Here is a 144,179-nt window from a genome sequence, read left to right as displayed (position 1 = left end):
TGACAGCAGAGGAGAGCAGAACAGATTTTAAAGTTTGATAGTGACAACGTGATTGGCTGTTTGAGATCGTGGTGAAATCTGATTGGAAAACACCTGAAGTCAGCTGATTACAAGAAGTGGGGTGAGAAGAGGGAGAGAGCGAGAGAGAATTGAGAATGAGTGAGACGTAAAGATTGAATTTACGCTGAGCTTCATTTGTGTTCCCCACATGATGATTCCTGATGAGTTTGGTCCAAAACCTTTTTAGGATCCATTCTCTGGGGGACCATGAAAATTCTTCTCTGGCCATTAGTTTTCTGAGATGAATTTATCATTGAACAAATCTCAAATTAACAGAGTTGCTGGGATTATTAAACGTAGTTACTAAATTACTTTTGGAAGGCAAGCAACTGTTATTTATGGTTTAGGTTGGAGGACTTGTTGAGAAATAGCTTTATACAAAAAGATTACAGGCAAGATGGACAGGAACTTGCTCATATTAATTCCCTTTAAACTAGTTCTTCAATTGTCAATTTGTTCAAGCTACACTAGTCAATATTTTTATATTAACAATGGATCAAATGATGAAATGTAGTATGAAAGGTGACCCCAGCAGAAAGTCATCATTCTGACTCTGCAGTTCCTGCAGCGCCATGGAGCATTTTAGCATCTTTCAGCTCACTGTTTTGGTTTCAAAGTCACAATTTTAATTTCCTCTAATGTCTACTGTAATAATTTTGTTGTTTGGTATAGATTTATTTTCATTCTTGTTGAGTGGTTTTTATACCTCTACACCTGCGACAGCCAGAGCCAGAGGCATTATGTTGTGAACACAATACAGTAACACTCAGTAACACCTTCAAATTTGTCAGAACCATTAACTTGGACTCAAAGATGAACTGATTAGATTTGGTGGGAAAAGGTTAAAGGTCAAGGTCACTGTGACATCACAAAACATGTTTTTGGCCACAACTCATGAATTCATACACTAATTATGAAACAATGGATAAAATGAGGTGATGACATTTTATATCCAAATTGTCAAAGGTCAACTTCACTGTGACATCATAGTGTTTTGCAAAAACACTTCTGTCCATTATTCAGTGCTGTAACTCAGGAAGGAGAGACTGTGACCATATTTCCTGCAGCTTCGCTGGTTGGTGGAGGTGAAAATTCACAAATTCTTACTCATAAAAAAAGAATTGAAAAGGCTGATTCATTCAAAACATAATAACAACATAATAAGATGTCTCTTTAACACCACTACAGAGCAGATTGTCTCCCTACCTGTTTCTCTCTCTGCATTTGGCTCTTGAGACCAAAAACATGCTACAAAGAGGAGAGTCACAGTCAGGAGAGGAGGTAGTTTTCCTTTCATCCCAACACCCAATGTGTCTCCACACGAAAAATAAATCAGTGGTTCCATTTCGTAATTAGATGGATGTGTTTATCTGTCCCTCAGTCAGTGTGTCTGGAATTCATTTCCTTTCTTTTTAAGAGTAAACGCAACGGAAAAGACGGGAGATGGAGTGAAGCAGGACATAAAATTCTCCTTTTGTTCCCCGTGAATGCAGGCAGGCCTGGCGCCACTTTATCTTCCTCATGGAGGCGGATATGTGCTCACACGAGTGCTTACACACACACCTGGACGCTCATATATACACACACACACACACACACACACACACACCCACACAAACTGCGGGACATGGGGGTATGCCTGCCTGAATGCACAAACACTGACAAACTGACATGCATCGACACTTAAAAACATATAAAGGCACACAGAAATGCACACAGCGAACATTAACTATGTATGAACAAACACACACAAACATACTCACACACACACACACACTCTTGTATTACCATACACACAAGGAACCCTCTGTGACCACATTCATTTCCCTAACCTTGATCATTGTTGAACCATTTTTCCACATCAATTTTCCACTAAACCAAATCAAACTGTGACTAAATCTAATAAAATGCTTAACTTCGGAGCCTCTTGCATCTTGTTTGTCAGTTTTAACGGTCAGTCCTCTGAAAACCTCCTAAGAGCTTATTCAAAACTCAAAATGAAGTTTGTTAAGACCTAGTCGCTCGCTTGCTCTGTCTTGAAATAATTAAATGAAAATAAAATAAACTACATTTCATCACTGACTAACGTCTCCCTACCAGCTTGTGCGCTGCATCAGCTCAGACAGGAAATATGATAGATGTTCCAACAAATAGAGTAAAGACCTTCAGGGGACAGGGCTTTAGTTGCCAGGACTCGCCGGCTCTGGAACGACCAGGTCAAATCGTTTTTTTCTTTCACTTTTTGAGCGTTGAGGGGACAGAGAAAAAAGCTATTGTAGCTTATTAGCTGTGAAGCATCATTCACTTTTATTCACCCTCCTCTGTTGGAAAATAAACGGCTCCACAAAGGAGCAATTGTGGAGCCAAAAGAGCTTTATTTTCTCTTTTGCCATGTCTTTTTATTAAATGAAATGGTGTGTGATGGTGAACAAAATGCCAGGGGGCGAAGTAAACAGAACAGCAGAGAGAATGACCAACGAGCACTAGCCACAGCTCTACCAGCTCACCAACTAGCCCTATGACTAGTCAATGCATCACCAAGCTTCCAGCAAAACCTATTTCATTTTCATTCCAGGTTTTTCAGGAATAGCTTGTTGAATATGCAAAACCCATGCACGGACTCCATCCGCCGTCCTTGGCTAGTACAAAATGCTACTGCTCGTCTTATTTCTGGAATTAATGGGTACAATCACATTACTCCGGTGCTTGACTCCTTACAAAGGCTCCCTTTTAGATTTCAGATTGATTTTTAAAATTGACTTTTAAGGCTTTAAATGGCCATGCCCCGAATTACATCTCTCATTTATTGACATGATATGTACCCAACGGAGAATTGAGATTTGCGGAAGGAGGCCTATGGTCACCGCAAGGTCAAGGTTTGTGACTAAGGGTGAGTGGGCATTCGCTATTAGAGCCCCCACACTCTGGAACTTTCTCCCGCCTGAAATCAGACGCTGAAACTTTTAACCTCCTTTAAATATCTTCTTAAAACTTCTTAAGCTTTGGTTATGTTTGATTATTGTTTTTACATATCGTCTCTGTTCAGTTATTGTCAGATCCTATTGCATAATGTTGATATATGATATGTTTTTTATTCATGCTGTTCTACTCTTCCACTATGTTCAGGTTCTTTGACCTTTTCTATTATTTGGTTTTATTCTCTGTGATTTTCTTTTAGAAGAATCGTCTCAAATGAAGGAACAAAAAGAAAAAAAAAAGACAAACTAATGCGTTTACTTACAGAGGCTTTAAGAGATTAACCTCTTTGCTACAAGTTCAACTTAATCCATTCTTACATTGCATCTGGGAGAAGTTGTGTGCCTCATTTCTGACAGATTCCATTATTACCCTGCCCTTGTGAGGACATGTAATCCTCACCGGTAATATAACAGCACACAGCAGTGGTTCGGGTTAAAAGTGTGGCTCCGGCTGCACACTTCAGAAAAGCACTTTGTATTCCAAACCAAATCCTATAAAGTCAAGGACATACAGATTCATACGACTGACTGTGGGTATGTCCAGAATGCATATGCTCCACTGTGTATTGTGCATTCTGCTATGTGGCTGTCTGCGGCGCCGTGTTAGCATGCACATTGTATACTCCCAGTGTGTATGAGTGTGCTAGGCCATTTTAATTAAATTCTACATGGAAACGGTCAATCAGGTCATAACTCAGCACTGCCATAAGGCTGCCAGAACCGAGGGATTAGTCTGATGCACAGGGAGCTCAGAGGGATTAACATGATTTGACTGATTGACAGGTAGATAGCGATGAGACCAGAGGAGACACGATGAGTTTAGTATAAAAAAAAGAAGAAGTAGAAGAAGAAAGAAGAGGAGAAGCCCTGCTTGCAATGTTCATGACTCCTCGAAATACAAAAGTGCACTGATGATGATTAGAGGCTCAACCAATAAATGCTTGTGAGAATGTGCTCATGTTGCATTCCCCCCATAGGTGAAGCAAAGTGTTTCTGTGCTGCTTCACATTGTGGTTTTGTTTCTGGTGAGGGTTATTATGTCTGTTATTTTGGCTGTGGCTCTCCCTGAAGAAACATTGTGTTTTCGCGGTATGACAATAAAAGCCAGAGATACTGAACAAAATGGCTCCTCAAGTCCCTCATCTAGGGTTTGTTACCCCCCTTTCCCCTTGACCAACTTGGGTTTGTAACACTCAGTTAATCCCATGGGAATTTTCTTGTATATAAGAAATATCAAAATTGAACAAGCAGAATTTTTTGGCCTGATGGTGGCATCAGAGAAAAAGTCAGGCAGTCACCAGATGCATTAGGATTCATCCCCATGAGACCATATAATTCACAGCAATTTTCAGGTAAATCCAGACATTTTTTTCTGAAATTGAACGGCCAATCTGCACTTCAATTGCTGCCAACTTTCCAGTTCACTTATTGACCTTACAAGGCCCTTGTAAGTGAGGAGCTTCACATTGAGGGTGGAAGAAGGGCAGGTACAATGCAAAACTATCACCTGTTGACCCTACAAATCCATCCACTGACCAACAAGTAGAAAATGATACATGCTAAAACGAAGACATGATCCCTCACTGGCTTCCCACCCATGACAAGAACCTGCACCACAAAACTAAAACTTTAAAGTGACGGGTGGAATCTTAAACCTGAAATTAGATTATCAGATAATTATGAGTTATATGTTGTGTTTGTCTGATGTGAGAAGGCAGCTTGTTGTTTGCGGAGAAAATTGGAAATTGGACTTTAAGAACATAATAACTGGGTTAACTGAATGCCATGAAATCTTTTAATCTTTTAAATGTCTTCTTAAATACACAGTCGTTTCATCAGACAGAAGAGAGACAGAACAGGTGAGAACAGAAGAAGCAAAAGACAAGGAAGTGAAGGGGTCATAAAGTAAAAAAAGTGAAAGGTAACAAGCCACATGAGAAATAGCTGGAAAGATGAGCCTGTGCACAATCAAATGGAAGGGTAAAATAAAGGACGAAACATTATGCAGCAAGACTGAACCGACTGCGGTTAACATGCATGGAGAAATCTGAAAGCCTTCTCTCCTGATTTTCTTTGCTATGTTTTTTTTTTTTTCTTCTTGTCCTGCTTTCTCGGTTCTTTGATGAATGCAGTCAATCTGTACCTATCAGCTGTGCTTCGAAACAGCGTGAGTCCACTAAGGAGACAAAATGCACAGTTGATTGCTCTGCCTGGTGACAAAGACGCACAAACACACATGAATCAATCAGACCAAAAGAGTTGGACATAATGAGAGATGAATGAACATTCATACATACACCTCAAAACTTAAAATACCCAATAACAATACATCAGCTATATGAATAAGTTATCTCTAGTACCTAGCAACCAGTGAGTACGTCAAATCAAATTTTGGTTAATCAGTGGAAAGCCCAATTTATGCCTAAGTGAATACATATCATCCATATGTATTTTTGGTGTTTGTGCAGGCATTTGAGGGCGTTGTGATGCAGGGAATAATGGCACTAGATAATGTAGAAGGGTTTCTGTACCCGAGTCCATTATTCTAAAGTATTGCATGTTGCCGAGGTAAATTTTTCAATATCACAAGAAAAATATGTTGCACCCTGACAAAAAAATAACTAGAGCTTTTCAGATGCAAAAACAAATCAGTTTATGATATGCACCCAATGTGAGAGACAAGAATATTTTGGTCACCATCAACAGCACATGTAATCTTAGTCTTAAATTTTATATTTTAACAATATATTAATGGTTGGAATTAACATAGGGAGTTTTAAGAAGACTGATTGATCTCATCAGCAAATTATTGTTGGCTGAAGAAACAGGTTGACAGACTATAAGTGCATTTTTATATTGGTCCATAAACAAAAAAAAAAAAAAAAACAGAAATTAAAAAACCTTTGTTGTCCTGGTTACAAAATGTAAAGCTTATTCAGTGCTCGCAGTGTGATTAGGTTTAGGCACAAAAAGATATGCTTAGATTTAGGAAAAGATCAAGGGTGGGGTAAAATAAGTACTTCTGTAAAGTTAAAGAACCTTCATCGTCATGGTTACGATAATTATCATGTGACAACAACAACAATGACATCTTCCTTCTGCCCGGTAAGGAGGACCATCCCACATTGATATAAAAACAGCATTCACTATTCCCCAGGTTTTACACCAAGTCTGGGCATCGTGTTGATATTGTGTGTGATGAATGGGCAGAGGCACCGAGCAGTGTCCCCTGCAGCTTCCTACTTTATATTTACAGCTGTGATATCTGGAAAGATTGGCCTCATTTTGTTCTTTTACTTTCTTGGTTGGAGATGTATTTTTTGCCCCTGCATGTATTATGGTAATGATGTCTTCTGCAATTATGGTGATTCATAAATGTTAAATTATTCAGAAATAAATTCCAGGACAAATTGCTGCACATTAGAAGATACGATAGTTTTGGTCTCTTATCTCAAGTCACTGTGAATTCCAATAACAGCATCTCAGCAGCTGCAGTGTGAAGAACTCTTACTTAATTTTTGCATAATGTGATTCTTCGTTTTTACATTTTAAAACAGTCAGAAGGTAAAAAGTTTGCTGTGAAACTTTTTTCTAAATTTCTTATTAGCATAGATTCTAATTCCAGTCTATTCTCAGTGAATCTGACTCAAGAGCAGTTACAGATTCATGCTTCATTCAGTATGTACGATGCCTTGCTTGAATGGTTATTTAGTGCAGAGGCTTGGAGAGATGGTATTTTATGTTATGATCTAAACATTCACTGACAGGCTGAAAAATATTCCTGGTAGTTTTTTTCATACTAAGATTTCATAAAAATAAAAAAGTAAAAAAGTTCTTGAAATGTAGTGTGCTTTACAGAAACATCACTACAAGGTTCCAGAAAACCATTCATGTCACATTGTCCATTTTGGCAGCATGAAACTACTTTGCTTTATTCACCTGAATTCAAGAAATTAATTGCTAGCTTCTTGGTCTGGCTGCAGAAACTTTAAGCAAAAGCTAGTGGCAAATGTAAGAATATCTTCTCTAGTTTGACTATAGTCTGCTTCTGCTTGACCCACATTGATGTCATTGTGTCAAAAAAAAAAAGCTAAATTTTTAAGTTTGATTTAACAAACCGTTGAAACTCAAAGAAGAAATATATCTACCAATATAAGTCTTGTCAATATGAACGTCATCGGCGAGATACACCTCAAACATTCAAAACCTTGTTGGTTTTGAATGTTTGAGGTGTCATGGTTCCGCCATGAGCCAGTTGCTTCCTGGGTTTTCTGCCAATGGTTCCCCGTCTGCGGCAAAGGAAAGATGTGACCAGGAGATAAGATAGGAAGCATTGAAGCTCCTTTCCTGATCATTTAGAGAATGGGTCTAGCTCTTATCATGGCTGCTGTTTGGATGCGTCTGGGTCATTTCATTCAGGTAGGAACAGCACAAATGATCCATAAGAATGTTGTCTCGGTTGTGGTTGGGATTCGGTCATGTTTAGGCACAAAAACTTTCCTGGTTATGGTTAGACCATGATAAACACCACTGTCCAAACAAGAGAATATCTAAGTGGTTAAAAAGACATGCTCATAAATCGCATTTGTAGCTGCGCTCAAAGCAGTGAGGTTAACAATCAGCAGAGAGTCCTTCACAGCCTTTTCTTTTGCCCTGATTTTCGCCCCTCAGGCTAAATGCTGCCCTACTTTACCGGTGAAGGTTGTTGAAGCCATAAGCAGCGTCAAAGGAACACATGAAAACACTAGTCCAGGCTGAAAATGGGATCATAAATCATTTAATCTATATATTTTTTACAGTTAAACCGGATGATCATGGTCAAAAGACACCAACATTGACCAACAGGTGGTCCCACGTACATGCTTTGTAAGGAGGAGGATGTTGGTGCATGGTTGGGTCAGCAAAGTTTTGTGACACTTATTACACCGTCACACTACCACCACCTTTGGTCCCGACAGATGAATCACTAGAGGTCCCTGTCAGGTGAACATAAACCTTTTAAATGGATTTCAAATGTTGTCGCTTTTCTCTTAAATCTAACACTTTTCCTGTGGTTTTATTTGAAGTGTTGATCCATAAGAAGATATATTTGTGGTTTTAAGAACCAAAAACCATTTCAATGTAGTTTTACATCTCCTCTCTCAGGCTTCTCTCTGAAGCTGTAGTAACAACAGGTTGGTGAGCCAATCAGAAGAGAGGCTCAGAGCCTACATATATATATATATATATATATATATATATATTCAGTTTCTTTGATATGTGTGAAATGTCACAGGGCCATCCTCTCACAAATGAGCAGCTACATCACATATCAGAGGAAGCTGAGTTGAGACTAAGAGATTAAAACATGAGAGAAGTCAAGCCATCACTTTTGATTTTCACTCCTCTTTCGGGTTCTTTGTAGGTTTTAAATATGAACATCTCAGTAGGAGTTTCCCGCAGCACAACGTGACTTCATAAAAAGTGACATGGGTAAAAACTTCAGCCTTGAAATCAAAGCAGAAAGAAAGTACTTTCTACTCTGCAGTAAAAATCTTTCCTAACTATTATTGGATCCATCAGTGTTAATGTTTTGACCTTTAGGGCTTCATATAAAATATAATAGATATAATATCTGGCATGTGTTATATTCACTGGAGGACACAGTGATTTCAAAAATGACTCTAAATCTTTCAAATAATATACTAGAGTAGATTAAGATGTCAAGTTCTTTCTATTATAGAGAGGCTTTGTGCCAATAAAACATAAGATGAAATGACATTTTAGGACCATTAAAGCCATTATTAAAACCACCGCTGAGTTGTTTTGCATAATTTGATAGCAGGTGATTCATTATAGCTCCTGGGTAAACCTGAATATCATCAAAAGGCCAAAATATTCCTCACTACAAGTTATAAAACTTTGCACACAAGGCTGTCAAAACACGATTAATAGCTGAATCACTCTATGTCTGGTTTATTTGTTGTTTTCCAAGTTTCCTGCTGAGTTGATTTACCTTAATTGCTGAGATGTCAAAGCTCATCCAATCAGATTCCAGCTGAGTTTCCAGAGGCAAAACATTTGTCTAACTCTCAGATGAAAAACAAACTTACTGATAGAGTCAGTTCGGGCTGAGCACTGGAGTCACGTTTGATTTAGCTTCATTCATGCATCGCCATCAGTGACCAGCTGTCTTGTAACAACCAATCATATTCATACAGGTGCAGAGGGTGGCCTTTATAACCTGTCACTTCCAATACTTTGACAATACCTTCAAAAGCTGGTTGCTGCTACACTTTTTCCACACCCAAAGCCTCCTCTTCATGACTTAAAGATCCCATATTTTACACTTTTCCTGTGTTATATTTGAAGTGTTGATCCATAGGAAGATATATTTGTGGTTTTAAGAACCAAAAACCATCTCAATGTAGTTTTACATCTCCACTCTCAGGCTTCTCTCTGGAGCTCTAGTAACAACAGGTCAGTGAGTGATCTAATAAAAAATATGGCAGATTTCAGGTAAACACTCAGAGAAACCAAATCCTGCAAGGCTGGATGGTGGGTCCAGGTCCGGGTCTGGCTTGTGGCATGGCTCAGAGCAGTGACTGCTTTGTTGTGACATCACATAGTTACAGAGGTCCTGCTGGCTCATTTTAAGGCTCAGTTTCTGAATACAGGCTGTGTGCATTTCTCTGTGGACTGATCGCTTTAATACTTTCACAGTATTAATACAGAACCTAGACCTGCTTTATAATCAAAAAAGACATGGACATCTACCTTCATACGATATGGCTATGAGCTTTAAAGCTTTTGATATTGTTGACTTTAATAACGTTTTATGTTCATGTTATGTTCTTTTCAGGGGGATTGCACCAGATTTTCCACAAACTGTTTGCTATAAATGACTGTTTTCTTTACACAAGCATCTCTGACTGAACCAGTTCTTGTTATAAATTCTTTAAATCACATGACGGTGTGTCAGCGTTGATCTTAGACTGCTAATCGTGGGTAGAAAGACTAAAGCTGACTCCTCATGATGAGCAGTAGTTGCGCTCAGCGCCTGACTGGACAGCATCACTCTCTCTGTGGGAAAACAAATGGCTCAGTCAGAACAAAGCAGTGTGACAGCTTGTCATGTGTTGTCACCACAGCTTTCGTCACACTTCTGCTCTATGGACAGTGAAATAAGAGGCGTAACTGTCAGACTATTGTGCTCTCACCATGCATGAGGTGCTTTGCTATATAGCAAGCTGAAAACACTTCTGTTACAGGTGTGAGACAACATAAAACTAGACAAGAGTTAGACTGAAGGTATTGTAAGAATATAGTAGCACAGTAAAAGAAACACAAAAACATAGCTTGATTATTGGGTAATATGTAATTGACTATGCTTTATAGATCTAGAACCCATCAATAAGAACAATTTTGCGTTGCCAGATTGTGGAAAATCCTCCTCCAACACAACGCTTCATATTTTAGTGAGATCTTAAATTCAGTATGGAGACTGTTTGACATCCGAACCAAAATCCATCTATTACATGCTTACCATTATTTACAGTTAATGGAATGGATGGAACATCTCTAATTGCCGGTGACTGTATAACCTGTGCTAATGGCTCTCTAGAAAAGTGAGAAAGCCATTAATACCATTGATGCAACAGAATGGGAGCTCCAGCGGCTTTTCCTGTCAACATTACACATTGTAATGCGTTGTTCTCTCTAGATTTGTACTATTTCAACATTTGCACACAGATCAACACCTGGTCACACTCTTAATTTATGTTGATAAATGGTAATACTATAACACAGCTACTGTTGTACATTTCAATAAACAGTTTATAAATGGGTTGTGGTCCAAATGTCCTACAGCCATTTTCCAGAGGGTGGAAAGACAACCAAAGAGATATACTGGAGGATTTTCCACAACCTGGCAACTCAAAAGTTGTTCTTGTGACTGTTTTATAAAGCAATAATAACTGATTTATTAACCATTGATAAACACATTAATTACAGCTTATTAACCCTTGATAAATGGTAAACTACGCCAGTGGTGGTAGTAAGACAAGGTTAAAGTGACTTGCGGTGATAGGACATAAAGTATTTGACTGTTGACACTGAGCAATGAGGGGCAGTAAGGGGGCAGCCACAGTGAAAGACATTAGCAGCTATGTGCCTCTGATGAGACTTGACGTAAATATCCTATTATCACTATGTTTATTACAATCCAACATTAGTTCTATATTTCGTCTCTCTCTTTTTCCAGTAATGCTTTGCTTCACATTTTTATAACAGCAGTTTACATTGGTTTAGATGACGTGTCCTTACTAATAAGCTGAAAATATAAAAGACAGAAATAGGAATACAAGGTCCATAAATACACAAGGGACAATATAAGCAACAGGGAGAACAAGTTCATGAAACATTCAAAACATGAGGCTGGAGCTTGCATATGTATGTGTGGCTGTGTATACTATCTGCATACACTAGTGGGAGATGCTCAAGGGAATAAATGAAAATGAAACTTATATTTGTGGTGCAGCATATTTGTGGTTCTTACAGCAACATCTTGACAACAACATCTCCACTGGCTCTCAGAATTCCTGTCAGTACTGCGGCAGCACAAAACGTTATTCCTCTGGGATTATCTCGGCTACTTCCGGCGAGTCGATCAAAGACTCGCTGTGACTCTGGCACCACACCCATTTCATAGCTCAGAGTCCTTTTTGCCTTTTAATAAAATTAGAGCCTAAAATGATCTCATTTGTTCTGGTCCACATGAGAACTGATGCAACTGTTAATAGAGTGTGTGTGTGTGTGTGTGTGTGTGTGTGTGAGAGAGAGAGAGTTACTGAAAAACTAGTTCGTCAACACCAGGCAAAAATGTAGCAGTGGCATAGTCTTGCTTCAACACCAATACCACCACCGTTGCCATTTTGGCAATGCCTGACTCCACCCAACTCCTATCTAATTCAAAAATGGGCAAAGAGGTGTGGATGTGTGTGGAGCCAAAACTTCGGTGCATGCTGGTTTGTGGCAAGCATACACTCACCCGCCTGTCACTCAAAGCAGCACGCCCTCAATTGTACGTAACTTCAAGCCTTAATAAAATTTAAACGAGTGATTCATTATACAGTTGTTATGAGGAAGGAAATTAGCTAAAGAGACCAAAACTGTTTTTGTACCAGGTTGTAAGCTTGTTTATTTCTCCTGTAAAGTTGGGCATTGTAACATGGGAGTCTATGGGGATTGACTCTTGGAGCCAGCCTCACGCGGCCATTCAAAGTATTTTTGGCACTTCTGTGTTGGCTTAATTTTGACAAGAAGAATAAAGTGAATCACCCGTTCTGCTGCATCGACTCAGCCACAGTCACTCGTGAATCTGAAAATGTTGTAGGAGTACAATGCTAAAACTGTGGAGTACTTTTACAGGAAACATTAGGTGTAGATTTGTCATGTAATTTGGACATGCAGAAGTTAATCAACAGCTTCAACAGCCTTATGTCGTGCCTTGCTTCATACAGGGAAGACTATTTTCTATGTTCGCTCTGAATGCTGTCACTGGACTTAAATTGTGAGGTGAGGAATCCTCTGGGTGTGTGGACGGTGAGATCAGACACATTTCTTTTTGGAAAACGTTAAGCATTCACACAGTTCAATCTGCAAACATCAACATTTAAAGGATTGATCAGACCTGAAAATTACTTGACTCGTCTGGGTCGGGATGTCCAGATGTTGCACTGACAGACAAAACCAGACTGTTCCAAAGCCCCCAATAAATTGCACTTGAGACCCCATGAGAAGGAAACCTGGTTTGTGAGGCGGTGCAAGCCTTTTAATTCTAGATGCAAATTGATTCACTAATGTGCTGTCTCTCAATATAACTCGTCCACACACACAGGTCTCGCTGCTAATTGACCCACAATTGATTTTCAGCTGATGGATGAGCAGCTGCTCTGGGCCCCAGGGGCCAAAGGTCTCAGCATTAACCATCATTCCAGGTCTGACTCACTGGTATCAAGGTAATTGGTGGACTTAAAATGAGGTTTTCTGCATAAACGTGCACCTGCTGAAAGTTGCTGATGCTTTAGTGAACAGGCCATGCTGAAAATATCTTCCTTTTAATTCTATTCACACCAGTGTAACCACAGTATTGCCTTTTTCTGCCAGCATAACATGGCCTCTGGCGGCCATATTGGATATCCTCAGCTGGTAGACAGCAGTGGCTGACGGCGGCTGATTAAATATCTCAACATGTGGTAAATCATCTTACATGCTTCATTTCTGTGCTGCTTTTGACTTTCTTTTTTTACCACTGAGTTGAAAATTGGAACAACCTTAATCACACACCGTGGAGTTCAGAGTATCTGAAGCAAAGTTTCAGTTTACTAATGACTACTGTAATGAATACTAATAACAGCTGACATTACATATGCGGCCATAGAGGTAGTGTGATGTTGCTTAACCACCACAAAACCTCAGAGGAAGGAGCTTGAGATCAATCTTTGGGTTTACAAACCTTAACTAAGTAGTTCTAGTTCTCTAAACGTAAAGGTGTTTCCAGTTATTCTGGCTGATTAGACCTCTGCTTGGTCAAAGCTGTGCTGGGAACTACATGATGTCCCTGGACACCATGCACTTATTAAAATTATAAAGATGTAATATAGCTCTTATCTCTGGATTTTTAGCATGGGTGTAGTGACTCTTAATGCATGACTTTCACACTTAACATGGGCACCAAATGAAAACCAAGATGTTCTGCAGCCACTATGCACACACATAAGGCCGGTGTGTTCCCGGCCTTATGCATCAGTCTCCGAGTTAGTTATCTATCCGACAGGTTGATCAAACTCCTTTCCTTCTTATCTTTTGTAAAGACCTGATCTTTTACTAGGTTTGACCTCTTGTTTTCAGTCATGTCAATCAGGTTATAAGTGGACTTTAAAGTTATATCTTACTAAACTTTGAGAATAACTCAAATGATCTCTATTGACTATTTATAGGGAGATGCCAGTCTCATTTAATGTAAGACAACCCACACACACAGGTGGTGTTGCATTGTTGGTTGGTTGTAGCCTTAATGTTGTAAGCTACCAAAATACTTCAAGTCCATTTATAGTGTGTCTTTTGGAGTCAGCCCTAAAAGCATCAGCCGACTTTAACCTATGAGAGTCTTTGCTGCCACTGTGGAAATAAATTCCTGACGAGTGAAAATGAGTTCAAAGCATTTCCTAAAATCTTTACTGCAGAAATGGGACCATGGGCCGAGTCATCTGTCAAGTGTCCAGGAATTACACAGAAGATCATTGGGAACTCAAAAAGTAGTTACAGCTAAAAGAACTCATTACAAGCCCGTCCATGGATCTGAGAGGAGAGAGTCTGACTCAGGGCAGCCATCAGGACTTATGGACAGGGGGACAAAGTTATCCAAACTGGCTGTTCCACAGCAGCGTGTTGACTGCTGTCCTCCTCGTCCTCATCCTCCTCTCTTCATTAGCTACAGCTATCCCTTCCTGACCCTCTCCTGCAGCCAGCCTGGAAATATTCACAACAAATTAATTGGATAGCTAATCACATTTTTTCCATACGTGTTCTCATTAGTTTCTTGGTACCTCTGTTCCTCTGGTCAGGACTGTGTTTGCACCTCCTCGGGACGAGCCCCTTGAGGCTAAAAATATTTTTCAGTATTAGTGAGGATTAAGGGGAAAATACATTCAGTGTCAGATATAAAGAATTAGCATTAATGTCATCAACTTGCACCAGCAGTTTGATTCAGAGAGAGAGAGAGACTTTTGACTGGCCAAGCCATTGTATCGACTGCACTACTGACAAATTGAGATGTGTTTTCTACACATATTTACATGTTATTATTGACATATTTACATATTTATATGTAATGATGTAATGTGTATGTAAATACATATACATTTGATTGGCAGGAATATAAGTCAGTGAGTGAACTGTCGTATTTGATCCCAATCAAGGGTCAACCGTAGACCTTTGCGTGACCTCAGCATGGGTCGCCCCTGGGCCTTGGGCTGGACGTCCTTGAGGAAGTTTCTCCATCTCTATACAGGATGTCTGGAGCTCATCCAGAGCGACCATCAGGTTCTTGGTCATCTCTCATACCAGGCTCTCTCTTCGGATTGCTCAGTTTGACCAGGCAACCGAGAGAAGTCCTGGTTGTTCCAAACGCCTTCCTTTTAAGAATCATGGAGGCCACTGTTCTCTTGGGAACCTTCATTGGAGCAGATCCCAGATCTGTGCCTTGACACAATCCTGTGTCTGAGCTCTGCAGGCAGTTCCTTCCACCTTAATTGGTGGATGGCTTGGTTTTTACTCTGGCATGCGTTATGAACGAACTTTACATTATGATTGCACTTCATGCATTACAATGCATGTCATAATCTGCACTTCATCCAAATCTGCCTTTTATCTTTATATCTCTTGAAAATGACAAAGACACTTGACAGCTGTGAGACCTTATAAGGACATGTCTGTGTCTTGCCAATCATGTCCAATCAGCTGAATTTACCACAGGTGGACTCCAACCGAGGTGTAGAAAACATCTCAAAGATGATGTAGAGAAATGGGAGGAACCTGAGCTAAATTTGAAGAGCCATAGCAAAGTGTCTGAATAATTATGTCAATGTCATATTTCAGCTCTTCCTTTGTACATTTGAAAAAAAAACAGTTTTCACTCTGTCATGGGGTATTGATTTTAGATTGATAAGGGGAAAAAGTTAATTTAAGCAACTTTATCACAAGGCTGCAACATAACAAAATGTGAAAAAAGTGAAGGGGTCTGAAAGCTTTCTGAATGTTCTGCATATTGTATTCTTAACTTAAAACTTTGTATATAGTGTATATGAACTAACTATCAGCTAAGCAACAGGCCTGACTCTGTCATGTGACAAAAGACTTTCATCAGTTAAAAAAAAGCTTGTTCTAAAGCTCACCAGAGAACAACACAGCAGCAGAAGAGTCTGGGGTGATTAATGAAAACAGCAGTAATCAATTAAAAACACATTACACACAAGTAAAGCTTAAAACATTTCAAAGAACAAAAGTTTCTCCTCTTACAGGACTCAACATAATGAATGTTTAATCCTCAGTTCTTTAAAGTCATGGAAGAATATTGGAAAATGGAAATGGGACCTCAGGGATGAGAGCTCTCTCTCTCTCTCTCTCTCTCTCTGTCTCTTTCTCTCTTTCTCTCTCTCTTTCTCTCTCTCTCTCGTTCTCTGTCCTTTCCCCCTCTTTTCGTAATTCTTTTTGCATTAGGAGCCAGGATCGTGTCATCCACCTGGACCCCTCCGTGTCGACACTGATGGTGTAATGGTACATGTCACGGAGCTTTGTAACATGATCAATATCCTGCTGATAAATGAGCTCTGGCAGTGAACATCAGCCATCCTCCCCTTATAATAAGCTGTCGCAGCTCGATATGCTACAACTCGATAACAGTAGGAATACGTGTATGTTGCTCTAATAAATTTGTGGATAGGGGGGCAGCATGTCCCCTGTGAGAACTGTGGGGAGTCTTGTAAGAAAAACGAGTTATGGAAAATGGCAGACAAAAAGGGCAGAAGATTATTTGCAATCTGTGTTTCCAGGCAATTATCTCCCTTTTGAGGCTTTTCATTTGAATAGTTGTAGGCTGGTTAATAATGATCATAAGGAATCCCTAGCTGTGAGCAAGAGTGGAGCATTAGAAAGGTTTTTTTTTTTTTTTTCCATTAATCTCTCCAAAATATGGAAGATACAAAGGTTTCGTCTATATAAGTCTGAACTGCAAACTTGATGCTTCCATCTTCACAAACTACCTTTTATTTTCATTTCTCATCATCATTTATCTTGAAAAAAGTCTGTGTCACTGTTTTTTCTGAGGTTCCTTGAGAAAATCCACAGCTCATAAGGAAGCTTCCTCTTCTCCCATGTCTCGTTGATTTTCTTTAGACACAATCTAGAGGTTGGTGATGAACAACCTGTCACCATGGATTGTTTTTGCCTTTATAGTCAGCTGTTATCACTTCCTGTCCACAGTCTAGGCAACTGGCCTCAGGCAGTGGTTGGAACTTCAAACTCCAGACTCGAATCCCATGTTATTGTTTCAGATCAAATATCTACAATTTAATTAAAAAAGACAGACTTTATTAGATGGTGTGAGATCTGTGCACACAGAGAAACAGTTTATACACAAGTTCTCGAGGCAAATGTGCAAAGCATTCTGAGGCAGGCAAGACCTACTCTCTTATAGCATTCAGTCAACACCCTTTGTCAAAGATGCAAAACACCAAAACAGACCCAGCCCTGTAGGACTCTTTCACTGGAACACTCTTTATCCAAACATTTCCCAAAAACTGTGTTGCACAACATCTATTACGCAGCCATGTCCTATTTCCTTCACAGATTGCCTTTAGCAATTTTTCAAGTTAGGAAGAGCTAAGGTTTGTAACAAGTATTAGCATATGTATTTCTGATGAACATATGGGTTTGTGGAAATGTGTCTGTCACATTCATCAAACCAACACCTCAACAACACCATCAGTGTTCAAGGACTCCACAGGTGTGTTCAGACAGAAAACAAACGCAAACACACATACCTGAGTGCAAAGACATTAGCATTGCACAAACAGATGCTAATTTGTTATATGGCAGCATGTGAAGACATGAGTTGAAAATATTTCAACTTGAGCAAACCATTCACCCTGATCCTGAAGGCTTTATGAATCTATCACTTTAGTAGTAGCAGCTCCCCCTAGTGGGCAATCTGCAGCTTTGCTAAATGTGAACATGTGAGTTAGTTGCTGTGTTTCGCGCACTTCCATACTCATGAGTGCTATTTTGAGGTGCAGTGCACTGTAATTACCAGGATGGTTTTTGACTCAAAATGGTAAAAAAATTGCACATGTAATGCAAGACACTTCTCACACTCAACTATCGGCATCTTGGTTACGTAGCAAAAGAGGAGCGACCGCCATAAAATGTAAATAAAGATGGACGTGGCCTCCTTGACGTCACTCATAGGTTTCTGAAGAGTAGTTTTGAAGCTCAGTCAGCTGCTCCACGATCGCCATCATGGCAGTGCAGGACTCCGCCTAATTCCCAGCTAATATAAAAATTGGCAAAGAGGTGGGGCATTTGTCGAGCTGAGACTTTGGGGAATGTCCATTTGTGGAAAGACTATGTGGTGTGGTATACGGTGTTGGCTTCATTTTTCAGCCGTGGAGGTTGCTGCTTGGCAACCATTAAGATATTTTCAAACAGAAACAGCGATCGAGGAAGCATGAGTCATCGTCACTGATGAAACGTTAATTTTCAAGTCAAGTGAGCAAAGCAGCCAGCAGATATTTTGGTGGGTGGCAATCGTAAACACACATCGCGAACATAATTTTCATTCAGTGTACAAGGTCAGTGTTGAGACACAGCTTCCAAGTTTGTGAGTGGGTTCTTGTTCCAAATGAACTAAAAACTAAACTAAAACTAACAAGGAAAGACAGAAAAGTAGAAAGAAAAATAAATAGAAAAGGAAATTGGACAAGAACGTCGAATTGGAAACCCACCATGTGCAGCAGGTTGATTAGAGCCAGACAAGGTTAAATAAACAGTTTCCTGTCATTGATTTCTTCCCCTCATGATGTTCTCCCTGATAAACTCTGACAGACCATGAAAGCACAAACACGCTGACCTGCCTCAACTTTGAAAACCTGTAGGTCTATAAATACAGCGGCTAAATACAAGTCCTTCACAGCATATGCTCACATAAACTTCACACAGCCATCTTCTGTTTTGTTAAATTCCCATGGTTCACCTCTCTCTTCTCTGTGTATAAGAGGAGAGGATCATTGCTTCTGATTTATTTCTACAACTGTCTAAAATCATTTTTGTCGCCCTCTCACAGGGAGATCTGGAGCTTATCAAACTTTCTCTGCAGCCTGACCTCAGGCTCCAACAGTAAATATTTGGTTTGGAAAATAATGCTGCTCCATCAGTTATATTCAATAAATGTCCTTTACTTCATTGGTTTCTACTACACATAAAAGAAAAACATTAAATATAAGGGAAATAATTTGAGAGGTTTGAAATAATTTATGTTTTGAGGTTTGTTCATCTTGTGACTGAAGGTGAATTTTTTCACCTTGCCTACAGTTTACAGCCCATCTGTATCCTTTTGTGTATTGTGTGACGGCCCTTCTGCTTGGTTCCCTGCTGTTGCTGTGCTTGTCTTCATGGCTGCAGACCAAATGAAGACCTTCATCAGCAGCATGTAAGCAACAGCAGTCAGAAGTTGGCAAATCTCCTCACTACACAAACCTCTGCAGTGTGGGGTTTCTTTGGGTTTTTTCCTTTGATTCACAGCACAACACCCATGCAGCACATTTTCACTCATCCACTCCCTACACGACTGACTTTACAGAAATCAATTACTTTATAATTTAGTATTTTTGTTGCAGGCTAAGAGCCAGGCTGTTACAATTGCTATCTCAGAGAGGACCACATTTCAGTTTCAAACCACTGTAGAGAGCTCTGAAAGGACATTTTCGAAGGTCCTCACTTCATCAAGGGACTGTTTGAAGGTAAATACTTGATTTTAAGGATCAGATTAGAATTGTATTAGTGTTAGTCATTGAGTTATGATGGTTAAGGTTAGGGTCTACAGAATGCATTAGATCAGCTCATTTAACCTCTCAGACATTGCTAACCAGATTTGTGTCTTATTGACTGAATATGTCGAAGGTCTTGCGGCAGATGACTGATCAACAAAAGGTTCAATGAAATACCAATAAATCACCTTTAAACAGTTGTGGGCTGACAAGTTTCAGCAAAGACAAAATCCTGCTGGCAACTGCTAGGATTTATCAGATGACCCAACTAAACCCAGGTTAACTTAGAAAGGCTTTGTGTGAATTATCTGAAATTGCTTTCTCTGCAGTCAAATATCAGGGGTCACAGTCAGTTCACGGGAGGTTGACGGAAATATTTAATACCTCACACTCCAACACTTACATTAGTCAGAGGTGTTCTGGGCTTTCCGGGAATCTGTTTTATGAGGAAGTGTTATTTCGTTCTTAGGACTCCTGCACCTCCCAGAAATGTTTCAACAAGTCCCAAAGAATAGCTGACCCGTCTCTGTGAACCTTTTCAGTTCACAAGTGAAATGTTTAGAGCATTAACTTGGGGTTTCCTAGAGATGAAAAATGTATTTAAAGTAGGTGTTGTGCAACTTTCATAAAAAAAGAACACAGTATGGCTTATTATGAGGGTATCATAAGACAGACTGATGATCATGATGCATCATTATACAGATCAGCCAAACTGATGTCGTTGTTTCTATTAATCATTAAGTAATCAGTGGATGTCAAGGAACAGGAAGAGAACCTTTGACTAACTGTGGCCTTGTAACATTTAAAAACATCATAGTACTCAGACTTTCCACTTTTGGATTCATATTGTGAGTACGGTTAAGATAAGGGCACCAATAGGTAAGAAGCTGTTGGCGGATCTGACATCAGATTACAGTTTATAAATTACAACTAAGTTCTTGGGAAATCCTAATAGCCGGAACGATGAGCATCCATCACTTGCAGAGTCAAACACTCATGAAGGACCATTAAGGACATCCTTCAGTCCAAATGACAATATGCAGAGCCAGGCCCAGAAAGTCAAGTTAGAGGTATATTAGGAAGAGGACTGGTCTGCTCGCTTTTAAATTTCCTGCAGTACCCTAATGTCTCAGGCAACAAAAAAAACTTGGTAAAGGTTTGAGAAAGGTTACCCTCATGGTTAAAAGAAACCAACGTTTTAGTCACATGCTTTGCTCACATCAGCCGCTTCCATGAAACCTTTAGAGCTACAACAAAGTTAATCTACTGTAAGTGCTTGAGCTAATGACCCTGGTTTTGGTTTTCTGGGGATTACAGACACACAGGGAAGAGTCAAGGGTGTTACCTGTAACAACAGCCACTTGACTGCATTTCTAGATTGAAATATATCAAAAATAACATTGCTTTCCTTCTATTCAGCGACTTTAGGCTGTGAAATTTTGTGACTTTTAACTCTGTTAAACGGCAATTCCAGTGCATCGCCTTATCGGTCCTGACTTACGAGTTTCCACACACATTTGATATAAGACCTGAATTTAAACCAGACACTTAAACATGTTACTTTTAATTAATATGTTAAACAAACACTGGGAATTGTGCTGACACGATGTTCGATCAAGGTGAGACAAACTCAATTCATTTGGCCTCCAGCTCAACTCAAACTAATGAGTAAACACATTAGTTCCTGAAAGTTCATTTTTCCTGCCTGTTCCTTTATTTACCTTTGCCTGTGGGCCGTGTGTGTGTGTGTGTGTGTGTGTGTGTGTGTGCGCTGCATGTTCAATACTTCTCTTCCTGCGGCTGTCTTTACCTACAATACCAGAGGTATGTTTGCGTACGAATTCCCCTGTTTACCCACAATTCTTCAGTGCATACATCATTGTGTGTTTTGTCATGTGTTGTGTGTACAAGGACGCTACAAATGAAGCTCCCCTCTCCCCTGCAGACTTATTCACTACATCTCCTGTGTTGTAAACAAAGATAAAGGCGTTCAATCACTCACCTCCCTGCACAGATCAATGCTTGTGATTACCATGTAGCGGCCCGTGGGATAAATTAGAACAACATGCAGGGTTGTTTGGGAAGTATGACACTTTAAAAAAAAAAATAACGGTTTTGGTTTTATTAATAACTGAGTGTAGCAGTGCTTTCAGGTGGAACAACAAATAAATCACTGAACTCTGGGCACTGGGGACTGGGACTGGGCAGTTGCACCCATGATTTATATTTTGATATTAATTTATGTTGATAATGCACAACAAGAGAAATCAGTCAGTACAGTGGAGAAAATGTGTGGAAAATGAATAAGTTCTGCCTGCAGAGGTCTGTGTAGAAGATAACATCTCTACTTGAGCTTGTATCTTTTGCAGGGGAGGAGGTGAGGCGGATATAAGTGAACCAGCAGATCAATGAGAACTATTTATGGATGAAGATGAAAACATAACTATGGGTCATAATAAGCTGCTGCATAGAAGACCTACGTGTCAGATGGCAGAAATGTTTGTTTTCAATTCTGATTTTTGATTTCCTTATGGGTTGATTATTTTGAGTTATTTGTTTATGTTGCATGATTTAGTTGTTGCATGAGTTGTTTTCTTGATAATTTATTAATATTGTGTTGTGTGTCTTCTTTATTGATGTGTGTTTTTTTTTACATTTCTGCCATTGAGCCCCTGGACTGAGACAGCGGAAGTGGGTCAAATTAGCTCAAAGACTTTGCACCTGGTTAATTGGACAACTCGGTTCTCAGCCAATCGAAGGAGAGTACCTCCATGGACAATGGGTTTGGCATGAGAGGGGGTGAACAGCTTTTTTACACGTAGAGTTTGGATGAGGAAGGTCGGGACACAACGAGACAGCGGAGAAGTCCAGAGAGAGAGAGAACAGCTGTGCAGACCAGATCGCTAGACCCAGGGAGGAAGCCGTCAGTGCCGTGCGCGCAGCGACTGCAGTGGAGGAGAGTAAAATCTCCTCCTTCGCGGTGAGTAAAGGAACGAACAGGCGCTGTGATGGGCACGAACAAGCACCGTGTGTGGAGAACCCCCCCCCCCCCGTGTGTCGGACGATCGGCCCAGGCGTGGTTACTCCTGCTCCCCCTACATCTCTCTCTCGGTTGTGTACATTGTTTTAACTTGGTTCATTTTAACCCTGGTTATTTGTGGCACCACAGTAATTGGTTTATTCTTCGACTGGCTATTTGTTTGTTCCGGTTTTTAATTATTTATTAAAAACTGTGCCAGAACTGACGTTGCTCCTTGAACTTTGTATTGAATCTTTTTAGCTGTTTTTAGTTATTTGAGAGCACCCTTACCTCTTTTAAAACAAAAGGGTGGCGTTGTCGGTTTTATTGTAATTTATTGCACTTTATTTTAAGTTAAATTATAAAGGGCCACATACGGGTTTGTTTTTTTACAGGACAGTGTCAGAAAAGAGTCTTTTTAAAAACAATATTTCATGTGGCTCATCTTCCAAAGTTACAGTCTCTTTGGTGTGAACTTCCCTCTTTGTGTTACTATCACCTCCACCACAGCTCAGCAAGGAAACTGTCCAGGGAACTAAAAACTCTTAACTTTTTGATTTGTCCAACTCAGACTGCTGAAGCCTCACATTAACTTCAAATAAACTTTGGAATATATTTCTGTACTACTCCTGGTTGAAGTGTATGAAATGTGTCACCCAAGTAAAGTTGACAACGCACCAAAAAAACATATTTCTTGCTATAAGCCAGCACTTGTTTAAACCGTGTTGGTGAGAAACACTTACAGCTGCACTTTCTGCATTTATCAGATACTTGCTGATGAATTTTAATGCAACCTCAGTTGACTTTCAGAAACTGTAGGTATGTTACAAGATACCACAGGTTGGTCTCAAAAAAATCCATCCATCCATCCGCTGTACTCTCTGACCTCAGAGTGAGTATTAATCAATTACATATTTTCATTGTGAACATCAAACATTTATACATCTGCAAGTCGATCAAATCTAAGTACAGGCCAGATGAAAGTCATCAGTTTTCCTTCTAAAGGCAAATCTTGATATTTAATCAATATTACAAGTTGGTCTTTTATCGTCCGATAAACCTGATGAACTCTGAGCATGATCAGACGAGGTCGCCTCACTCCTGGTTCTGACCTTCCAGGTTTAATCATGTGGAAGATTGGAATTTTGAATCAATAGTTTTCAATTATTACTCTCTGAAGACCAGGTAATTTTTTTTCTGACAACAAAACACAAATACATCCTGTGGAGTATTTGTATGGTTATCTAATGTTGTTATTGATGCTACCACTCACAGACAGGTCAGGGCTGTTCCTCCTCCTGAGGATAATAGACAATGTGTCATCAGTGTGAGACAGTTTGTCCGAATGCTGCTTTTTCAGCTCTGCAGCTCGGCAACTCTTTCAACTACTGAACTCGACAATATGCAGGATTTAAACCGACACGCGACAACGATACGTGTTAGGATGCTGCTACTGGCTCCAGCATCCAGTCAGTTCGAATTTGTATCTAAAGTCAGACTCAGTGAGGATTGGGCAGATGGTCGCTTGTTCAGCATTTGTACGCTGCTGACAAGTCACATCTGGTGTAAATTTAATATTACAATGTCGCACATGCCGTACACATTCAAACACACTCCAGTGTGACAGTTTGCTCTTTTGCAATTCACACCCCTGCTCTGTGGGTATTTGTTGAAAAATGTATGTGTCATGTTATCAACTCTACTGCCAGACAGAGGCCATTTCCGGAGGAAAATGGATGTGCTGCAAAAAATTTGCACTTGAAACATTTGAAATTGTTGAACGAAGCTGAAGTGGCAGTTCAACTGAAAGGAGATGAATCATCAGTGTAGAGTAAGTGATAAAGGTGGGAGGGTCGATATACTACAAGCGTAGAAGTGATTATCTAAAGTAATTATTTTAATTAAGTCATTTTATTTCAATTAAGAGACATTACAACTGAAGAGGGTGTAGGACTCAAGCATGATCACTTTTAGAGCAGTAGCCACATTAACTAATTAATGAAGAAAAACAGCGTGTGCTAACTTCAGTGTAACAAGTGCTTTTAATTATTCATCATGACTATTATATATTGATTATATAGGGATTCTAATCTCAAGTCTTCAGATCCGGTCGCTGCCATACCTTCTCATAAGGGTTGTTTTTTTTAATAAACACTTGATGTTCGTGACTGATGTCAGTGACTGATGACTCAACAGTAAATAAGCAGTTTTACCTGAAATTAGCTTCACCCCTAATTGCCTCTGTAGGATCTACAGTCCAGGATTTCAACCAAACTCTGTGCATTTTTTCTCCTTTTTTGGCCTTTGGAGCAAAAATGTCACAGCTTATAAACAGTACTGTTGCTGGTTGTCGTCCATGTTTGGTTTCCTACAAGTACATTGTTGCCAAGGTCTGCAAGTTGGTGGATACGGTCTTGATTTGTGGTTTGTCCAGGGTTTGTAGGTTCGTGGTAGACAAGTTTGTTCCAAGCTTAAAACAGAGCATCAAACATTTTATGAACTTTCCAGTAGGGGTTGCAACTGGCAACAGATCAGCCAATTAAAGCTAACTAATGTTGACAGAATAAGACATTTTATAAAATGGAAGACCGTTGGTTGTTCAGTGTCTCTGTCTCCATGAAATACAAAATGAGATCTTAAAAAATTACATCATATGAAGTCCTATAGGTCCTTTAAGTTTGAGGATTTGTAGGAAATGCAGCAGCTAGGATGAGAACTCAAAAGCATATCTGTCTTTCCTAACCGATTCAGCCTCTCCTACAATTTTCTGTCCATCAGAACAGACCCATATCTGTCAGAGTAGCATCAGCCCACTACACACGGACACTCATCAGTGAAAAAACAATTAAAGCTAAATGTAGATGATCGTAATCATCACATCAGTGTGGCTGCATCCTCACTGTGCTGTCGTCCCTGGGGTGCTCTGCTGCACTATAATCTAACCATGAAAATTAAAATGGAGATGAATTACAACAGTGAGGCTCAATAGCACAGGTGGCTCTATTTCAATCCAGCAATTGTGCCTTTCAGAGCTACAATCATGGATTGAGGTGAACTCCAACCACAGCATGAAAACCTTTACCCTTCAATCTAACGCTGGGTGAAGGGATAATTATAACTGTCATGTGTGATCGTGTCTCAGTGAAAGACCAGGATGCCCTCAGTGACCTGAAATGATGAACAGACTGAAGAATAGTCAGCAAGCTAACTAAATAATTTTTTGTTTACTTTCAGATGCATTGAGCTAAATAAGGCAACTGTCATTTACTGTCATTTCAACAAACTAAAAATACATAAAAACAGAATATACAGAGTAAAATATTCACACAATGCTGATTGAGGCTTTAAGCACCAAGTAAATATCTCTGCATTTTGCAGCGATGGAGAAGGAGTATAGGCTACGGCTACTAGGAGTATGGCGGAAAAACCGATTAGCATCCAAGAAAGATTTTCTGATGCTCCAGATAGAATTTTTTTTTAAAAGTCTGCGTTCAGAGGAAGAATTAAAGTCTATAAAAGAAAATGATTGACAGCAAGGACAAACATGAATTATCATTCATGTGGCTTTTTCTCATTTGAGAGCACTATTGTGTAATTACTCTCCCTGCCTGTAGGGGGAGACAAAAGTTCCACACTGCAGGTTTAAGTGAATTAATCTTTCATCATTAATTGTTCTGATTTAAAGCACAACACAAACACCTCAAATAGTTCGGAAACACTTGACAGAAAACACAATGTCACACTTGGAGTCCTCAATAGAGATTTATTTATTGTTTAAAGGAGCTATAAGTTTTCTCTGCCGCTGAACATCGTCAGCAGAAAGAATTTTAAGGAGATTATTTTAAAATAACCAGTTGCTTAAAACAATAATGTATAATGTCGGAGTAATAATATCAGAAATTCCATTCAGCCAAGTATTGGGGGAAACAAAAACTTGGCCAATCAAAAGATGAGACTAGATGAAAAGTTAGATCACTAAAGTCATTATGTCTCATGTGCTGTGTGTGTGTTACTGTCTTTGCTGTGTTGGAGATAAAACTGTCTGATGTTCTGAACCTGGACTACTTACCGGTTGTCTTTGTGAATGGGTTTAAAAGTTCAGAAAAGAAGGAGCCAAAATAAGATATATGTAAAAACAATGGCGTTTAACAAATCTATTTAATTAGTTGGTAATCTAAATGATTTTGTTATGCTTGCATAATGAAGATAATAAAGATTAACTCCTAAGGCTCATTACTGGATTTTATATATTACCATTGAAGACTTTTTATACTGCATAGGATCAGATATAGACAAAGCTGGAAAAACATTTGCTCCAAATGTATTTAATCATAATTCACAGATGCTCCTGTGCAAATTAAGTGTTTTTTCCAGTAAACAATGCTTAAAAGTTAAAAGTAACTTTTTTGAGATCCTCTCTGCCAAGAAAATGAAGCGATCGTGTAAAAAAAAAAGACTTTTCTTATTTTACTTACTTTTCTTTCCTTCATCTTAATGACCATGTCCCTTCTTTCTTTCCTTTTCTTCTTCACTGACCGAAAAACAAGTGGTTTTCTCTGCACACCTGCAAATCACTTTGTGTTGAAAAGCAGTCGGCAGAGTCTCCTGAGTCTCTGCTTTCAGCTGAACTCATCGATAGTAAATGGTTGTAAATTGCCTTCTATGTGCGATCAATTTCTCCCAAGTACATATAATGTAAAAAATAAATAAATAATCCAAAAATCAATGGACTTGTGATGTCCTTGGTTTTGGCCTCTTCTTTTTTTTCTGACCATTCAATACTCGTCCTCTGCTCCTCAGATATCCTCAGATCTCACAGGACTTTGTTTTGACTGTTTTTAAAAGAAATTGATTGAACCAACACTTTACAGACTTACTGGACTCCAGTTCTCACACAGCTCAAGCCTGACGTCATGAGAGGAGAGATTTTCAATAATTTCTGGTTATTTCATGGAGCAAGTTGGAGAAAAAAAATCATCCACACAGGCTTGACCTCTTTAGAAAAGAAGCTGCTGCAGATTCATCCCGATGCCAAAAAGTTTCCCACACCTGTGACCAGTCAGAACAAACTCTGTATTCTACAAATATCGTCCTGTGTGACGGTTCACTCATGCATTTATTCATTATCTGCCTGCCTTTTCCTTTTCCATATCTCTCATGGCCTTTCAGCCCTCCTGCCCTGCAGTAACCCCAGATTTCCCGCCTTTCAGCCACCTGACTCTTCCCCTCCCACCCACTCACCTGTTCCTCATTTCCTAATCAGCTCTTAGTATTTATACCAGCCTGCCTCCGCTCACTCCCTGTCAGATTGTCTGTTGTGTGTTCCATGCTGGAGCTTTGCAGCCTTTCTTGCCTGGTTTTCCAGCCTGTTTTGTACTGCTTGCCTGTTTTTGGATTTTGTGAACAGTCAAACTCCTTGGAGTGGGAGGACTGCAGTGCAGAAAAGCCACCAAGAACATTCTGGAGGCTGCTGAGAAGGTCTCATGGCACTTGGACACAAGTTAAGGGGCTGATCACCCCTGGCTGGGTCGCCTGGGTGAGGCTGTCTGATTATTAAAGATCCAAAACCCACCCAGGTTTATCACTAAAGGCTTGTCTGAGTAGCACCAGAAGGTGTATTACATATTATATCTTATATATTCACCGTGTGTCCCAGAAAAAAATCAATCTATACTTTTATCAATCTTCCCTGCATGTAAGAGATACTGCCATGCATTTTGTGCACGGCCCAAAATAACCTCTACTCTGAAATAACCAGTACTATCTTGGCTACACAACACTATGTCATCTCTATAATCTAAATGCAAATTACACCAAATCATCTCTCAATCTCTTGTCGTCTGACAAGAGATTTGGGTTTGCGGGGGTGAGGATTCCTTGATGTTGCTGCATCTTTTATGATCATTATTTTTCTGTTTCAGGTAAAGAATAAAAAGAAGTAGCTGAACTCAGAAGTTAGTTTTTTTCTGAACAGATGCCATCCTTTTTTTTTTTAACCCTTCTTTAAATAAAAAGATGAGAAAGTCATGCACCGGACCCAAACTCATCACAGTGGGAAGCAGAATCAAAGCACCCCGGGGCTCTAATTGAAACACATCACACAGCAGACTTCAAACAGCAGATTGAGGGAGGAGATGTTTGAGGCCTGAGGTTGATGAAGATCACAAGTTTTTGATTATTTTCTCCTCAGGTCTCCTTCTCACTCGTGATAGAAGGTACAGACACAGAAATAAATTCCATGAATGTAAAAGCACGTGACAATCCAATTTCAAGGTCTACACATACATGGAGTATAATATTACATACATTTTAATGACATGTGTCCAGGTTCATCATCTTCATGGGCAAATGTTTAGTAGTGTGTGTGTGTGTGTATATATATATATATATGTGTGTGTAAATTGGCAAAAAAAAAAAGCATATAAAATATATTTTTCCTGTGGGGTTCAGTTTAATAATCACTGCGATAAAAGACAAACTCATCAAAGATGTGTTCAAATTCACCATATTTTACAGTTTTTCTCGGATGAAAAACTCTAAACTATTAGTCAGTAACTTCAATATAAACACAAAAACCATCAATCCCTTTTAATCCAGAGACACTTGCTAATGACCAATGATTTTCCTTTTGGCCGACAGTGTTAGTCGTATCAGAAAAGCTATGAGATTGTCATATCTTTTCTTAATGCCTGAAGAATTCATGTGACGCCGTATCCTATCCCCTCAAAGAGCCACATATCTATTAAGAAGTTGAGTGTGATCAATGCAATCAGAAGTTGTAATGATTTTAAGAGCATCCTGCTGAGCAAAGACGATGAACTGTGTATCAGACTTGCGTCACCAAATCAGCTGCAGAAAGAGTGAAGCTCTGCTCTGAAGGAATGATGGGTTTTGATTCAATTTTGTGGTCGATTTTTAAAAAGTTGTTTTTCATGTATGTGCATGTGAGTACTGAAACTATTTTTATTTGATAAATTAGGTGTCTAGAGTCAAAGGATTGTTTCCATTTGTCTTTACATTGGTTTAGCCTTCATACCACCACTATAAAATACCATCAAAGACAGGTCAGTAGGGGACAGAGGTCTTTGCATTGAAGATGCAATAAATAGGGTTAGTACAATACAACCCCAACTTCTAAAACCAAACCTTTGTCCATGTGTAGGCTATATGTGTGACAAGAGAAAAAAAAATGAAGGCTTATCCCTTGGTCCCAGCAGGAGGTCCCATTTTAAGACCCTTTGGCTATGTTTTGGTACTACAGGATTGGCCCAAGCTTTTTTGGGCATCCATAAGATTTCACTCCCACACCTTCAACTGAAAACTGTTATTTTTAAAGTATTACCCCAAATTTTGTAATGCCAGTTGGTTGCGTGCAAGATCAGCTTCACAAGAAAGATCAGCTGGATAACACAATAAATTGAAATAAGTCCACACTACAACTTGAAATATTCATTGTAATCCAGGCATGTCCAAAGTCCGGCCCGGGGGCCAATTACGGCCCGTGTTCAAATATTCACCGGCCCGCAGCCTCTGTCATAAAATCAATAATATGCGGCCCCCCAGCTCTGTTGACCACAGAATAAAATACACGCGTACAAAAAAAGCTATTTTACATTTCACCAGAAGATGGCAGTAGACCTGTGGCCGCACTCTCGACCCTTGTGTGACCCTTTCAGCCCATTTCTGACATGGCGACTGTAACTAAAAACAGAGAAGTTGACAGCGAGGGCCGCCGCTTCCAGGACAAGTGGAAATTGGAGTATTTTTTCCGCTGAATTACGAAGCAGTCGGCACCAACAGCTCCCTCTTGTCAACTTCTACCTCCAGCTGGATGAAGGCAGGTTCCAAGAGATTCGAACATTTGCTAAGAAAATGCTGAGCTTGTTTGGCTCGACATACTTGTGCGAGAAGACAATCTCGGTTATGAACATTAACAAGAGCCGCGTGAGGACGAGACTAAGTGACTCTCACCTGCGTGACGTCATGCGCATCAAAACCACTGTTTTTGAGCCAGACCTGGACTAGGCCTACATACTGCAGTGAAGATCTCAGTCTCACCCTTCACGTTAGTGCAGGTAAGATATGTGTTTAGTCCTCTGAGGTGAATAAATTCTAAAATCTCAGTGAATTGATTTTTTTGTGATGATCAAAACCACAGTTTTGAATATGCACGAGCCACTGTTTTAAATTTAGAAGTTTACAGTGAGCATTTAATAGTGAATAATATGTAATGTTTCAAATGAACCTAGATATGTTTCCTCTTCCCAAAAGTTTTTTTTCCAGACAGACTTTTTCTTCATTTTATGTTCTTCAAATATGAAAGGCAGAGAGATTTTGGCAAAAACTTGAAAATGACAAAAAAAATGAAGTATGCCATTTGCAATAAAAAATTTCATAAAATAGTTAATTTGTATTTAATTTTAATGGTTCAAAGAATGTCAGGCTGAATGGTCGGACCCCACACATTTTCACCTGACCAAATCTGGCCCTCTTTGCAAAAAGTTTGGACACCCCTGTTGTAATCTTTCCTGCACATGCACTTCTGCATCTGTGCAGCACATTAGGTCAAAGTTGAACAAAACAAATAATCAGAGTAAAAAGATTTTGATGTGGCCCGATGGGAACCAAGCACAGAGCTCATAACAAGCATTTATTGGGTGGACACGCACATACATAAAGAGAAACAATGGTTAATGACTGGCATTTTCAAGTACACATGAATGAGTATACTGACACACTTGTGCTCACAGTCATCAAAGGTTGTTGCTTTCATGAGCTGCAGCCCTTGACAGTCAAATGCTGGAGGGTTAGAAGCCTTACAGTTCACCCACAAACAAACAAAGGATCCTTGAAAGAGAGAGTCTTTGAAAGCCTAACTCTTGAATTTTGATGGACTGATGTGGAAATGGAGTGATAGGAGCTGTGAAATGAAGAAGGGCAGATGTTGCTTCCTTGCATTCTTCCATCAAATAGTTTGCTGGTATCCTTGCTTCATTTTCAGTGGTTTTCAAATGCACTGACATGATATTGCCTTAAAGTTCCCTCAGTTACCTTTCCTTTCCGTCAGTGATCACCCCCCACCCCCCACCCCCCTTCCCTCTATCCCCAACTTTAAAGGGATTTTTAGCATCATGGCTTTTGGATGATTTTATCACCCCCAGACTGAAATATCTCAGCAACTGTCAGATAGATTGCCAAGAAACTCTGTAAAGACCATCATTGTCCTCAAAAGATATCTTCTACTGACTTTTGTGATCCTCTGACATTTCATCTAGCTCTTAGGGGACACACAACTCAGTTTTGTCAAAGTCAGGACCAAGACCAATAATGATTTACACAACTCTTCTGAAGTAATTCAAGGTGACAAAAAATAAGAAAAATGAGGATGAAGACAATGTGGAAGAAAAAACATTAATGCATGATAAATAAGGCCAATAAAATTGAGCAAGTAGTGTGTCCATGTCCGTGTGTTTTTTGATTATAAAGCAGGTCTAGGTTCTATATTAATACTGTAAAAGTATCAAAGCGCTCAGTCCACAGAGAAATGCACACAACCCGTATTCAGAAACTGAGCGTTAAAACGACCCCTCAGGACTTCTGTAACTTTGTGAGGTCACAAAAAAGCAGTTGCCATGCCCCAAGCCCCACCCACCCGGACCTACCATCCAAGCCAATAAGAGGAGAGGACCTACACGTTCCCATCTGCTGCTGTAACAGCAGGCAGAGGGGAGGAAAAAAAGGAAAGTGAAAAAAATATCAAGTGAAATACAGGAAAGTAAAGAAAAAGCAGACACATGTGGGAGGTGCTGGAAATTGTGCCTGTTGTCACCATCATATTACTAGAGCATATTTTGCAAAATGACAGTTTGAGTAATGGTTAAAACGCTTGAGCCATTTTTTTCTATTTTTCAGTGCATCTGATTTTTATCCAGAGAGACAAGAAAAAGGCCAGCACTTAAGATGGGAGAGAGGTTCCTAATGGAGGGGCTGCTGTACAGAAGATAACAGGAGGTGATGACAGTTATATAGTGTGAGGAGGAGGAATGAAGAAAGAGGCAGAGATAGAGGAGCAGCAGCACATGACATATATATTTACTTTTTCCAGGAGATTCATTATGCTTTCTAAATTATACTAATAACCTACAACTCATGACTATTGTTACAGTGACACAGTGGGGTGTAACGCATGGACCAACATGGCAATTCACCCGTTACACATGATGGAGTAATGCTCTATTTCCTCTCTACCTCTGTGTAAGTGAAAGAATTACAGAATCATTGTGGACTTCATCAGTCACAGTCCATAGTGCGGTACAAATTCCCAAAAGTGTTCTTCAACGATGCTTTGGGAGCTTGAGTAAACTTGGGGAAAACAAGTATCCCAGCATGCATTTCAAACCAACCAGCACATATATGAGCCAAACTCATAAATATTTTAATTCTAATTTTTACAGCTGTTTTCAGCTGTGACACCAAGTTAAGTTCTGAGTTCAGCGTGTAGATTTCCATTGTGAAGTCAGTTTATCAAAGTAATGCCCGTCTGAAAGCAAGGCAAGACCAGCTGGTCAACTTGGTCACTAGCATGCTAGCTCTCAGGATGACTAGCCTGTCAGCATCCATGCGGTCAGTGTCGTCTGCAAATGGTCACGAAAAAGTCGAACCAGGTTCCACTTCTGCATCAACCCTACATCATCTGGTCAATCAAACACATGTAAGCACACATCCAGGTAGATTACTTTGTTACATGAACACTGTATTTTCATTCCATTGAAACAAAAGATAAAATCCACAGATGTAGGTCTTGTCAGCGAGTATTTCAAACCATGGTCTAATGTTCTGGCATCAGATAAACAGTACTTCCCCATTAATGCAGCCTTCTGCCCCATTTTAACACAGTGCTGCTTATCTCTGCAAGACCTTTGGTAATTTTCCAGTGCCACTGTTGTCTCCATCATGTTTTAAACAAGGCCTGAACATGACTTTTCACACAGTAGCTTTAAAGGTCCAATATTTTACTCTTGTGTTTTATTTGAACTGTGGATCCATAAGAAGATATATTTGTGAGTTTTAAGAACCAAAAAACATTTCAATTTAGTTTTACAGATTCTAGGTAAAACACCAAAAACCAAATCCTGCAAGTTTGGATGTTGAGTCCAGGTGGGCGGGGCTTGAGTCATGGCGGTGACTTCTTTGTTGTGACATCACAAAGTTACAGAAGTCCTGACAGCTCGTTTTAATGCTCAGTTTCTGAATACAGGCTGTGTGCATTTCTCTGTGGACTGTGCACTTTGATACTTTCACAGCATTAATATAGAACCTAAACCTGCTTTATAATGAAAAAAAAGACATGGACATCTACCTTTATACTATATGGAACCTTTAAACACACAATGATGTATTTACACCAACCTGGAAAGCAAAAAAATATTACGCCTGAGATGAGCAAAAGATTAAATGTTCAACGTTTCAAGAGTGAAGGTAATGAGGCTCCTCAGTGTCCCAGATCATTTATTTTACATAGTTCATGCCTTAGTCTGATGAATTTCATGATCTTTATTGAGTTTATGTTACATAACGAATGTGTTCATGATCAGAATCTGAAAAAAGGTGACCCTACAGGAGACAACACAGTGAGCATAGAAATACTGAGTTAATGAGAGTTCTCCTCAATCAGACAACCGATGCTATTATGACGGCTGTTCTTGAAAAGCACATCAAAGATGCTGTAATAAAAGAGACAACAGCCTCGCTATTAAAAGAAATTATGCAAATAAGTCATTACACCACAATTCTTGTGACATATTCCCTTTGCAGCTTCTCTTTCTTAATTACCCTTTGCCAGATTGACGGCGCAAGAGAGGGAGGGGAAGACAAAGGGAGATAAACAACAGGAAAACAGGAAGGGGATAAATTAAATGAGAAGAAGAGAACAAAAGAGGAAGACAAACAAGAGAAACAAGTGGAGAGTCCCTGAGCTAATGTTCATTTATTATTAAACTCATTACATCGACAAAGTAATTACATGACATGATGTGTAATCATGAATATATTGTACCTCAGACTCTGTTTTCAAGCACAGGGGTAATGGTGACATACGCAGATCAGCTACATTAAACCCAGTATCTGATGTGACTGATCAGGAGTCAGTGAAGACAATTGTGCCCCAAAAAGATCAGTTATTCTGTGTGCTAAAGATTTGATTTACTACTTCGATTTAAAACTTGTGTTGTCTTTTTCATTTCCTTCATTCAAATAGATTTAATTGTACATATTTTGTTTTTTTTATCTGGTCCACTCATTCTTTTAATTTTATTTTAGTGGATTTATTTTTTGTTATTTTTTTTTAAATATGTATAATCATATTGCATCACATACAGTATCCACATAGATGAATGATATAACACTTTTAAACACTCACAAAACTGTCACTGTATAAATCAGTATTTGAAAGTGGCTTCTAGACATGTTTTAAACTCTGTAAAGATCTTCTGCAATGATTAATATTTTGTTTTAACATGGTTTTTCTCATATAAAAAGTGAAGAAAAAAAAAACTGAGGCTGTAAGCACAGTTACTCTTACTTCCTAATTGAGAAATCTGGATCAGGCGTTGTGCCCCGCCCAACACCGCTGCTTGCTCCAGGTTGTAAAGAGCAGAGAGTGTCAAGATGGTTAGAGGAGGAAAGAAAAGAGAGACTTCAACATAATATAATAGCCATATATGTTAATAATGTAGACTCAGTTGATTTTCTGCTCAGTTATGATGCAAGTTTAATGTTTGCCACTATAAAACACTGTTCACTACAATTTACAATGATGGGGGGGGGGGCAGCTCAGAATACACTTCTTTAGAAATTAAAACGCCATTAAAACAACAACTTACAATATCAACTCTAAAGTTACTGACTGATATTTGTGTAGAAGTAACAGGCCATAGTAGTTGGAAATTTGAAGAAACAAAGTCCAGCAGCCATAAAAAATTGTCACCGTGGCTGCTGAGCTGCTTCAGGCAGAAATCTGCTTCAGGCAGAAATCTCAGCTGTTACTTACAAGAAACAGCAGAAAATACGTCCTGGGTCTCCATGAAGGTCACCGGGTGCAGAGAGATGATAGTTACCTGTCTGAAAGCGTCATGTCTCCTGGCTTCATGCTGCACACACACACACACACACACACACACACACTCAGGCGGTCAGCTCTCACCAGTAGTTCCAATATATAAATGTCAAACCTCAAGTGAAATTAATTTTAATGTGCTCTGTTGTCACTGCAGGACACGAGCACACACATACACACACACACTGAACTGTTTGTGCTATTGTTTGTCTAAAAATAAGGAGATGTGGAAGAGGAAAACACTGGTCCATCCTGCTGATGAAAACTGTGACTTCAGTTTTCCTCACAGGTAATTTTGGTATCTAACTTCCCCATAACACACACATGGCGAATCTGTAGGACAACCATGTAACCGTTGTCATCTCTGTAGATTCAGCTGACGTGTGTGTGTGTGTGTGTTAGTTAATATGAGACAAGGGCGAGGTCACTATTATTTTAGGTCAAAACAGGGCTTTAAGTTCAGGAAATAAGCTTTGGTTGTGGGGCCTCAGCTGAGCGACTAATCTGACCATGATGGTCAAGGCCACAAAATGAACAAATGAAACAAATAATGCACTAGTTTTTTGAAGGTTTACGTTCATGCAAGCTGATTTTCACAGATGGAAAAAAGCCACTTATGTACTGTATGTTAAAAAGCCACTGCATCATTTTATCTCTATGAGGTGTTAAAGAGACTATGTGAATTTTAAGGGGCCTCTTTGGGAACCACTGAACTACGCAGCTGTTACTTTGGGTTGCCTTTGAAAGATGGTCTGTTTTTACCCTGTTTTTATTTAACTTCCCAATAACAACAAGGGAAATCAAGTAAAAACCGCCAGGTTCTCCCATGATGTTTGACTCCTTCACTTCAGCTCAGATCTAACCTGCAGTAGCACAAGTCAGACGATGTAATACAAAGAATGACATGATGTTTTTGATGACCCATGACCCATAAAATAACAAGGATCTCCAGCAGCAGGTCAGAGCTGAGTTGGCTCATGTTGGGCAACAGGGTGGTGCCTGTGAAAAGCAGCATTCAGGATGAGAAGACCCAGGAAAATTGTGAAGATCAATACATGGGGCACAAACTTCATGAAGGGGCTACACATCATTTTCCTCACCTGAATGAGAGAAACGAAACAATGGGTCGATGAGAGAAAACTTCTTGCAGGTTTTAAAATCTAGTTTGTGCATTGGGGAATTAATACGAGTGACATACTCTGCTGCATGGAGTGATCCGGTAATCCAGCCAGTCCAAGCAGGCCTAGTGCCACTGCCAGCACCACCAGCAGTTTGATAGAGGCCGGGCTAGATTGTCACACCAGATACTCAGCAGCTGCTGCTGGCAGTTAGGATGAGTCACAAACTGAATGGCACCGAACGAAGGGAGCAGGAATCAGGGATATAAAGGCTGGTGAGAGGAACACGACAGCAGTTTCAAGCCAAAGTGTTTTGGCAGCAGATTATTGACTCTAGGTTCAGACTACACAGAAACAATAATTAGATCTTGTCATTGGAGTCAGTCAGTGTGGGATATAATCATTATGATGCATACAGGAAGAGTCCAGGGTGGTGTCTTCAACATGCCTGTTGTGTGATCAACAGTTTAAAACTCGAATGGATTCAATTTGAAATGTTATAAAACAGTGAAAAGCAGCACGTATGATAGCTGGAAGCAGGATTAATATCCTGTTATTTGACTAATCCATTTACTGTTTCAGCGCTACAAACTGGTCTCTGATTAAAAAATATATATTACATGAGACATTTGAAAATAGAGAGTAGAGAAAATGAGTTGAGACTTAATTCACATTTCCAATGTGCATAGAATATCTAAAGAAATAGAGGTCAATCAGTTTTTAATGACATTGATATGATATGATATTAGCATTTGTATATTTTAGACCATTAATTGTAAGTCATTTTCTATGACAGGTTCTTGGATCATGGTGAAATCACTGCTTTTCAACAGCATGCAGACTCATTCATGGCCATGTTACTACATGAAATGTTGACTTAAATAAAAAGTATTAGGTTTCTCTCTGTGATTTTACAGACAACTGTGCTTCTTTGAGGTTTTTGAAGACATTTCACCTTTCACTCAAAAGGTTTCTTCAGTTTGGTTCACTTCTTTTCCAGCTCAAGGTTTAAGGTCTCAACACGTTTGTTGATAATATATAAAGCTCCCATATTGTATAAAGGTAGATTTCATGTCTTCTTTGATTACAAAGCAGGTCTAACTGACACACAGTGCAGACAGCTTGTTTTTACTTCAAGCTAAGCCACGCCGCAAGCCCTGCCCACCTGGATCAACCTTGCAGGAATTAGTTTCTCTGAGTATTTACGAAGTCTGATATATTATTATTATTATTATTATTATTATTAGCTCACTCAGAAAACAGTTCTTACTAGAGCACCAACCAGAGAGAAGCCTGAGAAAGGAGATGTAAAACTACATTGAGAAGGTTTTTGGTTCTTAAAACCACAAATATATCTTCTTATGGATCAACACTTCAAATAAAACACAGGAAAAGTGTAAAATATGGGACCTTGAGTGACATTATGTCATCCTGTTTCACTGTTAAATGTTTGCCTCAGTGTCCTGACTATGAGCGTACTCACCTTTTTGCATTCATATTTGATGGCTCATTTGAGCCGTGTGAGAGACGGGGCAAACTGGCAGCTGCTAACTGTCTTCAGAGCCTCAGTACGGCCTCCACCTCCTGTGTGCTGCGACACAGATCCAGATGGCACCACCACCGTACGCTAGCACAACAGACGGCATCAGTCGTTTTACAAACACCATGAGGGGAAAATGTGCATCAATGAGTGAAACATTTGAAATGTACTATGGTAGATGAAGTCTGATGCTGGGGTTACTAATGAAGTAATAGAGTTGTGGAGTTGTGGAGTAATATCATGCGATTCTGTGAAGAAAGCTGAATTTGTCATTGTCATTACTGCATAATAAAATAAAATAATCATCATCATCATGTTACTTTAGAATAGCTGCATCCACAGAGTATAGCGTCAACGGATGCATCATATTGCATCAGCTGTTTTTATTCATGCTTCATTATGGGTGCATTATCCTGCTGTTTGGCCATTAATGTCCAATCACATCCATGTAGGTGTACCTAGCCTTATGCCAGCGACGTTTGCTACCACAGCTCCCTACATCACATATGAAGCATTGTTGACTTTACTAAGTGTTAAATCAACTAACAGTGGGTTCTAATACTCTCAGAACACATGTAGCCTCCACTTTCTCCTTTAACAACACGCAATTGCTGCAATGGTTAAAAAATATATCAAAATTTTTTCATATTTGATGGTCAGTCCCAAATGTTTGTATTTTGTAATCTGGATAATATTCCTTCCAAATGAATATAGTGGCCAAATTTATAGTTAGTCTGGACCTCTACAAAGAATAGAGTTAGCCTGCAACATTAGCGGTCTGGTGATTTGCGTGAGCAGTGGGGCCTGAGATGGAGCGGGGGCAGATGTTTTAGTCACCCCGATTGTTGAAGTTAAAATGACCTTCTAGGGGCCTGATGACTAAAGTTTAGTCTCTTTGATGTTTCATAGCAGCGTCACATGTAGGGAGGATGGTAGAAGAGGGTAAACTCTGACATCTTCACCAGCAAGGATGTAAACACTGTCAACTCAAACATACACACACTTGCCAGGAGGCAGTTAGTGGACACACACCTGGATAGTGTGTGTATGGACCACACAAAGAGCCAAAGCTACTACAGTGTTATCACCAAAATCAGGGGTACTAAAACAAACACACACACACACAGACACACACACACACACACACACACACACACACACACACATAAAGAGAGAGCGACTCCCCCCTGTGTCTCCAATTACTGAGTAGGTGCATCTGAGGAGGTCTTTTAGAAAAGGTCATCCATCACACGTGTGTGTGTGTGTGTCTGTGTGTGTGTGTGTGTCTGTGTGTGTTTGTGTGTGTGTGTGTGTATGTGTGATTTAATGCTTGTGTGTTTGCATTTTGTGTTCCCACCATGCCCTCAATTTCAGCACCAATCTTCAGTCATGTTTCCTTTTAATTTACCTGAAAGTCCAGCAAATACTCATCGATACTTACTCAGCTGCTTCGTTTGTCTGTTTCTATAATATGCACACACACACACACACACACACACACACACACACACACACACACACACACACACACACACATATACACACACAGTCTGAGGAAGGTACTGCTTTAACGCTTAGTCACATCCAATATGTCAGTTTCTGCCCTAGGGGTCAAACATGATAAACAAAATCACAAATCTATTGGTAATTATTTAAATTAATGGTTTAGTCTATAAAAAGTCAGAAAATAGTCAAAAATGCTCCATGCCTCAAAAGAAGGCAGTGTCAAGTTGCTCATTTTGCCGTATTGTAATTTATAAACAGAGCAGCAGTAGATATGCACATTTGAGACATTGAACAAGAAAACATTTTAAATTTAAAAAAATTACTTAATTCTTAAGATTGTTGTTTCAGCTCTACTCAGAACTGGACTTGTTAAAAGGCTGCTGTCAGTGGTCAGTTTAAATGAATGTTTGTTACATGTTACAGATACATGGCCCAAAAGAGTCAACAGAAACCTCTCTCACAGCTTTAAACCACTTCTTCAAATCTTTTTTTTAATATATCTAAGAAGACCGCTTTTGTGTCGCACTGTCACACTTCTGCAAGCTCAGATACTCATCTGAAAGTGGTGTGTTTACTGGTATTTTGGCAAGTATGTTAGACACATTTTTGTGTGCTTGATAGTGCGGTTACCTGTGTGTCTCTTCCAGGCCACCGTCACAACATCATAACACACAGCACTGCTTTTATCTTCAGGCTCACACATGGCACACAGGCAAAGAGAGCTCACTGTCAGTGTGTTGGGGGCCTCATGGTGGCTGAGGGGCCTTAAGCTGTTATGGTTCGCTTATAGCACAGCCAAGCTGGCTAGTTAGCTGGATAGCTAGTTAACACATAAAGCATTTAGATTTCCACCAGGTCCACTTTGGTGCAAATGGTCTTGGACACAACTGCCAGCCGTGCTGTTGTTGTACTTAGCTGTGTCCCTCAGTGATACACACAGCACTATGGCTGCCACCACAGCACATTTAAAGAGGTACCACTTTAAGTGTTCATCATTTCATTGTTGGTGTCGAGTAAAAAAGATTTACATGCTTTATTGTTCTGAAAAGACATTAGTTTTCTTCTGCTGTACATTTTATACTGTACTCTCTTCACCCTCTGTCTGAAACACTGTTAGAGCTCAGGGCTCTTTAAAGCCCCCCCCCCCCCCTCCTTCTGGAGCTGGAGCCAAGTGTGCTCTGATTGGTCAGCTTGCTGGCAACTAACATGAAAAACAACAACAAATGTCTTGTGTAAACAAACTTCGGATGACAATATTCATAACTTTTTTTATGTAAGGACACTTCAGGACTAAAGGAATATAAATAAAGGAGGAACAGACGGTTGAAAGGTAGGGAGTCTCCACCGCCTCACCTCCTGCCGGTTTGCAATGCTGGGAAATCTGAATGAAATAAACTTTAGTGCGCATAGTTACTAAAAAATGAACTCAATGGTTAAACTGGAAAATTCATCTGAGTTAACGAGGTACAGCATGTCAACACTGACAAACGTTTAAGCATTTATATCTTTGCTATGCTGCTTCTTACTAACATGATCAGGTTGCAATCGGGTCGCAGTAATGCGGTTAACATCCCCAGTAACGATGCAGACCAGAAGGCTCTGAGGCTGAGTCTGCTGTTCGGCCACATCAAGTGGGAATTACTGAAATAACCGTTTTTGAAAATGAAACATCTAACTGTGGGCGGTTTCTGAAGCAGTCCACCTTGAGCACAAAGTAATTTTTCCACGGTTCTCCACTACTCCAAACATTAAGTAAATTTCTGCAGGAAATTAAGAACACTGTCTTTTCGGCATGTCTACAAAACTAATGAAAACTCTTCACCATAAGTAGTTATGTGTTGTGACTTGTATGGGGATGTGCCAAGCTTGTAGGTGGGCAGCACCTACAGAAGTACTGACGTCAATATGACCAGGAAGTAACGTCTGAACCCCCAACAAGGCGTTTTATACAAAGGAGAAAATTAGATTTTTACCCTAAGTTAAATTGGTGTATGAATTCAGTCAAAAGGAGCAGCAGGCTATCAGGTGTGCTTAGTGTAGAGGTGCCATTACATTACTGAGTTAATTCCCCTCCTCATCCTCTCTGTACACAGACAGGATATGTGCCATCTCCTTACAAATACCATGTTCTGCACTCAGCTCTGGATCGCAAATGACATCCTCTCTGGGTTTTCTCTTCGGATGAACACATTTAAAATGGTGCACTCACAACAAAAAAGACCAGGAGTGTTTCTCAAAAAGGTCACTGCTACTTTGGCAGAGGGAAACAAGGACAGCAGTCAAACAAACAACAATGGCTGTGCTGCGGAGGAAAAGGTTAAGAGCTTACCAACAGAGATGTGCTGTATTTAATTTTTTTTTTTTTTTCTAAGATTCAAGCAGAACAGGTCACATTTTTTATATATTTTATATTTTATATTAGACTGTTTTAGACATTCAGTGGCAAAGCAGGAAGTAGTGTGGAGCATTAATATGGTACAAAGGAGGAGAATGAAGCAGACAGAATGGCCATTTTGTCATTTAGATGTCATGGCGTTTTTGTGATTGAGATGCTAATATACAGATTTGACAAAACCTTATCTAACTAATTTGCAACAAATATTCACATAATGAGGATAGGATGTTAATTTACATATTTGTCAGGTCTCAAATATCGTGATGCTGAACATATCTGCTAAAAGTGTGTTAATCTTATGCCAAAATATCCAGTCTTGCAGTCCAGTATCCACTTAGAAAGCACAAATAACAATACAGTTAAATTAAGTTGTGTTCCATTTCATCCATTTTTTACATTATGATGATAAGCTCTTGTTCATAACTGACACTTTTCACACTGTTTTCTACATTTGTACACAGGAGACAGGAAACAGGAGAAATCAAGAGCGATGACCTCATACTTAATTCACCTGCAGTCATTCATGCTAACAGGTTTGCAATTACAACATTAAAGATATTCATCATTTTAATGTTCGCCCCGAGACCTTCACATGAAAGACTGCTTAATGATGTGAGCAGCGCCTTCTCTTGTTCTGTGTAATTTTGTGTCCTTTAGTTGTTGTTATCTTATCATCCCACATCTGTGTGCGTGCTGTGTTAAGTACATGCAAACTGTAAGATGAATGTGTAGCTTTGCACATCACTTGTTGCACATTTGACTTTGGTCAACAAAGGAGAGAAAAAGATTTAAAAAAAAAAAAAATTGTGCAAAATGCTTCCTGCCCCAGGCGGGAATAAATTACCATTTAACCAGTTGAACCTGATGAAAGCCATTTGCAGTTTTTTTTTCTTACTCTCTCCTCTTAGTTTCATATCATGGGAACCATTTAGGGTCCATAAATGGAGTTATATAATTAAAATCACCAGGACTTAGTCTTTTAAAAACATGCTGACGGCTTTGTGTTTTAATACTTTCCAATGTCATGTTCAAACTATAGTCCTCACATTTGATATTAGACTTTAATATCCATATTTATTTGCATGACAGAGAAAATTAGATTTTTGTTTTTACTAGTCTGTACCTGTGTCACAAAGTGCACGCTATAACTGCGCACTGTGATGCAGCTGCCAAGGCTTCACAGTCCTCTAAATTTACATTCCAGTATTAATCAACTGTACCATGATACAGACAATGAAATCCAGAGGCATTACTATGAGCTTCTTCTCCATGGCAACAGTGATTGATTAATTTTCAGTAGAGAAAGCAAGGACACGTTCCTCATGCACAAGGAGTGTGATGTAGCAGAGATAATATATCATAGTATATTAAGGCATAATAAGTCATAGTTTAGGAAGGCAAAAAGAAAAAATCATATTAATGTAAGGCATAAAGAAGTCAAAGTATTCATGGTGACATTGTCATGGGATTTTTTGACAGAAATTCAACTCATACTTTGATACAGGCCTATCCACCATTTTATGTTTACTCCTGCTAGCAACCTGACTGCTAACCTACAGAAGTCAGGGTTAGCTTGCTAGTTAACGCTAGCTAACATGGTTAAATTACATCAGTTAACATTTTTGTGGTGAGACTCTTGTGGGCAGTGCTATCACAAAAATAAATTAAGTAAAAAAAAAAAAAAAAAAAGACTTACCTCAAAATATCTTTCTTACTATGTATGCCACAGGTTGCTACTTCCTCACGTGTGGAATAAAGGACTAAATTAGTGTAGTATAATTAGTATTATATGTATAGAATGAATGAAGTGATTTGCGATTTGGGGAAATTGGAAGCGTTACAACTGAGCCTTGTCGCAACCGTTCCCAGTCTCCTTTAGTATACATTCAGGAGGAAATGATGAAAAAAATCCTGCTTCCCTCCTGATAACTTCAACTGTGTGGATGAGTGAAGAATCAGAAGTGTGAGTTAATGATACAGTGAGGGAGAATCTGTGGGAGTGAGAGTCCAAATCAGCTCAGTGACAGTGAATGACAGAGTGATATAAAGAATGAGTGAGAAGTGATTGAGTGTGAATTACTGGGAGAAGAGATCGCAGATAGTGGTAAGAGGCAGAGGGATCAAGAGAGATGGACAGCGACAGAGTGTGAAAAACTTGAGGCAGGTGTGTCACCGCCAGTGTGCGTCTGTGTGAGTGTGTCTGTGTTTGTGTGCTCAGATAAAATAAGGGGGAAAGTGTGGTGAGTTCCAGAAATATGTGGAGAGTAAAAATCAGATACAGATTCTCAGGACGGGCTCAGAAACAAATAACAGCAGGTGACACGAGGACTCATTTACTTAAACCGAACAAAAACAAATAGATATGTCAAAAAATGTTATGAGCTATGGCAGCCAGTAAATCAGTATGAGTCTAACCATGAATGATAAAATGTTAAGTGAAGTGTTGGATGGTAAAAGGGAAAAACAAAAAGAAAAGCATGGAGCACCAGCACCATGCGTTCATTCATTCATTCATTCATTCAGTCATTTCCACACATATGCTTGACATACATACAGGGAAACAAAATGTTGTTCTGACTCTACACAAGGGGCTCTCCAAAACTTTAAAACTTTTTTTGTAGGTGCAAAGTCCTTCCTTAAAAAAAATGCTCCTTAAAAGTCAACCCTGAACATATATCTAAAAAAAAAAAATGGATTGACTATGGGGCAGCTGTGGCTCAGGAGGTAGAGCGGGTTATCCACTAAGTAGAAGGTCGGTGGTTTGGTCCCAGGCTCCTCCAGGCCGCATGTCAAAGTGTCCATGGGCAAGATACTGAACCCCACATTGCCCCTGATGGCTGTACCATCAGTGTATGAGTGTGCATGTGAGTGTATTGTAAAGTGCTTTGAGTGGTCAGTAAGACTAGAAAAACGCTATTTACTGTAAGTGCAAGTCCATTTACCATTTACTATTGCACTCGTGCTTTTCTGGTGTTTTTAAAGCTAAATGTCATTTCATTTTTATGTATGTAAATGCATAGAAATCTGAAGATTCAGCATGTTTCATTTATGATAAAAAACTAAGTAGACCTGTTCATAGAAGAAGAAAAAAAAATGGCTCTCAAAGGCAGGAATGTAGAAGTTACTTTTATCTCTCTGAGTGTTTGTCGAGTTTGCTCTTCTCTCCAGGGCTCAACACGGTCTTAATAAATAGATCTCATCTGAGCTCTTTATTGTTGCTCCACATCTTTTTTGGAGGGGCTTGTTCTGGAAATATTGCTTATATATCTATTCAGCAGTAACAGTTTCTTGTAGACTGGAACAGTAATTAAATTGTTTGTGTAACGAGCACTGGGAAAACAGTAACATCTGTCAAAACTCATGTTATAAAATAAGCACATGGAGGGAAATGGCGTTGTAGTGTGGCAAGTTCCATGAGGAAATGAATGAATTACAGTAAGCACATCATCGTAATTTAATTTCTGTTATTTCCCCAGAGTACCTCATTTGCCTCCGTCCCTCCCAAAATAACACAAATAAACACGCTCATGGCACAGGAGCTAAGACGTCTCAGTCCTGTTGTCAGTGTCGGCCACCGCTCCAGTGATGTCAACATCTGCAGCTGTTGTTGTGAAATCAGCAGGAGGTGAAAATACTTGATTAGATGCACAGGTCCTGCACAAAAAATGTATTTAAATAACAGTATAGATCAGGGGTCTCCAACAGGGGACTTGCAAGCTACCAGTAGCTAACCCCCTGTTTTTAGAGTAGCTCACCCAAAGTTTCTGAGAATATATTCTCTACAAAACATTGATGTGTATATATAGTACAAACTTTAAACAACGAAACTCCACTCGGTAAATCTACTCCAAATGCAACTAAATCAAATACACCGCCAAACAATGGAGCTTCCTACTTCTTCTAAGCAGATTTATTTGCAGTGGTGTTACCATGTCTGTGTGTTCATGACAAAAATCGATACTGATGTGAGTTGCAGATGTTTTTGGTAAAAAATGTGAGTTTTGGATATTGATATTTGATGTTTTGTGTAAATCATCTTAAATTATCTATTTATCCGACAATACTTAAAAATATACACAGAAACGTGTTGTTTTTGTTGTCTTGTCTTGTCTTGTCTTGTTTCGCCTCTCAGCCACAGAAGAACCAATTTTCTAGCTTCAGCTTTCAAACCTCAACTTTGAGTTATTACTGGAGATAGCTATGAGGTTACAGAGGGCAAAATGATAGACCCCGTGTGGAATTTAAGAGTTGGAGGGTGGACAGCAGTTCTATAAAATACATCTCCATCATCCAGCAGAGACAGGGAAATTGCTTCAACAATCCTTTTTCTGCTAAACACAGAGAAGCAGGTTCTGTTTATGTAGAAGTAGCTGCAGTTTACTGACCAGGTTTTCTATGTGATATTAAAATGTAAATTTTTCATGGAGCCAAGTACAAAGATATTTATATTCAGTGACTCTCCCAATGTTACATCCATTTCTAGTGGATATATGCAAATTAGTATGATCATTATTAGTATATTAGTGTAATATTTTTGTAATGTATAAATATTGTTATACCATATTATTATGGAATTGTATCACTAATGCATCCATGTGTAAGCAATTTATTATTGTCGTTGAGGTGGAGCTTATTTTAACTATTTTATTTACTTTTGCTATTTTTATGTTGATTATACACATACAGGATTTTGAAAATATAAAGGTAATCAGTCCTTAAGATTAGTTTTATCATTATCATTTGTTTATTTATTTATTTATTCATTGCTTGATTTAGTTTTAAAAATAATAAACCAGTAGGTTTACAGGTGTAAATAATTCATACACATTTCTTTTATGTAAAGTTACAAAAAATGTCTGCACGTTTTTCTGAATATGAAAAATAATAGACCGTGCTGATTTAGCAAAAGAGCTATGATGTAGGTATCACTTTCAAATAAAACAGGTGCACCTTTTAGTCTTTTACGTGTGATTACTAACCTGGAAACCAAAAAGATGCTCTAATAAATGATTTGTAATGGATCTATAAACCACTGGTAAATATGAGCGTTGAGGATCTAATAGCCGAACTTTCTCTACATGTTTCATCCTTGTACAGTTTTATTTTCTGTTGTAATGAGCATCAACACTGTGAAATCTTGTTTCTGAGAGGGTCCGTTTCTCTTTCTCACATTTAATCAGGATTTTTCCACAGTGGCAGCTGAGTTTTGTCATGTGGGGTTGTGATGCCAGACCTCACCAACACTGTGTATACTCAACCCAGTACATACTGTACTTCAAAACCTTTATGTGAAGCACCACTGCCATCTCCTGGCACAGAGTTAAACAAGACCTTTTACGACTGGACTCACTGACTCACTGTAGAGTTTACATTCAGGGTTTCTCACCAAAATGCTTTATGGTTACCCTTGAGGTCTGACAAACATGTTGAATGCATTTTCATCACATTTGGAAAGCCTTAATTAAACATTTGAAACCAGCATTGTTCACATCCATGTTTACTTACTAACAGTCTTCTTCTTCCCTGCATCTTACCACCACCTGTAGATCAATGATATACTGTGAAACCATTCTCATGAATGAACAGTACAGTATATCACATTACTCATGTTCATGCACATGCATGTGTGTCCTCTGAACAAACTAAATAGGGATCCACTCATAAAAACATCCATAGCCCCACTAGTGGTTAAAAACCAGTGATGACAGAATCACTCAGATCATTTACTGAAAGCTGGAGTGCAGGACTTACATATAATCAGCACCAGTAAATCTCTCAGTATTGCCAGAGGTTTAAATTTTACATTGTGTACAGACACAACAAATACAGAGCTGATGAGCAGGATCATTATTTTTGGGTTAGTTTAGGCTTAAATATATTCTGGGGTTTTTGGTTTAAAACAACCCACAACACAAGAAGAGTTTCAAGATTTTTCTCTTGTTGTGGTAAATCACCAAAATATACTATGCATCATAAATATACTGAATGTTAAACTTATATAAGCCAATGGAATAGCTAAACTCACAACTGAGGTTAGATATGTATGTGAACCAGCCTCTACTGAAGTAAGATTGTTACAGAATGGAACCTGGAGGGATTAAAGTTTTTTCAATGTTCAAGTTTTTTAAATGGTCTGAAGGTCCTGGGGGCAATGGTGTTGGAGTAGCAGCCGTGGCAAGGCCCAGATTGAGAATAGACGAGGGCCTTAGGTTTGGGGTGGCGGAGGGGCTCTTGGATGTCTGGTCCTACTACGCTACCCTGGCAGGTTTGGGGAATTCCACGCAGGGCTGGACATCATTGCTCCCAAGGGGGTGATGGGTTCACTTTAGAAAATAGGTGGAGAACCCACCTAAGAAAGAACTATATATGATTGTGCACAGGCTCTCTGTCTTTCGGATCTGGATCTGATCTCACTTTCATTCTTGTGAAAGAATAAATTCTATTGCATTAGGCTCTGATCATCTCCAGTGACTTCATTTTTTAATCTTTTTGACAGTTTTGTACAAAGTTAAGTGTTGGTAAAGAGGTCTAGACTTAGTCTCTGGCCCGGACCTGTACCTTTTTTCCTCCAACACTGTCTTAAATTACCATTTACACAACAATATAGCACTGTTAAAAAAAAAATGCATTAGTGTCATCCCCAAACCCATCATTTATAAACCAAACTGTACCGCGATAAGACTGGCGATCTTATGCTGGTGCTACACGGTCTGGTTTTGCTGGTTTCCAGTCATAGTCCAGATTGAGGACCCCTGCAGGTAAAACGCGGATCCCCCAGTAAACCCTCTTCACCCTGCGGAAGACGGCATCCTGCACATCGCAGCGATAAGTACCTGGAAATCACATGATTTGTTTGTTAGTTTATAGTCAGGAGGTGTGATTGTGTCTGTGTATTAAGTGCATCCATTGGAATAGCTGATTCTGCAAAGGCAGTTTCAGATGACTTAATAGTTTCATAGTAGGACAATCCTATCTTTCTCTACCATTGTCTGTCTGGATGTTCTGTTGCCAATTCTAACAATTCTAATAATATCTCCTGCCCCAGACCTGCTTTCCCACCTACCAGAAAATGGAGTCCAACAAATTTGGTTAATGTGATAACATGGGCCTGTTTGTGAACATGCACAGGTGTGTTTACCTGCATCCTCCTCTCTAACTGGGTCCAGAATCACTCGGTCCAGCTGAGGAGCCTCCCAGCGATCAAACAGGGAGTCATCAGAGCTGATAATCCCTCTGGCATAACGCCACAACACCCTGAGCCGCAGGAAACACAATCACAGCAAACTCTTACCAAATGGATTTTGCAGTCACATGTTGTTCTTCCAGGATCAGATATTCACATAATAGGATCTGACACTCTACACTGACAGAATCAACTTCATGGATGTTTAATTGACTTTTCATCTTTACATGTCAGAATGCACCTAGACTAAATACTAAAATAAAAATACAGGTTATGTAATTGGTCCGTGTGTGTGAGACTTATAGGGCTCGGAATTTATGAATTTTACTTGCATTGTAAGCTATTGCAGTTATTCCTAGTAAAATATGGAAATTTTACACTCTGCTGTTGAGGCAATGCTAGATTACCAACACGGCAAAGTCAGCCTCTGCCCCAGACCGACAGGGACCCTAAAGGGAAAAAGGCTTTAAAAAGAAAAAAAAAGGTGGTTTCAAAGTCGTCACTGACTCTGGAACCGTCGGAAACTCAGGCAGAGGGGTGCCAGAGCTGAGGCGCCTTGACAGCAAAAGCACAGTCACCTTTTAATCTTGAGCTGGAATTTAGAAGCAATTCAGAAATACAGCTGAGGGGCTGAACCAGGAAGTGCTTTAAAAGGTCAGTAACATCTTCATCATCAACTGAACCAGTGAGGAGAGGCGAAAAAAGGGATGACATGATCTTGTCTTATACTATTTGTTAAAAGCTGAGCAGCTGAAGTTGCAAGATTTTATATATATATTTTTTTTTTTACAATGTCTTATAATAATCTAACGGATATGAATAAAAGCTTGGCAGAACAACATTTTTGATTTGTTTTTCAAATGAAAAGTCGCACACATTGTTTTGGCTGCAGGTTTGATATGTGCAGACAGGATCCAAGATGTCTCTGTAAAATAGGTCATCTTAGGTCAGGCTGAGAGAGAAATCGAATTACAGTCCAGTTTTTGTGTTTGACACCATCTGATTAAGTGTATGTTGATGCAGCCAAATTCAGTTCATTTTATTCTGAAATTGTCATCTAGTATTACAGGATGAGGCTAATTTTCATGTTCTATTCAATCAATCACTCAGCACAAAGTGCTTTTCACAATGAAAACAACCCCCACCGCATCACAATCCATGCACAAAGCGTGAACGACCAGATTATAAATAAAGGACTCAGGAACCCAGGAATCGCAATCATGAATCTCATAAATGTGTAATGAGGAAACACCAGAAGTAGAGAAAAAAACAAAGAGAGAAAAACAAAAGAATAATAGAAAAGTGAAGTGTGAAAAAGATATTAAAATACTAAAAGAGAGGAGGTGTACTGAAGTGAGTAAAACCAGAAATAAAAGGTAGGGTATCAACAGGAAAACAATCCATACATACATATATACATAAATAAATATAATCCAATTCAAAGTCAGACTAAAGAAGTAGGTCTAGAGTTTGCTTGGCTACAATTAATAGAGAATGAATCACTCCTCTCTCCCCTACTCCTCCGTCCTTACCTCCAGGAGAACCTCCCCATCGCCTGCATGACTTCTCCCAGACAGTCGATCTCCACCCTCTGCCCTGAAGTCACAGTCATCGTCCTGAGGCCGCACTGCCACGACTCCTGACACTTGACCTTGCGAACACGACACGCCTCCGACACCTTCCATTCAGCCACATGTCCACATTATGTTATAAAAGTCTGAGCTATTTCCCTTCTCCTGCTCATCTCAAACATTTCGTTTTAGATGTCTAGGGTGTGTCTCTGTTACCTCTGCTCCGTTTCCACTCCTCCCGCCTTCTTCCATCGCTCTCTCGCCGTCTTTCATCAAACACAGGGTTTGAGTTTTAAGCCCCAGCCCGCAAGTGGTGCTGCAGGGGGAGCTGTCCACGATGACCTCCACTGGCACATTATCCACCTCCTCCAGGTCCCCTGAGGTCAGAGGTCGGAAGAAGAGGAGGAAGAAGAAGAGGAGAGGAGGTAGGCGAAGCCCTGTAGATATACGCTGCATCTCAAAGTGTGAATGGAAATCTGCCGAAAACAAGAAAGTTTTTAGTTTTTCTACTGAATCCACAAAGTCAGTTGTCATTAACCATTCTAAAAAAAATTTAAGCAGCATCACACGAGAGGGAACGATGTTGTACCAAAGTGTTGTACCGAGTATCAGCACGGCTGTGACAACAGTTATACCAGCGCCATATTTGTTAACAGCAACAACAGATTATGCGTGTTATGCCAACACAAATAATTCCGGAACTGGACAGGTTCTATGGACTGTTGCCAGGCAACACATAGTATAAAATACACGCGTACAAAAAAAGCTATTTTACATTTCACCAGAAGATGGCAGTAGACCTGTGGCCGCACTCTCGACCCTTGTGTGACCCTTTCAGCCCATTTCTGACATGGCGACTGTAACTAAAAACAGAAAAGTTGACAGCGAGGGCCGCCGCTTCCAGGACAAGTGGAAATTGGAGTATTTTCCCGCTGAATTACGAAGCAGTCGGCACCAACAGCTCCCTCTTGTCAACTTCTACCTCCAGCTGGATGAAGGCAGGTTCCAAGAGATTTGAACATTTGCTAAGAAAATGCTGAGCTTGTTTGGCTCCACATACTTGTGCGAGAAGACAATCTCGGTTATGAACATTAACAAGAGCCGCGTGAGGACGAGACTTAGTGACTCACCTGCGTGACGTCTTGCGCATCAAAACCACTGTTTTTGAGCCAGACCTGGACTAGGCCTACATACTGCAGTGAAGAGCTCAGTCTCACCCTTCACATTAGTGCAGGCAAGATATGTGTTTAGTCCTGAGGTGAATAAATTCTAAAATCTCAGTGAATTGATTTTTTTGTGATGATCAAAACCACAGTTTTGAATATGCACGGGCCACTGTTTTAAATTTAGAAGTTTACAGTGAGCATTTAATAGTGGATAATATGTAATGTTTCAAATGAACCTAGATATGTTTCATCTTCCCAAAAGTTTTTTTTCCAGACAGACTTTTTCTTCATTTTATGTTCTTCAAATATGAAAGGCAGAGAGATTTTGGCAAAAACTTGAAAAGGAAAAAAAAATGAAGTATGCCGTTTGCAATAAAAATTTCATAAAATAGTTAATTTGTATTTAATGTTAATGGTTCAAAGAATGTCAGGCTGAATGGTCGACCCCACACATTTTCACCTGACCAAATCTGGCCCTCTTTGCAAAAGGTTTGGACACCCCTGGCCTAAACGTTTTCCTAACCTGACGATATCGTATCCAGGTCGCTTAAGTGTCCAGGCTTCGTTTCTTCACTCCATCCTCTTCTGATGACCATACACAATTTATATCAAATGTTATATATGGAAATATATAAATCATTCATTTACAGTGTTGCAGTTTGTTAGAATAAAAGATAGATAACGATTTAATTAAAGCTGCATTCATCAACTTCCCTTTGCTCCTTGGGGGCAGTGAAACAAGCTGGAAACACAACATCTTACATAATATGACTTTATAAAGCTGCTAAGAATAACATGTTGCCAAACAGTTAAATGTTTACACATCCAGCAGACACAGCGTAACTTTAGCGTTAATTTGTAAAAAATCAGCAACATTCACTGCCCTTTTAATTCTGTCTGTCTGCTGTTTGGCGCTGGGCAGGTAGTGTACATTGGGTCTGAGTTTTCCTTTCTGTGCTGTAAAACCAAAACAATGAGCCAGAATGGGCTAAAAATCTTAGACAAACTGTGACTTTGATTTGATTATTCTCTGTGGGGTTTGATTTATAAGTGATACCTTTCATATTACACATAGTATAGCTTTAAAGTAACTTAGGTCCTCCCCAAAACCAGTGTTTAGCCCTGAAAAGACTGTATGAAACTAACACACTGGAGCTGTGGCTTGCAGTTTGGTGCCTCTGTGTTTAAAGGTAAAGGTGAAGCTGCTATGAAAGTTAAAGTGCACTCACCCTCTTTGTAAAGCTGAATTGAAAGGCGAGCTGAAGAAAAAACAGATGAAAGGATTATGAGTCCTACCTGCCACATCTGTTGGATCTGATGGTTGATTATGAATTGAATGCTGTGTCGTGACAACCCGAGTCCCAGGCTGCAGGTCCCATCACAAGACAGTATACTGTATTTACTCCCTCCATCCTCTTGAAAATAGAACGCTAAGGTTTTAAGTGAAAGTTTTATTTGATGTTACATTAAAGTTTATTAAATTGACAGTCTGATGACATAAAACCACGATTCTAATTGGAAAAGGATTCAAACCTGTGAACATCCGGGGACAAGATGGTCTGTTGTACCACTTTAGTTTGTCTCTGATGTACAGAAAAACAGTGACAGCATAATGTCTAGGTCTAAAGATTGAACTGATTCATGTTCTTGATACAGGATTTTTCTTGTTGAATAAACAAGTGAACACCAAATCGTTGTGTGGCTGATGCTGTAGTTTGTAACATGACCACCAGGTGTCAGACAAACACTGGAGAGAAACCACAGAGAGCAGCACAACAGTACTGCACTGTGAAGTGAGTGTAGCCTTCAAATCATTGATGCCGCTGGAAACTTGAGTGTCAAATAATTTGGCAGCAAATGCAGTCAAATAACTGACGAAATAAAGATCCAGCTCAGTATATGGAGAAATGACAGACATAGAAAAAGTATTAATATGTTTGAATGCTTTAAAAAATAACTGTAAAGCTCGATAAATATTCAGAGCAAACTCTGTAATTTTAGTTCAAACAAACATCGTGTGTTTATGAAAATGATCAGAATTAGAGTTGACCTGATTTCCTCATTACTAGGTAGGTAGAAGTTCTTTAGAGTGTAGGTCAATATATTGGACAGATATTGGCACTGAGCATTGTTAAATCAGTATTCAAGTCAAGTCAAATGAAGTCAAGTTTATTTGTGTAGTCCAATATCACTGTGTACCGTGGTGCTTTACATCAGCGATGTTGCCAAGCCCAGGGCAAAGCTTTCTAATCGGACAAGAAGGTGTTTTCATTTTTGGTGTTGATGATGATGATTTATTTATACATTTTTCTTGGGTATAATTCCTTTTTATAAAGTGTGACGACCATCTGTGGACAGGCTTCCCTCCTCCATGGTCTTTCCCTGCAGGAACCTGGAGGGTAGAGTGGAGCTGTCAGGAAGATTCATTTCACCGACTCACTGATTAGTCTGTGTATAAACGAGTAGCCAGGCTCCTGTGGTGTCCACCTTTTGGCCCGGCTTGATTTGACTCTTACTCTTTACTCTCTTTGTTGGACCGTAACATTTTTCACAAATTACAGCAATTCTTTTCTCATCTGGCAGTGCAGTTGTGATAAAAGACAAAACTCTACTTAATGTTCCTCAAAATACGTCTCAGATGAATGTGAGTGACACTTTGAAAGCAGAGAATTACAGCACACTGGAAACATTGTCGTACTTATTAATCCTGTGCAAATGAAAATCACAAATACTCGTTCTGAAAATTCTGTATCATCACGTATCATCACAGGTACAACTGGAGTATCCGCTTTCAAAGTACCTGGAAAAAACCCAGAGATTATGGATTAATTAGAACATTAACAGTGAGCTGGGCTATTTTCAAACTGTGACTGATACTGGGAAAAGGACCAAGACGCAAAGACACACAAACAACAATAATATGCATGAAGAGAGTCACGAAGATGATTCAGCATCAGTGGGGGACTGAAACATGTTCAGTAGCCAGTAACAGTGGCCTAGTTGGCAAACCGGTAAAACTGTTAATGTGGTCCACACCACATGCTTCAGTGTGTTTGTGTAAGAACAAAAATGTAAAAAGAATAAAAAGAGGACAGCAAAATGGATGAGGATGAGGAGGTGGGATGGAACAGAAGGAAGGCAGAGGAGGGTGGGTGTGATGGAGGAGAGGTGGAAAAGGAGGAAGTTGAATAAGAACATAAGAACAGAGGGAGGAAGAGGAGGCGTGCCAGGTGGAATTACAGCCATGCTGGACGATGATTTTGTGCCTCATGATTTATGTCCGATGCCAACATTAGGTGCCAGTGCGAGCTGTGCTGCGTCATTTATGTAGCCAGGCACAAAGTAAAGGGAGTGGAGGTTGAGGTGGGTGGATGGGCGTGAAGCATGTTTGACTTTCATGCAGGAGATTGGAGCTTGATTCCCATCACAGACCTGTAATTCATGTTCTGCTTTTTATTAACCACAATCTTTCATCAACCTTAACCAAGTGTTGATTGATTGTGGGGACAAACTAGTTCCGGTCACAATATTTGAATTACAGCTTAATATCTAAGCAGTCATTATATATAATTATATATAAGTCTTTATCACAACAGTGAACAATTATAGGGGAGTGGTTGATATATTTTTTTTAAAGTAACATAAAAAAAATATATACATATGTAGTTTGAAGAAAATAGACATGACGGAAACTGGTTGTATATCTTTATTGCATGTTAAATGAAGTCCTGGTTGTTTGGTTTCATGACAATTCTAACCTAACTCTTGAATTCAATTCAATTTGAATTCAGGCCTGACCCCCATAGACTTTTAAATTCACTGAACAGCTTCACATTTTGGCTTTGTACTGACTCTGGTACAAACTGGTTTCAGCAGCTGTAGTTGTAGAAGTAAGTTATTCATGTAAAATGAAGAACTATCCAGTTTGAAATGAAGTAGTTCTTTGTGTCAAATGAAGAACTGACTCTTTAAACTGGAAAAAGAATGACTGACTGTGTGATTCAGTTTAATATCTTGAGTTAATTGAACTTGTTTTGCCATTTTGAACCTTGCCTTTACATATTCCATGCACATTGTGTGCAATGAATGAAAATGAGCAAACCATAACTCCCTCCCTGGATTTCCCCTGTTGAATGAGCAAGAGAATGAAGAGCAGGCGACTGTTGGTGGAGGGAAACAAAGATTAACCAAAGTCTGCACAGATTCATTGACAGTTTCCTGTTGCCTGAGGGTGGGGTTTACCACTAAACTAATGTCCAGCCTTTGGCAACTTCCTACCAGAAAACAAAACTGGTAGATGAGACCACTGTGCTTGAGAGAGAGACAGGCAGTCAGCATCGTTTGTAGAGTTTCTGATGGGAAAATATATTGTAGGTTTGGATTTGGCACAATATAGTGAAAGAAGGTTATCTATCTACATTTAAGCCTGACAAGGTAAATAAAAGGTTCAGAGTCAGTACATGCAAAGAAAGGCTGAGGTAAAGTAAGAATGATGCAGCGTTTGTTCAGCTACAGGAAGCAGTTTTGCCTGTCAGCCTTATAAAACACATTTCCTGACATGAGGTTTGAACTTTGAGCTGCCGACACCTTTTCACGCTGAGACGTCTCACATGTCGAGATCTAACGGAGGAGAGTGATGACCGAGCACCTGCTGAAAATACTGATTGTTGGCGATGGAGATGTTGGGAAATCCTCCTTTGTGCATCGCTACGTCAACGGACAGTTCAACAAGACGTACAAGATGACGGTGGGAGGTACGGCTGCTGCTGTTTATCAGGGCTCTGCAGAAAAATGTGACTGTGCAGGATCCTGAGATTGGTGTTTGTGTGTGTAGAGTGTGTGTATAAGTTGAGCAATCTCCAACATAAACTGCTCGCCTCACCTGTCAGTAAAGTGAGATGTGGCTTGTTTTCACCTTATAATGGCAATTTGATCTCGGGCATTCTTCCTGTTCATTGAAGTTTTATTGTTTGATGTTTTGGTCAAAAACAACAAGGCATGTTCATAAAAAAAGTAAAGAATTAATACATAAAAAGTGGTGCTTTACATTACATCGAACATATACACTTATGAAATATCTAAAAACAGGACAAGGCTGATGTTATAAGTTTTATTGCCAACAAACCCCATAAAAAGACCGAAACCAACAACAAGTAGTCAACCTCTTAAAACTTCCTGTCTTTCCTTCTTTGTCTGTGACACTCAGGCTTTGTCGCTGCATCGTACGTAAGAAATATTTTGTCAAAACTGTTCAAAATATATCGTTTCAGTTTTAGCCATGGAGGCAGTTTAGTTCTAACCATGTCAATATGGGTCTGTTGGTTTGTGCCAGTGTAACAAGGACACTAGCATGGCTGTAGGTTTTTGGTTTTTAGCAAAGGAAACAGAAGTAAATAATGCATTTACTGGAAATCGTTTTCAGCCACACATTACTATAATACACATTTGGTGCTCGAGTGAGTATTTACGCCAACAGGACAAAAAATGAGCCGTCAGGACTTCTGTAACTTTATGATGCTCTGAGCGTCTCTTCTGATTGGCTGGCTGTTTTCTGAGTGACCGAATGAAAATATAGCAGATTTCAGGTGAACACTGCAAGGTTGGGTGGTGGGTCCAGGTGGGCGGGGCCTGGGGCATGATTGAAAGTAGTGACTGGTTTGTTGTGACCACAAAGTTGTGACTTTTTTTCTGTTGTTACTGGAGCTCCAAAGAAAAGCCTGAGAGAGATGTAAAACTGCACTGAGATGGTTTTTGTTTCATAAAATCAAAAATATGTCTTCCTATGGATCAACACTTCGACTACTACAATAAATTCTCCAGTTAATTCTGCCACATGAACCATTTTGTTAAGGAGAGTTTGAGTATCTTTTCTCTTGGAAGGGAATGAATATCTACAACGTTTGGGGGGGAATTTCATATTTCTTAATATTGTGAGAATTTTGTGTGAAAATAGATTTCTGTCTTCACTTCTGTTTAATTTTTCTCACTTCTTATGTGTTTCACTTCACTTCTTCTCTGTCTCTGTTGCTAAACTGTATTTTCTTTCACTCTCTAGTGGATTTCTCGGTGAAGCTGCTGCACTGGTCGGATAAAGAGAAAGTCAGACTGCAGCTGTGGGATGTCGCAGGTACAAAACATTTTACTGTTAATGAATGGAAGGATGAACGGGACGGAGGGATAGATGGATGACACAGTGAACTTTGTGTCCTCCTTTCAGGCCAGGAGCGTTTCATATCCATGACCAGGATATATTATAAAGGCGCGCTGGGCTGTGTGATGATGTTTGACGTCACCAGCACGTCCAGCTTCCTCAACTGTCGCCATTGGAAACAGGACCTGGACAACAAGGCCATACTGCCCAACGGACACTCAATCCCCTGCATCCTGCTGGCCAATAAGGTGATTCAGAGTATTGAACTAATGAATGATATCATGAGACTCCTCTGGCTCCGAACTAATTTGTAAGCTACATGTTGTTAGCTTGTGTGGTCGCTTGATGAACACTTTAGGCTCACAGCCTCTTACAGCCTTTGCTTCTCAGTGTTTTGAAAAATATTCAGTGAAACCAATGAATAAAGTTGATCATTTTCTCAAATTCAATTATGTTCCTTTACAAAAGTTTCCTAAAGCTAAACTTTTTAAAATTGTTCTCCAGAAAAATATCTTCTAAAGAAAGAAAGAAAGAAAGAAAGAAAGAAAGAAAGAAAGAAAGAAAATGCAGATTAACAATGGAAAGCCTAAAATTCTTCACTCAAATCTTTTTAAAATCAAACAAAACCAACTATTATAAGAGTCTGGGGTAATTTATTTTACTTTACACAGGGTTTGGCTTTTGCCTTCTCCTGAAAACATGGCATGCATGGCATAATTTTCTCCACCATGAACTCAGCCATACGTCTGTCTTTTCATTTTCTTTGTACATAGTTCAGCATTTGGAAAAATGCAGCTTTCATTGATAGTTTTTCACCTTTTTTAAAGGTCCCATATTTTACACTTCTCCTGTGTTATACGTATTTTAAGTGTTGATCCATAAGAAGATGTTTTTGTGGTTTTTAGTGCCAAAAACCTTTTCAGTGTAGTTTTTACATCTCCTCTCTAAGGCTTCTCCCTGGAGCTCTAGTAACAACAGAGATTTCAGGTAAAAAAAAAAAAAACACTCAGATAAAACCAAATCCTGCAAAGTTGGATGGTGGGTCCGGGTGGGTGCAGCTGGGGCTGGCTGAGGGTGGTGACTGCAGAAAGTCACACACCTCACAACAACAAACTGTCTGTCTGTCTATGTGCCTGTCTGTGTCTGTGCAGTGTGACCTCGCTCAGCGGGTTGTGTCAGCAGAAAGCATCAACAGATTCAGTAAGGCTAATGGCTTCGTTGCGTGGATGGAAACCTCAGTCAAAGACAACACGAACATTGGAGAGGCTATGAGGTAACTGGGATCCAAAAACAGAACAAGTACAGATGATACAATATGACCAGAGAGAAAATTTTTGAGGAAACAGGCTCCAGTATATAAAGAAAGTTTGGGTCATTTTAGCTATAAATAGCAAATACAATGCAAGTTTATTCCGTATCTGTAGTTTTCATAATGTAAGGCATGCTACTCTAATCCACTGATAGATCCTTAAATATGAAATCTGTTGTAATATAATTCACATTCACTAAATGTCACTAAATCTGCTTTGTTTCAGGAGGCTGGTGCAGGAGATCCTGTCGGTTAAGTCGAATCTGGACTCGGTCCAACCTGGACCTGAAGACAGTGTTAATCCTCAACTGGAATCCGAGGACAGCAGCAGCAGCAGAGCGGCAGGCTGCTGCTGAAACACTACTTTCATCCATACCACAGAGTCCAGCAAACACCAGGAACTGCTCATCAGTCTACATCCTGAATCAGTTTTAGGTGCCACTGAGCAAGGCACTTAACCCTCAAGCACTTAGTGATGCTCTCCGTGTCCAGCAGTAGAAGAGCACAGACGAGGCACCAGGAGAGGCATCCTACATGTTAATGTTGGTGTTTTGTAACCAGTGCACTTTAATCTTATAGTAAACCTTTCCAACTGGGAAGTCTGTTTTGAGACAGGGTCTGCTGGACAGTTCTGTGGTGGTTATGTGTGGGTCTGCGTGGATCTGAGGCAGAGAGTGCACTTCCTTAATAGACACTAATTATTTGAGTATCACACTAAAAAGACAATATACAATTATAAATCCTCAGTGAGGATAATGTACCTGAGAGGAATCACCAGACCAGAGATTTACTGTCACAAAGCCAAAAGTCTTTTTCTTTTTCTGTCCCACTGACCCCAGTTTTTGGGACCCAAAAAACGCTAATGATCACATTTACATTACAGACTAATCTACCAATTATTTATTCAAATTATCGTTAGATTAAAAATCGAGAAAAAATGCCAGAGTCCAAGGTGATGTCTGCAAATGTCAGAGATATTCAGTTTATTATGATATATCACATATTTGCTTGATAAAAGAGTGAAAAGATGAATCGGTTTAGAAATAGTTGCTGATCACTTTTCTGTCAATCAACTAAGTGTGAGTGTTAAATTGTGTAACTGTATGTATGAGTATGGCAAACGTTTGTATTGTAACCCTTAGGTGTGTGAGGGGAACTCCACGTGTGTGAGGGGAACTCCCCGTGAATAACAAATATATAATCTTTAAAGGTGCTATTTATAAGTTTTTCTGCCATATAGGGCTAGCTGGTTCGCATGCTAACTTCAGTAGAAGAAAGGACGTCATAGAGACAAGAGTTAACATTGGCGTTGCTTTTCCACCGCAGGAGACAGCTCTTTGTGGTTAAAGGTATGAAGTTTGATGCTGAACTCTCAACATTTCTTCTAGACTGGAAAATAAACAGCTGTTAATACGAACATTAGCTGTACAAAATGTACAAATAGCTCCTTTAAATTTGAGTAAATGTCATTTGCTCTGTATTTCTCCAGAAAAAGTTTGAGAGATGGAGAACGAGTATTTAGCAGGGGCAGTCACTGTCACTATGGTTAAACAGAGGAAGAAAAGAACATTACCTACAGAAACCACATTTGCATAAACGCAAAATCCAATGACTGTGAACCTCTCACTCATACTGTTTGACTGACAGGTGATGTCTGAAAAGTTCAGACAGAAGCTTTATAGACATCAGAAGCTACAGTGTAAAGCCTCAACCAATTGTCTGTTATCATTTGAGTGACAGAGAGAGGCAGACGGTGAGGACAAGGAGGAGAGGCCTGGGACAAGGAGGAGTGAAGAGAACCAGAAGGAGCAGTATGGTTATTAAAGGGAAGGCCTCTCGGTGTGAGAACGAGGTGTGGAGCGTGCTCAGCACAGCAGCCAACTCAGACACACTGAGTCAGTCAGACACATGATGTCCCCTTGCTAACAACGAGAGGTGCGTGGGGCAAATGGTGTGAAGGTGCTGTTGGATTTGTGTGTTCTTTTAATGCGTGTCAAACATAGGCACATGGATGTGCATGTGCCTTTGAGACGTCTAAAAGCTCACACACAATGTCGGAAATTCTGCTTTTGGTTTGTCAACACGCGCCTTTGACAGCTGATGTTTGCGGGTATATCTCTGTCTTCGAGTCAAAGTCAGTGAGTGTTTGCCATATGGTTAAAACATTTTTAATAAAGTCAAAAAGCTATGTAAAACACCATGTTTGTTATTTATCTGTCATTACTGATATTAGCTATTTAATAAATAGAATAAAATACAACTTCAGTCCAACATTTGTTATAGAGTTTCAAAGTGGGAAGAGGTGCAGTATATATCTTCACTCTAATTTCCCATTTCAAAGTTTTCTGTTATTTTATGTTATTGATTTGACATCCGCAGTCTACCTCACACAGGAACATGAGAGTCATAATTTAAACCCTGTTCATGAGAAGTCTCGTTTTCTATCAGTTTTAAGTATGAAGATTGGCCCTTAATAAAGCACCACAGCCAACACTGCTATGGAGAATGCAGCGTTGTTGTGATTGGGAACAAAACACAGCCATATAATTGATCAAACACTTACCCAGAATCCCAAAGTGGAGATGTTTAAACTGCTGAATGCAAAGAGCATGATTGAGAGGAGAAAATTTCATGTCCATCCAGGCCTTGAAACGATAAAGCTGTCAGATGCCTAACATTGGGCAGCAAGCAACAGATTTCATACAAGTGATTGAAGACAGCTTCTCAGATTCAACAGTATTCTCATATCTAGTTGCATGTTCACATACAGTCTAGTGTGGGATCCATTAAGTTGAGTTACTGAAGCCGGAAATGAAGTTTGTCCCCTATGTGGTGCTAATGAGGAAAGTTCATGTATCATTAAAATGAAAAGAATCATTTGCTGCTGGAGCATGAGTGTAAGTATATTTTATTACAACCTGCCTGTTGGAGTATGAGATATTTTGTGTTTAAACTTAACTAAGAACATTAGGATTCATCCTGAGATGGAACATGAACATCCACAGCAAACTGCATGACAAGGTCAACCCCACTTACTCAGACACACAGCCAAAGGTAGTTGTTGTTAATTTGTGCTTTTGAGTTGCATAGTGAGCATGTTTGCAGATCCATGTGGGTTTTTTGTGCCTCTGTCTATGTAGGCATCTATTTTTATCAGTGAGTTGGAGGAAGGCAGGACTCTGTTGGCTGTGACTCAGTCATCCACACACACCACCATCCTGGAAAACCCTCAAAAAATGGCTGTATGTTGGACGAATGGGCCTTTTGTCAGTGTGACCATTTGTCAGGATGTCGTAGTCACCACACAATAAGTATGTCACTGTGCCTCACTCATATTTTTTTTTTCTATTCATATCATTTCACGACTCGCAGTGTGTCGTCAGTACAACGGGCACTTCAGGGGGACTCATTAGCTGCTGTTCCGGAGAGAACATTCAGGAACCTTTCGACTCTAAAAACTTCTCTCTCCCTTAGCTGTGTTTCAGGGATGCATTTGAGGACCGATTGCGTCACAGTGGCGTGACAAGGCTTAGGACCACATAGGACCACACTTATTCTGGGTAGTTCCTCCCTTTGCTCTCAAAACAGCCTTGATTCTTTGTGGCATGGATTAAAAAAGATGTTGGAAACATTCCTTTGAGATTCTGATCTATGCTGATATGATCGCATCACATAACTTCTCCAGATTTGTCAGATGCACATTCATGCTGCCAATCTTAGGTTCTACCACGTCCCAAAGGTTGGATTCAGATCTGGTGACTGGGTAGCCGACTGACGTACACTGAACACATTGTCTGTTAAGGCTGTAGTAACACAGGCAAGGTGGACACAAATGCAAATACTCAGACAGGCTGAGGGAGGGTCAAGAATCTGGAGTCCTGGCACGGAGCAAAACTGAACAAAACTCAGAAAAATGAACAGGAAGCTACACAGAAGCACGAGGTAACACAAGGAAGTCTCATTTCAGTTCAGCCTTTGTGAGCTACGACAGCTTCAGAGGGTCACACCTTCATTGACTGCATCCTCCCTGAATTGAGACACAGCTGTTGTCATGTTCATGAAACCAGTTGGAGTTGACTTTATCTTTGTGACATGGAGCATTTTCCTGCTGGAAGTAGCCATTAGAAGATGGTAAACTGTGGCCATAAAGGGTTAAACATGGTCCGCAACAACACTGAGATACTAAGCTGTGGCATTCAAAGGATTATTGATTGGTATTGAAGGGCCAAGAAGACATGTTCACAGTAGCATTAGATTTCTGATCTTGGCTGACATGCGTGGAACCTGACATTGTCTTCTGCTGTTGTAGTCCATCCACCTCGAGGTTCAACATGTGCATTCTTAGATGCCTGTGGTTTCCACAAGTTACCTGAGGCCCACTGTAGGTTCTCCTACACACTTGGAAAGCAAGGGGTGAAGGGAGGGGTATTCATTTGGTTGCAATCTGCAATCATCAAAGATGAAAAGCCTGACTGTGTTCTATCACAAAATGATCAACCTATTTTGCCAGGGAAAAACAGAACACAAAGATTTTTTGTTTCAAAGACACTTCACGTCTGTTTAGAGCTTAATTTCTTTATCCAGCCAACAGAATGTGGATGATTACAGTACAGTCTGGCATCAGCACATCTCTATTCCCGGCCTCAGTACTTCTGTGACGCTCTGCGGCAGCAGCGTAGGAGGCCTCCCACCAGCTCATGTGGGCAGTCTGACTGAGAACCCTCTTTTATATCAAAGCTGTCTTTCTCTCTAAGCAAAAAAGCCATAGACAGTAGGAACTGTTCCACCTGCGTCATGAAAATATGTCCAATATGTTCCAGTTTACGGGAACATGTAGTACTCCTAAACCTTTGAATGTTTACTTCATCCTGTTTTTATTTTTTTACACTCAGCACTGTTCTTTTTTCACACCAATGTAGTGGCTTAATTTCCTCTAATCTATTATACTGATTAATTATAAATCATACATTAATTTTACTGTAATGACAGTATTTACCTGAGTTCACATTGTTTCTTTACTATCACCTGTCTGCTTCTTATAGAAAAATAAGTATAAAAGTTCTAACCTGATCCTAAGTGGCAGTCAAAAGGCATTCTGGGAAATGTAGTACATCAGTAGCTGAGGTAGTTCAGACGAGGTAGGTAAAACATAATGTAAAACCACAAATTAATTATTAATACTTCTGTTTTTTTAGTATTTATAGGTGGTTCTGACTAATTTCACTTTTAGCTCAGTGAAAAAAAGTTGTGTTAATTGCTAGAGTCTTGCTGTGAAGGGTGATGTTCACTTTTAGTTGAGCTGTTGCTTTGCAGGGTAGCTCTACTTTTACTTAATTGGGACTTTAAGAAAAAGTAAATGGTTTCCCACAGACGTATACGACAAAACTCCATCACAATATGACTAAAGAATCTGCTGATTTTGCAGACGTAACATCGAAACTCCACAAGGCCTTGAGACAAGACGTCAGCACTCCCAGCACGGAGTGGCTCAAGGTGGGATGGTGTTTCTGTTCTACCCCAGACTCCGCCCCTTGACTAACATAAGCAAACAGACAGTTGCATCACAGCCCACACTAGATATTTTTTTATGAGTGAGTCGGATAATGAGGAAGTCATACAGGAAACAAGACACATTATCTGGGTCATCCATGGCTGCACTCTAATGAAAGTGAAATAATGCAGTGATATCACTCTGCTGTTTTGTTGTAACCTCTTTTTTCTAGCTTTTTGTCTGTTTTTATTCTTTTACAATTCTCATTTTGATTCATGTCTTTTGTTTCCTCAGTGATTATTCTCTCTGTAAGTTTTCTCAGGGGTTGATATTTCATGAGCAGGCTGACTGACAACATGTCACTCGTGACACTGCCATTAGTGTGGCAGATATACGGAGACTCATTTTTGGGACTGTTTGTTTCAGGGTTCTTCAAACAATAGATCCTCAATCCAATCTGCTGACCAGGGGAGGGGGTCACTTACCAGAAAGTCCAGCTAAATACTTGTAGTAGGAAATGATAGCATCTTGAATGAAAAAGTAAACAAAGATCTGCTATGAAGACCGGATTGGATTAGGGAGTAATGAGTGGGGCAGAACATGATAAATGTCTATATTAGAGCTGAAAATAAGCATAATAGTATAAATAATACTTCAATTGTGGTGAAAACCAGTGTTTTACAGATATTTGTCAGGTCTCAGGACACCCATCTCGAAACCAAGATGATCCCTGACAAACTGGGAAGTCAGTTAACTATAAGCTAGAAGTGATGAATAAACAGATGAAATCAGTGGAATAGCTGGTGAAATATCTAAAAGTAATGTAAACAGCTCAAATAGCAAAAGGTAATGTATAAACTGTGCAAACTAACTAAAAGTAATTAGATAAACAGCTCAAATAGTTAGCAAAAAGCAATGGATAAACAATTGAAATAGTTAGCTAGAAGTATAGTCAAAATAGAAAGCTACAAGAAATCTATATACAACTCAAATAGTCAAGACAAAAAAGTAAGGGATAAAGAAATTGTTAGCTAACTAGTAATGGACCACTGGTGAAATAGCTAACAGTGATGGATTGGTTAAAATAGTTAGCTAACAGTAAAGGATAAATTATTTTAACAAATGACGGGGTTAATGAACTAGGGTATGGGTGTACAGTATGTCTGTATTTGTACTATCTCCCTGAGGATTTTTCCTGCACTGTTCAAACTCTTAATGAAAATAATCAGAGAATCCACGCAGCAGCCGACACTTCAGCATGGGAAAGCTATGAAAAGCTATGTCTAACAAGTACATAATGTGTTAAAAGGATGGTAATGATACGTTGTGTTGATGTTGTGAACCTCAACCTCGACATGTATAATACTTTGCATGACATAACACACAACATCTCAGATGTGGCATTTACCACTTTGATGGTTTGTTCATGTGATGGTGCTTTTTATACAGTACTGTGACAATAATTTCCTTCTCCTAATATTCACTCAGAGAACGTTTTTTATGCTTTTAGATGGATGATAAATTAATACCTGGTTTATTATGAGAAACAGGCAGAACTGATGGCATAGAATCACTGGTTCATAAATACATTTGCTCTTTTTAATGGATAATAGAGCAGCTGAGATACAGAAAGGATTAGATTTAAAGGGAAAAGACAAAGACTGTGAACAAAGAGAAACACTGCGACAACAGCAAAGGGACAGAAGGAGCCAATATCAAGAACAAGTGAAAATAAATAAATGAGCGATGCCGAGAACAAATGCTGATGGTGTTATCATCCCCCATTACTTGGGCGTGTGGATCTTACACTTATATCACCCTCAATATGTCTGAAATGTGTGGTGAATCCAACACTCAGATATTCACATTCTGTGTGGTAAGCAGCCATTAGGAGTTATTATTATTTATGGATCAATTTTAGTGGAGAACAAATCTTTAGGTGTGTTCATGTCAGCACCTGTTATGGTAATGCCTTGAGATGGTGAATGTGCACAAATGATGTCCACTGTTCACAGAAAACATTAAGCGGCTGACATCAATCTTCCACATGTGTGCCCAATAACTGTAATTCCTGTATTTGATATGGAAATTGACCACTATTAAGTTTATTATTGCCAAAGCCATTTGTACAAGGTTAACAATGTAAGTATAACTATGATACCAGACTAAATAGTTAACCAGAACAAATAAAAACAAATACCCACAATGCTGTAATTGCTGCCAGTTTCTTCAATAAAACACTGAATAAATGGTCTGAAAAAGATTTTTCTATAATCTAGTTGTGATTTTAATTTCAGTTATTGCATATTTACAGTTAGAAAAGAAGGAGAACAGATATGAAAATGAATTTCACTTTTTTTATTTAGGCCTACTCATTAAAATCATTTGAGGTTAGTGCAAACAGGCTACAGGAGTTTAGCCTGACTTTTCACACCCTCTGAAATATTTCAATACACAAATTATCTACATTTTGTAAAGGCCAGTTCTTCCCTTAAATAAAAGCATAAACTTTCCCAGAGCCATTTTTCAGGGTAAAATGCTTTTTTAATGAAATTAAATTTCTCTGACTGTGTATCTCATGAAAACCGGCTTTGCCTCTTGCTGCCGTGTGAATGGACTTCCGCATTTCCATGCCTGTTAAACGTGACCTGGTATCCTACATGTGACGGCAAACCGACCAATGGGAACGCCGGACTGGAAGTACGTCGCCGTTCACGTTCGACAGAGCTATTGCTGCATTCAGGTATTATAGGAAATTAGATAAATCTGAATTTTCCAACGTATCATTGCATTTCTTGTAGGCTCCCAGAAAGAAAAATACAATCAGCCAAGCCTATGGCTGAAGCGCCGATTATGGTATCACCGTTATCACGGAAATATCTGCGTAAAACCAAAATTCGTTTTTTCTTCAAGGAAAACTAAACAGTTAAAAAAAAATTACGGGTTTTTTTTAGCTTTGGGGTCAGTATTCCGAAAAAATACTATCATGCCTGATTTGATTGTTGTTTTGCTGTTATTTTTCTACTAATTACATCAATAATTGCCTTGACGTGTAGACCTTTTAACAAGTGTACCTTCGGTTGTATTTTTAACTCGCTGTGCACTGAACGGGCCAAGACAGTGGGATAAGAAGGTGGCGCATGCGCAGTAAGCCAAACTCTTATGAAACAAAGTAGTGCAGCAGTAGAAATCAGGTACAGGGAGACAGGAGGGATTCTCAAGCTGAGGCTACAGGCACCCGGCACACAGCACTTTCTCACACATCAAAACCGAGGGAAGAAATGCTTCTTTCTTTGGGCTTGACATAAATATCACCCCCAAGGAGCCAGTACAAGGTGAGCTGAGTCTTTTTGGTAGCTTTGAGGCTTTTGTTTTAAGGCTAAACGGGCTATACTTTTATAAACAGCGCCACCAGTTACATAAGCATTGCACTGGTGACCCCGTTTTGGTCTACAAAGATGTTGTTTCTTTGCCAGAAACCTGAACTTTAAGACACTAACATGTTTTCGAGAGGCGTGAAGACTCGTAAAACATTTTCATCAGCGTTTAATTCGTAGCGTTGTGTGCTATTAATTGTGGGTGAAGTTCATATGAGATGGGTACAATTATTAGCTCCCAGTCAGAATAAACGGAGTGACCTAATTTCCATTTGGAGAAGTCATAGGAGCCATCACTGTGGCTTGACACTTATATAGCAACATTTCTTTCTGACTGTGGTTCAGTATCAACATCTGAATAACTGATTCTTAAAATCACAACCATTACATGTTTTTATTTATTTATTTATTTATTGTGTATTTATTTATTTATTTTCCAAACGGTATAATTATGTTTACAGTGAAGTGTAGCTGTGTAATTTTTTGCTTAATACAGTATTTTGTGTAGGTCACATGGAGTGAGCTTTTAAAATATTCCCTAGTTTGCTATTCATATGATAATATATGTAAATATATCATTACTGGTGTAACTGACTGTGATTTCATAAGACTCTTTCCATTGTCCTAATTACAATGCAATGTTTTTAGGTTTCAAGTCAGTTCTTTAAAATCCTCCATCTTCACCCACTCACCATCCAACCTCTGCCCCTTCTCCATCCCACATCAAATATTATCTGTTATTCTAAATACTGTTAGTGTGGAGGGTATTTTTCAGGTGCGCTCTAATTGGAGTTGTTTCTTTGTGAAATACAGATTATAAATGAGTAGGGTGGCAGAGAAAGTGAGGAGTTATGCTTCTATTTGTGACCATTGATTATGTCCTGCAGTAAAGCCAAGTTCATCAAAGTTAATGCAACTTGTAGTCACAGATGCCTCAGAGCCATATCAGCTCAGGGACCAGCTCTATAAACAACAGCACTTTGGTCACCTCATGCAAATGTTTTTATTTGAGATGTCTTTCTGGGTGTAATTTCTCTGTGCTGATGATACATATTTTTTTTTAACCTATGATGACAACATCTATAAATGTCAACATAGCTTTGACAAGCAAGACTCTGTCATCACCTTGGGTGGATTGTAGTAACTGGTGTTTTGGTCCAGACAGGAGCTTTTAAAACTGCAGCAGGAGTCGTACAGTAGCTTTACAATAAGCAGTGGCTAATCGCATTGTAGACTGTGTGTTAATGAGTCATTCATGATTTATTAGCTAATGTTTGATCAGTTAAGAATAAATTGCGCATCAAATTTGTATTCGCTTGTAATTTGCTTGGATTGGACACCAGTTATAGTGGATTCTACGTGTGAGTTTTCAGTGTAACTTCTCAAAGTCAATGTATTCGATAAACATTCATTCACAAATTTGTCATTGATTAACATTTTCAATTCCACTGCCTCACTGTTAGGTACGTCAGTGCAAACTCAAGCAGTCAAACTTTATTCAAACCGGTTAAACTTTATTCAAAATTCTAGTGGAACCAAAGCAGAACCAAAAGCAACCAAAGATTTGAAATATGTTGGGCTTGATTTTGTGACAATGTGTAAACAAGCACTGTTGACTCAAAGGAAAAGTAACTCTGTAAATCTCCTTGGAGTCCAGTTTTCCAGTGTCCATATGTTTCCTCTTTATATTCCAAACATTGTGTTTTTGCCAAAACATAGCACATGTTGGTTTGCACATATTAGAGCATCCACCTGTCAGTCTTGTTTGTCAGGTTCACTGTATCCTGCAGTAGCTCACTCACTCAGCGTAACCAACATTCCTCCCACTCATTTGTTATAGGTCAGTGTGTTAAATTCTAGTGAGAGTTCAATACAACTAAAATCAGAGTCAGCCTTAAGATACGTTTTTGCAAGGAAATGAATTAACACTGAACTGGGACAACAACTGTTATGCTGCATCCTGGTGGCTGGGAAACATTTGGTTTTGTACACCACTTGTATTATCATAGTGTGACAGTCCATTTGAACCTTGGAAACAACAGTTTGACAAAAAGATCTTAACCCGAGGTCCAGTTAGTAGCTCTGACTGGGACTTTCAACAGCATCCCATGGTCTTCATCAGTAGTTGAAGTTTGCTCAGTTGTCAATCACGTGATGTAAACTTCTGTTGTGATAAGAGGTGGTTGTATTTGGACTCTTGTACAGTATTATCATGCCGATCTTACTTGATCCTTGTCATTAATCTGGGTGCTGTCTTTGAACCTGCTTAAATACACAATTACCACTGCCATCCATTTCTGGTCCTTTCTATTTAACCAGTGATTTATTGATCCATTCCATCACACTTTCTTTTGTTTTTTTAAACCTGAAAGTGAATCTTAAAAGTTTTAAGAAAAAAAAAATGTAAAAAAGGTTTTTTTTTTTATGACACGTCAAAGCCTGTGTTTTGAGACTAGGCTGCCACCCCTCACCCATACTCACGTTTTTAAGTTTATCAGTTATGCACCAGTTCAAAAAAACTGCAAGGTTAGCAGCAAAGATGGCTGATTATGAATGAATATCAGCTTGACAATACATCAAAGACATTATCCTCTTCAGAAGAGGAAATGAAATGGCTTCTGAAATTTGCTTCTTTAAATATCATAATGTCCTATTTGAATCTCAGTTTCAATGAAATGTGCTAGCCAACAGGGACTCAGTTCAATTCTGACTCACCCAATCAGTCAGTCAGCCAAGACGTACAGTTGATCTATTGAATTAGCCTGCAGGCAAGCCAAAAGTCAGCTAGCCTCCTGGCTATTTATCCATTTAAATTAGCATCTCCCCATCTGTCAGGGACATTCTGTTCCCCTTTCTGCTGCCATAAGCTGTTCAGTTTGCCAGCCAGCTCCATAGACCCACATCGCCGGCAGGAGTCACACTACACCATGTCATCCTTTGTATAGAAGTGCAGTAAATGGAGGAAAAAACACAAAGAATGGTCAAAGTCATGACTTTTGTTGGACCAGAAAACTAGACTTTCCTTGGATATACAGTGGTTTAAAATTAACACCTGTTAGGCACTAAATGGCAGTAAAAGTTGTTCCTTATTTGGCCTGTAAATCCCTGAGTCTCACCTGTCATTAATGTTTTAATGCATCAGCATTTGTCAGGCTTTGTCCCGACTTGACTGAGGTCCAGTTTATGCTCATCTGATCATGAGCCAATCAAATCAGTAATCCAGTGGCTGAGTATCACACAGACTTCAAATTGGCTGTTTTGTACATTACATGGATTTGCACTCCCTCTGCACAGTTCCTCTCCTAGATCACATATCATGATCTTCCTGCTCCACCTGTGCTTCTGTTGTAACTGCAATTAAAATTAAAAAGCAAAACTTATGTTGGGATCTTGTAGCTCCAGGAACCATGACAGAGCCCACTGCAGCCTGAATGTGTTTAATACCAAAGCCTTGTCACCTATTCTTTGTTTAGATCATTTTATGGATTTTAGCCTTTATAGGACACAGTAGAAAGACAGGAAGGACTGGGTCAGAGAGATAGGAGGATAAAAGGTCTCAAGCTGGACTTCAACCAAGGTCACTATATGTGTTACAGGAAACTGAGCCACCACATCAGTTGGAGCAGTTGTATGCATGTCACTCCTCTCTCGATCTAACGTGTATGGCTGCAAATAAGAGTCGTTAGAAATTTTCAGCCACAGATTTTGTCATATTGTTTATATGATAAAACTATCCTTGTATCTTAGATTGTAGCAGACCTAATTAACCGTTAAATGGCACTGTTTTAAGACAATGTAGTAGTAGTAGTAGTCATTTGATTTTCTAGAAGTTTTACTACATAACTAAATGTCAAGATAAACATATAATTATATATCGTAATTACTCCTAAATAACTGATCATCTGCCAAATTAGTTAATGTAAATTATATTTTTTGTGTTTCCACTCATCGATTAATCAATTAATCATTCCAAAATGAAATATTTTTAAATGCATGAATGTCCTCAGGCATAAGAAATGATCATTCTTTTTGCAATGGCACACTGAAAGTTGAGTTTTACTTTACTGTTGCTCCATTTCATCGCGCGCCAAATGCCTAAAAATATCTCGGCTTACAATAGAAAGCAGAAAAAATGTTTGGGCACTGAGAAGTGATGGTGTTCCTGTTCAGATTGTTCTATCCCTGGCTCATCCCACAGTGTTGGCAGCTGATACAACTTGGATGCTTCTGTTATCTCTCCTGTTGGGAGGCATTCAGTTTTGTACCAGCCCTGAGTCAAAAGTAGCTGATGGCATCACATCCGGTTCTGTACACAGAGAGCTGATGTTTTCATTCACCTCGATTTTGAAAGAGGCATTTCACCACCATTCAGTCACTTCCAGCTCTTCAAAGATCACTTTGACAAACGGTGATCCTCCTTCTTCTACTACTTCTTCTCTTCTTCCTCTTTCAGAATAAGATGGCCCGAAATTCCATCCACTGGTTCCGGAAGGGCCTCCGTCTCCATGACAACCCAGCGCTACGGGAGGCTGTCCGCGGGGCGGACACAGTGCGCTGCGTTTACTTCCTGGACCCATGGTTTGCGGGCTCCTCCAACGTCGGGGTCAACAGGTGGAGGTAAGGGTTTGCTTGTTTGTTCTTTGGGGAAATTTTACAATTATTTGATCATCATATACCGACTTTTAGTATAATCGTATTGCAACATATCATCTGATCATATCATGAAAACATATTTGCAAAGTTCTTGGTTCCCAACCTGTGGGTCTGGGACCTCCACAGAGTCTCACAAGAATAACTTGTGGGTTTGCAAGATGATTCAGATGATGAAAACTAATCTTTGCTTTTTTATTATTTAAAAAATGTATTTATTTATTTATTATTATTTTATTATTATTTTTTATTTTATTTATTGTAGCATGTGTTAATCATTAAATAATATTTGCTGATAATACATGCTGGTCACAATCATTAGACGTAAGCAATCTTTCAAGGTTCCCGACCTGAGGGTTGTGACGAGCCTGACAGCTCTTTTTAAGGCTCAGTTTCTGAATACAGGCTGTGTGCATTTCTTTGTGGACTGATCACTCTGATACTTTCACAGTATTAATATAGAACCTAGACCTGCTTTATAATCAAAAAAGACATGGAAATCTCTCTTTATACAATATGGGATCTTTTAAGAGAAAAGCAGAGATGGCTACACAAAATGATGTTAATTTTTCCAACTTTCCTCTTATCTTTGCTCTATTTTATTTTTAAATAAACAAAGAAATAAACACTCTTTGGTAGAACTTGTCATATGCAATTACAGAGGAGGTAAACATCACCCTTCATTTTAAGAAAACAGCAGCCAAAAGGTTGGGAATCACTGGTTTAAATAAAGAAAAAATGTATTTCTTTTGTACTAATGGTGATGACAGTCAGAGTAGAGCTCAAACATAATAGGGAGCTGACTTGCTGAGATAAGAATAAGAACCACAGAGCTGCAGTGCTGCGACACACAACATGATGTCAGCATTTCTCTTATTTTGAAACTTAATTTGTATCTAAGGCTCTTACATTTTTAAATGGTCAGATTGAGACTTTTCCTCATTGTCTAGGTAAACTTTTGGATTCTTTTCAGTCTTGTCTTTTAGTTAGAATTTGGATAATGGAAGTCCATTGTTAAGACTTCTTCATGGCTGTTTGTTTTGGTTTTGAAAGCACCGCAAACGACAAAAGCTAAGTGGATTTAACAGGCGAAATAAATAAGGGTTTACACCTTTGACCTGGATGCGCTTGCTCAGTTGGTTTTGCAGCCCACAAGGTGCCCTTTTGTTGTAGTCTCTGCTCACATAATCCCTGTTATAGAGGTCAGTCAGCAGGTAGATTTAGCGCTCAGTGACTGGATGAATTGGTTATAGCGGGAGTCTGCCATCTCAACACGAAGCAGACTCCAAGGGGAGGTCTCAGAAGTAGGTCATTAGAATGGGTATACGAGCTCCTAGGATAAAGTTGTGTGTAAATAGGCCGTGTGACTGTTTTGTGGGAGTCTGTGTAATGTTAGATGAAGCTCTGCCGCATGTCAAGGAAGCGCGTTTGAGTTCACGTGAGTGCCGAGTTTGTAAACCGTCACATATGCTCTGCAGGGGGAGGGGGAGTCGATATCACTTGAACGTTCATTGCTCGCTGGCCCGTCTGTTGCTCTTTAGAGCTATTTGTAGTCCTCACACTGGAATAGTCAATACTGAAGTCAGTGACCCAGTGATATCCAGCTGATTGTGATACTAAAAATGTAAACACATCTGCAGTGACGGTGATGGCGACACCATCATCCAGCCAGGAAGCGCACATCGGTGATGCACGTCTTTTCACCTCTTGCAGATTCCAAAACATCGTTTGTAGGTCACTGGTAAAGCAAATGCACTTCTTTATTTCTGTCTGCCGTTGTTAATGTGATGTAAAGACTCCATGAACCGAGGGGTCATCGGTGTCACCAACAGCAGGATGGAGAATTAGGAAGTCTGGCAACACTTTATTTTACAGGTCCATATTTTTCTAATAATTTCCCAGGAGGATTACTGGACAGACCAATGTGTATAAGGTGGCCTAATTAAAGGTGAAACGGAGATCAAAACATTCAATACTACAAGAGCATTTTATTTGATGCACAGCAGGTCAGCTGATCATTCAAAAAATGAACAAAAATGTTGTGAAAAATATGTAAAGTTTGTCTACAGGCAAGCGGTTAGTAAGCAAAAAGTTATCATTTCCTTCCCCAGGTTTGAATTGAGCTTTTCTTTCAGGAAATTCTTCTTTAAAATAAAAGTATTTTCACTGCAGCTCTCCAAACTTTTTAAAAATTATTTGGGAGGGTTGTACTTTCAATTTCTGACATATTGTTCTTGTTCTCATTGAGTGAGACTGTGCATATTGTATATTGCCTTGGACTAGGGCTGCAACTAGTAATTGTTTTTATTATTAAATAAAATAATTATTTTCTGAATTTGCTGTCATGTTTTATCAATATCATGTCAGAAAATAGTGAAAAATGCCTGTTCAAATTGTCCAAAAACCCAAACTCATATTTTGACAGCTTGTTTTGTTCAGGTCGGTGGTTTGATTCCCGGCTCTTCCAGTCCACATGTGGAAGTGTCCTTGGGCAGGATAACGAACCCCAAATTGCCCCTAATGGCTGTTCCATCAGTGTATGGGTGTGATGTATGAATGTGTGTGTGTTTGTGTGAACGGGTGAATGTGGGTAGTATTGTATAGCACTTTGAGCAGTACATGAGATTAGAAAGGCAGTCCATTTATTTATTCATATTCACAGGAACTGGAACCAGAACATATTCTGCATTTTTGCTTGAAAAATAATTAATCAGTTATAAAACTGATTAACTAATAACAGTTTTTTGTTTCTATGCATATATATATGTATATATGTGTATATATATATATATATATATGTGTGTATGTGTGTATAGTGTTTCATAGGTAAATTTACTCATCAGAAAATTATGGACCTATGAAATAAAGCAAATAACACAGCTCTTTGTGGTTGAACAGTTGCTGTCGGTTCAGCATGAGTTTTATTGCTCTCATAGGTGGGACCACGGGGCTGAGGAGGCTAAAATCTACCAAGGCAATTTAAAGTAATTCAGTGGCTCCTATGAGGGAGAAACAAACAGTAATTCATATTTCTTTTAGAGCTCTGTCCATTAAAGAAAAAATTTATTTCAGGGAATGTGTCGTGTGAAGTTCGTATTGGTTAGACTCTCAGTCTGATTGCTTTCTCCCCTGAGAGGAAAAGTAGCATCTTACTTCACTTTTTCGAGTGAAATGGGCAGAAAATTGTTGACCCAGGCCCTCTTATCAGGACTAAGGCAGTGACGCACAACAAACGCACTGCTGTCAGACTCAAGGCTGAAAGAACCCTTTTTTTTCTGCAGAGGCTAAAAAGCTGCATCAAAGGTCACAAGATGATCCACTGAGGTTAGATTGAGACAAATCAAGCAAAAATGAGGTCACTGATATGTGCACAAGCGCATTTTCATATCCGTGGGTGTCGCACATACACTACAAGAAAATTGCATTTTAAAATAATTTAGAAAGTAATCAGACATGTCCCATATGCAGACACACAGCAGGAGAGGCAGACCAGACAGATGTCTGCACTCTGCAGCACTGACAGCCAACCCCTCCAACTGCACTGACACCTGCAGGTCTGTCTATAGCAGACCATCATCCAATTAGCACTGTTATTTTTACCTGAAACTAGGACTTAAAATGTCTCGTAGGTCTGTTGTGCAGGGATTTAAATGCTCCATGGTTACCAAGAAGCTACAGTTGATAGTGATCTTTCCTGTTTGTTCTTGCTCATTCATTTCCTCTAGTGAGAGCTGTGCAAACGAGACAAACTGTATGTATGACAGATGTCTTTGCTGCTCTGTAATGACCTACTTTGCCCTTGGTCTTCCTCACAGATATGATAATGTCAATTCCACAGTTCCTGTAAATGATTTCCTCAGGTGCTGTTGGTGAGGTTTACAGTTACTTGACTGACTGGATCAGTCAGTCAAGTAATTGTAAACAAATTATCCAGTATAATCTGTATCGTTATAGTTAAGTTGTATGTACATGCCACAAATCCCAAATTATAATCTCAACTGAATTTTTGACCCATATCCTTAGTGTTTTTGAAGAATCTCATGTAAAGGTCAGAAATGATTTTAAAAAAAAAACTGTAATTTTAGATTAACCACTGGACAGAGCTCTTCCATATCTAGGTTCTGCTTACGTGACTGAAAAACAATCTTATCTCTTGAAACCACCAATTACTAATACCTTCTCAAATAAGTAAGAAAAAGGAGACATAAACTGTTTTTTTTTTCTCTTTTTGCTGTTGTCTCTTTATCAGTAACCGTAGGACACGTAGTCCCTTGTTTCCTTTAAGGTGGTAAAACCTTTATTTGGTTTAGGACACACCTCAGCTTGTTTCAACTTTTAACTTTCCCATGCTGAAGACTCATCAGGCCTTAAAGAAGAAAATAGAACCATATTACCCTCCCTATCTTTTTCCCACTTTCCCTACTTTCTTTCTCTCTGATGGCAGTGTCTTGCAAACATTTCCTACATATTCAGGCTGTGTATTCAGTTGTTTTCTGACTAAACATCTCTGTGTAAAGTCCATTAGGACTGACAACTGGAAAAACTTGACAGCTATTCTAATAAAACATAATGTTTTACCAATAAATTAATAAGATGTCAACGTGTTAAATCGCAAAAGAAAATCTTTTTCCAAAAACTCTTCATTTTCAAATAAAAACATTATTAAATGCTATCTGTGCAAGATCTGGAGCAGACAACAGATGGGATTACTCTGTGTCCCCGGTGTGGTTACGAGTAAAATCCAAGTGCTAGGTGAAGAAGCAGAAACCATTAAAATTTGAGGATAATCAATTGTTTTTCCATCTAAAGGAAAATGTGAGAATAGTCTGTGCAAGAGATGTAGGTTAGTGTGCCAGTGCATGAAACTTCTGAGCAGTTATGTGATCCTGACCTACTTGTGGTTAGGGTTTCCCGCGTGGCCTGTTACCCAACAGATACACATTGGAAAACAATGGAGGTGCAAGCAAAAATAAATGAACAGCATCCACTACATGAAACAAGTCGTCGTTTATTCTGTTAAAAAACACAAAAGATCAGAGGTAACGCATCATCAAGTAGTGACCGAGGATATCGACTGTACCACGACCTCTGCCCTTGTAATGATCACTCTGCGCTTGACTGGAAAAGGATGCAGGCTGGCAAACACTTGAGATTTTACTCCTTACTGCAGTATGTCACCACAAACTTGGAGACCTAAAACTACTCTAGGGATGGCTAGGATGCCATCCCAGCTTGTTGCTGTGGACAACACCTAAACATCACAGTACTGGATGTACTGTATATACAAGACTTAACTGTGCTGTGTACAGCTCCAGAACTGTTAGGAAAAGACTTCTCTGCAGTGGTTTGATTGAAGTTAGGATGAAGGATAGCTCATTCAGTGGCGCTTTTATTATACTTGTCTGTGTATAAATGGGCTCTGTGTGACAATGTGAATTATACCCTCCTGCTGTTGTTTGATTTACAATGTGTGGTTATCAAAGCAACAATATCAACAAAAGACTGTTGTTATAAGACAGATATATGGTAGATATGAGATATTGTAGGCGTTACACATTTAAAAGGAAATAGAATAAGAACAAGCGAAGCAGGAACCATTTCTAAAGCCTAAAGCTGAATTACAGATTGAACTCAGAATCTGAAAATTGCACATAAACATTTACGGAAGCAAACGGCTCCAATAAGCAAATTTGATACTGGATTCAGATAAAGTGACATGAAACCCCAGTCCCTATATGTGTCAGGGGAGATCCAGGTGCAACACACCATCTCTAGCATCCCAAAGGAACACAGTCAAATCTTGTGTTTACAGTTGATTTTATAGACAACAATCAGCTGTGTAGGCAACAATGAAAAGGACCCATTCAGAGTTTGTCATTCGGATTTTTTTTTTCTTTGCTTGTGAGAAAAGGACTTGTGAGTCACAGGAGGCGAATCACAAAAACGTTCCATGAAAAAGTAAAATAACACCAAAGTGTGTGTGTGTGTGTGTGTGTGTGTGTGTGTGTGTGTGTGTGTGTGTGTGTGTGTGTGTGTGTGTGTGTGTGTGTGTGTGTGTGTGTGTGTGTGTGTGTGTGTGTGTGTGTGTGTGTGTGTGTGTGTGTGTGTGTGTGTGTGTGTGTGTGTGTGTGTGTGTGTGTGTGTGTGTGTGTGTGTGTGTGTGTGTTGCACACAGACATGCGCGTGCACACAGCCAGGAATGAGGTTACTAGGCTAAGGGATTGTGCTGTGCTGTGGTGCGGTCCAAGCAGAGTGTCTGTGCTGACAGATGTAGGGCAGAACAGTTATATAAGGACTGATATATGGCAAGGCAGCCAACAGCCGCACGCACACACACACACACACACACACACTCACACAGGCAGGCAGCCAGGAACATCAGGAGGAAGTGACTAACCCAGCAACACGCAGACATAAACACAGGAGAACATTCTGTCTTTCTAATGTGGAAGTTCACACTAATGCTCACGCATATGCACACCATCACACGCCTAATATGTTGTGCACGCACTCACACAAACATGTATGTGTTGGCTTGTGAAAGATTTGCATGAGTGCACGTGGGCATCCATGTTAATCCACTGCACGTTTGGGCTCATGTGCATGCTCACATGCACACAGGCACAAACTGTAACAACAGAATGATCTGTTGAGCATTTCTGATATAGTTTTAATGCTTTTTGTCCACTGAGATGGAAGGAGGGCAGTGGAGATGTGACACGTCTGGACTGTTGATGACAGTGAGATTGAAAGCAGAGAAATGCACGTCCTGCTCATTTTCCTTTTTAGGCTCCTTGGACTGATTTCAGTATTTCTTAGACTATTCAGCAAAAAATTAAATTAAAATAAGATAGAATAAACATTTAGGAAGATTTAAAAAAGATTAACAGAAAATATGATTTAGAATTTTGCTGACTACTGCCGTGGCTCAGCTGCGTAGTTTAGATTGAGAAATATTACTGTGATTCATTTTTATGGCAAATAGCAGTTTAACAGTGTTTGTATGTGTCAGTAAAGCTTATTGAAGTTCAGAGGTAGATCGAGGAGTTTCTGTGTAGCAGTGTTAAACACAAAACCAATTTTGTGTCATCACAGCGGAAGTGACAGCCCCTGCTGCCTGAAATGAATCACCAACCTGAAAAGTAAAATTATTAGAGCTGTTTTCCCCCATAGAAAATATTCTCTCTTGTTCATAAAAGTCAAAATGACAGGAAGTAAACTCTTTTTAAGAAGTCAGTTTTGACATAGTTCACCCTCTGTTTATGTGTGTGGTTCTAGACTCAGGATTTCATTACTAGAGTTTCTCCTGTTGACCCACTTTGTGCCCACTACCAGTTTTGTCTGCTGCGGAGCTGAAATTTGAAATGTATTGACAAAAACCCGAGTGGACAAAAAGCTCAATCCAGACAGTCAAGTGTGGAGGCTCTTGCACGGGCCTCATAACTCTGTCTAGCTCATGCAAAAGCAGGCACGTGCCTCAAGTGTGCGCGACCTTGCTGCCTAGCTCTGCCTGTCTGTGTGCGGATTGAGAGCAAACGGGGCTTTGCTTGTGAGTGAGCCCTCCCCTGGTTTAATGATCAGGCCAACAGGGTCAGACAGAAGGGAACAGAACTGAGCAGAACATCGTCTGGCTGCCAGGGTGTCTGCTCGGCTCGCCGACTGTCTGCTCATTCTATGAGACTGCCTGATTTTGCTAACGATGAGGACTGCAGGTCAGACACAACAAACTGAGGCTCAGTCTTGATTGCTGGTGCTCAACAGTTTGACCTTTGGTAACCTGCAGATGCAGGTAACAGAAACTGCACAGATCATTTGCTTGACAAAAGAGTCTTAACGGCTTTTATAATAAGTTGGACTCATGCTGGACCCGCAACTTTACTTTTTTTGTTCACTCATTTCTCTCGTAGCATCATTTTTATTGTAAAGACCAAAAGTGCAGAGCCAGTCAAAATAAAACTTAAATTCTTAAACACTGGCTCTGCACTGCAGACTGAGAGGTCCAGGGTTGTCGCCTGCGTCACTTGTGAACGTCAGTAACCAGACTTAAAATATTCCTGACCAGAAGCAGCGATTTGGAGAACAGGCGGAAGTGTGTGTATGTGTGTGTGTCTTGAGTGTGTCACAACCAACCTTCAGACAGAAACACCAAATGTCTCTGTGACCTTTCGGTTAGTAGCGGTTAGTGTCTGAACGCGTGCTCCCTCGCTGTTTTATATTTTCTGTATTTATAAAGGAACGTGCTCCCTGGTGACTGTTTCATGTCCATATTCATAATCATTCACTGAAAATAAAATGCATTCATTCCGAGCACATGTTCAGGGTTTGCACTAGCACTTTGCACGCTCATTGAGGGAGAGACAAACAAAGTTTTATTTTATTATTTAGTTCTGATGCATGTTGATCCATTTAAGTGTGTGTCTGACAGTGAGGGGAATCTGCTCTCACTGGGTGGTGGCATGCGTCATGAAGTCCAAAACACACACACATAGACACTTTTTCATCCCCACACACACACACACACATACACACACACACTCTTATCATTGGCTATTTTTAACATGAACTATTCCAACAGAGTTCCCATTCAAAACAATGTTGATGTTCTGTTGTCGTCGAAGCTTTTGACGTCAAGCAGGGACTCGCACACCTGAGCACCAAAAAATACCAAGCACGTGAACAAGGGAAGGATCTTAGGGTAAAAGTGGAACGAGTAAACTCAGCTGTTTGCTTCATGATTCAGGAGTAAAATTAGGTCGGTTATAAATCTTTGTCCACCTCTTCGCTGTCTTCTCTCTTCAGGTTTCTCCTCCAGTGTTTGGAGGATCTGGACGCCAACCTTCGGAAACTGAACTCCCGCCTTTTTGTCATCAGGGGCCAACCAGCCAACGTGTTCCCACGGCTCTTTAAGGTCAGCAGCCACTGAAAATGAACAACAATTTAAACAAGGCAAAAAGTTGCTGGGTCCAGCTTCTCTTAACATTGAGATTTTCTGTTATATATCATTGTAAATGTGTTTTCTTGTCTGGGTTGTGGGAAGTGTTGACAAGCAAACCCGTCTTTCTCTCTGTCTCAGGAGTGGAAGATCTCTCGGCTAACCTTCGAATACGACTCGGAGCCTTTCGGGAAGGAGAGGGACGCTGCCATCAAGAAGCTGGCCATGGAGGCAGGGGTGGAGGTCAACGTCAAGATATCGCACACCCTCTATGACCTGGACAAGTGAGGAAAACACACACACACACACACACACACACACAAACACAGTGGGAAAGACATACATGGCATGATGCTGGATTGTTGTGGTGAGTCCTGCAGCCTCTATATTATTTTCTATGCATCTTATAAGGATGTCAACCAACATCTAGCATCTATACATTTTTCTTTTTAAGGTTGGGATCAGCTCCTTAATGTGTTTCAAAGCTGACGGCAGTAGTAATGTATTTACACTGAAAGCTCATGCATAAACTTTACTTCATATGCAAGTGTTACCTTTGTTATTTTTTTTAATTAATTAACTGTATATTTTAAATACAGTCTTCCAAAATGCTGTTTAAACTCTACATTAAACCATGTGAGCTGAGAGCAGGCAGAACTCCCTGCCTGAGGCTAAGTCCCACTGCGGGCAGCAGTGCCACCTGTAGTCCATGCAGAGTGAGACAGGAACACGAAAATCTCCTCTGACACCTGTTGTAACAGAGAGGGGGCAGATGGTGGATGGCAGTGGAAACCCAGTTTAACAGATCTTTATTTATTTTATGATGATCTTTTCAGATTTTAGGCATTTGTCATCACACATTTTGACTTTGCATGGCAGAGAAATCACAGCTAAAACCAATGGAACTAATGGCTCAATTCCAGTAGGGAACTAGCTCACCTAAATGAAAAGCCTGACCTAGTACACCTGTGCATGTCGTGCTCTGAGAGGTCAAAATGTTGTGAAAATGTTTAATGACCATTTGAAATGAATTTTGTTCAGAAAATCGTTAACTTTTTCTTTCAGCATCAGAAAAAATGTGATCTCTCTCTTGTGCAGATAATGAATTTGATTTTAAATTTCAAATGTGACCGATCCCTGATCTCTGAGCCCTGTCTCCTCTCCAGGATCATAGAGCTGAATGGCGGGCAGCCTCCTCTCACCTACAAGCGTTTCCAGACCCTGATCAGTCGACTGGATCCTCCGGAGATGCCCGTGGAGACGCTGTCAGACACCCTGATGGGCCACTGCGTCACCCCCATCTCTGAGGACCACGGAGACAAGTATGGGGTCCCATCCCTGGAGGAGCTAGGTAAGAAAACAAACGCACACTCCTGAATGTAGACAAGTGCAGACCTGCACAGACAAAATGCAGGTGTGTTTTTAGCAGTTGGAGAGCATACCACCTCAGACCAACACCTGTAGTAACAAAAATAGACATATAATAGCTCAATAGCTTAGTTCCATTAAGGCTACAAACAACCCATAATGCAACACTGTGGGAGCCAGTGAGAAAGAAATAATTAACGATGTGCACTCATTAGCCCTCCTTAATCCACTTTCTCTATTTAAAGGTACATCTCTAAACCCTCCCTATTGGATTAATCAGGTGTACCCGAGGTTCTGTCCAGTTTTCTTCTTTCCGTTCACAGAAGGTTACAGTCCATTCATATTATTAGCTCCACTAAAGCCATCTGCTGCTTACACCTGTGCAGCTATTGCACTAATGAATAAGATATTTAAAGTGTTAACCCTCTAATTCCATCAGTGCAGATGTCTGGTTTCTCTCTGTAAAGGTTTTATTCCACACCAACTGTTACTTGTCCCCTAAATTAGCCCGGTAACATACTAAGTGCTCGGCCAGTCCAGCTGTCTGGTTTCCATTCACAGACGGCCGCTGCCCCATTCACAATCTGATGGTGCTGCCACCATCTGCTGCTCACACTTGTACACAGTGTCCCTAATGAACCTGATGGGTGACCTGCTAAGAACTGGTGAACTAAGAAAGACACCCGCCCAGAATAAGTTTTATCTGACAAGATCATGAAGATAGATTGTGTGTAGAAATATGAATAAATCAAGTACAGTTTGAAACATTCGGTGTAGAGTTTAGAAGACTTATAATTTCTCAAATGCTAGACAAGGCTTGTCTAGTTTAGATTTTTAGGTTAAAAGGTGAGTGTGTAGAGTAACACATCTATCAATGTTGAACCGTTGCAATGCGAGTACTCTATTCTGTCATGGATACGTTTTCATCTTTTAAATTTCCATTGTGGGAAGTTTTGAGGGCACCATATAAGGCGCATTGATTTTACACTTAGAATGGAAGGATGGAAATGTAGCGCGCTGGATGGCAAATAATCAAATAAATAATCTACTTCCTTTTCACTTCACCAAAAGCTTCACAAATTAAAAAAAAAATTAATTCAAACTCCGGCGTAGATTTAAACCCTAATCTTAACTTTTTTGAGTTCCAAAGGACAAAAAGTGAAAAGAGCCTCTTGTTGTGTTGAACACTACAGAATGTGACTGGGATCAAAGTGATTATACACATCTCTTATATCTCTTACTTCATAAGAGTGGATTTAGTGTCGAAAATCAGTTTTATTCATGAATAATAAGATGACAGTGTGGGATGGGAGTCATTGCTTAAGAGCTCCTATTTAAAGCTATTGACCAGTACTGATCACTCGTCACCTGCAGATGGCTCAGACACTAAATTTCATACACTTCTTTTTCATTTTAGTTTTGTAGATATTATATGATCAGGCCGGGCTGGTAACCCTCATGTTGTTCGGCTTTGTAGTGCAGTATGGTGGAAATGTTTTCATTCGGTTTTCCCACTGTTCCTCTGATAAAGGAACCGCTGCCACTGTTGGTCTGAGGATGTGACTCTTACACAGTGGGTTCAGAGATGAACGCAATTATACAACAGTTACCCAAGCTTATGTATTCCTTGTACAATGACAGGTCACCAGCTAATTCCGCGATTATCAAAAGATGAAGCGAGGCGACCCGATCCGCGCAGTGATGCTTTGTAGTGGGTATTAGCTGGTTGCCTTCGTGTTGTGTAACATTTTATTTAGTGTTTGTGACATAACTGAAGGATTGTTGAATCATTCAACACGCGGGTACGACGCAGTTGTAAACCAGAGAAGTGATTCATGTGAATGTTTTCAGGCTTTGACATTGAGGGCCTGCCCTCAGCGGTGTGGCCAGGAGGAGAGACCGAGGCTCTGACCAGGATAGAGCGCCACCTGGAGAGAAAAGTAAGTTCCATTCATTCTCGTATTGACATAGTTTTCATTCGTAACCTTTAAAAACTTATTTAAATTGTCCCGTGCAGCTCTTTTATTCACCACTTTACCATCTCTCCCTCCCTCTCCTCTTCTATTTTTCTTCTTTTCCAGGCATGGGTGGCTAATTTTGAGCGCCCCAGGATGAACGCCAACTCGTTACTGGCCAGCCCAACAGGCCTCAGCCCCTACCTGCGCTTCGGATGCCTCTCCTGTCGCCTCTTCTACTTCAAGCTGACTGACCTCTACCGCAAGGTCAGTGCACAACTCCCCCACTTAGAGTGAGGCTTTCTGATATCAGCTGCTACGGCAGTGTGTGAAATTATTACGACAATCGAGAAGGATCCCTCGTTGATGCGCAACACACTGTCTTATAACGTGATCTTAAATCTTTGGGGCTGGGGAGGATATCAAGTCATTTTAAGTCAACATTTTGCACTTGTGTCATCGTCATTTTGGCCTAATATTTTTATTCCTGGTGTGTTTGTTTGTATCCAGGTGAAGAAGAACAGCTCCCCTCCGCTCTCTCTGTACGGCCAGTTACTATGGCGCGAGTTCTTCTACACGGCGGCGACGAACAACCCACGTTTTGACAAGATGGAGGGTAACCCCATCTGCGTCCGCATCCCCTGGGACAAAAACCCAGAAGCGCTCGCCAAGTGGGCCGAGGCCAAGACGGGCTTTCCCTGGATAGACGCTATCATGACTCAGCTGAGGCAGGAGGGCTGGATCCATCACTTGGCCAGGCACGCAGTGGCCTGCTTCCTCACCAGGGGCGACCTGTGGATCAGCTGGGAGGAAGGGATGAAGGTGAGAAAACCGTGGATCAGGCGGGACGATGCAAAAAGGGAAAAGAAAGTCATGAACGGCATATCTCAATGCTTTGAGGGAATTTCTTCAAATTTGGTAGAAACATTCACCTGGATTCAAAGATGACCTGATATGATTTTGATGGTCAAAGATCAAGGTTACTATGATGTCACAAAACACAGTTTTTGCCTTGTGTACACAATATCTTGGGAACTCCTCAAGGAAATCCCTTCCAATTTGAATGTTTGTGCCCAATTTGAAGAAATTCCTTCAAGGCGTTACTGAAATATCGCGTTCACAAGAATGGGATGGCGCCTCTGGTAACAAACACATTTAGCGAGTCAGTGTCATTTTGTAAATGCTGAAAAAGCAAAAACGTGTTGTCTCCGCCCTGCTGCAGGTCTTTGAGGAGCTGCTTCTAGATGCAGACTGGAGCGTGAACGCAGGCAGCTGGATGTGGCTGTCCTGCAGTTCATTCTTCCAGCAGTTTTTCCACTGCTACTGCCCCGTGGGCTTCGGACGGCGCACCGACCCCAACGGGGACTTCATCAGGTGGGTACCTTTCCCGGCATTACCCCTTGGTGCCAACAACTGACCCCCCCGCGCACACACCCCACACTCCCCCACGCCCCCAACCAACCAACCCCGCCACTCCCCCACCCCATCTGTATGCTGAATGGCACCCCTCCTCCCTCTGTCTCTCTGAACTGCACAAACTTAGAAGTACTGAGAGGGCAACAAAGACTTGAAAATGAGTAGAGAGTGCAGATCTTTTGAGTGACGTATTTAGATGGTTCTAAGAGTAAACACGCACTCATATGCACACACAAACACCAACAGACACACACAGCTGATAGACAGTGACAGGCTTAATTTACCAGACAAAGGCAGAGCGAGAGATGGAGGGAGGGATAAAGGGAGACCTCCAGGTCTTTGGGTAAGTGAATGAAAAGAGAATAAACATCCCTCCTCTCCTCTTCTTATTTTTGCCCATTGGCCTGTTTTCTCTTCTGTTCAAACTTCAGCACTTTAGTTTTGGAATCAGGCATGTCTTTTGTAATAATCTCAGTGTTCACAGTGAACTTCTCTGCGTGCATTTTTTAATTGTTTGTGAATATCTGTTTGGTGATTTTGTACGCGTGCGTATCTTTAGTTACTGTTGCCACCAGATGATTTTTTTTTTTTTTTTTTTTTTTTTTTTTTTTTACTGCAAAGGCGTAGATTAATTCTTTTCTCTTTCTGGATGTGGCTCTGTGTTTGTGTTCTGGCTCATCTGTTTTTTGGGGGGACTGGGGGAAAAGTTCAGCTATCCCTCTCCCCTTCGGAGATTGTAGCTGATTGCTTTTAAGATGATTGGCCGTTCTCACGCCCCTCCACCCAGGTGCAGCCGGGCTTCCAGCCAGGGCTGCCTTGGATGGAAGTCGGGGGTCGAGCTGAGACATCGGTGGCCGTTTGTTTTTTACTTACCTGATCAACCCTGAGGGACGGGACATGCTTGCACCCCAGCAGCACCCTCTGGGCAGGTTTGTAACTCGGTAGCGTCTCATTTCGTCAAAAAGGGATTCTGACCGTTTGGTAGGGAAATCAAACGCCTTGCCTGCATTCGTTAGGTAGAGAACTATGAAACATTCCCCGGAGGGTAGCGAGGAGAGTGTTGGACCAGCTGTAGCTGCCATAGCAGTGATGCACGGTTGGCGCCGGTACTCGTTACCTGTGCTGTGCCACGCGAGCCGGTCCATTGTCCAGGCTCTGGGCAAAGCCCCTCATCCAACCCTTTGTGAAATGTTCAGTGGTGCTCTCTTATTTGAATGCAGCCCTGCCAGTTCAGGTGGACCTGGAGCAGTAGCTGGCTAATAAACGCCCTGAGATACACACACACACACACACGCACGCACGCACACACACACACACACACACACACGCACACACACACACACATATATGCAACTTTCATCTTAGTAGAACTTCTGTCCTGAATTGTATTCATATGCATCGCAGAAAGAGGACATGATGCAAAGTAAGAAAGTGGTAAAATTATGATAAAATAATGAAATTAGCCACTTTACTGTCAATAAACTGACATGGGTCCAAGTTCAAATGCTTATCCATAGTATATATTTATATAAAGTATAATGCAAACAACACAAGACTAATTAAAAAAAAGTATATGAGCAGCAAACGCACATCATATTAAAATATTACAATAAAGCAAAAAGGATATTAAATTTTATTTTACCTTGTATCTGAACACACCACCTCTCACACTCACTTCCTGAAACACCACCTACTAGGACCGCCTACTACTGGCAGGTTGCGGGTATTCCTGGCAAAAGGGTTGTGGTTCCTTTTGGTGAAATGAGGGTGTCCCCGAGTGGGCCAGCCCAGAGCGTGGTGCTGTGGCTGTGGGAGGGGACAGTCAGCAAGGGGGCTGTCGGCCCGCTGACCACTTAAAAGACAACCACCACAGTCTGAAGGACGGGGGCAGGAGGGGCAGGCAAGAGCTCTTTTCTCAGTCCACCACTGTCTGATCATGGGGGGGGGGGGCTGGAGCTGTGAGGTATAATGGAAGACTTCTGTCATCGACCAGGAAGTTTAAGTGTTATTTTATGTATACATGTAGCTTTAGTCTCCTTTTTTAAAGACTGACGTAAACTGAGGACACAGGGACATTGGTGCTGAGCTTTTTTTAATTTACTTTTTTATTTGCCACTGTTGCCATTTTTTTTTTTTTTTTTTTTTTTTGGTGATGTGAAAGAAAGAAAAGGACAGATCTCTCGATGGCAGAACTTTTCCACCATACACCTGCTCTGGTCGGGGGTGGGGGGAGGGCTGCGGGTGGATGGGGCTCAATACACTCTGTTTTCTAACGGCGTGTTACAGTAGACGTCTCCTAGCATCATCAACCCAATCGGCAGTGGTCTCTCTAGCGACTGGGCGATCTCCGTAAGCAACCGGAGCGTTGTCCGTCATGTGTGCGTGCCAGTCCACAAGGCTGCACCACCCCTGCCCACGCCCCGCCCTCTCTCTGCCCGTCAGTGCCGTACTGTGCCGCTTCCCACAGTTCCACTCGCCCCCTCCTCTGTCCTGTCTGTCTCCCCTCCTCAGACTCGGTAAGGTCGGACCAAGTGCAGTAGGTAGGTTACCTCTCTTTGTCACACGGAGCAAATCCACGACAGCCCAAAGGAAAACCTAAGCACAAAAACTTCAGCAGGTTGGAACAGTATTGTGAGCTGAATTCTCTGCTTTGTTGCAGTCAGGGTTTCATTGGCTTCATCTCCTGGAGGTTCACACATTTTTTCCTTTTTTTTTTTTTTTTTTGTCTGCGGTGTGGCTGCTATCACACCAACTTATTGTAAAAAGTTGTTCGGGAGCACAGCCCCTTGTTTTTATTGACCTATAGTCCTCACTGTGCACTGTGGCGCTAACTCGCCTCAGTGCCGGAGTCTCCAAAAGTGTAGAGCAGTGACTTTGTACTCATACTCTCATGTACTGCAGCCATACTGTGCAGTGTTGTGGTTGTTTGTAGCTTTCATTTTGTTGCAACTATTTCCCATAATACTTGTAAGCATGAAGTGCTGAAGACCAGCATGCTGTTCTCAGTTACAGTACATTCACTGGCTGTAAAAATAAAACAAATGTATCTTATTTCAGTAAGTTATAATTTTCTTACAAAAACACAGTTTGTACTGAATTTTGTAGTTGACATAGTATTAATAAAATTGTAGTTATTCACTAGTTTTGAATATTATAACTACTAAGATATATTTCTAACTTGTTTTTAAAGAATAACCTTTTGCGTGCCTGCATCACTCCCACCCCCAACCCCCTGATTTACTCCACATGTAACGGTGTAGCCGTCCATGTCCTGCTGATACAAGCTGGCGTATCTAATGTCTCCCTGTGCTTCCAGACGATACTTACCTGTCCTCCGAGGTTTCCCCGCTAAGTTCATCTACGACCCGTGGAACGCTCCGGAGTCCGTGCAGGCAGCCGCCAAGTGCATCATCGGCGTCCATTACCCGAAGCCCATGGTGCATCACGCCGAGGCGAGCCGACTCAACATCGAGAGAATGAAACAGATCTACCAGCAACTTAGCCGATACAGAGGACTGGGTGAGAGAACAATTAACTGACAATTTTACTACCACTAATATTTGGCATGGTGGTGCGAAATGCTCCATGTATAATTGGTGGGGCTAAAGACCATTAAGAAAATAAAATAAAACCAACAACCAATCAGTAAAAATAAGATATGTAAAATAAACTATTAAAGAGTAGGAATAAAATATGATTAAATAAAATAATAATTAGACCAATAAGATAATAAGACAAATAAAACCAATAAAAGGAATACAAATAAAATGGTTCCAAATGACCTGTGGGGTCTAGCTGGTTCATAGCTCACAAGCAAGTCAGACAGATTCTGAGGTGCAAGACCACGTATGGCCTTAAAAACAAGCATTAAAATATTGAAATAATTTCTAAAATATACTGGAAGCCAATGTAACAACGTCAAAATAAATATTCTCTCTTCTCCAGATGTAAAAACAAACACATGTTATTGTGTCTTTCAGGCCTGCTGGCATCAGTGCCATCCACGAATGGGAACGGCAATGGAGGAATGATGGCCTACTCTCCTGGAGAGCAGCAGCCAGGGACCAACAACAACAACTCACATTGTAAGTCCATTTTGAACAAAGAACGACGTGAAGTGTCTTGTGAACAAAGAGATGGTTACACGTCTTCTTTGGTGGTGTTTTCCCAGTGCCTGGAGTGTCGGGGAGCTCCGTTGCGACGGGTAACGGCAGCGGGAGCATCCTACTCAACTTTGACAACGAGGAACAGACGCGGCCCAGCAGCGTTGGGCAACAGCAACAGCGACTGCAACCGCTGCCACATCAACAACAACAACAACAACAACAACAGCAACAGCAACAACAGCATGGTGGGTCATCATCTGACATCTCATTTCTACAATTACCACAGCAGCACTATTGGCCTTCCTCACTGCACCTCAGAACTACAAGCAGCCTATGCACTAATGAAACTACCTATAATACTTGCTAGTAACTTTGTAGTAGGACCTCAGCTTATGTGGAAAGACAACAAGGTCAGTGACGCTTGTAATTCATCACCCATGTTGCATTCACCACTGGTTCTCGTGACCGACGGATGTGTGCGTCATCGTTTCTACAGGTCTCAGTTTCTACCGTCCAGACGCCAGGCATAAACACAGCAAAAGTGATGCGCTTTTAAACTAAAACGTATGGTGTGGATGCAGGCTGAGATATTTCAACAGCTACTGGCCAGATTGTCATGACATTCACTGTGGAAAGTAATTGGTCTCTAGAAAATTAATACAGGGGCCTAACCATTAGTCTGTCACCAACATTTCATTAACTCTAGTTTTAACATTGTTAAAGTGCTGGTAATGGCTCATGTTTCACTTGCATGACCCAAATTGTCATTTTCTCTTAAACAATGAGAGTGACTTCATTCCTCCACCACGTCTCGACCTTCACAATGACAGAATGACTGGCTTTCCTGTGGAAACTGGAAAAATAACAATAATGTTAACGATGGATAGGAACCAGGATCAATTGATAGCATAATACACATGAATAGAGTTGTCAATTGATGCTTTTTAAAAAGCATGATGCGTGCCAATCTCCACACCGATCAATAGTTAGTAATACATACATACATGCTAATTTGCTAATTTAAAATTAGGTTATATTGTGAATATATGAAGCTTAAGTTTGAGCCCTCTCAATTCTTCTGTTGCAGGATACCACTCAGTGCCAGACGCCAGCCAGACCATCACCAGCAGCCGACTCTACCACGAGTTTGCTGTGCCTCAACACCCAGGTACCAAACAGACAGGATCTGATGCAGCTAACTGTCCTGTGCCACATCGATCCTCAAATCTGAACTGCTTTTTTAACTGTAAAGCTGACAAACTTTAGATGCTCTTAAAATTATCTTCATGCTCCAGTTGTTTATGAAGTACAATTTTGTTTTTGTTTATTGGATTTCAGAAACAGAAATCAAGGGATTAGTGTAGTGTATAGGAATGCTGCCACAAGAGGGTGACATTCTTCCTGTCCATTAGTTGTCACTAGCATGAGGTTCTGCATCACAGAAGATGCATCAAACCAGACCTCACTTCACTCAACATACTGCTGATATGTTGTTCTGATAATGATGAAGTTTTTCTTCTCTCCTGCTCACTCAGGACTCCTCTTGCACACCAGAGGCAGCATCACAGGAAAGCGGGAGCGCGAGTCGGAACGTGACGGGTCAGGAGAGGAAGACCCGGCTTCCTACTCCATGCATAAGATGCAGAGGCAAAGTGCAGAGGTCAGCTTGCTTCCCATTACACCACCCAGGATCTTTAATGTCTCTTGAGATTACATTGAAACTGTCAGAATGACTGATTTATGGTTATTCTCTGACAGTTGAGCTGAAAGGTTTTGTATGTTGCTAAAAAGAAATAAATTAAAATTGCAGAATCATAATGTCTGTCAATGAAGTTAAATGAACAGACCTAAACCAGCAGAGTTTAATGATACTTATACCACAAATATATAGTCTCATTTCTATAAAAAAAAAAAAAAAAAAAGGACAGTAATTTCCTAAAACAGCCGGAAACTGTAGTTTTTAGTAAACGTTACTCGGGCAGGAGGAAAAAGTGCATTTGTAGGTGACTAATTTAAGTGGTGGATTAATCCACAGTATTTGGGGCAGCAGGACTGTGTATGTGGGATTTAGTCAAAAAAGAACTACAGTATGTGTGTGTTGATATAATGAAGGAAGTTCAGGTGATGTGTTTTTAATAGTTTTTGAAAAACGGTGAAGCTCAGAGGAAGAAGATAGATCAGGTGTTGGATATACACATCATACTTGCTAGGAGGATGCATTCATTTTTGGTTTTGGTCTTTTCATGGGATTTGTTGACAAAAAGAAAAAAGAATTATTGTTCTCTTCCTGAGGCCAGATTATTTTGAGATTTGAGAATATTGTTTTACAGTCTTTGATCTTTGCCTGTTCTCAATTTTAGCTCATCAACCACAATTTTTCTTCTCTTGCTGTAAGCTAATCAAAACTGTTAATATACAGTATATAGAGATATGCACCTTCTCAGGCTTGCTTCACTAAAACTAAGCCAGTCAAATCCAACAGTCCTGCAATGCATCCTCCTTTTATGAAGATTATAATGGTCAGTTTTTGTTGAAAGAGAAGTGTTGTTCATTTTGGAGGCTGTAGTTTGTGGTGCTTTTAAATTGTACCGCATTATGCAGAATGCATTGTGTTATTTAGCCTTCCTTCTAAATAAATGCAAATTCAACATGATCTTAAATGATCACACAGTTGAATTAGCATGAGACAACACAAATATATTAAACTGTCAAAGATTCTTTGTTTGTACTGTTGGTAACAGTGAGGGTATTTTGATATCTGTTTGTAAACCAGACTGTTGTAGGCAATGCTGCAAATTAATGTTATATTTTATATTATTTTAGCATCACTGATGAAAATCTACTGCATTATGATATATATCAACATTGTGATATAAAAGTACAAAATAATGCTTAACAGCACCATAAAGACAGAAGTGTGGAAGCTGGAATGAGAAAATCTAGAGTGGAACAGAATAAAAACAGGATAAAATTGCTGTTTTTTCCAAAGAGTTGACGCAGGGGAATGAGACAGTGGCGTATCTTGATGACACACATCAACCCACATTGACATGTCATCACCGGCCAGTGTGTGAGAGAGAGAAAGTGCTCACATAACAAAACAATTGAGGTGTAGGCGTTTTGATGCAGCTGGTGCTTGCTGCCCTTTATACTTGGTAATAAATTATGAATGTGATCATTGAGGTCGGCAAGTTTTAAATCTCCACACAACATGTACAGAAAATCTACACCTGAAAATAGATAGAACGACAAAGGTGTTTGTTTATCCTTCACGCTGCTTTGCACAAGACGATTACACGACGGATGGAGAATGTCGTCTGTTATGTCTCTCTGCTCCCACTACAAGGTAAATATTTTTCATCAGTCTGTCAACAGAGGGAGTCATCTATGTAAATGTCACCCTGCTGTAAAGTTGCCACGCTCAATAAAAAACACAAAACAGCTGTTTGACTCTAGGACACAATGCAAAACAATGGTTTGAGTCAGCAATGGAACCTATGAAAGAGAATAGAAAAGCAGGGGAAATACTCATGCCTCCCTGGATGCTTCTGTTCAATTCACTTTCAGTTACTTTAAACAAAAAAAAAAGTAAATTTTTTTTTCTCTGTGCAAATAATACTGTCTTTCTCTTTGTGTCTTCCCTGCAGACTACCTAGAGCAGGCGGAGACGAGACTGTCTGAATCCACACTGGTCACCATCCGGGCAGCAGGATATAGTGGAAATCCCAACGTCGCCACCTGTCCTCAAAACAAAACGCAGCTCCAGACACGACCGCCTCCTCCTCAGACAAACCTTAAACTTCTCTTTCTGTCTTAACAGAAAACCCCCCACCCCACCCCCCACCCCCCAAACCTGGGGTGTAAACACAAAGGTGAAAATGTGATCTCTGGCTCTTGACACAGTTTCTTACAATGGCGTTTATATCACAGTCCGTCAACCTCTGACCTCTTTGTAGTTGCATGCTGACAGGTGTGACAACCTCAGAAGAATGTGCAAAGAAACAAAAACACCTCAAACTTACAGCTCGACGAATCATTTTTAAAAAATAAATAAATAAAATAAAATAAAATAAAAAAACATTACATTATTGTCTTAAAACTGCTGCCACCAGCCAGTATATACTACACAAACACTGAAGCAGCTATAAGTGTAAGTAATGTAATACTTAGTGGGTTTTTTTTTTTTTTTTTTTTAAAGCTGCAGATTCTCCATCAAAAACCTTGTCTGCCCTTTAATACATCAATATTAAATCAAGCTTTTTGTGTCAAGGTTTACAGAGAATTTTTTGTACTTTTACTACAGCTTTGTATTATTTACATCCCACAATGTTAACCAGGAAAACAGAACACAAGCTCACTTATAACATGTTTTGTCACAAATGAAACTTCAAATTGGAAAACCTGCCGTTTATACTGATAAAGTATTTGTTGTCAAGATTAAACACTTTTACATAAGGCTGATTAGAGTTTTTAAAAAGTAGTTTATTTCCCAGGAGATAACAATCTGTACATCCCAAAAAAAAATAAAAAATGATAGACTGGTTTTAGTAATCTTTAAACTGTTATGTTACTGTGTTTTTTTTTTTGTTTTGTTTGTTTTTACCAGACTAAAATGATAAGAAGCACATATGTATTCACAGTAACAGCCTGGCTGGTCGTTTCAGGGACTTTGCTGAAAATATCCGCGTAAACTTCTCTGCTTCAGTCTCACTAGTTTGCATGTGAATAATAATAAATAGCTCTTCAGGTACAGGGTCCAGCTGGTGAGCAAGCGTGATAATCCTCCTCCTTAACACAAGTGCGACTATTCACAATTGATTTCATGGGAACATCTACCACTGCCTGGTTAGTGTGTGATCACTTGATTTGTATCGGCAGCTAAAAACAGTGATTCGTATAGTTTTTTTTTTCCAGTGTTTAAGATGTACAGTTTGTGAATATCAGACTTATGTATATGGTTAACAAACCGTCTTTAAAGGTGTGTTTACAGTGTCTCAGTGTGGATTAGTTAGCGGACGTTTTGTCGGGTCACTCTGCCTGTAAAACCGCCTTTAGAAGAATGGCATTATGGATTGTATAGTTGCCATCGTGGAGTCTCTGAGCTCACATGTAGCTGAACACTTTTTAGAAGTAAAACTTTTCTTCAAAAGAACCATCAAGTAAGCATGTTGCAGATTTTTTTTTAATATATAAATGGATTTAGATCCTGATCCTTTCACACATATAGATTTTCACAATTCCCATTAACATCAGTCAAACATGAGCAGGCTCTGTTCTGTAAAGTTATTGGGGATTACACACCATCTTCATCTTTAGTTTCAAGTGTTGCTTTTGTCATCTCTGCGGTTTCACACCTTCAAATTAACAGTAAATCGTTGTAAAATAGACATTTTTTTCACTGCTGTTGACCATCAGAGCCTGGACGATCCTTCTCCAATGTTCTCAATTTTACTTCACCCTTCAAAAGTCAGTCACATTTTCACCTTTTGTTTCCCCCCAACAAAAATGCCTCAATGTCCACAGAAGTTTCAAGACAAATAACTCTATACAGAGTATCTCTGAATATTTAACATTTCTTTTGTTTGTTTTTTTTTTTGTTTTTTGTTCTGTGAAACTCGAGCAACAACCAAAAAACAAATTACAGCGTTGATGTGGGAGAGGAAGTGATTTGAGGTAACGTTCGTCAAAAATCCAGAGGACACAGAACTCAGGCGGTTGGTTCCAGTCTCCTCTCAAAGGTGTCACATTTTTTTAAGATTTCTTATAAAAACCAAAAAAAAAGTTGATAAACAAACTGGAAGGAAGAAACTAAAACAACAAGTTTGAGTCGACACAATAAAAGGCTGGCGACAGCATCTGATCCAAATGAGCCTTCCAAATTCTGTCAGCGAAACAGAAACCGACATTCCTCAGAAACAAGAGTACCCTCCTGATGAAGGATTTCTACTACTGTACAAGGAGTTTAACTATACATAAAGACTAAGTACAGCTGCTGGTGACATTTTGCGACCTGGATTTATTTGAAACTGAAGTCTGACTGAACATTGAGGAGTGACAGCGCCGCAGAACAGCTGAGGAATAACAGCCACACACTCAGATACATTGATTGATAGTAAACAAATGAGAAGGGTCACAAAATGGTCTCCGGGAAGTCGTCTGGGAGGATTTGTTTAAGCATTGGGAAGATGAACGTTGGCATCTCATTTAGGCTCCATCCACCCTCCACTATCACCTTTACTCCTGGTGAGAAGAATGCAGTTGAATTCAACCAGAGCATGTACGATTCCCCCTGTAAAATACACCCAGCAGCTTCTTGTGCTGATGTTAATACCACACACACACACACACACACACACACACACACACACACACTGTAACATACTATAAATTCTCAACAACAAAAAAAATCATCAATTTACTGGCGCCTGAACCAACAACTAGCACCAGCAAATTAATTCTGTCATCTTCTACTTTGCCATGTTTTCATTATAATACACTTCCTGTCACTGTTTCACAATAAAAGCTCTCAGAGGGAAGGTTGCGCCCTGCCAAGCTGGAGCCGTTTTAATGTGAAACTTATGGACGAAGTGTTGAATTTAGTATTAACAGCAGACAATAATAATTAACGCTACAGATCAGAAAACAGGGAGGCTTTGTGTTAAAATATTCTCATAAAAAGAGTCTCTGTCTCAGATTGTAAAGGTCTGGTATATTTGAGAATTTAAAGTAAACACATACATATACATTTATCATGAATTATGTTCCAGCACCAGGCTTTTACACACCACACGCACACATACTTTCACATGGTTGAAACACACAACTCCTCAAACACTCAATTAAACACCCACACACACACACACACACACACACACACACACACACACACACATACTTTCACATGGTTGAAACACACACACAGCCTTTGTAATGGTTAGATGGGAGAGAACAGTGAGTTTCATGAGGTCTGCTGGAAACCCCAATCTGCCATTGAGGAGTGTAACGTCACTATGAAGAAATTACCAATGAATTGGCTATTAGAAACAATACCTTCTGTGCCCACTTGTATGTTGTGAGCAAAGCTGACAAACAGTGAAGAAACTTTTGTTCTTCCCCCAAATTATTAATTACAGCTTCAAAAACTTCACATACTGTTACTCCTACATACTGTAGATTCTATAGACCCTGAGTGTCAAAATACGTCAGGTGTCTTCTCATAAAGTGACAAATAAAAAAACTAGATGAAGAAATGAAAATTGATGAGTAAACATTTGTCACTATTGCAACAGACACCAAAAAGGGAACACATAGGCCCTTTTTCTGGCTTTTAGCAGTAAGCATTTATATTCCTGAAATTAATTGACACAGTCTTGATTTGAAAAATCCTGCAGATTGGGGGTGTAGATGTAAGTTCGGGTTTCAGTGGAGTTGCAAAGACTCATGTTTGTGTACAGTACTCAATATTTGTTCATCTGTGATCATACTTGGCTTCAGGAGTAACGTAGAGGGTGGGGTGGGTGGGGAAGGATAAAAAGTATTGTAGTGTGTCTGTATTATAATTCTGTATGTTCTCAAGAGGATTTGAACATTGATAGTTTTTTTGTAGCTTTTATCACAATGGAAAAACAAGTTGAACCAAGTTTTTATTCTTGCTTTTTCTTTTCTTTTTTTTTTGTTTTCTTTTGTTTTTTTGTTCGTTCTCCCTTCTGTGACATGAAGGTGAATGATGCCATGTATCATCTCTGTAATATTGTGCTCTTTCTCTGTCTCTCCTTGTGTTGTGAAAGGCTTTTCTCGTGCTTGATCAAGTTCATGACAGGAAATTAAAATTGTTACAACGCGACACCTTTTCATTTTTGCCTTCTTCATTAGCACTGACGCAATTATTTGACCATAAACTACATTGAGATTTACTTATTTGGCAGACCCTTTTATCCAAAGAAACAAAGGGACAACATGGCCGCCCACCCAGAGTCTGGTTCTACTGAAGGTTTCTTCCTGTGAAAGGGAGTTTTTTACTTCTCATTGTCGCCATTTGCTTGCTCATTGTGGGGACTGATGGGTTTCTCTCTATAATATTGAAAGGTCTTAATCTGAATTTGATTCGGGCAACTATGGGTAGCCAGTATAAGTCGATGAGTAGCAGAGTGACGTGCCCTTTTGGGCTGATGCATTCTGGACCATCTGTAAGGGTTTCACTGTGCACATTTTTTTTTTTTTTTTTTTTTATTTATATATATATGTGTGTGTGTGTGTGTGTGTGTGTGTGTGTGTGTGTGTATATATCAAAGATGACAAAGATGACGGTAACTGAATCGTTATTTTGGTGCACAGCTCTTTTTTCTTTTCAATTATATTCTTAAATTGCATTCACCACACTCTTAAAAAGGTCTTAAAAGCTTTACAACACCAAGATAGAAAGTTGAAATGAGCGCAGTGCAAAGACTGGACATTGACTGTTTCCCTGGTAAAAATGTTGTAAATAGTTTCCATTGGACACAATGCTGTTACGATATGTAAGAATTCATTTGTGCTTTCTTTTATTCTTGCAACTTACATCATGTGCTGTGGTACAGTGGATGGATGGGCATAGGTTGAGAACACTAAGGTCGTCACATGACTCACTATCACAGGGTGAGGAGCCCTGGAGAGAGATCATCAGTTTCACCTGTACCTCAAGTTCTATTAGTAAGTTATATGACAAGTTTATGGCGCAACAGTGACTCACTATCACCTCTTGAGGAACAAAGTGGTGTTACAAAATGAGACGGACTGTTCAGGACATCCAGCACCAGTTACACCAGGCATCGACATACTTGTGCGAGAAGACAATCTCGGTTATGAACATTAACAAGAGCTGCGTGAGGACGAGACTAAGTGACTCTCACCTGCGTGACGTCTTGCGCATCAAAACCACTGTTTTTGAGCCAGACCTGGACTAGGCCTACATACTGCAGTGAAGATCTCAGTATCACCCTTCACATTAGTGCAGGCAAGATATGTGTTTAGTCCTCTGAGGCGAATAAATTCTAAAATCTCAGTGAATTGATTTTTTTGTGATGATCAAAACCACAGTTTTGAATATGCACGAGCCACTGTTTTAAATTTAGAAGTTTACAGTGAGCATTTAATAGTGAATAATATGTAATGTTTCAAATGAACCTAGATATGTTTCATCTTCCCAAAAGTTTTTTTTCCAGACAGACTTTTTCTTCATTTTATGTTCTTCAAATATGAAAGGCAGAGAGATTTTGGCAAAAACTTGAAAATGACAAAAAAAATGAAGTATGCCATTTGCAATAAAAAATTTCATAAAATAGTTAATTTGTATTTAATGTTAATGGTTCAATGAATGTCAGGCTGAATGGTCGGACCCCACACATTTTCACCTGACCAAATCTGGCCCTCTTTGCAAAAAGTTTGGACACCCCTGATGTAGACTTTATGACATTTAGAAAAAGGTCCAGAAAGAGAGAAAAAACTGTTTTTATAATATTCTAACTTTGAAAGGTAACTCTATGGGGGGGTCATGTTTGGAAAGCACTGGGTATCATTCACACTGGAATCATGCACATTATTGCTGTCTGTACTGTGCATGTTGTGCTAGGCCATTGTGAGTTACAATGATGTGTTTTCACCAGCTTGTGAAGACAAAGGCAAATTTCCATCCCATAGACAATTATGGGATTATTATTATTATTATTATTGTTATTATTAAATAACTGGTAGACTTGACTTAAAGCGTTTCACATTAAATTCTGGATTTTTTTTTTTTTTTTTAAGGAAGGTAATATAAGGAACTGGGAAGGAAAAGGATAACTCAGGTTCAAGTTTCAATCAGTTTCGGTAGGTAACTGACATATTGCATAAGATGAAACAAAATCCCTTCCTCTTTCTGTGAAATGCACTTTCAATGTGTGGGATGGAACTATAACTTTATACTTGATTTATATAAATTATTTTCTTGTTGCTCGTCCGGTGGTTTCATGTTTACATCACCAGTATGTCTGGTTCATATGAGATATGGCTCAGATAGAAACAGCTCGCCTGGCCAAGTAAACCCTTGACCTCAGAAGTTGGTGTTGCCCTCTTTAGTAGCAATAACGTTTTGCATAATTGTCCACCAATTGGTTTGCCTAAATTTTTGATCCATGCAAAATCCCTTCAGTTGCAAGATGTTTGAGGGTTTTCTGCCCGTTTCAAATCCCCCAACAATATTTCAATGGGATTCAAATCTAGGCTTTGACTTAGCAGTTCCATAACCCTCTGATTCTTTCTTCTTGAGCTATTCCTTGGTGGATTTGCTAGTGTGCTAAGGATCATTGTCCTGTTGAAAGGTCCACTTCTGGAACAACTTCAACTGTATGACAGACGGTCCCACGTTGTCGTCAAGCACTCTTTGATATGATGCAGGATTCATAGTTGAATCAATCAGTGCAAGCTGCCCAGTCCCTGAGGCAGTGAAGTGACTCCAAGCCATAACATTTCCACCAACATGCTCCACAGTTTGTATGAGCTGTCTTTGACATGCACTAGACATGTCCTCTGTTACTGTGGCCAAACTTTTAACAATCCTTTATTGGTCCAGGGCACATTATTCCTTGTATGTTTGCCTGTGTTTTCAATGGCAAACTGGAGTCTTGCTCTAATGTTCCTTTTGGACAGCAAAGGCTTTTTCCTGGCATGCCTCCAATGCAGGTAGACATATGCTCTTTGACACCAGCAGTTGGAAAAGCTATCCACAGACCCTGTGATGAAATTTTGGGGTTCTTGGAGACTTGTTTTTGCATCAAATGGTCTGCTGTTGGGCTGGATTTGCTGTGGCAGCCAGTCCATTTGAAATCTACAGCACTTAGAGACAATTTGGTGGATTGATTTCTTTCAAATTTAATGTTTTTAAATCCCTTGCCAGACATCCACAACCGTTTATGTGAAGGCCTTAGGGAGTTCTTTTGATCTTGGCACAATCATTGTTTTTATGGATGTGAAGGTGTCATGCATGTAAGGGTGTACTTACTTCAGTTTTATGTGTCAATTGTTTGAGTATATTACCATTTATTAATAGGCACTGTTTCAAAGAGGATCAAATGTCATCAAATATCAGTTCAAACATGTTGAAAAGGTCAACGATACCCATTCAGTGTACTTAATTAGTCAAATGGATAAAACTGCAGTCCTTTGAAGTAGTTAGGACTGGCCAGCATGTCAAAATATATCCAGTTTTTCCTCTACATTCATTTAGCAGTGGCGGCCCGCCACTGCTAAATCATAGCCGCCAAGCCTTCAAATTTCTTAACTTTTTTTTTTTTTTAATTGTCGCAAATGCGCCACCGCCACATCTCTCCACCTTCACAGCACAGCCTGTGTGATGATGAGCGCAACAGCGGGGGGAGGGGTGGTTGGGGGATCCTATTGGAGTTAATTACTCGCGAGAGCGCGGCCTTGAAAGTGACATCACGTCAGGCACCAGGTGAGAGTCAGAGAAGTGTAGTCGTGAGGAATAAGGCAGCGAATTACCGGAGAAAAGGTAGACTTATTAGCCAACTCAGTGAAAGTGAAACCCCAGGCAAGGATTACATTTGGAACTTACCTCATCAGACTTGTTTTTACACTCACTGTTTTTTTGGAACAATACATGAAAACGCTTCACACCTGTATTTTTATCCAGGGAATCACTTCTGCCTGGGGGAAGCATGTGAAGCAACAGCAACGCCTACAGCAGAACACATCATCTTTATAGAACATAAAAAAAAAAAAAACCCCGAAACCTGAGGCACATTTTGATGATATTGCATGTATTGTATTGTGTAATGCTGCTGCTGAAAACAGAAAAAAAACTGCATAGAAACCACATCGAATAGACAGAAACCAAGAAAGACAGCAAAGAGGAAGATGTAGTTCAATGGAAAAAGGGAAGGAAAAATATTTAGATTTACAAATGCATAATTAGAAAGTGCAGAGAAGAAAGGTTTTGCACAATTTAAAATACATAGAAAATGACAAAGATAACAAATGGCATATAGTGCAGGGAGAGGCAAAAAGCCCAATGGGCTTAGTCACTGAGGCTAGTTGATTTGCAAATGTGGACAAAATTATATATTAAGACAAATGATTGATGCAATTACAACAGGATGCCCTGTCTGTTTTCACCTGTGAGTTAAGCATATGACACCCTGTGTCCTCTGACCCATGAATCGGATGAAGAAAAACCCCTTTAACACAAGGAAAAGAAAAGGAGGCTCAGGAAGAGCATTGACAAGAGAGACTGTACCTACCAGGTTTTTGGTGATGTCTTTAATGTTATGATCAAGGGAGGGGTTTGGATCAAACGTAATACTAAAGTTATTGACTGTCAGACTTTGAGAAATCACACAGTGTCTGTCAGACCGGGCCCATGACCAGCATCTCAGTTTTATCTGAGTTTAGGGGCAAGAATTTTTTTTGACATCTAGTTTTTCAAGCAGGCCTAGGGTTTGATCATTTGAGAAAGTCCATCTGCTTTTACAGGCACATACAGTTGTAGAACATCAATGTAGCAGTGGAGACTAATTCCATGGAAGTACAAAGAGAGAAAAGCTGAGGACCAAAAACAGAGCCCTGGGGTATTCTTTATTTCACATAAAGTATACGGTGATCAATGACATCAAAAGTCGTATTGAGGTTGGTGCCAAGGAGGTCTGTCTGTCTACCAATAAAGTTCAATGATGAGACCCAATAGGCAAACACTACAATTCATTCATTAAAATTTACTCAATACATACTATTATATTATGACTCAAAATAATTTTGTGACAGTTGGTGAGGCTGTATAATTCATGGCTGAAAATATGGTCCTTTAAAATGAAGCTTGCCAGCTACTGATATTTTGTTCTGGTATTCAGTATCTTTACATTTTCTTACAATCAGACACATTTGATTACCAAACTATAGACCGCCAACCGTGACACCTGTCTACATGCTAACGAACCAACCTATGAGTAGTCAGTAGTTATTACTAAATTATTACATGAGCACTCGTTACTCAGACCCATAGCATAGACCCAAACAGACCAAAGTACCTTCCAAAGTACTCAAAACCACCTCTGTGGTAGTTTCCATTACAGTCACTGTCTAGCAGAAAACAATGCTAGCAACACGTGAAATTCTAAATATTGTGATCCCCTCAAAATATTTATTTTAGTCTCCTCCGTCAGCCCCCACATGCAGCGAAAGTGTGATTACTCACAGCTAAAACTAACCTGTGAGGCTAAAGTAACACTGACGTAAAGACATAAGTTGCTGCATTGTTGTTTGCGGCTTATCAGATGTAGAGAAACTGCACAGACATTTCCTGTTTAGAGGGACTTCATGTTCTAGAAGAGATTTCACAACAACAATAACTTTCTATTCTGTGTCAGTGTCTACAGTGTGTGGACACAGTGTATAAGCATGGTTAAATTTGCATCAGTCTCTGCGAACGCAAATCTGCAAACTTATGGCAAACCAATACCTCTATGATGTATGCTAACCTGCCAGTAGCTGATATTTTGTTGTGATATTCAATAGAAGGGCATAGATTTGCATATGGACGGTAGGGACATGTCCCTACCAATATTTAGGGAGGACAGAAATGTCCCATTCTCCTGAAACTGTTTAAGTTGCATCAGCAGCTGCAACATTTCATCACAGATTTGACAATATGACAGCAATGAGACGGAGTAGTCATTATTTAAGGATCTCAGACTGACCCTCTCATACTGTGAGAATCTAAAAATCAGCTGTGGTCATAATAGAAGTTGGAGTCAAAACAGTTGAATTTAAGTGTAATTACTCCTATTTTTGCAAAGCACTGAAAGCAAATAGTAAAGCCAGATTGAAACCAAAAATAGTGCAATGTTTAACACTGAGGATGATGTCAACTTTTCAGTCATTAATCTAATCAGGTGAAGTAATGTTAGTTAAAGGTCACTGAAGGAATGCACGTTTAATTCACATGTTCTTCCTTAAGCTGTTTTGAAATGATGAAAAAAATCACCAGATCATTTCCTGTAAAAAGTAGTAATATCATAGTCTAAAAATACTCAAATACAAGTAAAAGTCCTGCATTCAAAATTAAATAGCAAAGTATAGGTTTTATATTCAGTTTTATATTATTATATCATTAGATCATTATCATGTAATTGGTATTGTAATAGCAGTTGGTCAAGGTGATGAAACTTCATATAGTGTTGAAGTTGAAACCAGAAGTTTACCTACACTGTATAGAAAGACACATAACCTTTTTATTTCTCACTGTCTGACATTAAATTCGACTAAACTTTTCCTATTTTAGGTCAGTTAGGATTACCAAAATTATTTATATTAAACAAATGTTGTCAATTAATCAGAAGCTACCAAAGCCATGACATCATCGTCTGGGCTTTCCCAAATTGTTTAAAGGCATAGTAATCTTAGTGTATGTAAACTTCTGACTTTGAAGAAAGTAATACAAAATTATTATTCTGGCATAAATAATTTTGGTAATCCTAACTGACCTAAAACAGGAAAAGTTTAGTCTGATTTAATGTCAGACAGTGAGAAATAAAAAGGTTATGTGTCTTTTTATACAGTGTATGTAAACTTCTGGTTTCAACTGTAAATATATATATAAAATTATATAGCCTATTTTAAATTGTAACAATTTTTGCATTTATGTCCAGCCCATACAAATATGTATGTTTACCTATGTATGTACATACATTACGTACATATCAATCCCAAAGCCTGTCAGTGTGTGATACAATATATATAGAATTTTTATATGTATGTTGTTTTATAAACTTGCATATATCAATTAAATATCATTAACATATATGGTCGCAACATTTTATAATTTAAAAGACTCATAATCTCTTAATATTTTTAATATATATACATATACAAATTTTACTATAGATATTTCATTTATGTTGTGGAGATTTATATAAATGTGATAATAATATATCCTCTTATAAGTGACGTATATGGCAACATCACTCTTGATTCAGGGACATACATGTCATAAATTACAATTCTCTATGGGATAGTTTGATCTATAATAATAAATGACATCATGCTGTTAATGTTTTGTGTGTAAAATCTTAATCTGAAAAAGAATTACTGACTTTAACTGTCAAATAAAGATGTTTTACACTTCAAGTTCCACTGAATGAAGAAGGCTGTGGGATGCAGTTGAAAGCTTTAACAAAAAGTCTAGTAAGTGAGCTTGGACGTTAAAATTTATCAGATATGTTTGCAGCGATAGGAAATGAACAACTCTTCCAAATTAAAACAACAAAATGATGTTTGTCACTGTCCATGTGTCAGTGTTTTGTGATCTGACACCGCTATCAACAGGGCGACATTGTTGTCCATGCTCTGCAAAATAAATTATCACAATCTGCAGACTTTGTGGCTCCATATCAACGTCACCTTGTCTCCTGATAGGAGACAGGAGTTGAAAGTCCTACTGGTACTAGGTAGCTTTGTCAGTTGAAGGTAAGCATATGCTGTTTTGGTACATTTACTGAAACAACTGATGCTCCTCTCATTGCATGGTCTTTGCTATTCAAACAGAAAAGTAACTGTAATTGTTAAAAATGAGAGGTCAGAGGTCATTTAGTTGACATTGCATGAATTTATTTTCAGTAACACATTGTGCTATAACATACAATTCTTCAATCATATATTTGTGTGCGTGCGTGCTTGCGTACGTGCATACGTGCGTGCATCACTGTATTGATTCCTTGTCTATTTTTTTTTTAGCCCACTTGTTTAAGTTTCCTCATGTGTCATCCATGTTCCTGAAAACTGTTCTTGTAACAATGAGTAACCATAACCGTAACCATTCTTTACATACACCTAACAATACAGCGTATTCTCTACAGCTCTGATTCTGACAAGGGCATTCAACAGAACAAAACCTCTGTGAACGTCTGAACGAATCCCCCAAAAAATCATTTTCATTGGAGCCATGGAGCTGTGCCATTTTTCTACAATGATAAAAAGATAAGTTGGGGACAGGTACAGTCAATAATTTGTTTAGATTCCCACCCTGAGATAAAGCTAAGTTTGAGCCATTGGTGCCTAAGCAACAAACTCTTAAAGTGAATGACTAATGTGGCAGGGAACATTTATTTATGTTTGTATTTTTATTCAAATGATTTTGGATTTTGCCATCAGTGAAAGTTCAGATCCAACCAAGCAACATTTCTGTCTCCAAGTGACCAAACAATAATAGCAAGGTGCTGCGTCCTGCTTTCCATGTGTGTGGGCCTGCGTGTAGGATTTCCCTGTCTGCATTCATTGAAATGAGAAATACTACCCACAACAACAATACCACCGCAGCACTGTGCAATATAATTTCCATGCTGTGTGTGAGAGTGTGAGCCCATCTTTTGTTCTACTTTCCTGCTCTCCTGTCCTCTCTCTTACTTCCTCCATCCACCAATCTGTTTGTTTTTTCATGCAAAAGTGAGAGTGTACACAAGGTCTTCCCAGGGAGTTTTCCAAATATCCATAACAAGCTTGTAAAAACAGGATTATTATACAAAAATTGCAACATCATGTGATATAACTTTTTATTTTTAAATTTCTGGTAATATCCGCATGTTATTGTGCAGCAGCATTCATTTATTATCTTGCCAACAGAGAGCTGGATTATATGCCTAAATTTGATCTTGTTGGCTCGATGCCTGGTGGGAAGTGATGAAAATAGAGGGGAATATCTGACTCACTTGCTGCCATCAAATTGTATCAAATTTCAGTGTTACAGATCAATTCGTCAGGGATTGACGTGATGACCTGTACCGTGTAAACATCATGTGTCAAAGGAGTGGCTCCCTTACAGAGGGAATGAAACTGAGTCAAACCCTTTTGAAACATTTAGCTCGTCAAACAAAAACAAGTTATAACATGTTGATTTCTGAGCGTCAGAGCTGCAGGTAGATGGGCTGTGTTAACAGAGCCAGGTTAGCTTTTTCCCCCAGATCCCAATCTTTGTGCTAAGCTACGCTAACCAGCTGCTGGCTGTAGCTCCTTAGTGAATGTACAAACACAAGTGGTATTGGTATCTTATCATTCAACTTTCAGCCAGGAAACAAATCAGCAAATAAACATTGTGCAGTTATGCAGAAGTTGTTCTGGAAAGTTGTGGTGAAGAAGAAGCTGTGACCCATGGTCATGAATTCTTGGTAAAGATCGAAAGAATGACACTGCAGGTACACATGGCTGAAATGGGTTTCCTCTGTAGGGTGGCTGGACCCAGTTTTAAAGATAGGGTGAGGAGCTCGGAGGAGAGTCACTGCTCCTTCATGTCAAAAGGAGCCAGTTGAGGTGGTTCTGGCATCAGATCGGGATGCCTCCTGGGTGTGGTGGATGGATGGATGGATGGATGGATAAAACAAATCATCAGATTTTCAAGTGCCATAGCTGCCATGCAGAGACATTGCACGAATTTGAAAAATATTGCCACTAGACAGATCTAAAAAAGATTGGTGTTGAACACAATCCAGGGTTTGCACAATCAAACATTCATATTGACCTGCTGCTAACAAGCTATCCATTTTGATACTAAAGTTTTTGGCATGGATGTAATCTTTCAGTGCGAAATGAAACTGAGATAGCAAACAAGTATATATAAATATATACATATATATCGGCATATATACAGTATACATGTTTTGCAATGATTTGTCGGCCCACTTGTTGAGAAACACTGCTCTAGAAACACTAGATTGGGAAAGAGTCACTACACTGAGGAGCCTGAGGATATACTGATGACGTAATAGGCAGGTTACAATGTCGAGCACGTGGGCGGTCAAGTGAAGTACAAGACTGGAGGGATTAATTTTGGTTAAGTACAGTCAATACAAAGCACTTGTGTATACAAATGCCACAATTAAAATACTTTCTCATTTGTAATGATGAAGTAATCAATGCTAAATTTTTCTCATCACGTCATTAAACAACATTATGTCATCATTGATTAAATGATAAAGTCTAGTTGTCCATGTCATGGACACTCCTGTATTTGTGTTGAGGAATATTGTGGTTAAATCATTAAAAATAACTTTGATGGGTAAAAACTTCCCTAGGTGATGCAATCGGTGAAAAATTTTTTAATTTCAGTCAAATTACTCAAGACATAAATGACACAGCAGCTCACTGCTAACTTCAGAGGAATCTGACAACAAAGGGCATTTAATTTGATCTAAATTCTATTATTATATAATTTGAATCAATAATAATAGGAAAATACGTGAAAGTTGCTGATTGTATACTGAAAATATTAATATGCTTAATGATTAATCAATAAATTTATCCATTAAGACACAGTTTTAGTGATTCTTTTACCCATTACACATTTCCTTCACAGGTCAATATAAGTTATAGAAAAAGTGAAAAAGGGCCAGATTTGAGCTGACATTTCAAGTGGACATGACCTATCCTGCCTTTTGTCTTTTTCATGCTTTTCACAATCTGAGATCTCGTCTGCACTTTGTTGGAAAAATCAGAAAATTCATTTCAAGTGTGAAAATGAATGAATAAATGAATCTCAGCGGGTTTAGATTTGATGAAAACTACTACTTTGTTTGTGCTGAAATGCAACAATCACCATGGTACCATGGTAAAACTTTTAATGTGTACAGAATAATTAATTTGAGTTGTTCAATGAATGCAGTAGGAAATATACACAGGTCTAGATGCAAATGATATCAGTAATACAATCCGTAACAAAATCAGAAAATTTCAGGCCAAAACTAAAAACTGTACAACTCCAACCAGCTTTCAGCAAAGAATGAACAAGCATTGTTTTAATTTTGCAAGTGGAACATCCAGCAGCTTTAAAAGCCAGATATTTAAACATTTATTGTACTTACCTGTAATTGTAAATATTACAATATATTTCCCATATTCATACCTGGAAGAATCTTGTAATACACAGCCAAGACGAACATGATCTCAGAAAGTCATCCACTAGTTATTTAGCTGGTGTTTTTGGTGAATGTGAATGACTGATGATGTGACTCAGTGTGATGTGAGCTATATCTATATTGTGTTTCCAGCTCTTACTTGTACTAATGGGGACAGCGTGCAGCAGCCCGCTCTGTCCACAGCACTGCAAAGACACTGACATATATGCAGAGCCACGCTTCCAACATGTGTCAGACCTCCATCACACTTCCATTGCACCCTGGAACCTGACGTGAGTTTTCTCTGCGTTGCACAAGCAAATTAAGGCACTGTAGATAGATGCAGCAGTAGCTACGCTTTATTTTGTCTACGGATGATCCCTAATGTCAGCTAGTTTCTAACTATAGCCTTATGTTACAGTTTAGCTAACTAATGTTAGCTAGTGGAAAGCACATCTTTCATGGCATTTCATTACCAATATTAGATGTCATATATTATCTAATGTTAGCAAACACTGGTGTTCAGTCATGAGCAGTGAGACAATGGAGGCTTAGTTGTAGAGATACGTTTTGACGTCAATATATAGTTTATTATTTAATTTTAATAGGTCTTGTGTGGGTGTAGTGGTTTAGTTAATCTTTTACCTTTTTGATATCAGCTTTTATGATAGTCACCCCCTTTGTTTTATCTGGTTGGGTTATTGAATATTAAAATCCATGTGTAATTGTATTAGCAGTGGTGGAAAGTGATTAAGTAGCCTACATTTAAGTACTGTACCTAAGTACAATTTTGAGGTATTTTTACTTTAATTGAGTATTTCTATTTTATGCTACTTTATACTTCCACTCCCACGACATTTCAGAGGGAAATACTGTACTTTCTTCTCCATTACATTTATTTGACAGTTTCAGTTAAACAAGCAAAGGACTGTAATGCACTGTATGGGGTTCCCTTTAGTCTTGGAGAAAAAGTTGACCCCATGATTGTCACTGTTTTCACAGACTAGTTCACACTTCTTCTTGTGAACTCAAAACAATTAGGCTCCGAATTCAGTTTCTGCTTGCTTGCTTTCTAACCTCTGCTACTGCGTGTTTCACCATTGATTTGTCATGCTTAACTCCCATTGTTTACTCACTGGGAGCAAGGGAGAAAGGTAAGTTGATGATGAAACGGGGATCAGCCATGACACGCTGACATCAGACCTGTTGACAGAGTGAACAGGGATACTACCGTGTAGGCGTGTTGTTAAGGCTTCCCCTGAGTTAAGTTCAGCGGAAGCTGAGTTGTTCTATAGCGGCATCCCCCGCCACGCCCCCAGGAGCAATCCCTCTCAGTGTCCCTGTGGCTTTTGTGGTTTGTTGCCTGGAACCAGTCTATCAGGAAAACCACATGTTAAAGTAAAAGTGATTACTTCTAATGTACACTGATACTGAACATGAGTTCGCTTTTTTCCTTTAATCTGGTTGTGTGTGTTTTATATACTCATCCTACTTTCTCAGACAGTAAGGAATTCAAATATGAAATAATCTAAAAATCAATTAAAGATTGAAGTAGAATTGTATAATATAAAATTCCCAAGAGGAAAATGGACTAGAAAGTTCACTATATTAATCCCTGCAAGTTATATTATTGAAGTTATTGAAAGTTTTGGTTTTAAGTCAAAACTTTAAGTTCTGCTAATTCATTTTGAGAGTGAAACCTAAGAATTCATACTATAGACATTTTAATGACTTTCACGGCCTGATGTTTACTAAATTGAATTTATCACTGTGTAAAGACCCTGTAGAAACCCTGGAGGTTCAAACTAAATCAATCAAAAAAAAAACAACAACACACAAAACACACACACACAATATAAAGAAGTCAAAAATTTAATATGAAATGGAGATAACATTGTATTCTTGGCACTGACCCCTGTCCGCCTGCGTTGTTTTCCCTTATGCAAATGTGCTCTTTCGTCACCACTGCAACAGTGGATAAAACAGCAAAGGTGCGCAGAGACAGAAGTAGACACCACCAGCTGTGTGAGGGAGGTTTCCACCAACACACTCACACTCATTCATACAAGCTAATAGAGGAAAGGCGGGTCTTGTTTCATTCAGATTTCAAGGCAGTGGCATTTGCTTTTTCATCATCACTATGAACTTCACTGCTCTTGTGGTAAGTACTCCAAAACTTTTTTCACTGTAGACTAAAAACTTTGTACCAGTCTAAGAATTTGAGTGATTTTATAAGGCTTTTCGTTTATTTACTTTAGTGTTCATGCCTGCCAATACTTGAAGGGTGAGAATGTTAGACTGTATGTCTTATGCTCAGATGTCCTGATCCTGATTGGTCAAGTAGCAGTTAGTTGGCCCAACAGGACACCTAAGTGTCATACTGTGCAAGGCCTGAAAATAACTTAAAAATGTCATCCAAGAATAATTTTGACTGAATTCATTAAACAAAACAAAACTTAAAACTTATTGCATATATAAAAGCAGGTAGAATGAGAAGATTTTTTTCAAAACAATATGATTATTAACGTTTTTAAAGATTATTATTTGGCTTTTTTTATTTGGTAGTTGCTAGTGAAGACTGGAAAAGAAAGAAAACAGAAATTTGGAATGCAGCCAAGAGGAACATGATCTCAGAAAGTCATCCGCTAGTTATTTAGCTGTTTTTTTTTTTTTGTGAAAGTGAATGACTGACTATGTGACTCTAAAATATATCTATATCTATACTGTGTTTTCCAGCTCTTACTTGTACTGATGGGGACAGCGTGCAGCAGCCCGGTCTGTCCACAGCACTGCAAAGACACTGAAGAACATGTAGAGCCACACTTCCAACATGTGTCAGACCTCCAACACACTTCCATTGCACCCTGGAACCTGACGTGAGTTTTCTCTGTGTTGGTCAGGAAATAGTAGAGGAAGAGAACATCTTACTCAAATACAATTAAACAATTAAACTTACTGTATAAATGAATAAAAGTTAAAACAGCTCTTTTAAAAGTTTATTTTATGCTGATGTCCCAAGGTTTCCAACCAGACTGATGGTTGCATTATGCTCAAACAGAACTGGCTTGAACAAAGTGTTGTTGGAAATTAATAATATAATTATATATTATATAATAATAAAAAAACTCTAAGAGATAATTAAAAGCTAAAGTGAACAGGTATATAACAGAATATTTAGAAGATCTGCTGTAGAGCATCTAAGGGCTCGTGGAGGGACACTTCATCAGTGTTGTAAGAGGTTGCCAAACCGTTAAGGGCTTTGTATACAAGTATAAGGAAAATCAATTCTAAAGGATACAGGGAGCAAGTATAGTGTAGCCAGTACAGGAGTAATGTGCGCTCTCCTCCTTGTTTTCGGTATAAGTCTAGCAGCAGAGTTCTGAATTAGGTGTAGTTTCTCGTTTTACTTTTTTTTGGAAGACCAGTCCAAACCAGCTGTTTTGGTTATTTTAATTAGATCAGAGTCTAAAGTTACTCCTAGACTTGTTACTTCCATTTTATTCTGCTGGTTTAAGTGTCCGTGCCTGGTAGAAAATGCATCTCTTTTGACATAGGCGCCAGTCAACAGTATTACTGTCTCATCCGTTGAGTGATTGCAGACAGGCAAGTTGTCAGAGACTTTAATTAACAGATAGTCTCTCCTGGAAGGCATTCATAATGTTGCACTTGGCTGTTCACATGGAAAGTGACAGTAACATCACTTCACCTTTCTGATGTTGAAACAGGGTGAGTCTGTGTCAGATGTAAAGTCATGGGATCACCAAAATCATTATAATTAATAATGTAGCTAAAAAATGTAGTTGCAGACTTGCAGGGAAATTTGTCTAAAATAATACAGAACAAATCAGTAGTTGATGCAACTGTTGTGGAACAAACAAATGTATTAAAGCTGAAATCCATAATTTTCATCATTTGTTTGCCTCTCTTGCTTCCACATATGCCTCCATTTATTCATTGACATGTTCTTTCCCCCTTTTTTTCAGTGAGAATTATGAACAAGGTAGAGAACCTTATGCCATTACCCATGCTGTGTGCAAGGACTGCAATGTGACGGGCATGATCTCCAGGCCCATCTTCCTCCGGATTTACGTCTACCAGAGGAGGCGGAACCGTGTGGCAGGCAATCCTGATGTCTGGTGCAGGTGTCCGTACAACCTTGCTGTCGGATGTACGTGTGTCACTAAATAGTGGCAATGACCACAGGACATCAGAACAAGTCATAGTGTCTGATGTCATAGCATCTGTTTTATCTGTAGGAAGAGTAGTTAGATCATGGTATACCTTTTTCAGTAACCTACATTTTTAGCATCAGTAAACCACTCAGCTTTGGTCTATTTTGGTCAAGCTCTTGAATATACCTCTACTTTTATCCATGTGCATACATCTAATTTATTTTATTTATTTATTGATGGATTATGATTATATACAGTATAGATACAGACAGGTGACAAATTATAGGAAAAAAAACATGATAAAGTGTCTTAGTTAGGCACCACATGCTGCCAGAACAGCTTCAGTGCTCCTTGGCAATGATTCTCTGGATCTCTACTGGAGGGATGGACACCGTTCCTCCAAAAGATATTCCCTCATTTGGTGTTTTGATGATGGTGGTGGAGAGCGCTGTCTAACATGTCGCTCCAAAATCTCACCCGTCACCCGTCTGTCTATATAATAATTTCACCCTTTGTGATGGGCTAAATATAATTTCGTTATGGAAACGGTCAAAGCCACAGTTGTATGTATGTCAGTGACATAATTGAACTCTAGAACATGTTTTTTTTTTTTTACATGTGATAAAAATGTAATACTTTGCTGCATTTTTGGCAGTATCCAAAACTTCAGAGTGATGTGTTTTCATGGGGGAAATGCAATTTTCTACATGCTTTGTAAGATGTGATATGCAGCCTATGAATATCACACATTTATTACATGTATCATGTAATCTGAAATAACAACAATATAATACGCTCAGAATATTTGTGTTCAATACAAATGTGAAAATGATTATGCATTATGTGCATTCTAAAATGTTACCATGCTTGTGTTTACTGTACCCTCACTAAAATTTAATAAATTCATGCTAAATCGACATTAGTTGGACTTGTTATATCTTTCTTTTAGAAACAAAAACATTTGTACCTACCTATACACCAAAACATGCTACTCACTGCCGTGTATGTACTTTTGGTGTGGGACTGTTTCTCATGATCAGAGCTATGCCCTTTAGTTCTAATGAAGAGACCCTAACATTTTGGGGAAGGCACTTTCCTGTTCCAACCCTATCCAACGCCTTTGGGATGATCTGGAACACTGACTACGAGTCAAGCTTTATTGCCCAACATCAGTTTTAGAGTACTAGTTGGTTTCTGGGTGTCTGAGGGAGTTATGAAAGAGCCACTTACAGTGGAGGTCAATGGGAGCCCAACAAGACATTTTTGCCTTAGGGCCACCTAGGAGTTTGAGACGGCCATGCCTTGGGAATGTTAGTATTATTCTTAGTACTGTAAGGCTGCAACCAGCAATTATGATCATTATATTTTTAATAATCAATTGATTGTTCAGTGTTTAAAATGTCAGAAAGTAAGGGAAATGCCAATCATTCACATATTCACATTACTTTACAGTCAAAAATGTAAAACTGTTGAGTTTACAACCACAGAAAACTGCAAAAAAAACTCGCAAACATTCACCTTTGAGGAGCTGGTACTAGGGAACTTGTGGCATTTTTGCTTAAAACAATTATCTGTAGAAGAAGAATTAGGAGATTACACATTGCACCCATGTGTGATCGCTGAACAATATTGGCAATATTTGTTTTCTCCATTCTTTTGGTTGCAATTTTATAACAAATTTTATGATATGACATAAAATTTATTTTCCTGCGGTTATTTTCTTGTTTTATATTTGGGGTATTTTACTCAATATTATTTTGTTTGATTTTATTTTGAACGACCAATTTTACTTCCTAAATTGCTTATTGTAGTTTTTTTGATAAATAAATAAAATTATTAGTGAAGACCGACGAAGACCATTTTGCACAAAGTTAATATTTTGTCACATTCAAACATGAAAGGGACTTTCAAACTGTTGCAACAAAGCTTCCATCTAAATCATTGTCTGAAATATCATAATATGATGTAGCATTACAAATTCCCTTAATTTGAACTAATGGGCGTCGCCTAAACCACAGTATCTGGACAGAGTATCGACATCCTTTCCGCCAGTTAGTGCATTTAATTAAATTCGTAAATCCAGCAGGTGGCGACACTAACAGTCACACAGAGATACTTTTATTTCCTGGTCAACGACTCTTCCTTTCCTGTCGGCCATTTGTCGTATACGGTGGGTTTCTGACGAGCTCTCGTCTTAAAACGTTTAAAATTGATCATATATCCGCACATAGCCGTTTTTTCTTTGAGGTTCGTCAAAGTTAATGTTACTGTGTTACTGAAGGTTGTGTGTCGATGGTGGTTTTTGCAGAAATTGTGCGTAAATAACAGACGTTTGTCGGGTAGTGTGAGCAGCCACATGCGGCCGTGCTGTGCGCTCCCTAAGCTAACTGATGCTAACTGATGCTAGCTGGCGAACAGCGTTGAGTCACATTCAGAAAAAGTTGCAATTTCTATATCTACAGTGTTAATTTCTGCTGCTTTAACGTTGGATTTTATTAAAAAAAGACGCGGCTGTTAAAACTTATTTTTTATATGGGCTAGTTTGTTTGTTAGCAGGGTTACGGTTTTTAGTTAGCATCAGAGACAACGCGTCTGGTCCTCTGATGTCTTTTTAATCTAATATTTGTCTCCTTCAGATTTGTAGGCGACCACCTATACAACCTTTGAAACATGCAGAACGACGCTGGTGAGTTTGTGGACCTCTACGTCCCACGTAAATGGTGAGTGCCTTAACATTTATATTGGGGTGGAGGATTTTTGGGGAACTGTCTGTAGTTACACAGTGGAAAATACACCTGGCTAGCAAGAGAAAATGTTTTGAGTTTTCCTTGAGGCTCAGTTTGAAAGCTTTGTTTCATGTTGGGAGCAGTGTGACAGTATGAAAGACAGGGTATCTGTAAGTCCTGCAGTCTCAAAGAGTGTTAAATTGAGTTTCCTTCAGTGGCCCCTTAAAGTTATCCTTTTATTTTATTATTATATAATTATTTTAACCAAGCTATAATGTTATTTAGAAAACTATTTTGGCAGTAGAGCTGAAACATTTCATAATTTTCAATCAAAACTAGTGAAAATGCGAACTATAAAGATTTGCACTTTTTCTATGCCACAAGATTGTAAACTGAGTATTTGGAGATGTTTTGGGTTTTTGCACTCAGATTTTCAAAACAAGACATTTGAAGACATCAGCTCCACAAGCAAAAATGTATAGCTAATATTTATTAATTTATTTTGTGTTTAAGCTTCTAGAATATGAATACAAAGCCTTAGATTGCTGGCTGCCAGTACACTTTATAAACGCAACATTACATTACCAAGAAGCTCAAAATTTCTTAACTGGCAAATGTCAATTTTTGCAAAATCTTTGGAAAAAAGAAAAAAATTTAAAAAATTTATTTATTTTATGTGGCTAATACTACTGAAAAGTGTGGTGTGTGATTTGATGATAAACTATTAAAATAATTCTTCTGGGATACATCATTATTTAAGATGCATTTAACTGTGTGTTTTAAGTGATTTTAAAAAGGTCTTAAAAAGTCATAAATTAATCTTGGTGGCCCCTGCAGAAACCCTACAATGATGGTGATACTAATAATACTATTTGTGTATTGCAGCTCTGCTAGCAACAGAATCATTGGAGCCAAGGACCATGCCTCCATTCAGATCAACATTGCTGAGGTAAAAATCTGTTCTGTTTAAGAACTTAAGTCTTAGTCACATTAAAGATATGTTCTGCTTTATTTGTGGATGTTACCAGTTGCTAACACATTTTTGCAGACAGTTAAGAAAGAGTTACAGAAAGTCAGTATGTTGATTCTGTTCTGATTCTCTTTTTGTTGGAGATTTTTGTTATATTTGCCCTGCCATTGACATGCAGCAAATTTTTATTTTTTTATTTTTTGGTGATGAAAATCAAATGGCATGGTTTATGTGTAATTCATCACAGTGAAGATTAAACCTAAATAATTTGTATGTTACATTGTTGTTGTCTGCTGATTAAGTTGAAATACAGATAGGGGTAAAAGGTCTACACTGAAATACATGCATGCATACAAGCATGCGTTTGTAAATGGTGAAAATGTTATGATGAATTATGATTGGGGGTCAGTACCTGTAACCCGCCAAACCACTGGTGTCGTACTTTTCAGATATTAGCAGGTTGTCCTGTTTTCAAGGATTTTTTTTTTTTTTTTTTTGAGATGCAAAACTGTTGTGAAGTTTAAGAACTTGAGTATTAACACAAAACAGCTTAAATTAGCAGAAAACCCACAAGTTTCCTGTTTGCAGCAGTTGTTTTGAAGTATAAATGTTGTTCTGTGCTCTGTCCTCTGCAGGTTGACAAGGTGACCGGTCGTTTCAACGGTCAGTTCAAGACCTACGCTATCTGTGGCGCCATCCGCAGAATGGTAAGTTGGAGCTGAATGTCTGTTGTGTTGTACTTTGCCTGCTGTCATATGTGGACAGAAAAGTCATCAGGATTATCTTTACTTGGAGACTCATGTAAAATGTTCTAATTATGGGGTGAAGTCATTATTTTAAATATTCATCAATTTGCCCTATTTAGAAAACTGAACAGGTAGATTAAATATGTCAAATCTGGTTTGTCAAATATACTTTTTTCTTTTCGCTTCTTTTTTTTTTGTGACATAATATCAGTGTACCAAGTGTGCATTAACTTCTATTTTCTTTTTGTCAAGTATTTAACTAGGGTGTGATTTATTCTGGAACCTACTAATTAATTAATGATAGAAAGTAGTGTTTTAACATAATTTGGAATATTTAGTAATTTCAGATATAATTATTTAAGGACAGAATTAGGCAAGTGTGCAGGGACACTGGTTTTTATATATATATATATAAACAATCTTGACATGGACCTCCTAAGATTTATTTTATAATGGTGACACTTTTCTAAATTATCAACCTAGCGACTGGGTTATAAAAAAAACTTCTCTAATAATTAAAAGGACTATAATAAGTGCATCATGAGAGCTTTTGAAAATGCAAATCTTAAAACTTTCTTTCCCACATATGTCCAACTTCCCCGCACTTATTTCTCAGACTCATCTCTCCTGTTCGTGTATCTCACTCACTGACTTGAGTCGCAATGATTGGCTGAATAGCACCATGTGCCCAGTACTGTAAAGGCTACAAAAGCTGGTTAAAACAGAATTGCTCCCTCAGAATTTGACAATTCTCAATAATTTTATAGGTTATTGACCCAGATGGAGTCTCAAACCCTATACTCTGTACTTGAAACCTGCATCTGCACGGAGATAACGGATTGTTTTTCCTTCTACAGGGTGAGTCTGATGACTCTATCCTGAGGCTGGCAAAGAATGACACCATTGTCGCAAAGTAAGAACCCGTCCTAAAATTACAGTTGAAGCATGCATGAATAAATACAGGGATTAATAATCTGTGTAGTGTATCTATATGAAATTTAACTGAGTAAATTCAGGCAGGATGTTTATCAGTATAGAATCTGTATCTGCTGAACTGGATTTGGCAACTAAAACCCTTTTCCCTTTCTGGCTGTTGTTTTACAGGACCTTTTGAGTGACGCTGGAGCTATGGGGACTTTGTAAAATAAAATGGATGAAAAAAAAAACTTTTGTTGCCATTGTTGTAATTTCTTAATAACTCTTGAAAGGCATGAACAGGTCATGTGTTCCTTACAGCAAGTATGTCAGTTAACAATCTCAAATCAGTTGATTGTCATCAGTTTTCAACAGCCTTCCTCTGTTGCACCAAGATGTGGAAGCAGTGGAATAAACTGGTTAACTTTTGGTTTAAAATTGTAAAGATATCCAGATGAGGACAGACAATGTGGTCAGCATTTTAATTTGGTAACTGCCAAGGTATACAGACAAATGCTAAGTTTAGTGTTATTATCTTAGAGGGGTTTTTTGTCAGATCAAAAATGTTTTATCCGAGTCCCGTTTTAAAGTCAACATCATCTGTGCATCAAATGTTCTAAAATTCACCAGTAAGTGCAGGTATTGATACAAAGTACAATGATAGAAGAAAAGATGCGTATGAGAAATATGTTAATTTTTGATACATGAGATGTTTCTTGATTGGTGAAGTTAAGTTTCCAATAACTCTAAAAATGTTGATACACAGTGGTTTATTATTGACTATTCACCATGCTGTGTAGGTGATATGTGCTGCTCATGAACTGTAAGTGATAAAGCTGGAGAAAAGATCCAGTTGAGTTTTAAGACAAACTGTATGGTGAGGTTTTACAGAGACATTCACGCAGATTAACAATGCAAAAAGGTTAGAAATTGATTACATCTAGTTGGATATGAAACCAAAATTTGTCACAGACTTAACATTTTTACATCACTTCTACAAAATGTGTAACTTACATGTTCACAGCTCAACATCCAGTTTATGCTGAATGAACCTCAACAATTACAGACTACTGGAGGATAAACTAGTCACATTATTAACAGAAATCCACCCTCGCTGTAGCTCTTTGTGACCAGCAGGGGGCAGCATGTGACAGGAAATCAAGTTTCCTTCAAAACCAGAGAAACCTGTTCATGTTTCCAAAAGGATTGCAGACAGAAGGGGAACTTCTACATCTTCACATTCATATCACTTTTATATATTTTTTGTCTTGCAATATATTTAAAACTTTAAAACTTTTTTTTTTACTAATAGAAAAAGGTTGTGGCGGCCAATTTCCCCTCAAATTTGTAAAACAGCGCCTCCCGGGGAATACACATCCGCTAATTGTCAGTTTGTGTGATGGAAGAGGGTTTCACCACGAACAGGTGTGAGGTATTTAGTATCAGCATATCATAAATATGCCACATCAAAAGTGTAATTGGTGTGGAAACTAGCCTCAGTCCGACTTTACTCCAGTAATGAAAGTTTGTTTTAAACACAACTGGGAGAGTTGGTTAGTTTTTGCTAATGATGATGGCTACCGGACATTTAAGACTAGACTAGCTTAGCTTAGCTTAGCTTAGCTTAGCTTAGCTTAGCTAGTTAGCGAGAGACAATTAAAGGACGATGCATTTTGGCGACAAACAAACATAAAATAGAAGAAACCTATCTAGTAAGTAAAGTTAGAGGAATCATACCGGTGGTTTTGCACTTTTTAGCCCCTTAGCTAGTTTTGTGGATGTAGCTTGTTTCTCCAAGCAGCCATTTGCTTCCTCTCACGTTTATATGGTTTTAGTTTAAATTCAGTTTGGAAGCAAACTTACATAAGCCTGTAAACCAGTGCCACGTTTAAACACAATGTCAACACAAATGATTTTGATTGTTTTCAGTGTTTCAGATTCTACAGATTTTCATACCATTTTTAAATGAGTGGAAGCTGTAGTCGTTGGGCAAAACTAAACTAAAATCTAAAACTGCACTGCACACGTGAAAACATGATTTGTTAAATGTTACATAGAATAATGTAACTGTATTTGAAGTTAGGACAACTGACAGAAGACACTTTACTAATCAGCCTAAATATCAATGGGACTCCCTATTGTCCTCTTCAAATAAGTTTAGTTTAATGCTCTTTCTGGATGCTCTGGCTTTACTAATGGCCAAATGTCCGGCTGTAGCTTTGTATGTTAACGTGTTGTGTAGTCTGTTGTGATTATGTGAGCATACTGCCCAATTGTATTGGATCTTGTTTTAAGTTTTTTCTCCTAGCTCACCACCGTTAACATTGATGGCTGTACAGTTACAATAACACTAATATTGGACTCCTGTTGCAGGTGGATTTTTACTTTTTTTTTTACTTGTAGTCAAGGTGTGTTATATTCTACTGTCTCTCTGCACCATCTGTCTTTCAAAGAATGAACGAGCAATTGAAATAGAGGTCATAGTGGGAATAACAGGGCAAAGTGAAGGCATAGGGAGGTTACAGTGGTAATTTAGGCTAAACACAATGTGGAGGAGATGGGCCAGTGGTGTGTGAGATCGGTTTGAGGGCATCTTTAACCTTGCACAACCTTAATGATAGCTGTCATCAACTGCTGCTTTATGGTGTTGTTCCCATACATTCTCCCTCTTTTTTCCCCCTCCGTCAGGTGAGTAGACAGCAGATAAGAAGTATTTCATAATTGTCTTCATCACCTCCTCTCCTTTTCCCTTCAATGGCTTTTTCCCAGAAGCGCTGGTTGGACTGTGCACCGAGGTATGTGAATATTTACCTCATCTCCCATGTGCTTCCACTGAAAAACACTCAAAGTGCTTTTACCCTGTTGAGTTCACATATACTGAAATATGACCTGTGACTCTGCTGTTTGCTCACTCAAACATAATAGTTTGCGTCTCACCATGCAGTTTTATAGAATAATGCAAAAGGAAAAAAACAAATTAATGGAAGAAATTGATGTAGCAAAAGCTGCTATGATTTAAGCTTTTTAAGATACCCACACAGCACTGGTTGATCGGTAACTAGCTCTCACCTTCTGAACAGTCTCTCTCTCTCTCTCTCTCTCCGCCCCCTTTTCTCTCAGGTGAAATGACAGAGTCCAGTGAATGTGTTCTGCAGTTAAGCCTTTTAGTTACATCACTTCCCGTCGACGGGAAAATTACATGCCCCAAACATGTACCGTGAGAAAAACTCTCATGAGCTGCAGACCATCCTCGTCTCTCATGTGGTAGGTAACTGTTGCGTGTGGAGACTCAGAGAGAGAAAGAGGCTTGGACGTTTTTGTTTTTGTTTTTTTTGTTTTTTCAAAAAAGGCTAAAAGGCCATATTGAAGTTGGAGTAGGTCAGAATGATTTATAACATGGCTAAATGAGCCCTGTGGGGCTCTAATGCTCATTACTTTGTAAAACAAAATTGTTGGATGGATAAAGAAAGCTATTCTTAGATTCTTACCACTAATGACCCAGCAACCCTATAAGGATAAGCGGTATGGATGATGGATGGTTGGATTTTATCCCGCACACTGCTCTTGCTCAGAATCACAATTTATTAGATAGATACATACATACATACATACATACATACTTTATTTATCCCCTAGGGGAAATTCAGGAATTTATATTATTTATAAATATTGATCCTAATGTTTCAGTCTCTTGAGACCTTTGTCAGAAGTATTTAAGTATTTAAATACGTCTGACAAAGGTCTGGATTGCAGATTTAATGCTTCATTGAAGCTGTAAAGCACATCCCATCCACAATAGAGGGCTGTTATTATTTGATGAGATAATTGGCAACTTGATAACAAGAGGTTTTCCATTTGATATCGCTAAAATAAAAGACTTTTAAAGCTTAGTTTGTTTTTTGTTTCAGTTTTTACCACTGGTCTATTTAACGATCTCCTTTTGGAGCCAAACTCTTTATCTGAATGAAATGCTAAACATATATGGTGTTTCTCAGCCTGTGGCAGGGAACGCACAGCGAGTCGCAGCTTGCCAAACAATGATCTTAACATGAAGCGATGGAAGCACCTCTCGCTCCCCCCGAACTCCCTCACCTGGCCCCCTGCATACCTTTGACACACACACACACACACACATGCAGACAAAGAACACTGTGTCTCAGCCATGAAACAAGGGACCGAAAGCCAACATGGTCTTATAGGAAGCGGAGGGTCAGTTTAAGAGTATATACTTATGTGTAGATTTGAGTGGTTTGTAGTAATAGATGCAGTCGTGTGTCGTATGTCTGCAGGGTTTTTTGTTAGTCAGTGAAGCAGCTTTGTTTAATGACTGAAGCGCAGCTTCATTTTCATTTAAATGGATGTCTTTGTCACTTCTGATTGCATCACAGCACTTTCTCTTTTAGTACAAGCTTTCCTGCTGCACTGGCAGTGTGCAGGAGCAACCAGGGCTGCATGTTGACAGCAGTATACTGTACGAACACCTCCAGTTCCACCTGCAGTTCCTGTAAAGGCCACTAGGGGGCTAGAACAAAACTCGGACTACATTTGGGGGAGCAGGTGAATTCCCAGCTTGTGGTAATATGTGTACTTTTAAAAATAAATGACTTTTATAGCTGAATATAAAACCTTTTATTAGATCCCATCCATCTATCCTATATTACTCACTTTTTTACATCGAACTATGTCTTTCATTCCTTATACTCGACCTAGTTCTCTCTCCCTTTCTTTTGTCACATCTCTCTCTTTTCCCTTCCCCTCTCTATCTTTCCATCTCCCTCCCTCGTCCTTTTGTCTGTCCTCAGAAGCAGCCCGGCTCATCTCTTTGTGTCTCTTTGTCCTCTTTCAGATGCCAGCAGACTTCAAAGTAGCAGTGAGATCCATGAAGGGAAAGGAGGTGAAAGAAACACTGGTGAGAGGGAGGGAGGGAGGGAGGGGTGGTGGTGGTGGTGGTAGTGGGAGGAAATCAGACAAGATGGAGATAGAGTGAATGTGGGAGTAGGCTGCAGTTTAAAATAAAATGAATCCTCATTTGTACCTATGGTGACATTGTATACTGTATGGTATGTTACCTAGAAAACCAGAAACCTAAGGGTGACAGCGCGGAGGCTATGTCCATCTATATTTACAGTCTTTGCTTAAGACACAGTGAGTAATAGGGCTAAATATGTGAAAACGTCATCTGGTCGCTCAGACTTTCAAAAAATTTCAAGGAGCACGAATGTGGTCAGTGAATATTGTGGCAGGTTTATAAAAGATCTTGTTTCTAAAGTTTATGTTCTGAGGTCGGCATCAGAGAAGAGCTCATACAGTTGTGAGGAGTGTGTGGACAAGTGGACCTTTAGCATGATGGTGGCACAAAAGTGTTGGAAGGACAGTTGGACCCACTCACATGCAGACATCAGTAACCTCAGGCTCGGATCCCTTTTTAGGCAGCAAAAGCAAAACTTATATGAGGAACAAAACAGAGAGTGAGAGAGAGAGGAGGAGAGGGCCCACCAGGAGAGTGTGTGGTTTGAAGTGTTTTGTTGAAGGAGACAAAGAGAAGGGCATGTAGGTACCTGCTTCACACACACACACACACACACACACACTTTAGTCTGTCAACCCAAAACATCCCCTCCCCAACCTACAGCACTTCAAACATATCCGCCCACAGCACTGTGTGTGTGTGTGTGTGTGTGTGTGTGTGTGTGTGTGTGTGTGTGTGTGTGTGTGTGCGTGTGCGTGTGTGTGTGTGTATCCTATCTGATCCAGGATGGAAGGTGGAGAATCTGAGGAATGCTGGGTATAGACAAACAATATTTACTCAATACTGTTATCATCTGCATGTATTGAAGTTATGGCTGCCAGAGAGGAAAACATGAAGTGTGTGTGTGTATCTGCGTGCATGCGTGTATGTGTGTCTGTGTACGTGCCTATGTGTGTTTAGTATATGATGATAAGAGCATTAAGCAAGGTTTGACTATAAACAGACAGACAGATGGATTTAAATAAGTGTCTGATTTTGAGGATAAGGACATGAATAAATGTCCTCACAGACCAATTTAAAACTTTGTACATGTCAATCCAATTTGACATGTAAACAAAATGGACTGTGCACACTCACACCCTTCCCAATGAAGCCACTTGGCTTTCCTTCCATATTACACCAGCTTACATGAGTCTGTGTGGAGGAAATGTGGTAAAAAAAAAAAAACCCACCACTGTGTTTTAGTGTGAATGTCGGTAAAGCTGGTCACATATTGCAGGTGTTTTCATTAACCTGTATTAGTTTTGTCAGATGACACAGGTTATACTTGTGGTTGTTCACATGAAAAGTGTCTCAAACAGTAAACCCTAACAAATGATCAAGCTTGAGCGAGAAGGTCTAACTCTAGCTGGTTTCTCACCTCCGCTCACCTGGCAAATCACAGCATGAAATGGGCATGAATGGTCAGGTTCAGAAAGTTACAGACACAACTCCCCCACCCCCCCACCCCCCCACCCCTCTCAATGTGATGTCGGAAAGTTGTGGGTGGAGGGAGTTTCTGAAGCTATTCAGCCATCTGACAAGCAGTTCTCATTCAGAGCATACTGGTGCTTTTAAACTCCTGAGACTCAGCAGTGGTAATTGTCCGTGAGACATGATTTTGTTTTTGAAAGTTTTCAAAAACAACCTTTAAATAGTGACGTGTAGCTGGTTCTTAGAGATCCTCAGGGCTGCTTCCCAACTGAGAGACGAAAAGTGACAGAGAGGTGGATTCAGGTCCTCGTAACTCAGTAAAAAGTCCTCGAACCAACAAATTGTGGCCGGGATGACTAGGAGGACAGTCTTAGAGAAGTTTAGATGAAGAAAGCGCTTTGCTACCACACGCAAACATTCACACCCAGATGTTACAATCGAGGCAATTTGGGGTTCACTATCTTCCCCAAGGACACTTCGACACACGGACAGGGAGAGCCAGGAATCGAACTACCGACCCTCCAAGTAGTGGATGACTTGCTCGACCTCCTGAGCGACTAGAATTACATAAATTCTCTAGCACCCCCAGTGGTAGTAGGAAAAACGACAGTGGTACCAAGAGTTTATACCTGACTTCCAGTGTTTATGTCCTGCAGTGACTTTTTGATTGATCTAGTTCAAATAAAAAAAGGTTCTTGGGATAATGAGGACTTCAACGGATACAGTTCTCAACCAAATTTCCTCATCATCACTTCAACACTTCCTTCCTTCCTTTCCTCCCTTTCATTCTTACTTTTTTTTTTTTTCTCCTTTTTTTAAGACAAATTCCTGACCTCTTCATTTGTGTGAGTAAGTGTGAAACCCACTTACCCCCTGCTGCGGTAAGTGGGTTCAATTGATGGAGCAGTTAGCAGTTGCCATGACAACAAGTGGCCAATCCCTCACTTTGCCTTTGGTCTCCTCGGTAACCAGGAAGTAGATTAGTTATAGAGTTCAGGGAGAAAGACAGAGAGAAAGAGAGGATTAGTGAGGTGAAACGACGAGCCCTCCTTCAAGCCAAACTGTGTGATGCTGATTTAATGCAGCTGCTTTTACTTCAACATCAGACTGCAAAATGTGACTCTTTTATTAAGCCCTTATTTCCCTGTTTGATCCTTCTCTGCCGCCGTATTTAAGTTTTCCTGCCTGTGAAGGTGGTGATGTGGTGGTTTAGACAGTAAATCTGGTTGTTGATTAACAGGAAATGAATCAGTAACAGTTCGGTGTCAACATGTGCTGCCTCTTTCTGTTTTATATCATTATAAACTGAAAACCTTTTTGTGTCTTTGGACATTTGAAGGGGGCACCTTGGGCTCTGGAAAACTGTCACAAGCACATTTAACGTTGTGTAGATTAAATGATTAGTTGATTAATAGAAAAAAGAAATCTGTAGTTTAATCGATAATGTAAATTATCATTAGTTTCAGGCCCAGACCAGAGCACACTAACCACAGTGTGACCTGTGAGCCTGCAAACAGCCTGTGGAATGTTCTAGTGTGTCAGTGAATGAAGCTCTTCTGCATTAACACACTGCCTCAAGACTGCTTTTAACTACAGGAGGTCACTGACCCCTGCCCCCATGTGTGTGTGTGTGTGTGTGTGTGTGTGTGTGTGTGTGTGTGTGTGTGTGTGTGTGTGTGTCAGGCAGACAGACAGACATCAGTCTGCAGATCAGAGTTCAGTATGTGTTTGACAGATGATGGAGGAAGTGGATGTGTGAAGTGGTTTCTGGACTCTGAACAGTGTAAACAACGCACAAACATGGCGACAATTTCACCTGCCTGACTCAGGTATCTGTATCTTAACTTTCTGTCTCCTTCTCTGCCTCCTGGCATGTTCATCATCATCATCATCAGTGAAGGGATTTGTTTTTGATGTAAAAACCCTTTTGAAACTTAAAGGCCCGAAAACATTACTTTGACTCACCTGAGCAGCTGTGTGTGTGTGTGTGTGTGTGTGTGTGTGTGTGTGTGTGTGTGTGTGTGTGTGTGTGTGTGTGTGTATGTATAGGTGTGTGTGTGTGTGTGTCAGAGAAACTCTTTCATCTTCTAAAGTGGTTCCTGTAGCTTAATTAGATGGCGGTGTGCTTTAGAGCCCGTGAGAAAACACACACACAGCTGCTCAGGTGTTTCCTCGAGGTGTATCCCAAATACAAATATAGTCTGTGCTTGCAATAAGATTTTATTTTCCAAAAACGTAAAGTCAAAAACTTTATCATACAGTTCTTGGCTTGTTATTACACATCTATATACTCTCCAGAAATTGTGCCTAAACTTGATCAATGGGAACATGAATGTGTGCGACACGTTTTATAGAAATCCATCTAAAAGTTGTTGAGACATTTCACTCAGAAACACAAAGGTGACCCTCGTGGTGGCGCTAGAGGAAAAGTCAGAAAAGTGGGAGGATCATTAAAATGTTTGGAATAAACCGGCTGAGAACCGGTCCATCCGGGAGATGTTCTCAGGATAAGTGAAAACTTGAGATGACCTGCAGATGACGCTAGAGAGAAAAAGTCAGGGTGAGGGTTAGGTCAGTGGGATTTATCCTCTGGACATCGTGGCCATCTGTACCAAATTTCATGTTTCAGTGGACTGACCATGTTAAATAATCATGTTATGTTATGTTATGTTAATAAATAGGGTTCGCTAAGTTGCCATTCCGTGACCTTTAGTGTGAAACTAGGGTCATGTGATATTTATACAGTCTGACCACCTGTTATCACATGACCAGAGCTCTATACTTAGGTCACATGAGGACAATCGAGCATACTACATCCACTGATGAAGGTTTTTGGGGAATATACTAAAACCATCTGATGATGTTTCTGTAGAAAATGACAAAAAGCGAGTAAGTGGACCTTGAGTTGTGGTTGTTTTGTAAAACTGCTTTTCCCAGAGTTAAAAATGACCTTTCACTCACACTACTAGTGTCTCAGGTCTACATGTGTTTCGTACACGACTCAAATTAAAACAGTGACATAGACATCCCAAATTTCAACTGCAATTTGATTTTGTCCATCCTTTTTTTCCAATGTGTTTACAGGGTTTGAAGATGGTCTGAGTGTGTGGCCGTCTATGTTTGTGTGTGTTTGTTTGTCTTGAGCACCTGTCTGACTTTATTTGCTGTCTGTTCGATGGGCAGTCTGGATGCTTATTACTGTGTGTGTGTGTGTGTGTGTGTGTGTGTGTGTGTGTGTGTGTGTGTTTGGAGTTCCCATTTGTTGTTTGGTTACTTTGTGGATGCCCTGGAAAAAAAACAAAAAAACACAATATATAGTCGAATTTAACATCCAATATGGAAGGATGCGGAGGAAAAAAGGAAAGGGAAGGAAAGTGAGCATACTATTGAAGAAAGGAAGATGGAAGGAAAAGAGGAGAGGAATGAGAGAAAAGAAGAAGACCAGGATGGGTAAAGAAAGATGAAGGGAGTAGGGATGGAGGAACTGAGTGAGGAAAGGAAAAGAAATTGCTAAATAACATTAGCCTATAAAAATATCTACGAACCCAATGGAGCCAAACTCGCCTCTTAAGATCCATTTAATTGAGCCAATTAATGAGCCGTGATGATTGCTCAAAGAGAATGATGTAACTAAACCAATTCAAAACACTGAGCATTGAAAGGAGCTGTCCCCTCCTCCAACCACGGGTCGGGCCAACACAGAGGGGAGGGAGGGGTGCTTACACACTGAGCTGGAATAGGTGCTTGGTGGAGCGATACAGAGAGAGAAAGGAAGAGAGAGAGGAAAAGCGTCGACGCACCGCTCTCCTGGACTACAAACTTCTCCCCTTCCTCTCTCTTTTTGCAACATTTCCCTTTATTTTCGCTCCAAATGCTTCTCTGCTACAGAAGTTAACGACTCACCTCTGTTTCCAACCAGTTTCATTTATTCCTCAAACTTCTCCAGTCTGACCGGATCGAGGGAGGACAGGTGGAAAAAATGATGGCGAGCGGACCGGCGCCGCTCGGTGTTGCGCTCTCCCCGGCTCAGCGCGCCCGGACGCGGGTCGTGCCGCTGCTGCTCTGGCCGCTGTTGGTGACCTGCTGCCACTTCGCGTCGGCCCAGGAGCTGCCGACCAACGGGGTGAACGGGTACAGCCTGCACCCGCCCTACTTCAACCTGGCCGAGGGCACCAAGATCACCGCCACGGCGACCTGCGGGGAGGACGACACCGGCAGGACCGTGCAGGACCTGTACTGCAAGCTGGTCGGAGGCCCGGTGTCCGGAGACCCGAGCCAGACCATCCAGGTGAGCAGGGAAAAACACTTGTAGAGGTCTGATTTCTACTTACGTTGCTCAGAAATGTTGCCCCAATGGAGTTTTAATTTTACTTTACCTCATACTACAGTGAGTTTTATCTCCCGTTATAGTCTATTAGTTCTATAGTTGCCTAAACCTATAGTAAATGCATTATTTGGTATATTGCATTCTTATCTCTTGTAGCATTGTAATACTGTTGTACTCTTTGTACAATATTTCATTAGTTGCTTCTAATGCATCTGAGCTGCCTATAATTGAATTTACAGATATTTTGACCCTGTTTAATTGCTGTAAAACTCCTAGTAATCTAGTGGTATGTCTGTGTTGTATGCTCAGTTGTATTTTTATTTGACTTTGCATTGTTACAATATTCCTATAGTATTTCTATAGGTTATAAGCGGGCCTGTGGTGTTCACTATTAGGCTTAAAGTGACTGCTGTGTCAATAGTATTTCTATATGGTTGCGTTAAATACTCAGTTGTATTTCTTCAGTTTTTCTATGGAGGTTTAATGAACCGATAGTAATTTTCTATAATACTTTGAGGACTTAATTTATTTGACATAATGACATATTTATCTCACATTATATCAGTATGATCGTCATGATTTATAGCACCTCTCTAAACTTTACTAGCCTACAGAGTCACTACAGCTCATTTTTTCAAGTGTTTTACTGCAGTTTTGTTTCTATCACCAAACTTCATGTTAAACTCCACCTCTCTCATGTTAAACCTCCTGCAGATGCCAGCCTGCACACTTGACTGCATTCAGAGTACAGAGTTGAACAGAGGGGGTCAGCAGTGTGCACAAATCTCCCACTGCTCTGCCCAGTCATTATTTCATGCACTGCTTCCTTTGTAGGACTTGGCAACACTTAACACAGGCCACTTATATAAGGACAGACTCCAGCAGTAATCCAACCACTGGTTTCCTACATCAATCATTTCGTGTGTTTTACAGATGAGTTTTTAATGTGATGATGAGTTTGTGAGCTTGTAAAACTAAACCAACAGCCAATTGTGTGTTCGACAATTAAGCTTCCAGGTATCACTAGTTAACATACAAAGGATTATTAGTGGGTTAACCATTAAATCAACTCTCTGGGTAAGAACATACGGGCTGATTGCCTTCTCGTGCTCTAGCTCTCTCTCTCTCTATCTCTCTCCCACCTGTTCCTCGCATTCCTCACGGTGACTGACCCGTGTCCTCCAATCAGACCGGGTTTATCCGTTCTCTGTGACTGCGAGATCATCAAGGCCCGAGCGATGCTTCCTCTGGAGATGATGATGGTCATTTAGGTGGAGGAACAGAGAAAGTCTGTCATGTCTAAACCCGTGTGCTACCTCTGAAGTGACATGCTACTGAAACTGAAAGAGATCAGACAAAAAGAAAGGGGTGTAAAGTTTGTGAGCGGAGGGAGAAGATGAGCAGCAGGCGGTCTTAGGTGTTGTTTGATTGTAAAGACCCAACAAAATAAAACATGTGCCCTGGGGAGAGGGGGGGTGGGGCTTGAGAGATAAAGGGTTTTAAAGATACTTTCAAGCTTTTAAGTTGTTTATTAGATCATCTAGCTTAATAATGAGAGAAAGAAGGAATTATGTATTTTGCTAATTAACTGCGGTTCAGTTGACAAATTGCCTCTCTGCTGTTGAACGTGATCTCAACCACTTCCTCTTCTCCACTCTGGATTAGGCCGAATATTCCCTCATCACTGTTTTCATTTAGTCAGTTTGGTTCAAGTGGCGACGCTGCTGCATAATTAGCTCAGGAAATCTCCAAAATGAACCCAAGAAATCTGGTCATTAGCTCAACCAATGGTTCATTATGTGTTCGGGGCTAAGAGGTTTAGCCCACTTTTGCTGAGCTATTGTGGCTCGGCCCACCACCACCAGGACAAAGCACACACATGCACGCACGCACGCACACACACACACACACACACACACACACACACAAAGCAGAAATCACACACCCTTTTCTGTTGTTGAGGTTAATCCTGTTTTGATTTGACAGCAAGATGTGAGAGTGTTTTTATTAATTAAAAGCAGCAGGAGGAGGAGGACTAGAGATTGGAATGTGTGTGTGTGTGTGTGTGTGTGTGTGTGTGTGTGTGTGTGTGTGTGTTGCTTGCGCCTGTGAAAATGGCTACAAAAGGTTAAGAATCTCTTTTTTTTCTTGACCTGGGACTAAACTGCAGCGGTCCTCACTAATTAACATGTAGGCCTATTTACTGTCATCTCTATAGAAACAAACTGTGTTTTCTCTTATCATTGAAATACTGAACATAGTCTTTAGCCATGCTAGCACCTGAGCTTCATGTCAGTGTGTCAGTCAGACACTTTTGTCCTGACTGAAGTACTTTAACAACTATTACATGGATTGCTGTAAAATGTCGACAGTCATGGTCCCAGAGGATGAATTATTCTGACTTTACTGTCTCATTTTGTTCAGTACTTTGGTTTATGACCAAAACGCATGTTTAACTAATGACATTAGCATCAGCCTCAGCTGTACTCTGTGCTAGCATGCTCATCTAAGATGGTAAATATTTGCTACCCACTAAACATCAGTCAACAATGTTATTGTGACTGTGTTAGCATGCTAACAGTAGTACAGCTTCTCGGAGCCGCTAGCATGAATGTGGACCCAAAGTGTTGGTTTAATCCACTTTTTGCACAGTTGTGGTCCCAGATAGCTCCAGGAAGTAGATGTTTGAATTGTAAGGATTTCGTTACCCAGAAATCCCCCGCCACGGATAAACTTCTCACTCCTTAGGCTTGTGTGTGAGGCACACCTTCAGATTTTACAAAAACTGATATTGTTGCTGTTTATAACACTAAAGTGTACAGCTAATTGGAACTGATAAGAGGAGTTGTACGTCATGTGTGCAGCTTTGCACACATGACGTGAATGCTCCTTGGCTAAATTATCCAGAAAGTCTCCCAGGATTATATCATTAAATTAACAATTTCCTCTCGTGAGGGTGGAGGTGTTACAGAGGTTCAGCTGGCCTTGGTGTGACCAGCCCCAGATTGTGTCATCGGGAATGTAGGCTGTGTTTTCACCTCAAAATCTGAGCTGTGCATGCAGCTTAAAATTTTTGTTAAACAACATGAAATACTGGTGTCATGTATGATGGATGCAGGCAAAGGTGATACAGAGTGGAAGGACTATGAGAGGGAAAAAGCAAACAGATAAGGCATAAAGAGAAAGAGTTAGAGTAAGTACCGTATGAGAAAGAGAATCGCGTTATGTGAAGAGAGAGAAAAGATAAATTACACAAAGTGGCAGGTGTGGGCTGAGTAACACTTTGGCTCTGCCTGGGGACATGGATTCCTCCCTCAGTGAGAGACCGAGAGGTGAAGTGAAAGAAAGAGACAGGAAGAGAGATGAAAAACGGTTGAATGAAAGCCTGTGTAACACAGAGAGAGACTAGATTTGTGCCCTACATGTTCATTTCCAGGTGGCCTTTTTTGTTGACGTCCTCGCTTTTTAAAGGGACGTGACGAGAGAGGAATACAGGTGTCGAGAAAAGGAAAAACTGAGAAAAAGAGAAAGAAATAGTGTGAAAGAGAGTTTGACAGCCCAGCAGAAATACAGAAGCAGCCTCCCTGACGTCTCACTGCACTAAACACCTGCCTTGTCCTTTAGAGATGTCACTGACAGGGTGGGAAATCCGCTGTTTTCTGTGCACCACCAGCTTCATTTCCTTTATTGACCTTCATTTTTCTGTACTCAGCTGTTGATTGGAAGTGGTTTCTTTCTCTCTTTAATGCTCTCAAGGTGCTGTGACCAAGTTTTGACATGACTACATGAGAGCAATTAATACTGAATGACATATTAAGTTAATAACAAATACGCAGAGAACAAGGAATGCAGAAAATAGATTGAAATGGGCGATTACAAAAGAATATACAAGTGGGAAAAGAGGAAAAAAAGCAAGAATTCAATCAGTTTGATTGAAAGTGTCTGTTTTATCTTTAAAACAAAATTGCAAACTCTGGTAGGTGTCGCTGATGTGACTATTTGATAAATTGTTACCTCAGATTACTAATTTTTAATCTGAGATTACTTCATTTGTTCACTCAGTAAATATCGTCCCTCAATTTGCTGCATCATGCTCTTAAATGAACTTAATTTGCCCTTCAACAATAACATTGATGACTAATATCAGGCTGAATAAAATCAACGGAAAAACACAAAATCAAAAAGGTGGATGGACGGGTTGATCTGTGGGAGGACAGGGGGCTAGTAGGGTGGAGTCAGATAGTGAGCAGTGACCTGTGACCTCCAGTGACCCGCAGTGATAACATCTCTTAACCCTTCCTTTTGTTCAGGTCCGTGCTTGTTTGGCTTATGGTAACGCTTACACGGCCGGCCAGTGGTGGGGTTAAATGCTCGGACAACCAAACTGGGATTAGCTGAGAATGAAGAAGCTTTAGAAAGCAAAGAGGTGGAGAGGCCGGTTCAAGTGGTTACGGGCACGGACCATTTGCTGCCATTCATTTTTACAGTTTTACAGTATGAAAATCACCCGGCAGATATTTGAAACAGTTGCATCTTTAAATTTTTGTTACTTTCTGAAAACAAACACCTGAGAGTGAGGCCTGCTTTCTGCACTGATCAGCCATTTTAGATCATATATACACCCTGGCTTTACTATCCTGGTTCCCATTGTCCAACCTCATTCTTTTTGAGGGTAATTTACCCTTTAAACCTGATGTAATGATCATGAATATGTGGCAAATTAAAACACATGAGAAAATTGTTTTATTTTGAATTTGTGGATACTACTGTACCATGCAAGACTTAATAGATATAGAGCCTTTATAGTAGCGAAAGTGCATTGTTTTTCATTACTGAGGGCGGCAGCCCCTGCTCCTTTTGTCATACAGTACACTATGCTGTCATAGCAGACTGTAAACCGTGTGAATTTAGCTCTAAACAGGCAGACTGTTGCACAGCGATTTAATTTATGAGACAACTAAAACCTACAAGCGGATATTTAATACATGCCGGAGCCTCACTGTTACTTAAACCTGCGTGGAGTCGCCCTTTCTGTGGAAAAGCAAGAAACTTGACCCAGGTAGCTTCAGGGACAGACACTTGTGAAATAAATCTCGTCCTTTCACAGGTGTTTACGGTGACTCTGAAAGACTGTGCAGCAGTTTAGTCTTTAAGTTACCGCTCAGTTTCTCTCTGGGCTGTAACCTAAAGGCTGAAGGGTCAGATTCCACAATAGGCAATGTATGTTAATCAATAACATCCTGTCTAGGTTTCTCTAAGCAAGACCCTGGAGTTCATTCTCAACAGTAGATCTGTAAGTGTAACATGTGATTGAGAGTCTATTCATCAGATTTAGATATAATGATAGAGGAAGTTTTGTGTCCAAAGTGCAGGTGTTGCACTGATTAGCGCCTCCTCTCCTACTCAGTGGAAGCACCTGGTGTGTTACTAACTGAGTCTAACGGAGTCAATCCCTGCAGAGTCTCACAGAAGCTTTTGTTAGATTTGATCATCAAAGTACAATTCAAAGAACAAAACAAAACGGAGGGATGTAGGACTGATCAGAATCTTATATTAGCAAGTCAAGTGTAAATAATTTGACAAGAACACATGTGCTTTGGACCCCAAAAACTACATCCTCAAGGTCTCAAGTATGGCTTTCCAATGTGATACTGTGCATAGTAAAGTATCAGACTCCTGCCACAGTGCCTTTTGAAACCTCACACACCTCCGTCTCTTGTCTTCTCAGGGCCAGTACTGTGACATCTGCAGCCAGGGGGACAGCGATCGCGCCCATCCCATCACCAACGCCATCGACGGGACAGAGAGATGGTGGCAGAGCCCGCCTCTGTCCCGCAGCACCGAGTACAACGAGGTGAACGTCACCCTGGACCTCGGACAGGTAGGACTCATTGGATTTAGATATATACACACACACACACACACACACACACACACACACACACACACACACACACACACACTCTCTCTGTCTGTCTCTGCAGTTATGGGTGTCTTTTGATGTCTTTTCATTCTGCTGATTGCGTTGAGATGTGTTCTGGAGTGTCAGGATGTTTTCTGAGGACTCTGAATGTCTAAGATCTGTGTGATCTATCTAACTTTAGTGTTGGCTGCACTGCAAAAAAAAAAAGCTGTTGTAGTGCAGTGGTCCTCAACCGTTTTGGCTTGTTACCCCTCATAATGAAGCCCTGTCTTCCACACATCTGAATACTTTTTAGAGGCACGAATAGGCGAGTTGATTCAGTAAAGGAAAGTCATACTGTATAGCAGAAATGTTTCATCTCATGTCTCCTCAGATTGATCTTGTGTTCTTGTGATCTGTTGTGGTTTATCGTTTTCCAGAGGTGTCAGCCAGTAAGATTGTCGTGATGTGAATGAGTCAAAAAGTTGGCAAAGTGCCTGATGTGTCGCGTTCTCTCGGATTTGGGAAAAAGTCTTAATAGTTTTTGTGGACTGTGTAACGTCCTCCATATTACCAGGGTTCATGCAAAGGTTTTCTAATCACATTAAATCTTGATAGAATGATGCAGGATTCTAAAGATCAGCGTGTTTCATATTGAGTACATACACCTCTTGTGCCGGAGCTTGTTGTCAGCCGTACACACTGGTAGTTTCCAACATCTCCATTAATCTCCGCTGCTTTTTTAAACTGCAAATGAATCTGATTGGATTCCAGCTGCAGCCACTGGTTGTAAAGTTGCAAACATCTGTTGGCTGAATTTAATTCTGCTTGCTACCAGCTTCTCTATTCTGATAATGAAAGTGAAATAAATCAGCCTCCCAAAGAATCAAACCGTGAATGCTTCAGTCTGAGTTGGCTTAGAGCTGCTGTTGATGCTCTGTTCTAGCTGGTGTTGTACATTTATTTTCACATATACAGGGACACATTCAGGCAGATACGCAGCACAGAAAAGCTTCACTCTGTCTCCCTGTGCTCAAGAAGTTAATCTTTTTGTGTTGTTGAATGTCGCTCTTGAACAACCTTTTTATGTTTCTGAATGTGGCCCTTTTGTGCCGGGCTCTCCAGCTCGAGTGCCTCCCTCGTTCATCAGTAGAGAGATGTTCGCTGTGTGTGTGTGTGTGTGTGTGTGTGTGTGTGTGTGTGTGTGTGTGTGTGTGTGCGCGCGTGTGTGCACTCATGTTCCCGACGAGTGTGTTTTCTGTCGTGGCATTCAGTTTCCATCTTTCGTCCCTTTTCTCTCCGCTCTTTACTTTCCTCCCTCTTCCTGTCTTTCTCTCTCAGTTGAAGGGCTCAATAGAGAAGCAGGGAGCTGTGACAGCCGCTGTGTGTGTAGCTTGTAAAAGCTTTTATAAGCCTGTTTACCTTGTGGCAGTGATAAAAGAATGAATAAAGAGTCTTTTAAAGCACAATATGAATGCTATGAGAGCCCAGCAGAGTTTGTTCTCATCATCAGGCACTGAATAGATGTTGGCTGGATGACATCAGTGGCTACCTACTGACTTTTTTTTGGGATTGGGACCTAAAAATCTTTTTTTCCAATGTGTCCTGATAATAAAGTAACCAATAAACAAAATAATAAATGCAATGCAACAACAAATATAGACGTCATACTTGATTTCCTAGCTTTTACCAGTGATCAAGAATAATCGATAAATCACTTAATCCATGAAGTGCGGAAAAAAAAATGTCTTTGTTTGGTCAAAAGTCCAAACACCCAAAAACACTGAGTTTACAATCACACATGACAAAGAAAAGCACCAAATCCTGCTGTTTGAGGGACTGGACTTAGAGAATATTTTGGATTGTTTCACTATTGACTAAGACTGAAATGATTAATTGATCAAAATAGTTGCCCATTCCTTTCCAGTTGATTGGCTAATCAATTAATCAGCTCTGCTGTTAAGTGTATTGATTCTGATAAAGCTTTAGACTTACATACATACATGTTATTTGTTTGTATTACTCACTTTAAATGCTCTTCTTCGTCTTTTCAGCTTTGAACTTTGATAGAGGATAGATGTCAATCGACAGAAAATCAGTCTTTAACAGTTTGGATAATAGAATAATCGTTAAAGTCAAGTATCAAAGGGTCGTTCAGCTAATTCAGTTTCACAAATGAAGGTCAGATTACCTGTTCTTTGCCAAAAATATCCCTGATAAATCCTGTCATGCAGGATTAACAAAAAGTACTAAACCGATTTGTGCTGAACTTGGTGGAGGGATGGGCAACCCATTAACCCATTAATTTCAGACATTTTATACACAATTATCAATCAATTGAAGATAAAAATATAAAGTAATCAATATCAGATTCCTGTAATGTATCGAATTATAAAGCAACTTTAAAACTGCTTAACTGAAAACTACTGAGAAGATACATAGACAAAGATGCATAAGTCCTGACTGTGCAAAACCAGCAGGAAGCATACATGAACATGAACTTTTTATTTTGTTGCTGCATTCCCAGTGTTGCAGGATACTTTATCTATAGCTAATCAAATTGATGTTTACCACCTACATCACATGGGAATATTCATGGGCAAAGGAGGGAGAGAGAGAGAGAGAGAGAGAGAGAGAGAGAGAGAGAGAGAGAGAGAGAGAGAGAGAGAGAGAGAGAGAGAGAGAGAGAGAGAGAGAGAGAGAGAGAGAGAGAGAGAGAGAGAGAGAGAGAGAGAGAGAGAGAGAGAGAGAGAGAGAGAGAGAAAAGAGGTGGATGATCTCCAGTTACCAGGTTGCAGTTTTGTCTTAAAAGAATGTAGGTGGGCTAAGGACAGGGATTACGTGTGTGTGTGTGTGTGTGTGTGTGTGTGTGTGTGTGTGTCTGTGTGTCTGTGTGTGTCTGTGTGTGAGTGTGAGAGAGCTTGTGTGTGTGCGTGTGTGTGAGTGACAGTGTGTTGAAGGCCCCAGCACACATGCACACTAACGCACCCCTCGACCCTCTGCCAGAATGAAAGAGGGAAGGGAGATTGGAATGTCAGTTAACCTGTCTCAACCCGCAGAGGGGAAGTCTTGTTAAATTACCCCTAACTCCTCTCTCTCTCTGTTTCTCTCTCTCTCCCCCTCCCCTCCTCTGTCTCTATACGAAAAGTCATGTTCTCTAATCTCTTTAGTCATATAGTATATACACTTAAAGGGAATGTTCACTGTTTTAGGAAATACACAACCAATACAGACATCACCTTCTCGACAAGAGGATTGATACCACGCTAATGTCTGCACAGCAAAAATATGAAGTTACCGCGAGCAGTTTGCTAAATTAGCTTAGCAAATATGCTGAAAGAGCATAATGAACTGTCAATTCGTAATTTGCACTGATTGACCAAATGAGATGCTAACCAGACTAGCTGTTTTCTACCTGTTTCCAGTCTTTAGTTTTATTTTATTGTAGTTTATGCTAAGCAAAATTAGCATCATATTCACGTACAGACAACTCCTCTATGAAGAACAAAAAAATGACATAAGTATGAATAAATGCTGAAATGAATAATTAAATACATAAATAATGCAAAAATAAAAACATTTTGATAATGAATAATTTCTATTATGATGCTGTTATTATTTATTTATGTATGCATTTCTACAATTATTTATTTATTTTGGTTTTTCTACATTTCTGCATTGATTTGTTTATTTATTTATACTTATGTCATTTTTCATACTTCACACTCTTCTCATCTAACTCTAGAAAAGAAAGTGAATAAACTTATTTCCAAAAATGTTAAACCTTTCCTTTAAGTGTAGGTATAGCATTCTGGCCAGAAGTTTATGGACACCTCTGTCTTTTCTGATTGTCTCATGTGGGGTTGGTTTCACAGACTAAAAGTACATGGGTTAAGAGGTGAATGTGAGTTCAAAAGGTGAAGCAGCTCAATAATAATGTGCGTTCAGTTGGCACAGTCACTATCAGTATCACTTTATCAGAGCTTTACAGCAGCAGGTGTGTACCAAGCACTGACTGCACCCACCCAACACTCAGTGTATTAAACACATTTCACTGGAATCAGTCCACAGTATGGGATATTCACCATTTCCAAGGAATGTTGCCCCAATGTGTAAATGTCTTTAACACATCGTCACGACTAACGATTAACACCTCTTAATACTCCCTTGTTGATCATTCTCTCCAGTATTTAATTCTCCATCATCATCGTCTCCTCATCCTGCTATTTAATCTTTTTTTTTCTTTCCACTATCTGTTTGATTCTTTAAATAAAGATCAGTTCAACCCCACCCCACCCACACACCTTCTATATCTGAAGCAGCCATTTAGCCTATCTATCTTCTACAGATAGCAACAGCCCAATATAGAGCATTTCTATCTCCTCCACCCTCCCTGTCTTCTTTCTTCTGCTATCTCCGTCTTGCTCTTCACCATCATCCTCTTCCTCATCACCCCTGCTCCTCATCTTTATGTGTTTCTTCAAAAGTCTCCTCCAACCTCTAATCCTTCACGTCTTTGTCTTTCCAGGTCTGGTTCTTTCTCAAGCTTTATTTCATCCTTCTCCTCGTCCACCATTTTTCTACTACGAGGTCTTTTGTGCTTTAAAATGACATTTGAAAGCCCAACACCAGTGCGTCTTTTTACAGTCTCTCTCACTGCTCTGAATAATCCACTGACGTCAGGTTTAAATGTAGTTACATTCTACTGAAGAAATAGTCCTTATGAAAAATGTTAGCACAGTTAAATCTGTGGATTATCCAAACTAAACAAGACAATATGAAAACATTCTTGCCTGAGACTCATTGTTTCCAGAAAGACATGTCGCTGCTGAACTTCAGTGCAGCATTAACAAAATAACTTTCACTCCCGTTGTGGTGGCTTGGCAGCAGAAACCCCAGAGATGAATATCTCAAAACTTAGATACAGCTCATTTCTCTCATCTTAGTTTGAAATTCAGTAAAACACCTCACCTCATTATTTTCCATATCTATATTAGACATATTCGTATCTCTGTCTGTACCTGCCAGGCTCTTTGTTTATCACTGTTTTATCTGCAAAGGTGGAGAAGTAGAAGGGAGAGCGATGGAAGAGGAGTGACAGCTTCCTGATGAAGTGTAGGAAGAACATGAATCATCCAGGATGAGGTCATACCCAGTTCAACACAATTCACCGTTGTCTTGTATATAAGCTAAGAGTGATGTAACGTTGGTGCGTTTCTGTGCATAGATGTGTGTTGGCATGCAGTTTCATTCCTCAGGTGTGTGATAGTGGAAGGATTGGTATCCCAGGTAAAAGAGAGGGGAAAGATAGAGGAGAAGAAGAGGAGGGGGGATTGAAAAAACACAGACCAATAATAGGTGACATGAAGGAGCAATAAATACAAGATGAAAGAAAACATGGGAAGAGAGGAGGATGAGGAGGAGGTGGAGCAGAAGGAGAGAAGAGGAAGGCAGGAAGCAGGTATTAAGTGGAAGAAAACTGAGGTGAAGAAGAGGAAGGAGGATGAGGGCATGGAAAGAGGAGGAGATGAGTGTTTCAGCAGCCTATTATTAGAGCACAATATAGACTTCAGTGTGTGTGTGTGTGTGTGTGTGTGTGTGTGTGTGTGTGTGTGTGCGTGCGTGTGTGTGTGTGTGTGTTCTTCAGGTGAGGTCCTTTCTTTTCTGTTTTCATCCCCTCTTGAGTCACAAAATCTGCGTTCTTGTCATCACACCTGTCAGAGATGCGTTAGACTCTCTGAAGTGTCTGTGTCTCAGTGCAGATATTTAAAGGGTCAGTTCACCCAAATGTAGGAGCAGAGAGCTACACACTTATAACTCGTACAGAGCCTTTTTATTCTTAATTTCATCTGTCAAATTTCTCTTCCGATTGAATTGAGTGAGAAAATATATTTTTCTTATTTAAATTTGAGTGAATTCACCCTTTAAATCAAATTCAAAATTGACCTAACCTCAATACTAATCATGTGTTTTTCCAGGATTAAAGATTCACTCAGTGTTTCTAACAAATTAAAACATCTCTCACTGCCGTGTGCCCTTAATTTCCTGTGTGTGCTGACAGATTTCCCTCCAGGACAAACGCTAACAAAGAGACGAATACACAGATGCACAGACTCTCTTGGAGTGTTGAGGTAGCTCCATTGTTCACCGTGCGTAAGAGCGAGCGTGGTGCCAACTGCTCCCGATTGAATGCTTCCTGCCATTCATGCGGTTTGAGCGTCAGAGTTAGCTTGAAAGTGCCAGCCGGCTCTGAACTGCAGGGTGGAGGTTACACTGACGTTTATATTTGGGAAGTTTCTGACGGTTTGTTTGAGGGTTAAGCTGAGCTCACATACCGAACATGCTTAAAGATGTAGATGGGGAATAGCAGTTGCATAAAGAAACAGACAGTATGGTGGTTTAGTCGTCAAAAATCTAATAAACTGAGATAACTGTAGGCGCCATCAAGAAATAAGAGACACACTTGAAAATGGTGCTCTAACAAGAAGCGGTGATGGGATTCAGTTAAGTTCAAACTTGCTGCACAAAATGACCCCCACGCACAAAGGCTTATTTTTCATGGATACAACCTGACAGAATTATGTTGTGTCCTCTCAGCCGTCTGAGATCACTTCTGTGTGTGTGTTTTGTATTAGCGCGGATGTGTGTGTGTGTGTGTGTGGTTTCCTGATTACAATCAGTGGCTTCGCTGCCAATTCTGCTGCTATTTACAAGTGACGGGCATGGGAACCACACTCTCTGTCCAGTGTGTGTGTGTGTGTGTGTGTGTGTGTTTTTGCCTGTGGTTTGGCTCTGCACAGACAATTCCATTGTTTTTGTTTGTCCTCAGGTGTGATGCGTGTGTGTGTGTGTGTGTGTGTGTGTGTGTGTGTGTGTGTAGCTGGTACAACATCCAGTCAAGCAGCCAGCTCTCATGTTTGAGACTATTCAAGATATCTTCTCTTATTCACTGTAATGTCTCACGCTCTGTTTTTGCCCTCACACCCGTGCATTGTAATCACCCATCTCTCCCTTCCTCTCTCTCTCTCTCTCCCTTCCTCTCTCTCTCTCTCTCTCTCTCTCTCTCTAGCCACAAAGACTCCTCTGTGGTGTTTGACTGACACAGTAATGATGGAAAGAAATAGAAAAAAAAAAGATTAAGATAGATATGATGCACATCAAACCACTTTCCCCCTTCTTCTGCGTTACGCTCCTTCACAAAATTCGTTGCCAGTCTCTATCTGTGCAGTGGAAACACACTGTAACCCTCAAGTTAACTACTCATGAAATAGGTCCACAATTGAACCTGGATTGAATTATATCTTCTATTTTGAAGCAAAAAGTGTTAGTATGGATTCAGCTAAAATGATGATATGGCTTATTATCTCTGTCCCAATTCTATATTATACATGATGAAGTTTACACCGTATAATGATGCTTGTAGTGAGCTTTTTAGGCAATTAGTCAACAAGATATTGTACCATTTTGTACTAGCAAGAAATAATGCAAGAAGATAGAGCGACAATAGCTATGCTAAGCTCCGGTTTCAGCACACTTCTGCCTATTACAAAGGTTACAATAATTAATGTTTTTTGATTATTATCAGCAGAATTAAGTTATTTTTGACCAAAAATCTCAAAAACCAGCAGATACGCAATCTCTATTAAGCTTCTCAAGATGTTATAGCGAATGTGTTTGCTGCTCACATATCCAGCAGAAACAGAACTGGCAACCCTTTTACATGACCATTACATTTCAGTGTCAATGTTGAAATGAAAAATACATTGCTTTGTGTAACTTCAGTGTGTTTTATGGCCCCTTGTCAGAGCCATTGCACCATAACTTATCAGTGTTTTGGTTTTTAGCCATGAGTAGCTTTTGTGTTGCATCTTTTTAGCGTGAATGTACCACATTGTCAGCCTTATAGGGGATTTATATGCTATCATCATCATTAAGTCTTCAGGAAAGTGATGTATTTCTGTGTCTCTCTCTTTCTGTTGTGACATTTCCCACAGTGACTCAGTCAACCACACGTTTTTGTCACATCCCTTAATAGTGGCCCTCTTTCTATTTCTTTATTTAGGTCTCTTTAGCTCCTTGG

At 39.7% G+C, this 144,179-nt stretch overlaps 5 protein-coding genes across 8 annotated transcripts in view; 4 read left to right on the top strand and 1 right to left on the bottom strand.

Moving 5' to 3' along the window:
- Positions 1–47,707: 47,707 nt before the first annotated feature.
- On the bottom strand, positions 47,708–52,546 carry tmem81 (transmembrane protein 81). 2 transcript variants are annotated; one of them, XM_056385493.1, is made up of 6 exons: positions 51,843–52,546; positions 51,284–51,543; positions 51,029–51,174; positions 49,452–49,567; positions 48,985–49,146; positions 47,708–47,853 (listed from the first exon to the last, which is right to left on the bottom strand). In XM_056385493.1, the coding sequence occupies exons 2-5, from the start codon at positions 51,521–51,523 to the stop codon at positions 49,004–49,006; spliced, it is 645 nt and encodes a 214-aa protein (XP_056241468.1). In that variant the 5' UTR covers positions 51,524–51,543; positions 51,843–52,546; the 3' UTR covers positions 47,708–47,853; positions 48,985–49,003. The 2 variants fall into 2 exon arrangements, with proteins under 2 accessions (XP_056241468.1, XP_056241467.1); XM_056385492.1 differs by lacking the exon at positions 51,843–52,546 and adding an exon at positions 51,657–51,731.
- Positions 52,547–56,545: 3,999 nt separating this feature from the next.
- On the top strand, positions 56,546–61,953 carry LOC130174958 (ras-related protein Rab-7L1-like). Its single transcript, XM_056385209.1, has 5 exons — positions 56,546–56,987; positions 58,289–58,360; positions 58,451–58,632; positions 59,536–59,657; positions 59,920–61,953. Exons 1-5 carry the CDS (start codon positions 56,870–56,872, stop codon positions 60,047–60,049), a joined length of 624 nt encoding a protein of 207 aa, XP_056241184.1. The 5' UTR covers positions 56,546–56,869; the 3' UTR covers positions 60,050–61,953.
- A 6,405-nt stretch (positions 61,954–68,358) lies between these two features.
- LOC130174595 (cryptochrome-1-like) lies at positions 68,359–98,831 on the top strand. The gene is made up of 15 exons (XM_056384568.1): positions 68,359–68,519; positions 73,015–73,178; positions 82,011–82,119; positions 82,285–82,427; positions 83,310–83,494; positions 85,363–85,451; positions 85,593–85,733; positions 85,977–86,288; positions 86,689–86,840; positions 90,199–90,401; positions 90,863–90,967; positions 91,054–91,233; positions 92,076–92,156; positions 92,524–92,648; positions 94,636–98,831. Exons 2-15 carry the CDS (start codon positions 73,021–73,023, stop codon positions 94,642–94,644), a joined length of 1,992 nt encoding a protein of 663 aa, XP_056240543.1. The 5' UTR covers positions 68,359–68,519; positions 73,015–73,020; the 3' UTR covers positions 94,645–98,831.
- A 17,332-nt stretch (positions 98,832–116,163) lies between these two features.
- rps21 (ribosomal protein S21) lies at positions 116,164–119,719 on the top strand. 2 transcript variants are annotated; one of them, XM_056383890.1, is made up of 6 exons: positions 116,168–116,241; positions 116,708–116,791; positions 117,683–117,746; positions 118,403–118,474; positions 119,371–119,426; positions 119,618–119,719. In XM_056383890.1, exons 2-6 carry the CDS (start codon positions 116,742–116,744, stop codon positions 119,625–119,627), a joined length of 252 nt encoding a protein of 83 aa, XP_056239865.1. In that variant the 5' UTR covers positions 116,168–116,241; positions 116,708–116,741; the 3' UTR covers positions 119,628–119,719. The 2 variants fall into 2 exon arrangements, with proteins under 2 accessions (XP_056239866.1, XP_056239865.1); XM_056383891.1 differs by lacking the exon at positions 119,618–119,719 and having other exon boundaries at positions 116,164–116,241; positions 119,371–119,430.
- Positions 119,720–129,622: 9,903 nt separating this feature from the next.
- lama5 (laminin, alpha 5) overlaps positions 129,623–144,179 on the top strand; it is an 88,501-nt gene continuing 73,944 nt past the window's right edge. For both annotated transcript variants that reach the window (XM_056385504.1, XM_056385503.1), the window contains exons 1-2: positions 129,623–130,158; positions 135,926–136,078. In XM_056385504.1, the coding sequence (XP_056241479.1) occupies positions 129,850–130,158; positions 135,926–136,078 (462 nt within the window). In that variant the 5' untranslated portion in view covers positions 129,623–129,849. The remainder of the gene's footprint in view (positions 130,159–135,925; positions 136,079–144,179) is intronic.

This window comes from Seriola aureovittata, chromosome 9, assembly GCF_021018895.1.
Source record: "Seriola aureovittata isolate HTS-2021-v1 ecotype China chromosome 9, ASM2101889v1, whole genome shotgun sequence".
Lineage (NCBI taxonomy): Eukaryota > Metazoa > Chordata > Actinopteri > Carangiformes > Carangidae > Seriola > Seriola aureovittata.
Note: the sequence above shows the minus strand (reverse complement) of the source record. Positions and strands in the feature narration are given on the sequence as shown.

Bases quoted from the DNA above. Each gene is read 5' to 3' on its own strand.
- tmem81 (XM_056385493.1), bottom strand. From the start codon at position 51,523: ATGCAGCGTATATCTACAGGGCTTCGCCTACCTCCTCTCCTCTTCTTC. The intron at 49,568-51,028 runs GTAAGGACGGAG...CCTGCGGCTCAG, and splicing joins ATGGGGAGGTTCTCCTGGAG to GGTGTTGTGGCGTTATGCCA. The intron at 49,147-49,451 runs GTAAACACACCT...TGTGATTTCCAG, and splicing joins AGTTAGAGAGGAGGATGCAG to GTACTTATCGCTGCGATGTG.
- LOC130174958 (XM_056385209.1), top strand. From the start codon at position 56,870: ATGACCGAGCACCTGCTGAAAATACTGATTGTTGGCGATGGAGATGTT. The intron at 56,988-58,288 runs GTACGGCTGCTG...TTCACTCTCTAG, and splicing joins GTACAAGATGACGGTGGGAG to TGGATTTCTCGGTGAAGCTG. The intron at 59,658-59,919 runs GTAACTGGGATC...GCTTTGTTTCAG, and splicing joins AACATTGGAGAGGCTATGAG to GAGGCTGGTGCAGGAGATCC.
- LOC130174595 (XM_056384568.1), top strand. From the start codon at position 73,021: ATGGCCCGAAATTCCATCCACTGGTTCCGGAAGGGCCTCCGTCTCCAT. The intron at 83,495-85,362 runs GTAAGAAAACAA...GAATGTTTTCAG, and splicing joins CCCATCCCTGGAGGAGCTAG to GCTTTGACATTGAGGGCCTG. The intron at 90,968-91,053 runs GTAAGTCCATTT...GTGTTTTCCCAG, and splicing joins CAACAACAACAACTCACATT to TGCCTGGAGTGTCGGGGAGC.
- rps21 (XM_056383890.1), top strand. From the start codon at position 116,742: ATGCAGAACGACGCTGGTGAGTTTGTGGACCTCTACGTCCCACGTAAA. The intron at 117,747-118,402 runs GTAAAAATCTGT...TGTCCTCTGCAG, and splicing joins TTCAGATCAACATTGCTGAG to GTTGACAAGGTGACCGGTCG. The intron at 118,475-119,370 runs GTAAGTTGGAGC...TTCCTTCTACAG, and splicing joins GTGGCGCCATCCGCAGAATG to GGTGAGTCTGATGACTCTAT.